This window comes from Paroedura picta, chromosome 7 (assembly GCF_049243985.1).
Source record: "Paroedura picta isolate Pp20150507F chromosome 7, Ppicta_v3.0, whole genome shotgun sequence".
Lineage (NCBI taxonomy): Eukaryota > Metazoa > Chordata > Lepidosauria > Squamata > Gekkonidae > Paroedura > Paroedura picta.
This window is the reverse complement of record NC_135375.1, coordinates 31,544,191-31,688,369: the sequence shown is the minus strand read 5'-3', so window position 1 is coordinate 31,688,369 and position 144,179 is coordinate 31,544,191. Positions and strand designations below refer to the sequence as shown.

At 42.7% G+C, this 144,179-nt stretch overlaps 1 protein-coding gene and 1 non-coding gene across 7 annotated transcripts; one reads left to right on the top strand and one right to left on the bottom strand.

The window, feature by feature from the left end:
* Positions 1 to 34,057: 34,057 nt before the first annotated feature.
* Positions 34,058 to 103,586, bottom strand: PIK3R1 (phosphoinositide-3-kinase regulatory subunit 1). Of its 6 annotated transcripts, XM_077347294.1 has the most exons (17): positions 103,436 to 103,567; positions 97,433 to 97,488; positions 95,396 to 96,117; positions 61,263 to 61,355; positions 58,508 to 58,582; positions 56,674 to 56,805; positions 55,218 to 55,419; positions 55,041 to 55,120; positions 45,724 to 45,826; positions 45,099 to 45,197; positions 44,814 to 44,994; positions 44,260 to 44,385; positions 42,329 to 42,471; positions 42,035 to 42,211; positions 41,589 to 41,657; positions 39,836 to 40,006; positions 34,058 to 38,812 (listed from the first exon to the last, which is right to left on the bottom strand). In XM_077347294.1, the coding sequence occupies exons 3-17, from the start codon at positions 95,727 to 95,729 to the stop codon at positions 38,623 to 38,625; spliced, it is 2,175 nt and encodes a 724-aa protein (XP_077203409.1). In that variant the 5' UTR covers positions 95,730 to 96,117; positions 97,433 to 97,488; positions 103,436 to 103,567; the 3' UTR covers positions 34,058 to 38,622. The 6 variants fall into 6 exon arrangements, with proteins under 6 accessions (XP_077203409.1, XP_077203407.1, XP_077203410.1 ...); XM_077347292.1 differs by lacking the exon at positions 97,433 to 97,488 and having other exon boundaries at positions 103,436 to 103,586; XM_077347295.1 differs by lacking the exons at positions 97,433 to 97,488; positions 103,436 to 103,567 and adding an exon at positions 102,803 to 102,938.
* TRNAV-UAC (transfer RNA valine (anticodon UAC)) lies at positions 66,518 to 66,586 on the top strand. Its single transcript has one exon. It is a non-coding gene; the product is annotated as a tRNA-Val (tRNA).
* Positions 103,587 to 144,179: the final 40,593 nt, after the last annotated feature.

The window sequence follows — 144,179 nt, the reverse complement described above, 5'->3', positions numbered from 1 at the left end:
CTGAACTCTACAAGAGAAGTAAGAAGAACTAAGTGGCAGTTTACTTTAATTCAGAATTTGTGATTATATTATATTATAACGAATCCTTTTTGAAATCTATTACACACTTAATAGATTTTCAGGCATTACAATCACATGTACCAGTACAATAAAATCAGAGTCCAGTGGCACCTTTAAGACCAACAAAGATTTATTCAAGGTGTGAGCTTTCGAGTGCATGCATTCTTCCTCAGACTATGATCTTCCTCAGACCAAGAGTGCTTGCACTTGAAAGCTCACGCCTTGAATAAATCTTTGTTGGTCTTAAAGGTGCCACTGGACTCTGATTTTATTGTGCTACTTCAGACCAACACGACTACTCATTTGAATGTACCAGTAGCCTTCCAATATGTCTGTTTATCATATATGTACGGATTTGGTACCTGTGAATTAACTGCTGGATTTTTCAGGGTTTGTGTTCATGTCTATCAAGACTGCCTGTGCATCCTAAATGTTTGTGTTGCCCCTTTTCACACAGCATTCCATCATGCATATTGGGAGTGACTTTGGTAGCCTATGTTCTTGATGCAAATTGTTGGTAGGTTTCTGGAATGTGTTCCTTTGTAACATTTTAAACGACTTCATGTACACATTGATGCACTTTTGAAATGTTCCCCTCCTTTTCTATCTTGAAGTGAGGAGATTGTTTCCGGATGACAAAACGAATTATCCATACATTCTGCTCTTTGTGGCAATATCACCACGTATAATGGTAAACTGGACAGTCCTGTGCAGATAATAGCAGCAGGTCAGTTAACAGAAGAAGGGAGGGGAGAGAAATAAACAGCATGCTTGTGTCCCCTGAGAAGAACTGGTTTTGAGTGTGAGTGTTTGCAGAGTTTAAATATGCAAAGAGAAGTACAACAAACTTTGCATACAAAAAGGAGAGAGAGAGAGAGAGATTCTTTGTATTCAAATTGGAGAGATTCTTGTCTCTTGTTCATTCAGTCTGTTCTGGAGGCAAGCAGGCAGGAAGTGTGCTCAAAGGAGCAGGAAGTTTCCAAATGAGCCAATCAGGACACTCAAGGAGGTTATTTTAGAACATCAGGACGTATCTATTCTAAATATGCTAAATACACATCTCCGCTGATGCTCCCTGTAGGATATTCTTCATATCCTTTTGAATCATGCACACTGCAGATCTTGCATATTCTGTGCCCTCCCCCATACACCATCTCTGTGTTTCCTTGTAGGCTTGTGAGTTATAATTCCAACCCAACCCTTTTGGTGTCACATTCTTATAACTGAATTTGTTGACCTGGGCTGTGATCCAGAAAGCCATGTGTCAGCTTATGCATACCTGGATTTCTGTAATCCCCCCTCCCACCACCACCACCACCGTTGAGTCACTTGTTTGAAAAACCAGTTCTGGTGCTTAGTGGACATCTCAGTGTTATTTCTGACAGGTGCAGGGGACTTGGTAGTGGAAGGGACAGGGAGTGAGCAGCTTCAGTGAGCATGTGCAGTCTTGGGATCACAGCTATCTTGCCTAAACAAATAAATCGCAACTGATGTAATCTTCTATTGTGCAGCGCCCCAGTGAGAGTTCAAGCTGTGAATAAATACCAGCAACATTCACGGAAAGTCACAGTATAATACCCCATTGTTTGTGTGATGTTTGTTTCTATGAACATGGGAACAGTCAAGCCCATGTAGTTATATAGTACTGCCCTTATAATTGCAATGATTTACTGCTGAAAGCGTATTACAAGGGCATAAGGTCTGGAAATGATGTAGCATTGTTATTTTGAGGTATCTAAGGGGACAGGGCAAAGTTTGAGTCCAGTGGCACCTTTAAGACCAAGAAAGCTTAATTTGGGGGATAAGCTTCCGTGAGGAATGAAAGCTTATATCCAGAATTAAATTTTTGTTGATCTCAAAGGTGCCATCAATGTTTGTTCTATTGCTTTCCAGGGGTAGTCAAACTGCGGCCCTCCAGATGTCCATGGACTACAATTCCCATAAGCTCCTGCCAGGGGCTCATGGGAATTGTAGTCTATGGACATCTAGAGGGCCACAGTTTGACTACCCCTACTTTAGACCAACACAGCTAGCCACCTAATTCTGTCTAAGGGTATTTTTACATTATCTTTGTCTTTGTCATCAGTTGTTTCTATAGAACATGCATAGTATTAGGTCTAATATCTGACCTATATTCAGTGAGATGCCTTTAAATTTGTCAGTAGTTGCTGTTTCCGACCACACAATTTGTCTTTTCATTCTTGTGGATCACTAAAGCAGAATCAACACAATGAAACCAGCCCCTCCCCCCACATACACTTGTTTTGAATATTTTTGCTCAAAAAAAAGCCTGCCTTTGAATGGATTTTGGACATTATTTCTTAGTGATAGCTATAGATATTTGTCTCGAATGTGTGCAGCTAGCATATACAATGTTATTAGAAGTCAGCAAAAGCCCAAATGAACAAAAGCTTCAGGTTGTAAGAGTGGAGGAAGAAGAGCATGCGTGGATGCAAACAATGAAACCTATCTCTAGTTCAAAATAGCCCACCCTCTTCCCGGTGAGAATTGCTATTTCATGGGTGGTCCCATTATGTTCAAACTCTCACTTATTGTTTCCTATTTGCTATTGTGCCACCTTCTTTTTCTGAAGGGTGTTTCTTTGGTGTGTGCGTGTGTGTAAAAGGGCCCCTCTCTCCCCACAATTATTTGAACATCTAGGTACTTCTGTGAACTGGCAACTTTGCCCTAATATTTTTTAAAGATTAGGGATGCCAGCCCCCCTCCCACCGCACTGGAGGAAGGAAATCCCCTCTCCTCAGATACAATTCTAAAATAAAACACATAAGGAATAGAACTCCATTCATCCTCAGACATGATATTAATGCACAGGGCATTTCATAGACTTGGAATCCTTTCCTTCCCCTTCTTTTTGCTATTCTGTGCAAAAAGGTGAGTCACTGAAAATGGAGTGAATGAGTTGTGTTGCCTCTTTTCAGCACCTGTCTGATTCCAAAAGATGTTGCTACAGCATGGGCTTCATGGCAATTTTTAAGTGGCATCTGTTGGGCCTGTGCCTGGTGTAGCATATAGTTTGGCCCTCAATGGAAGCTGGTGACCAGGGTCCACATCCCTGTCCCCCAAGAGCTGTCCTGCAGGCTGAACAATAAATAATAGGCAATAGCATCTAGACAGAAAAGAAAAGGGAAACAAGTTTGGGAAACATATGCTTAAATTGTATCTCAGAAGCTGAACAAATGGTCCAGTTTGGAGACGGATGCTGTGGATGAATCAGTGCTCTGTGAGTCAGAAACAGGCAGATGTTAAATGCATTCACACAGCAAAATATTGCTTCATTCTTGGGTGCTTTCTTGTCCCCGAGGAAGCAAAAGCTGTCCCAACTTTCTTGTTTCTTCGAGTGATAAAGAGAAGCAAGATCCATGCATTTGAGGAGGGTGGTGGTGCTAACTTAGTCAAAATTCAATATTAACCCCAATCCCAGACAGAGAAGCTGCACCTCTATATGAACCAGCTGAAGTCACCTTGGTTGACAATGCAGGAACGATAAATGGAGCCGGGAGAAGGAGGGAGACTAATCTCGAAAGAAGTAGAGCAAATGGGAAGGAGACTGAAAGAGAAGGAGTTACACTCCCAAATTAATGTCAGAAACTATTAAAATGGAAGAGGGAGGGAAATATAACTGCATCGGGGCATGATGCTGGGGTCACTGTGGTTGGGCAGGTGGTTGTGAATTTCCTGCATTCTACAGGGGGTTGGACTGGATGACCCCGGAGATCCCTTCCAACTCTATGATTCTATACCTGATCAAAAATAATTTTGAACCTTTTGAGAGTATGGAAAAACAGAATTGATAAAGTACCCATTAAACTTAGCAAATCCAAAGTTCGTTCGTTCATTCTTCTTTTCTTTTTCTTTTAACCAAACCTTATAGCCCTTTCAGGTACATGCAGGATATTATGTTACTTAGGCAGGCCTGTGAGATAAGTGAATGTGGTGAACTGATCGGTTTGCTTACCATGGCTTCCTGCCCAAGGGCACTTTATGGAGTTTATGTTGCACAAAGACATAATTCCAAGATAGCTCTGTAACGACAGCCACGTTGAGAGCTCGGTCTTCGCTAGGGTTCCTGTGAATTGTTTACATATGTTATGAAAAGGCTTTCCCTTTGGACTGAGTAAAGTTAATCCAGACAGTGTTCTTCAGATAGGCAGCACTGAAGAAGATCCTGGAGGGCAGGAAGTTGGATTCCATTGATGTAGTCAGCCTGTTGGACTCGGACCGGGTAGACCAGGTTCAGACCCTCACTCTTGGGCCAGTCACTCTTGCTCAGTCTAACGTACTTAACAAATGCAGTCTGAAGCATGAAGACACTAGTAGGCTTGTTTGTGTGTTACTTCAGAACCATTCCTGCATGCATGCATGTGTTTCTCTCTTATTACCCGAAATATTTCTTTTACGCCCCCCCCAAAGTTATTATTGTACTGTTGTTATAATATAGTTACTCAATTTTGATGCCCACTGTCATGCTTGTTGTTATTATGATAGTGATAGTGATGTATATCTTATATTTTATGTATGGGAGGGCCGTATAGAAATACAATCACTCACTCACTCACTCACTCACTCACTCAAACAAACAACCAACCAACCAACCAACCAACCAACCAACCAACCAACCAACCAAACAAACAAACAAACAAACAAACAAACAAACTTAGTTTCTAGAAGAAGAAGGGTAGGTTTTTATACCCTGCTATTTTCTACCCCAGGCTTTCTCAGCCAGGGTTTTGTGAAACCCTGGGGTTTCTTGAGGGCCCTAGAAAGGTTTCCTGAATGGGTGGAAGTTCATTTTTATATATATTTATCAGGTGATATGATCATATATAGTAATGTCGACCTGCCAGTGGGCAGTGATGGATCTGAAGGGAGAGGAGGGGCACTGGGGAGGCATGGACACAGCTATGCTTCCCAACCATATTCTGCATCCCAATGGTAAAAAAGCTGAGATAAGCTGCTCTACACTAAAGTCTCAATCTCCTTCCTTTCCTCTCCTCACAACAGGCACCTGGTAAGGTAGGTGGGGCTGAGTAAGTTCTGAGAGAACTGTGACTGGCTGAAGGTTGCCCAGCTGGCTTCATGTCGGAAATCGCACCTTGTTTCCTAGATTAGCTTCTGCCAGTCTGAACCACTATACTATGCTGACTCCCATTCCAACATATTCTACATTTCAACATAGCCGAGACAGATCGCTGAGCAACAGAAAAGACAAAGGTCCACCTGCTAGAATACGGCTGCTAAGTCTCTGATTGCAGTTGGGGATCCCCAAACATGAGCTCTCATTGGGGGGAAATTTTTCAAAAATTATTGGTGTTGTAACCATGATGATATCACTTCCAGGGAAAACCTGGTCATGACAGCAATAGCTCGAGGAATCACCAGAAACCTGATGTCGACATCCGTTACCATTGCATCCAGAAGAAGAAGAAGAAGAAGAAGAAGAAGAAGAAGAAGAAGAAGAAGAAGAAGAAGAAGAAGAAGAAGAAGAAGAAGAAGAAGAAGAAGAAGAAGAAGAAGAAAAAGAGTTGGTTCTTATAAGCCACTTTTCTCTACCCGAAGGAGTGGCTTATCATTGCCTTCCCTTTCGTCTCCCCATAACAGACACCCTGTGAGGTATTTGAGGCTGAGAGAGCCCTGATATTACTGCTTGGTCAGAACAGTTTTATCAGTGCTGTGATGATCACCCAGCTGGTTGCATGTGCAGGAGCAGGGAATCGAACCCCGCTTGCCAGATTAGAAGTCCACACTCCTAACCACTACACTAAGCTTGCTCTCTTAAGCAAAGAATGGCCATTGGACAATTGGAACCAAACCCTGCTCATGAGTTTCCTATGGGCACCTGGTCAAGTTAGCATTTGAAGGGTGAATTCTAGCTCAGGCTCTCCTCACGTTAGGGCTGAATCACAGAGGTCTACTCATAAGTGAGGCTTTGAATGGCACGGTGTTGGATGGAAGTGAGTGGCTAAGAGGAATGAAAAGTTGTTTTAAAAAACATGCCCATTTTAACATTTCTACACTGTTCATTTCAAATGCCGTGTTAATAAAGGTAAAAAGAAGTTAATCCTAGGCTTCTCATCTTTCTCTATATTAAATCAGGGGAGGGCAACGTTATAGCTTGCTCAAGGTCACCTACAACAGACATTCTCAACCAGGGTTTTATGAAACCCTGGGGTTTCTTGACAGCCCTGGAAGGGTTTCCCGAAAGGATGGGAGTTCATGTTTGATATATTTTTAAAAATCTGTTAAATATTTATCAGGTGATATGACCATATATGGTAATGTTGATCCACCCCCCTCCAATGGCCAATGATGGGCCTGGAGGGGGTGGGAAGGGGAGGGGGCCTTGGGCGAGCATGTACACAGCTATGCTTCCCAACCATATTCTGCATGATTGTACCACTTCTGGGGTTTCTCGAGCCGGGGGTTGAGAAAAGATGCCCTGATGTTTCCCCTGCCTCTTGTCTGGTCCAGCACAACAAATCCATGTCTCATATTCTAGTGTCCCCTGGACAAATCAGTGCAATCCAAAGAAAACGTAAGCACGGTTAAGTTCTACAGGAATCTGTGGAATCAGAAGGCCCACCACTGTACAAAGCCCCATTGGCATGAAGAGAGCTGATCCTGTTCTTTTCAACTGGACATGTAATCCACTTTCCTGCTGGATTGTAACCTCAGCCTGCACATCTAGTGTACTTCAGTAACATTGATTTCAGTGGCCACTGGAAACTTAATCTTAATTGGTGCTTGCACGGAATAGCTACCTTTTAACACTCCACTGACTCATCCTTATTAATCAGATCTTTATTCTCTTAGAGAAGAAATAATAGCTGGATTTTGAGGAACAAGGAAGCCTCTTGTAAAATGGGTCGCTTTGCACATATATTTCTCTTTTTCACAGTTTAGCAAAATCCGGGCACAGTTGTCTGCTCCTGGGGAATTTTGCCCGGCTTTGAAAACCATGCTGTAGACATCAGCTATTTATTCACCAGGCTGACCATGTTAATTCTGACCTGAGGCTGTTCTTAAGTGACTTGCAGTTTTGAGATCCTGAATGCTCACTTTTGTTTTCAAAATCAATGGCCATATTTTCTTCCCGTCCCTTCTTTCCTTTTATATTGTTTAGCTCCGAAGGGATGCCTCACACTTCAGAATGCTTAGAAATTAATCCAAAGGCACATCATCCTACTGGGATATGAGAGCAATTCAGATGATGGCACTGGTCAGTGTTTTCTCTGCTGGTTGGCACTGAATTTATTCCATGTACACCTTTAGATGTTTATATTTAAAACATTTCACAGTCAGAGTCATGCAGCAGTAGAATAGGCTGCCTAAGGAAGTAGAGAGTTCTCTCTCACTGGTGGTCTTTAAGCAGCAGCTGGACAGATACTTATCCTAGATGCTATAGGCTGATCCTGAACTGACCAGGGGGGTTGGACTAGATGTCCTGTATGGCCCCTTCCAACACTATGAACCTTTATTTCACATAAAGTCATAAGTAAAAATACCTGTTACATTGCACTTCATACCGAGACATATGGGTACAGGTGTGGTAATCTGAGCATGTTCTATGCTCAGATGCATGTTCTATACATGTTAAAATGTTGATGCTTCAATAATAACAACGTAAAACCCATTTGAAAATATGGATCATTAATTATGCAATATTTGAGTCCAGTAGAACCCTAAAGACTAGCAAGATTTCCAGGACAGATGGATTTTATTTCTTTATTTCTTTATTATATTTATATACCGCCCTCCCCGAGGGCTCAGAGCGAAAGGTCCTTAGTTGGATATTTAACGAAGGGCGCTTTGACACTTGAAAGCTTCTGCCCTGAAAATCTGGTTGGTCTTTAAAGTGCTCCTAAACTTGAGTCTTGCTCTTCTACTGCAGATCAGTATGGTTACTTGATTTCACTTTTTGATTATATATTATTATTGTATCTTGTATACTTTTGTATTATGTCATTACTGCATCATTTGAAATTATTTGCAGGCAATGTTAGACTTCACAGTAGTCAAAACGGCACATGCTGAGTAGCAAAAAGGATTCTGCTAAACTGAAGAGCCCAGAGACCTAAATGCGGTCAAGGCGTTCTTTCCCCTACACTGCTTATAACAGACAGAAGATTGGTTACCATCAACCACATTGATTAAGAATATTGCCATCATGCATTTATGATGGGGAGATCTGACGGGCCCCCCTGAGAGATACCGCTACCATAAGTTTAGAACGGGGGTAGTCAAACTGCGGCCCTCCAGATGTCCATGGACTACAATTCCCAGGAGCCCCTGCCAGCATTCGCTGGCAGGGGCTCCTGGGAATTGTAGTCCATGGACATCTGGAGGGCCACAGTTTGACTACCCCTGGTTTAGAACATCGTACTGGTGGCTGTCGGCAGTCCCTCTGGTGCACCTAGTGGCACTCCTACCAATTGTGGAGAGAGATGATCTTTTTTACCGCCATGTTTCTTTAATATTAATGGGGCTTTAATGGAGCTGTTTTTTTTTTGGGGGGGGTTATTATGTAACCTGCCATGAGGTGGCTTGCCGTGAGTGGTAGGGAAAAAAAATCTAATAAATATATTTTTTAAATGATGGATTGTAATATATGGGTTTGTAGTCATTTCAATATATTAATAAAGCACCGTATTATAATGGTTGAATGTCCTAGGTAATAAATTTTCTTTGCTCGTCCTGAATCCCAGTCAGGTTAAGATACTGCTCTAACACATGCTGGTGTCTGCCGGAGAAAACATTCGTACTTTCTATGAACACTTTGCTTGTTTGTCTCCCAGGCCTGTTAGATGCTGTGAGACAAAGCACCCCTGATTCCTCTCAAGGGTTCATGCGAATAGTAATGGGCTTATTCTATCTTGCAGTTGTTGCTAATTGGTTCTCTCTGCCTACATGGCCCTTATCATCTTCAAGGCCAGAGTTGGAACTGTGGTAATTAGCTTCTCATGAGAACCTGCGGCCCACAGGACGGGAGGGGGGAATCAGGAGTGATGAGGTAACTTTCTCGAGGGTTCCAGCAAGAACATGTCCTGATTGGGTATCATTATCACCTGATGCTGCTTGACCCAAAAAAAACTATAATTGAGCGAAAAACCTAGAGAGGCTTTGAAGCTTGTTAGATAGTCAAGCTAGTTCTCTTGTTTTCTTGCTGCTTGATTTCAGAGGGTGGTGTTGCCTGTAGATTAAGTATTTATTTCCGAAATATATTAAATAAAATTGTATGCAATTTTAAAAACTCACGTTTGGTTATTTGTGTACATTGGCCCTGGAACTCCTTAACAGACACTAATGGTCCCTTTAGAGGCATGGCACATACCGCACATGGGTTCTCCTGAATATTGTCAAGGTGGAAAGAGACCATGTTCCTTTCCATGCCAGAGCAGCATATTAGAGCAGGGGTAGTCAAACTGCGGCCCTCCAGATGTCCATGGACTACAATTCCCAGGAGCCCCCTGCCAGCATTCGCTGGCAGGGGGCTCCTGGGAATTGTAGTCCATGGACATCTGGAGGGCCGCAGTTTGACTACCCCTGTATTAGAGCTTCAAGACCTATGTTGGTATGTCTCGTACAGCTACAAGTCTTTGTGCGTCCCTGACAGTTCATCTCCCTTTTGCAGAGCTCTACATACAGAATCGCCCGGATCCAGAGCCCAGTAAAAAGGCCTTGTGTAGCAGGATTGTGGAAAAACTTAGGCTGGAATTCCTGACAGGTTCTTTGGGTATAAAAAAAGCAGCCCCAGCAGGAGGGGAGCTACATGAACAGGGCTCTGGGGAAAAGAAGGTTAGTATTTCCTCCCTGCATAATTTCCCTGATCAAAGTTCTCCCTCCTCAGCTATTTTACTTCTCAGAAGAGAAGGGAAGACATGATCTCATGTTTTCCTCTCCCAGGCTTAAAGAAGATGGCAGCAATGAGTATTTTTGAAGCTTGCTCCCTTCCAGTTCTCCATCCAGAGTGGGCTAAATAAGACACTGAAGTTTCCATTCTGGCAACTCAATATCAGAGGTAATTTGGTCCTATGATCCTGAGCAGCCACTTCCATTTAATTATGAATGCTAGCCTCCTGGGGGGACCTGGGGATCCCCTGGAATTACATCTCATCTCCAGAGTACAGAAATCAGGTCCCCTGGGGAAAAAGAGATGCTTTGGAGCAGGGGTAGTCAACCTATGGTCCTCTAGATGGCCATGGACTACAATTCCCATGAGCCCCTGCCAGCAGATGCTGGCAGGGGCTCATGGGAATTGTAGTCCATGGACATCTGGAGGACCACAGGTTGACTATCCCTGCTTTGGAGGATAAACTTTATAGTATTGCACTCCAGACTTAAATCTCCAGGAGCTTCCGAACCTGGATCTGGCAACCCTACCCTGCCATCCCCTGCTTGTGGCGGGGGGAAGGGGCAGGGACCTAGCAATCCTATCATGCAGTACTCGACTAGATTGATCAGTGGTCTGAATATTTCCCCTTTACATTGTACGGTATTCACTGCACCAAAAATAACAGCCTTATAAAGTGTGAACGAGCCCTTGATCCTTCGAAATTTTGCATTCACTTCAAAATGCATTTGACCTTAACACATCACCCCCCCCGTGCATTTAAGACACCAGCTGCACACATTATGCTTATGTGCAGTTTTTAAATGCTTGTTCAAGTTTCAATTCTGGCCTTTCACGTTTTTCATTCCCCCCACCCCACCCCTCCTGGGAATGATGATTTCTTCTACTGCCACATTGACTCGTAACCCCAGCCCTTATTTTAATCCTGAGTCAGGAAATCAAGCAACTTTCTTGTCTCTGCAAAGATTCACCCGTGTCTCTCTCTGTGTGTGCATGTGTGCGGGGGGGATGATTTTTGCAAGTTAGTTAAGTTTAAGTCCCAGTAGACGAATGTATAAAATCAATGGGGTTTGAATCTGGATTATGCCAAATGAGATTATTTGCTGGAAGACTCCCCCCTCCCCTTAACTGGGCAAGGAGGCTGCATGACAGGTCTTTTTTGGAGCATTGCAAAGACTGTTTCGGAGTTTGCTTGGCGCCTGAAGGTTATCTCCACGGACAGCGCTAGTCTAAATACTCCCTCCCTGCACTGCCGTAATCTGTATTAGGTGCCTGCAGATTTTTCCTGTGAAAGAAGATGAAACATTGTTCTCTCCCGCATTTCACATTTATTAAAAGATTTCATCTGCTCCTGTGTAATGTCTGCATCACAAAACAAATCATCAGCTTGCTTTGACCCTGACACCATTTTATAGGCTTAATAATAATAAATCTATGTCCTGAAATAGTTTCAGCAGATTACGGCAATCAATCAACATTCAGGGAGCCTTAAACCATTAATGTCATCAGCAATGATCCAGCACCCTGGGAATCTATCTAAATCAGCCATTATTACTGAAAATGCTTCTTAAGAGCTTTAAGATAAAGGTAGTATTTGGGAGCATAAATTGCAGCTGGGTTTTTTTTATCAGCCATTGAGAGATGATTGTCATAGTGATTTTTTAAAATGTCTTTTTGAACAAGGTATTACTGAAGGAGTGTCCTGTTTTATTGCATGCTACAGCCTAAAGTGCTAGACTTAAAATAGGCGTGCCAGAATCAGGAAAGGGCAGAAATGCTAAAATGTGCTACTATCTGATTCAATGTGTCCTATCACTGAGGATGGTGAAATATGTAGTGTAACGTTTCTTTTAATTTTAATGAATGTTCAGGAGGACCATTTTGGTCCCGTCTGGTTTCTTTGGGAAACCTACTGAGGGGAGCAATTTTATGCTTCTGTTATGTTAAAAGGCATTTTTATGCCATTTGTTATATGCAATGTTGTACCATTTGTAGGCTACTTTGATTTATTTGACACCAAGAGATCAATCTCAATGCCAATATTTCTTACTAAATGTTGGTAACAATTTGGATAAAGGATGGCTATAGTTCCATCTGAAGCATGGAGAAACCATGAAAGAAATGACATTTCTATATCAGGCCAGAATTACACAAAATTTTGAGTAGAACCAGAGATGGACGTATGGTCCTGATGGACAGACAAACTGGAGATCACAACATCTTTCTTTGTCCACTCTCACAACAGGTAGGTCACTGCCGTTCCCGTATTGTTCATAAAAAGGCTGACGATGCAGAAGAGTTCTGTCCCTCATTTATGCTAGATGAGTGCCTGGGTGTAGTAACAATATAGATAAACTAGAGATGAGAGGAGGTCAGTAGTGGAGCATAATGCCACAGAGTCCCTCCCCCCTTCCGAAGCAGCCATTTTCTCCATGAGAGCTGATCTCTTTCACCTGGAGATCAGTTGCAGTAGGGGAAGATCTCCAGTCACCACCTGGATGATGGCAGTGCTAACAAAGAAAGGCCTACAGGAAATAACATTCTGTACAAGGAAGAAGAAGAAGAAGAAGAGTTGATTCTTATAAGCCACTTTTCTCTACCCGAAGGAGGCTCAAAGTGGCTTACAGTTGCCTTCCCATTCCTCTCCCCACAACAGACACCCTGTGAGGGAGGGGAGGCTGAGAGAGCCCTGATATTACTGAAGAAGAAGAAGAAGAGTTGGTTCTTATATGCTGCTTTTCCCTACCCAAAGGAGGCTCAAAGCGGCTTACAGTCGCCTTCCCTTTCCTCTCTCCACACCAAACCGCCTGTGAGGTGGGTAAGGCTGAGAGAGCCCTGATATTTCTGCTTGGTCAGAACAGCTTTATCAGTGCCGTGGCGAGCCCAAGGTCACCCAGCTGGCTGCATGTGGGGGAGTGCAGAATCGAACCTGGCATGCCAGATTAGAAGTCCACACTCCTAACCACTACACCAAACTGGCTCCCAAAACCAGAGCAAAAAAGAAAGAAAGAAAGAAAGAAAGAAAGAAAGAAAGAAAGAAAGAAAGAAAGAAAGAAAGAAAGAAAGAAACCTGTAGAATTGAGAAAGAAAACTACAGAAATGAGAAGTGATTGGATTTTACTATGTAAGTGAACTACTTTGAGAACTTTTCATTTTCAGTTTTACAAATAATACCTGACAATACAAACCCTATGATTCTTGGAATATACATGTCCCTTCTCTGTTCTCCAGGGAATTATTTCCTGCTTACCTGGGGTTTTTTGCCTTTTATTGTTAGCAGAAGTAGAGTTGTTTCTTAACCTCCCAGGTCAAGACACCAGGAATCATAGCCTCAGGAACATCTAATAATTTTTATCTACTATGCCCGCCATTCTCAGTTAACTGATTTGCATTCAGTACTAAAGAGCCGTTGTTGGATAATAAAATGGTTAATGGGGAGCAATGCAGCGACTGGCCGTGAGATAAGCTGTAAAGGCACACTTTATGTAGGATTTTTACTGTTTAAAAACAGTTACAGTAAAATACTAGAGCTGTCCGGGAAAGGAGCTGACAAAATTGCCTGTAAATAGTATGTGCTTGCTTCTTATGTGGTTGAGGTTATGGTTGTGGGATGGGATTACCTTTGAAGGCTTATCTGAAAGAATCATTCTAGGCTGGGGAAAAGTTGTAAGCGTAGAGCAAGAACTTGTTAACCGGTTCAGTGTAGATGTAAACCTGGCCCTTTCAGCACTCATAGCTTACCTTCAGAGAAGTCAAGTTGGTATTCCTTTAATTCAAATCCTGTGCCAGCAAGCTGCACCTTTTTTAAAAGTCCAGATATCTCTTGGGAATTGTAGAGTGTATGTTGATACTGTTGCAGCACTGGTGCCACATAGTTGATCTCTCCTTATTGGTCAGTTTTGGGCAGGGTGGGGTTTTTTTTTGAAATTGTAAGGAAAGATTCTTCCAGGTACATTTACTGCCATCTTGCTGAACAGTTAGTGCTTCTCCTCCCCACCCCCCCTTTCCCCTCCTTCAGAGATGCTAGGCAGTTAAAATTCTCTTTTTATATATATATATACAAGCTTGGGTGAAGTTTATCAACCCAGTGTTAATGTGTCCCCCCCCCCAATAGTTCAGTAGGGGGTGTCCCAACCAATATTGATGATTCCACATCCAGTGCTTTGCTGCCTTTTCCACCTCCCCAAAGTCTTTTGCCTTTTTGTCCTTTAGGCTTTGAACCATCACTTGTCCCTCTGTCAAATCCATATTCACTCCCTGCTGCTGCCTCATTCCCCCTTTTGTAGCTGTTCACAAATATCTCATTCCTTTACTGCCTTCCTAGAGTCTTTTGCCTTTTTACCCTGCAGCTTTGGACCATCACTTGCCCCTCTATCAAACCCAGGCTGCCTCATTTTCCTGAGGATCTATGCCTTAGAATGCTGCTTGTCCTTTTTGTCACTGTCCAATATCACTCCCATTTTCTAACTGTCAAAAGTTTTTTGCCTTTTTGCCCTGGAGGCTTGGGACTATCACTTGTCCCTCCATCCAACCCTTACTCCCGCTCCCACCTCACTGCTTCATTTTCTCTTGGATCTGTCCTTTTAAACACTCCTATTTCTCCTGCCAGTGCCTTCTCCCTTAGATCCATTATGCACAGGGGTTTTAGCGCACATTCGGGGTGGAATGCCGGCGACTAAAATCACCGATAACGCACGGTGCCGGCTGCAACCGGCCGCAGCTTCAGTGCATGCCGCCAAAAAAGCTGCGTTCGCAAAACGCGGAAGAAAGCGCAGCTTCCGGGTCCGGGGCGCAACCAGAAGCGGCGCCCGGATCGCCGCGTGCATAATCGGTTACTCTGGGTTTTGCCACCGTCGCGCCCCGCCCCGTGCATAACCGGTGTGCGTCGCGTCTTCCCCCTCCGCGTTTTCCATGTGACCCGAAATTGATGTTTCGGCGGCTGTGCATAATGGGCCTTGGTGCTACAAGCTTAGCGTTCTACAGACCTAATAGCCTGATGTAAAAAAACAAAAATTAAAACATTTAAATGCCAGTGGAGATGGTACACCAATAAGCGGAGGAAGAGGGCAGAAGGTACAAAATAGGGGACCAGTCTCAATGTGGGCAGTGGTGGACTGGTCTCCCAGGGGTGGGAAAACAAACTCAGATGGTATCTTTACATTTTTATTAACTTTGACTTGGGGGTGAAGAAAGGGAAAAAATCACTAGAAAGCAGTCTTAAAAAATCAGGTGAAATGGTGAACAGAATGTGAACTGAACACTGAAAGGATGGGAAATCAATTGTATTGTTCTGCTAAGGAAGAAGAAGAAGAAGAGTTAGTTCTTATATGCCATTTTGCTCTACCTGAAGTAGTGGCTTACCATTGCCTTCCCTTTCGTCTCCCCACAACAGACATCTGTGAGGTAGATGAGGCTGAGAGAGACCTGATATTACTGCTCCTTCAGAACAGCTTTATCTGTGCTGTGATGAGCCCAAGATCACCCAGCTGGTTGCATGTGCGGGAGCAGGGAATCAAACCCGGCTTGCCAGATTAGAAGTCCGCACTCCTAACCACTACACTAAGCTTGCTCTCTTAAGCAAGGAATGGCACATGCATTCCACAATCTGGCAGCCTTACACCTCACTTCTATATTTGCTATTTGGAGGTAGCAACTGCACACCAATAGCAGCAGGTGATGTTGAAAACTTTGAGGGTATAAGCTTGCAAGAGCCTCCTTAAAATCTTATCACTCCCAAACTTTGATAGCTTTAAGGTCCTACTGAACATGAATCTATACAGTCTAAGGCAGGGGTAGTCAAACTGCGGCCCTCCAGATGTCCATGGACTACAACTAAGGCGTAGGAAAGGAAAGGCACTTTTGCCCAGAACAGCGCAGACATATTTCAGCAAAAACCTCACGGAAGCCCTACAACAAACCACAAATGTGGTTTATGCAAAATGGCCTCAAGAAGGGTTTGATTCCCTGGTAGTTGTTGGAAAGACTTGAGCTGTGAAGGGGTTTGCCTGAATCATAGCCATACTGTAGCAGAAGTGTCACAATTTATTTATTTGCTTCCTTTGTCTGTCTTTCTCATTGAGACTTCAGAATAATTATACCATGTAAACCAATGCAATAGGAACAGTCAAATTCATTCAACAGAGCACTAAAAAACAGATTAAAAAATTAGAAATTGTGTGAAGGACAAAACCCCAGTAAATCAGGCTTACAAAACTGGAGAAGAATGTGACAAAGAAGCAACATAATGTATGCAATCAACAATTCAAGGAAAACTCTAAAATGTCACAGACTGGGACCACAGTGCTGTTCCCTGTATAGAAATGTCCTCCTGAATGATTCCACTTTACCCATTTCCACACTAGGAGCTTTATCTTATCAGGTCACACAGATAAGTGCCAATTTACCCTTTTCGAGATTGCTTTACAATCCAAACAGGAAATGATTATTTGGTGGATGAGGAGATGAGACCTAGTGTGTGCTGCATGATACATGGATAATTTGCAGCATGGATAATATTTAGACTTTAGTCTTCCTCTTGACTCATGGCCATTTGTTGGGTAACTCTTGTCACTATCTGAAGATGCTTCCCCCTTATCTCCTGATCTTTCTCTTACCTTACGTAACTCTGGTGAACCTTAACATAACAGCAGCAAATCTGTCTCTTTAAACATTAGTCTGTCCAGATCACTTCTAAAGCAGGAGAGAGGCAGAGACGTACATAAATTGGTTGTGGCTCAGCAACAGAGCATTTGCCTTATATGTGAGAAGGTCCCAGGTTCAATCCTTGGCATCTCCAGTTTCAAGGACTAGGCAGTAGATGATGTGAAAGACTTCTGCCTGAGACATCAGAGAGCTGCTACCATTCACAATAGACAATCCTGGACCCTGATAGACCAATGACCTGACTTGGTATAAGGCATCTTCAGGGGCTAATGTTGTATGGGAATGAGGGCCTTTCTTTTCTGAAATCTGTATTCCCAGGCAACTTTCCCCTCCAACACTGGAAGAGAGGCAAGCTTAGAATCATAGAATCATAAAGTTGGAAGGGACTTCATGGGTCATCTAGACCAACCCCCTGCACTATGCAGGACACTCACACTCTCCTGTTTAGAAAATAGCTACCAACTAAAGGTACAAAAAAACTCTGGTATTGTTCAGGTTTTCATATATGGAACACAAAAAAGTTTGGTAACTCCTAAATTTGGGAAACTGAATTTTTTGGCTTGCTGGCTGCTGGACTGCCCGGTTCAAACCAGGGCCCATTCTGCACACACTTGATAATGCCCTTTCAAAGCACTTTAGAATTAGATTTTCTTGTTCTGCACAGGAAAATCCGGCTATGAAAGCACATTGAAATTGCATTATCCAATGTGTTTGGAATGGGCCCAGGTAGCCCTGGAGCCCCTGCCAGACAACAGCTGGGGTGGGGAGGCCGCTGAGCTGCTGGGTTCAAATAAACAAGCTATCTGAAAGATCCACTTGTCATCTGTTGGGTGGCCCAGTCTGATCCAGGCCATCTATGAGAGCCCACTAAACACCTGATTCTGCCCCCCCCCCCATATAGTTCAATTTAAACCAAGCTGCAAAGGGAGCCAACTCCTGCCTGGGTGGTGCTGAGCTGGCAGCCTCTCTGCCCGTTCTGGTCCTGGGCCTCTTTTTGGTTTCTCCCTCCTTCCAAATGGAGGGAAGCAAAATGGATTGGGTTGCTGTGCAGAGGCAGGCAATGGCAAACCACCTCTAGATGCCTCTTGCCTTGAAAACCCAACAAAGGTCACTATAAGTCAGCAATGACTCAATGACAAGAACAAGTCATGCCATCTCATGGAATTTTTGACGTAACTATTAATATAGCCCTCTTCCTTATTTACAATATTTGCCAGTTCAGAGCTTTATATTACAGATGAGTCCTAGCAGAAAGACATTCTACAGTAAGGACATTAAAAAAAATTTACATTAGAAAGAAAGAAAGAAAGAAAGAAAGAAAGAAAGAAAGAAAGAAAGAAAGAAAGAAAGAAAGAAAGAAAGAAAGAAAGAAAGAAAGAAACTGTGTGCCGAACATTGTTTTTTGTCAACAATCTGCTCTGGGTAAGATGGGCTTCCCAGCTCAAAGAAGCAGCCCCCTCAAAAATGCACTTTGACCTTTGTTTAAAAGTTGCTAGCCCTCATGACTGCTTATAACCGGGATTGCAGTGAGATATTTAGAGAGAGCATGGGGGAAAAAAAGAGCACCCAAATATTATGATTGCTTTTGGAGCTGACCTGGGGTTAGCATTCCTGCTGCTATTCAATCTATTATAGCCTTCCGCCTACAAGCTGACAGCTACTGAAGCCTTGGTTTCAGATTGTTTAGCTGGAACAATTCCTTAACTCTTCTCCCTGGTTCTGTTAATGGGAGTAAGAGCAGCTGGGAAGAACATTTGCTGTGGGCCGTGCGTAGGCTGTATCAGGGATCATCATTTAAGCACACCATTTCAACACTGATGCAGAACCCATTTAGATTTCAGCTGTGAACATGTTTAATCTTGTTCAAAAAACGAGCCTCTTAGAATCTATCCGTAAAGGCTGGGAATGGCAAGGAATTAAGCTTGCGTTTACCTTTCCAGCACAAGGTCTCCAGCCCAGCATATCCTTGTCTGTTTGCATTGGCAAATGTATGGTGTCTTTTCCAGTGCAGCACAAATATATGTTCTGTTCTTCACACTGCGTATGGAGAAAAGTCACATTTCAGGACTTCTTCATGTGAGAGCACTATGCAAATTTTTTAAGAGCACAGCAGGGGGAATGGTTCTAGCTCAGGGGTCCCTACTCTTTCTGAGCCTGTGGGCACATCCTGAATTCTGACACAGAATGGAGGGCACAACCACAAAATGGCTGCTGCAGGAAGTGGAGGCAACCATAAAATGGTTCTCATGGGATGTAGAGCTCTGTATATAGTCCCCCCCATAGGAAACCAAAGTGCAGGGGGAAAGGAGGGTCATTTTAAAAAGACATTGGGAAAGAAGAATGAGAGAAAATAAAAATAACCCTATAGTGGCAGCTGTCATTGAACCAATATTATTTAAATTGGCATTGCCAATAAGATCTCCATTGACCAATTAGAAACCCTGCTTGGCGTGAGGTCAATGGAGCCCCACCCACTTCCATAAAACACTTGGTGGGCATCAGGAAAATTATAACTGGACACCAGGTTGGGGACTCCTGTTCAAGCCCTTCATAGTCTATGCTAATTTTCTACTTACAAGATATTGATGTACAGAACCTTTGAGACTCTCATTCGTCACTGCCATCTGAAATGGTATAGTCTGTTCTATCACCTCAGCACTCTGTACCTCATCAGCCACCTCTGTCTGCTGCATCTGTAGACCAGGGCGTGGGGTTCAGGCAACAAAGTAGTACTCTTATTTTCCTTAACATTTAGTACCTATCCATTATATCTAACCCAAACCAGCAGGATCCTCTTGGAGACATCTGGAGTTTGGACGGAATGAGATCCACACAGCCTTCATGCCTAGTTTTTCTTTTGCTCTGGGGAAAGGCTGTGTAAATTTGATTATGCTATGTGACGCTCAGCCATTTCGCCAACCTGACAAGGGCAAAGGTCACCTAAATCAACGTCAGCACCTTCATTTGACTGTTGGCTTTGGCAACTGGGAAGCAAGGTCTTTCCTGTGTGTAGCAACTCTTATTGATCTAGGATTATAAGGGAAAGGGGCAGCAACATCCACAAAACCAGGGGAAATGAAATAAGAGAGAAATTATTCACAATTATGGGTCATGTACTCTGAGCTTTCTCTATGCCTAAGCACGTCTATCATGCCAACTGAGCAAATTTGTGCGGTTCCTTATATTCCACTCTGGGGCTGTTAGTCAGTGAGTGAGGCAGGTGGGTTAAGGACTCTGACCCTACTCTCCCATCATTGGAGTCCATATTAAGGATGTTCCTCTGGCTTTGGAGATTTCAGCAGGCATATTCTTTCAAAAATACCACTCAGCCATTATGGGCTAGAAACTTGCACTTAAAATGAAAAATAAATAGGTTGCTCTCTCTCTCACACACACACAACCTGGCCTATATCATAATTTGCATTTGGGACATGCCTCCTTCTTTAGTCTCGTTATTATATCTAATCTAAATTAGAAAACTAACAGCAGTTTGTAGTATTCCAAAAGATTTGTATCTGGCTGTCATCCTGGCATCTGGTTGTCTGGGTTAGAGTTCATGAAGCTCAGGGGGAGGCGGGAGAGAGACCAGCCAGCAGCCGTTGAGCTGAACTGCCGGGGGTGTGCACATTCTCCCCCTCCCCCTTTAATTCTCTGTAAGTGCAGCAACTCCTGTTCACCTGCTTCTCCTGTTAAACACAGAAAGCAATGTTATACTGACATCTAGGCAGACAGTACTGCAGGATGGAGGGGGAATGAGGGCAGACGCTGCCCTCGTTGTGTATTTGAAACAGGAACAAATATTCTGCTTGCACACTCTGAGATGTTGGCAGGCATCACTCAAACTAGGGTGTTTGCAGACGCAAGTTCTGCATTTCACCACCCTGGTCATTGGCAGTAATAACAGTGTCACCTTAATGTGTGTGCACTGTAATCATGAACAGAGAGAGAGATAAAGGCAGCAACCTGCTTTGGGCTTAATGACAAGGGTAGATCTGAGACCTTTTGATATCTCCAATGTTAAATGTTAAGAACAGGTTCAGGAAGAACAATTTGGAGGGTTAACACTTCCACCCTGCATCATTACTTATAGAAATTCCTACCACAGCTACTATTTGCACTTCTGGCCAAAAAAAGAGAGGCAATCTAGAACTCACATGTCGAGAGTGTTGTCACACTGTGAATCTGTTGTAGTATTTTGTTATAATCTGTTATGATCAGTTTTGGGACCACTGTTCTGTTGTTGTCACTAGATTTTGATGTATATTCATGACGTTTTATGTAAACTGTCCAGGCTGACACCACTTGCAGTTTCCCTTCGAAAGGTAGCTCACTTTCCTCCCAATCAGTGGACCAGGCTCCTAGTTGGAAGAGGCCATACAGACCATTTAGTCCAACGTCCTGCTCAATGCAGGATCATCCTAAAGTATCTGTCCAGCTGCTACTTAAAGACCTCCAGTGAGGTCACTACCACCTTAGCAGCCTATTCCACTGCTGAACTGCTCTGTCAATTTTTTTCTCTTGGTATCTAGCCGGTACTATTCTACACCAATTCAAACACACTACTGCATGTCCTATACTCTGTTGCCAACTCCCCACCCTCCTCCAAGTGACAACCTTTCAAATACTTAAAGGCTGAACATTCCCAAGTCCCTCAACCTTTCCTTATAGGGCTTGGTCCTCACGCCCTGGTTCATCCTTGTTGCTCTCCTCTGCACCCTCTCGGTTTTGTCCATGTCCATCATCAATTTGTCCAACCCACAGGGACATCAGTATGCTGTAGTTGAATTACTGTTTTCACTATTGTTCTACCGTTCCATTATATTGTTCTGTTTGTCATCACTGTATTGTTGCTGTTTATAAGTACTGAGTTATCTGGATTGTGTCCTGCATAGTGCATGGGGTTGTAGTAGATGACCCATGAGGTCCCTTCCAACTCTATTATTCTGTGATTCTATGATTCTATGATTCCCTGTTTCATGTAAACTGCCCTGAGTCTCAGGGGAGGGTGATAAACAAACAAACGAATGAATGAATATTTATCATTTAAGACCTCTAATGGCATAGTAACACTAACAAACATCCAGGTACATAGTAATCAGGTGTATCCAGCCTGTTTAAAATAGAACAGAGATTTAGAATAATAATAGGACAACAGGTCTTACAGATTAAAATTAGGATGTAAATTAAATCAACATTTAAAACGGAAGCTGAAAATTAATTACTAGAAAGATTAGCTAAAGGGGAAATCATAATAAAAAACCATCCTGGGGGAATCTAAAAGACATGTTGTTCCTTACAGACATGAGTTTTACCTTGAAGAACTGTGGCCAGAAATTGAGCCACCTGTTCTATTACAGTAGGAAGCTTGTCTGCTAATAAGAATTGAATATCCCTTCCAGAAAAGCGCAGGGAGTCAACCGGGATCAGGTCAATCGGTTGGTGATGGAGCTTGGAGAGTGACAGGTAGTACAGTGAGATGGAAGCTATGGAATCAGGCTCAGAAGAGCAAAGCTTGCACGGTCTGTCCTCTAAGGGGACACCTTTATATCTCCCTGATAACATTGCCAATGGAAAAATGTTTAACCTGGTGAGCATAAAAACCCAAAGGTGGAACGGGTTACTAATGTTTGGGGAACAACAGCCTTGATAACATGAGCTAGGGAATGAACCAAGTTGACAGGGAGAGTAGGTTCGGTTTATCCATGCCTTGATAGCTGAATTTCAATGTCCCAGATTCTTTGCCGAATAATATGATACAGTTTGGCCTCACCGTAATTAGGCAGAGATTCTAAGTTAATTCTTAATTGAAGTTTTAACCAATACTTAATGGTTGTCGGCAGCTGAAGACCAAATTCATTGCGAAGTGTAAAGAGGTCGATCACATTTGGAAGACCCCAAGATGCAGTAGAGGAAAAAAGGAAGCTAATTGGTCTACTTCAGAATTAACAGCCTGGATCCAGATGGGTATTCCACACAGAAGTTGGTTGGTGACTTTAATTTGAAAGTTCTGACTTGCAGCTGGAACATATTGGTTCCCTTTGTGATAATGAAAATGTGAGATAGTGAGGAACTGATGCCTAACCCAAGAGAGAGAGAGAGAGCAGCTTCTCTGTTTGGTGACCAGTTCAGTTGGTAATGGAAAAAGTGTACCTCCCATCCAGTATGAATGCTTCTCATTTTTTGTGACTCAGATGTAGATCTCTGCACTTATAATTGCATCTTGTTCTCATGTGCCCACTTTTCCAACATATTCTTATCTTTTTGACCTCTGTCTTTGGAGTGTTCTGGAGTGTTTGCTACTCCTCCCAATTTAGGGTCATGTGCAAATTAAATGAGGAGACCCTCCACCCCTTCAACCAAATAATTGATAGAAATGTTGAAAAGTACCAAACTCAGTACCAAGCTCTGTGACACCCCACTGCTCACCTCCTTCCAATCTGATGAAATACTCAAGGCTTTTGTTCAAGTTTTTAATGGAGGTCACAAATACAGATATCTTTGGGGGCAGGAAGAGGACTTGTTTTACTTTGTTATATTTAAATCGTTATGCTTTTATTTATTTATTTATTTCATTAATTATGTTTGTATACCGCCCTCCCCTGAGGCTCAGGGCATTTCCCATAGAATGTACGTAACAATACACTGAACTCGGTTTCTGTCTGAAATAGAATAGAATACAACAACGGTAACAATAACAACAACAGAAGATAACAGGATAATATTCAAACATGTCCATGGTTCAATTCAGTACATGGATTCCTGGGATAGAGGATTAGGGCCCAGTGGGCGTTGCTGATTCCAGTCAACCCCAACCAAATGTCTGCCAGAAGAGCCCCCTTTTGCAGGCCCTGTGGAGCAGTTTTTGCTCTGCCAGGGCCCTGATCTTCTCTGGGAGCTCATTCTACCAGACGAGGGCCAGGACAGAGAAGTCTGTGGCTCTGGTTGAGGTCAAGTGGGCTTCATTTGGGCCAGGAAACACTAGCCAGTTGGCTGTGGTAGAGTGCAAAGCTCTTTGAGGGTCATAGGCAGAAAAGTGGTCCCTCAGGTACACTGGGCCCTGACTGCGTATGGCCTTGAAGGTAATGACCAGAACCTTTATGATTTGTAAGCCACCTTGAACCACAAGAAAAGATGATATATAAAGAAATAAACAATTTTTTCACCAATCTTATGTAAAGAAAACATGATGAGAAGTTTTGGTTTGAAACAAAAGTGGAACAAATGTGTGGGTAGGGAGGGCAAAATTCCACCCTTTTCTGTAGTACTCCATTTCTTTCAGTATTTTTTCTTGCAGCCTGGGTCATTTCTAATTGAGAAAAAATGCCTCTACAGTCAAACCTGCAGAACAGGCCATAAGGTTGCCATCTCTGGGCTAAAATAAGGTGACCAGATTTTAACATTGGTAAAGCGGAACACCATTGACGGGGGGGGGGGTTCTTGATTTAAAATTTGGTCTATATGGAGCACCAAACTTTTTCATAGAATGCAAAAATAGTATTGTAATATATATATATATAGTTGCAACATAATTACAATTACAAAAGTGGGACAATCTGGGCACCTTAGGCTAGGAGATATCTGGAGACTTTGGGGGTGGACTTGGGAGTGGATGGGATTTGGGACAGGGAAGAACCTGCTATGGAGTTTACCCTCCAAAGCAGCCATTTTCTCTAGAGGAACTGATCTCTTTCATTTGGAGATTAGCTATAATTCCAGGGGATTCCCAGGTGGTACTGGAATCCCTAAATTGCCACTGTGTAACTTCCCTATCTGCTTGCTTTATTTTTATTTAAAACACCATATTTCCATCCCCTATCCTCATCCCCTGCCAGTTGCCAGGGGGGATCTTGCAACCCAGATGAGGGATTTCCTCTTGCACTGCTCCCATCCAGTTCCAGTTGGATGTTTTTGATAAATACAGTTTGCTCTAAGTTCATTCGGAACCACAATCAGTCATGTCTAGTTCCCTAAGGTGCTTATGAACCATTTGAATTTCTGACTTTATAGGTTGCCTAGCACATAACAATGACAAACAATTAACACATTCTGAGGATCGGGCTGGGATGATTCAAGTAATCCCGGGATTCAAATGTTATTAGACTTGCAAGAGCTTTGGAAAGTTCAAATTTTTCCTGCATGCATTATCCTTTCTGAGGCTATCAACAGCTGTTTTCATTCTTAAAAGCTTTGTCCCAGTTGTGTCTCCATAGCCTTCCTAATGCCCTCTGCAGATATCTCTGTAATTACAAGTTTAAGGCCTTAAGATACAGAATACCACACACAGTAGGAATCCGTCTGAGAGAAGGAGACGGAGTTGAATCAGTAATTTGCAAACCTGAAATTTGGATTCAGATGTTTGGTGAGTAAACCCTTTCTGGGTGTTCCTTAGTAAATAATTAATATACATTTTACAATATACAGAATATATATGTGGCAAATCGAGATGGCACTATCTGATATCACACAGCAAATTAGGAAGATCAGTTGTGCTGAATTGCCAAAGATCATCCACTGTTAGTCCACATCCTGTGGCGTTTTATGCCTTTACCAGATTTCTTTACAGAAACTTTAAGACTTCATTTAAGAAGCTGACACTTTTTGAAATTTGGATGGAAGTTTCTTAGTCACTGAACCATTACTCCATGGCTGGAATACCCTTTCTTTTTATAGCATTTTTATGATGAATGTTCTTTGTACATTAACTTAAATGTACATTAACTTAAACTTGTTAAATGTATCTATGCTGTAGAACAGGGGTAGTCAAACTGCGGCCCTCCAGATGTCCATGAACTACAATTCCCATGAGCCCCCTGCCAGCATTCGCTGGCAGGGGGCTCATGGGAATTGTAGTCCATGGACATCTGGAGGGCCGCAGTTTGACTACCCCTGCTGTAGAAGGATCCAGAAGGAACAATGGATGCCTCTATTCCAGTTATGTCTACCTGGGATTGTTAACGGCTCTCTAAGGTCAACTATGGAAAATCTCTTAGCAACGTTACCTGAAATTCTGGTTGCTACAGAATTTATCTGTTTTTCTGTTGTGTTAAAAACAGAAAACATATAAAGATGGCACTAGGGACCGAGGAATTTCTAACAGGTGGCTTCCTCAGATTATTCTCTCTCAGATTTCAATTGTAATATGGGATGGAAATTGAAACAAAAATCTCACCTTTCTCTTCTGTGCCCAAGCTAGGGTTGCCAGCATTGCTGTGCTGCCGGCAGGAGGGGGGGGGGGACTCTCTCCAGGAGCCCTTTCCTCACTGAACTGAACCCAGAAGAATATCCAGCATCCCAACATCACCCAGAAGCGACAACAGCATGTCAAAAACATCAGGGGTACCATGGTAAAAAGAAATCAGCCTGAAACCATAGCATTTTGCCCAAAACACTGAACATCACATCCCGCCACCACCACCCCAATTAATTTGGCATGCTGACATCACTTCCAGGTGATGTCAGCACATTGGGATGTTCTTCCTAGTCCTGGTGTGTGCATGTGGAGGTTGGGGGAGCATCCAAAAGAACTGTTGGCCATCCAGAAGACCTGGTTAGCCATTGTGTCCTGAGACAGCATGCTGGACTAGATGGACCATTGGTCTGATCCAGCAGGGCTCTTCTTATATTCTTATATGAGGAGTCAGTGAAGGAGCAATTTACTCCTTCAATGTATCACCAAAAATAGCCTTAATCCTAAATATTGGATGGGGAAAATTAGCAGTTCTAGGAGACTTCTGAGCAAGACGGACAAGTGAGATCTCCACCTACATAGATTGTCCATGTCAGAAAATTCAGGTAGAGACCAAATTTGAAATAAAATAAAAGGATTGTTATTGAAAAATAAATTTAAAGCCCTAACACATTTGAATGATTTAAATTAACACAAACACACAAGAAGAAAGTAAAGAGCCAGGATGGTGCAATAGGGAGTATAAGACTTGAGTCGAAGAAAGATTAATAGCTACCTTACATGACATGGAGAAATTCAGAAAGGGACAGCAAGACATCCTGTGTGCATGCTAGGTGCATAGTTTGTATCCAGGATAAACACACACAGAGAACTATGGCCAAGTATCTTTGTTTAAATACCTGATTTCATGCCTGGAAGCTAAGGCTGGGCAGCTAGCCCCTAAAACAAAGATGTTAATGAGTTTACTGGGGTGAGGTAAAGAAATGTAGACCAGTTAATGGCTGTGTCATTGTTGAGACAAAAGCCTTTGATTGAGTTATCAGTGGCTCCCAGATCATGATTGCTTCCAGATGGATTCTTATGGGTTCACAAGTGAAGACAAGAGTGACTAATAAGAATGCCCAGGTGTTTGACTCTCTGGTCATAGAGGAAGAGAGATGACTGAGGTACGGATGAATTAATTAAGGGAAAGAATACAACAGATGTGGGGGAAGTACTTCAGACTAATGAAAGAAAAGAATAAACTCCCAGGTGCCATTATCCCATTAATAAGCCTTATTAACATAGGTGGGGAAAAGGTCAGTAGAAGAAGCCCCTCATGGAATTAATAATGTTGCTCTCCATACTCCAGAGCCCTCCCAGAGGAATGTGGCACCCAGCTAGAGAATATACATTATGTTTGCTGTGTGAGCATAAACTTAGCTTGGTCAGCTTCCTGGGTGGAACTGGCATGACTTGGTACACCTCTGGCCAACTAATGTGAGCAAGGTTGTCCTAATACTGGTTTGCTAGCTTATAATAAAGCATTTTATAATTGTAATAATAATAATTGCAACAAACTGTGTTTAGGATTGTGATTATGTTTTATAGTACATGTTATAAACAGCCCTGAGCTCACAAGGGAAAGGAGATATAAACTCCCCTTCTGTCCATGGAAAGGTCTGTGTGAACATATGATATGAGGCAAGATACAGAGTATGGGTATTATTTTATTCATATGATTTTATTAAATCCATTTGCACCCTGCCTTTCTCCCCAGTGGGGACTCAGAGGTTTATAGTATTCGTGTCAGGTACCCTCGCATTTTGCAAAAACTCTATAGTAAAGCCATAGAGTTTTTGAAAACCCTGGCTGTGCCAGATACCTCCCCCTCATACACCATACATGGTCTGGGCCCAGTGTTTCTGAGAGACCACCTGCCTATACCCTCAGAAGAGCTTTACGCTCCACCACTTCCAACTGGCTGTAGATCCCTGGCCCTAAAGAAGCATGTCGGTACTCAACAAGGGCCAGGGCCTTTTCAATCCTGGCCCCAACCTGGTGGAATGAGCTCCCCGAAGAGATCAGGGCCCTGCCAGAACTTCCACAATTCCGTACGGCCTGCAAAAGGGAGTTCCTCCACCAGGCATTTGCTTGAGGCCGACTGACTCAAAAGATCTCCAAGCCCCCCCCCCCCAACTGAGGGGTTGAACCTACTGAGGGCTTGTCAAAGTTGCTTGTTGAAATGTTGTTCTAGCTGATATGTTATTGTTATTTGTTATATTGATATCTGTTATATTGTTATTGTTATGTGGATATTGTTCTCTGTAAATGTTATGTATGTTTTATGTAAACTGCCCAGAGTTGTGGGGAAGGACGGAATAAACAAACAAAAATAAATAAATAAATAAAATCCCCTCCCCAGAGAGGCTGAGAGAGTGTGACTGACCCAAGGTCACTCGGTGAACTTTCATGGCACAAGTGAGACATTGTTAATCAATACACCACAGTGACTCCACATATCATGAATATATAAGAAGAGGTGACTACAAGTTTCTGTACAATTCAATTAGTATGAAACATTTTAAATTGAATTTTGGAATTCTGAAACAGATTGATATTTATTAATTATGTATTTTAAACATTGCTGTAAGCCACCTTGAAGCCCCCTGGGGAAGGGAGGTATAATTCTAAAAATAAATAAATATATAATTAATGGACATAATGAAGGAAAATGATCAAGTTGCAACCAGTTTAGGGCTAGGCCTGCTAGGCCAGTGGGACAAAATGGGGAGGAGAAGCATCACCAGAAGTGACATGTCTGGTACCCTAGCATTTTTGCAAAAACTCTATAGTAAAGCCATGGATTTTTTGAAAACTCTGACTGTGCCAGTTCCTCTTTGGGGCTGCCCATTGTGACCTATGCTGCTGTATGAGAGCCATGAGGTCTCCTTTCTACTAAATCCCCATCTTGTTCCCAAAGCAGACAGGGTTCCAACTGCTATCGTCTCCTCTTTCTGCAAGCAGCTCCATTTTTAATGCTTTGCCTGCCTTTCCCACTAGCACTGCTTTCTTCTCCATACCTGAAACTCTCCAAGCATGCAGAATAGGCCCTAGAATTTGTGTTTATCTATTTATCTATTGTGCACACAATAGATAATTCACTTTCAATGCACTTTAGAAGAAGGCTTTCCTGTTCTGCATAGGGAAACCCAGCTGCCAAAGCACATTGAAAGTGCATTATCCTATCTGTGCGGAATGAGCCCAGGTTGTGGGAGCTCCATGTCTGAATCTCCCCTTTACCTTGGAAGCTTGCTGGGTGGCCTTGGTCTAGTCACACATTCTCAGCCTGAAATATCTCACAGGATATTAATGGGATAAAATGGAGGAGAGGAGAGCAATGTAAACTGTCTTGGGTTCATGCTGGGGAGAAAGTCAGGCTATAAAGGAAGTATTTCAAAGCTTAACAATGAGTCTCCTGCACGCCCTCCCCTTCTACCCTCACCCCTAACTGCCAAGCAGTTCACTACTTGGTGTAGTGGTGAATAGTGGAGAACCAGATTTGATTCTCCACTCCTCCGTATACATCCAGTTGGGTTACCTTGGTTCTATCACAGTTCTCTCAGAGCTCTTTTAACCCCACCTGCCACACAGGATGTCTGTAGTGGGAAGATGAAGGTAAGGCAGTTGTAAGCCACCTTGAGACTCCTTTGGGTAGTAAATAGTGCTGTACAAAAACCCAGCTCTTCATCTTGTTCTCCACTGCACCTTTCCCATTCTTCTTCCTAATGATCCTAAGTGTGTCCTGTGACTTCCACAGTGAACTGTGTATTTGGGTACATTTCCTCTCTTTTTCCTGTTCTATGTAGTCAACAACATTAGGCCTTTGAATTTAAATGTGCCTCTTCATCCTTCCTTGGATATCACTTCCAAACACACTAGGGTACACATATACTGAGGGGCCCTATATGCACACTCATGAAGGTGCACACAAATGTACCCCCTTATCCTTTGCTAACCGTGGAGTGATCATCTACCATACATTCAGCATTCAGTTTGGGAGAACCCGTTTCTCCCAAAACCGGTTTGCATGAGAGTGCTACAAGCATGACTGTAGCAATGTCTAAGCGAATAGCAGATGTCAGACTGTTCAATAGAAGCTGAAAATGAGAATCAGAAATTAAACACAAATTCTGGGTTTTTCCAAATTGCATAACCAACTTTCATCTTAACATCATGCATACAAAAAGCGAACCAACATGTTTATAGAAACTGCCAACATTTATAATGCTGGGAACTCAAATCTTCCCAGACTAGAAATATTAATTGGTTCCATAAAACTTGTAATTATCCTCCATTTCTTTTATTTTCAAGTCAACTTTTCTTTTGCATTTGGATCCTCTCCCCCTCTCCCCCCTGGTCCAGGCTTGGAGGCATATTTGCTGCATCTATGTTTAGCATGCCATGTGTGCAGTGATCTTAGCCCCAGTTTCTTCTCATAAATTAGCTTCTGTAGGCAACATATTGCTTTCATGGCTGCTTGACCTGGAATTAAGTCCCATAGAAGCTTCCTGTATGTAGAAGATGCAGTGATGGCCACCCTTAAAAGGGGATTGGATAGATTCATGCAGAATGTCTATCAGTGGCTACTAGCCGTTGTGAATGAGGGGAACCTCCACATTCAGAGATATAAACCAGGAGGCAGCATTAGGGGAAGTCCTCAGCCTCTATGCCCTGCTGTTGGCCATTCAGAGTTGATGGACTAGTTGGACCACTGGTCCGATCCGGCAGGGCTCTTCTGATGCTCTTCTAAACTTGAGCCGGTCGCACAGTCAGTCTAACCTACCTCACAGGGCTCTTTTGAATATAAAATGGAGGAAAACAATGTGAGCTGCTTTGGTCTCCACTGGAGAGAAAGGCAGAGTATAAATGAAATAAATAAACTGATCCCACAAGGTTGTTGTGGGGGTAAAATGAGGAACAGGAGAACAACACAAACTATTAGGTGGGGAGTGGGGAGTGGGGAGGAAGGTGAGATATCATCATACCATGAAAGGGAACGTGATCAAGGAAGGCTGACCAGGTAACCAGCATGCTCCACAATTGCTGATGAAACCAGACTGCCTTTTTCCTATTGGTGGAATACCCTCTACTCTTCCAAGAGTGGTGCAGGGCTATCTGTGGCCATACGTGTACATTCCTTTTGAAGTACCAGAGCTTTCCCCTTTAGCCTAGTAGTCAGCTGATAGGGAGGCCACAGAAAAGCCCCTTCTCTTAAAATACTGCTGTCGCTGGTATGGCTGCTAGCGGGAAGATGCAGTCACGCCATGTGTGTCTCCCCCCCCCCCAAAAAAAACTGTGGCTTACTGCACAGGGTTATTATGCAGATGAAACAGGATGTTGTTGCAGGGGTTCTTTTTCCTCCTATTTCATCGGCACAACATCCCTGTATGGTTGGCCTCAAATGTTTCTTCTGCAAAGAAGCCTGTCCACCTTCCAAAGCAGCCATTTCCACCTGGGGAACTGATCCTTATGAGCTGTAATTCCAGGTGATCTCTAGGGCCCACCTGGAGGTTGGTTACCCCTGGGTTGGAAATACTCCTTGAGATTTTGGGTGGCACCTCAAAAGGGTACAGTCCACCCTCCAAAGCAGCCATCTTTCCCTCTTTATAGTCTGGAGATGAGCAGCATTAGCAGAGAGAAATGGTGGCCTGCAGGCTAAGGTGGGGGTGGAGTGGCATAGGTTTGCCCCTCTGGGGGCAATGGGCAGCCCTTACCAGCAACAGTTATCTAGAGCCTATTGTATTTATCCCCACAATGTGCTTTATTGCTAATAAATGAATAAAATGTTATTTTACATTGACATTATTTTACATTGGTTATTCCTGACCCCTCCTCACCTGCTGACCAACGCTTGATCTATGGTATAATTAATATGCCTGTACCAACTCTAAAATATGAAACTAGAACTTTCTTACCTGTAAAATTAAAAGAAGGCTTGGCCTTATGCCATTGGGAAGAGTTGGCTCTGGATCTAGCTGAGATTTAGCAAAGGAAGGAGGTTACTAGTGCCGGGCAGATGGGCTGAGGAACTGTTTACACTCCTGTCAACTGAAGTCTTCTGGGACTGGGAGATCAGTGATAGGACTCTATTGGGTGACTCATCCTACGGATTGCTTTGATTTGCACCACGTAATCTCCCTTAAGTCTCAGTGAGATAAATACACAATATCTGCCACAATCTGCAATTTATATTTTAGCCATTCTATGACTTGAAAGACAGTTGTTTCCAATGATGCATTCAACTTGCAGAAAATATTATTATTATTACTATGTAACACCTTTTCGATGCCGTCTTTTCACCCAATTGGGATTCACAAGGCAGTGACCATTAAAAAAATCAAAACATTTGGGCAATTGAAAATTCATTTAAAATTATAAAATCATTCTATTAAAAAATGTACCACCAGAAGGAGGGTGAACAACCACTACTGGGGTATGTCAGTCAAAACAAAAAAAGAATTTGTCTGCTGATGAAAGACACGGATAGAGGGAGATGAAACCCGCCGGGGAGGGAGTTCCACAGTAATGAAAGATGCAATAGTAATTCTTATTCCTTACTTATCACAAATGTTTATTAGAAATGTCAGTTACTTTCTCTCATTCCACAGATGTGGTGTTCTGCAATATAAACCAAATTTATAAGCTAAGTCAGTTGATGCAATACAATGGAGGTATTTCATGGGTTGTGTTGTGCTGTTGTTTTGAGCATCCATTTTGATGAGGTGGGTCACAAGGACTCCCTCTTCAGTTCAGCAGGGGAAAGTATGGAGGGGCCTTGCACAGCCACTCTCCCTCGCCTGACCCTATCTCACAAGGATAGAATTCCATCCTGTACAATACCCAAAACTCCATGATGTGATGAGCTATGAAACTTCTGCTGAGGGTGAGGAGAAAGGCCAAGGAACAGTGGAACTGCAGTGGATAGACTTTTATTGTCAGGTTGCACTAAAATCAGGCTAGGCTTGGGCCTAGTCATCTTTAACCTTTATATTCTGGCACATAATAGTCTAGTAGTAGGGTTTCTATTCCTCAGGTAGGACCTGGAGATCTCCTGCTATTACAACTGATCTTGACAACTGTGATCAGTTCATCTGGAGAAAATGGCTGCTTTGGAGGATGAACTTTATGACATGCTGAGATCCCTCCCCTCCAAACCTCCTCAGGTTCCATCGCCAAAATCTCCAGCTATTCCCAACTCAGGGCTGACAACCCTATCTAGTAGCCTCTAGGCCAGGGGTAGTCAAACTGCGACCCTCCAGATGTCCATGGACTACAATTCCCATGAGCCCCTGCTAGCAAACATTGGCAGGGGCTCATGGGAATTGCAGTCCATGGACATCTGGAGGGCCGCAATTTGACTACCCCTGCTCTAGGCTTTCTTGTTCACCATATGCAGAGCTAGATGTTCACGGCTACCTGGAAATCTGCATCTCCCAACCAGTGTTTATTTCCTACAGTCCTTTACCTGAAGCCCACACCTCACTTCAAAACCTGAGATGAAGAGGAGGCTGATACAAAACAACAGGATGGCTTATTCCAAAAGAAACTTTGCAGCAGCATGGCCCAAATAGAAAGGCCAGATTTGGCTCGCAAGGCTGGTGTTCTGAACCTCTGCCTCCAGGGACCTAGAGAGTGTGTCTGGCTTCAGCATGCACAGTGGAGCATTCCTGGGGAGTGCCTTCCACATGCTTTTCATGTGGAAATTCCTCAGTTCAATCCCTAACGTTTCCATTAAAACTCAGCAGTGGACAGTTTTATATGCTAAAAAAATGGTTTTGAACAGCAAAAAAGCATTGTCCTATCACAATGTGTTTTTGAATGACTCATTGGTTTCTGCTATATGGAAAACAGTTAATAAATACAAGTCAACAATTCTTTGGATGTCCAAAACCAGCAGCATATTTCTTTGTACCCCAGCCAGAATTCTGGATCATTGTGTTTTCTTGAGACAACCTGTAGCAGATTTGAGCCATGAATAATCTCTCTCTCTCTTTTTGTTCTGATCACAAAGCTGCCAGGGGGAATGTAGTTGTACTGTACTGTAATACCAAAGACATGTGAGACAACAAATATGGGGAGTTATTCTACTCCTGGGGTGTCAAATAGCTTACAAAAATTTAGGATTTTTAAAAACATGCCATCTTCCTTTATTTCCTTCCAATTTACAATTGCTCAACAGAAAATAAGCACAAGTCCAGAAGATACTGATGCTCTTATTGAGGATTCAACATGTAAAGTGCGGTTTCAAAACAATCTTTATTCTGTTTGAAAACCTAATACATTTTTAAAGCAACTTAAAAAAAACAAACAAGAAACAGGACACAGCTCCATCAATTCCAGAAAGCCATTTTTAAGGAGGCATTTTTATAATATTGCCTTTTAAAGGCAACTTATAACTGACCCATTTAATTATTGCCTCCTTCCGTATTAAAAAACCATTATAAACAAAGAAATGTTAATGTTTTAAAGACATTTAACAGAGTAGAGCTTAATTTTCTGAGGGGAAAAATTAAAATAGCAGCATCTTGGGCAGCTAATGCAGTCTCATAGGGACACATGCAATGTCACTTTTCCTAGTTTTATATCAAGCCTATCTGAATCATCATTCTTAAAAAAAAAAGCAGAATATTGCATCTTGAAGCATGTCCCATGGGAGGCATTGTGCTTGGAACTGCCCATTCCGAAAAGCAATCCTGAACAGAAACAACCTTAAGAATTGCTTTTCCAAACAAATACCATGCATTGCAAAAGCACTGTGTTAAAAACTTAACTGATGTCTTCCCCATCAAAAACAAACAAAAGCATCAGAACAATTTTTTCCCAAGCATCAAAGCTCATTGTTAATTACAAGACAAAGCCACTTTTTCTACACAACAGCCGACAGTGAAAAACAGAAGATTTGGCTTTACACATTAAAAGGAAGTTCTACAAACATGACCTTTCAAAGCCCCCCCCCCCCCCCATGTCTTTCAAACAGTCAGATGAATCCTGGCCTTCAACAGTGATATCTCATTTACAATAAAATAAAATATGACTATGTGTGCGTTAAAAAAATGGTTAGAGATGTTAAAATATGTTCCTTTTTTGTATGACCACTGTACATACACCAAACCTCTTTGTTCAAAATGAATTTATAAGAATATCCTAACTATTGGAATTGAATTTATGCCCATGAAAAGAATTATTCTAAATTATCCAAGCATCCAATGTTTGGAAGTTTAAAATCAAATGTTATTGTTACAATAGTTTTCCTGCCACGTGGTACAAAGAGACTAGGGGCTGCTAATGACATATGTAATATAATAGGATGGCAATAAAATCTAATCAAGATCACTGCTTCTTCTCTTGGCCATTGGTATCAATGTGAAATTTGAAGAGAAGTTTTACTGTATATTTAAATTCGCACAAAGCTACACTTAGAACAACTCATTCTCTCGGTCTCTTCTTTTTGCACACGCACATATATACAAAAGAATACTGGACATTGGGAACCCAAGCCTCAAGTTAAGAAATCCATAACTTGTTTTGTCTGTAGTAGCTGTATTAATTTTAGGTGCATCGTGATATAAAATGGCAATCATATTTCAGCAGCCCTGTTAAAAGTTACCTCTGTAGCTCATGAATTATTTGTCTCTTGGTGCCCTTATCCAGAGAGAGATGCATGTACAGAATCATGCTACCATACATGCACCCGCTAGTGGTACTGGAACTGCAGATTAACAGTGTCACCCTGAGTGGAGTTACATCCATTTAAACCCACTGACTTCAACGGGTTGACAAGGGTGCTGTTGTGCTTAAGATGGCACTGCAAAGAGTTCATGTGAAGCTCTCAAGGCTCTAACTCTGTATTCAGCACTTGACTACAAGTGGGGTTCCTCGTATGGAATGAGCAACCACATACAAAGCACCCAATAGATGGTCAATGCTGTCAGATCTAACAGCACTGATCACGTCTCTTTTGGGAGGGTGAGGAAGAACTGAATCTTTCCTTTGCTCATCCAAAGAAGAGTTGAGTCTTATACCCCACTTTTCTATACCTTAAGGAGTCTCAAAGGGACTTACAATCTCCTTCCCTTCCTCTCCCCACAACAGGCATCTTGTGAGGTAGGTGAGGCTGAGAGTTGAGAGAGAAATGTGATTGGCCTAACGTCACCCAACAGGGTTCATGGGGGGGGGGAATTAAACCCGGTTCCTCTAGATTTGAGTCTACCACTCTTGACCACTGAGCCACACTGGCTCTCAAATAAGCCTAGGCTGCAGGCTTCCTACCTCTTCGAACAGATGATCCGGGTAGATAATGGCAACTAGTTATGTACAGACAGCTCACTGATGTACACTTTTATTTTTCTGAAACTGGGCCTTTAAAAAAATGTCCTTATCAAAGTGCTTTGAGGTTTTTATTACACTTTTAAGTTGCTTACTGTCCAATGGCCAATAATAATTTGGCCACTAAAAACAATAATTAAAATAGAGTAAAATTCATCATGCAATGCCACGTTGTTATATTACTGAGAGGTCTAAGGAGGGAAAAGGCGTGACCTAAAGAACACGGATATAAGTTGGGGCTGATCTTTGCTCTGCGAATTGACTCCAAACCCACTTCCTCCTGAGGCAATCTAGGGCAGGGGTAGTCAAACTGCGGCCCTCCAGATGTCCATGGACTACAATTCCCAGGCTCCTGCGGCCCTCCAGATGTCCATGGACATCTCCTGGGAATTGTAGGCTCCTGGGAATTGTAGTCCATGGACATCTGGAGGGCCGCAGTTTGACTACCCCTGATCTAGGGCAACAGGGACGGAACTAGCCGCCTCAGCTCTCACTGAAGCCATTAAGGACTGCAAAATCTCCCTGGGTTTTAAGGAGTCTGAATGAAGTTGTTCCACATGTTGAAATAAACCGCGTTCCTCAAGAAAGCAGTTGACTGACTATAAAGAAACTCCTCTCAGCAGCATCACTGATAATAAAAGGAACAAACCAATTTATTCATAGTGCTACGAAATGAATTAAGTCATATCTACAATAAGTCCTTACTGCTTCATTTTAAGAAGCACAAACTGTGAAAGGAGTAAAAAAACATGTTTAAAAACACCTCCGTAAGATCTGTTTTCTTTTTGCATTTGCACATTAAACAGCCTTCTGGAGTTCCTTAATGCTAATCTGTAAACTGTAAAGGATATCAATAGTGTTTACTCTGTTGTTTGAGAAATGCAGAATTTGGCTAACACTGTAGTCTTAGGTTTCTCTTATTACATTTAACCATTGGTACCTGATTTAAAATTGCCCACTGAGACAATAGTTCTATTTTAGAATTCGTATTGAAATAAAACGTCACAGAAAGAGGGCTTCCTAAAATTAGCCTTATACTCTATATTATGCACACATTATTTCAGGGGAAAATTCAGTTCTTCCATATGACATGAAAAATATCTTGATTCAGTATCTAGACTTGTTGGTCAAGACAGACTATTCTAGTACCAGTGTGTTCCATCTATTTATCTGCAGCACTCATTATAAAATGTACATCTCTCTTCTTCCAAATACAATCCGATTCCACACAGAAATGTAAAATACCCTCTGAATAAAATATAGTGGGACACAATTAATCTGAAGATATTTCTGAAACAATATTTTTGGACTCAGTCATACTTTGCAATGTTCATATAATTTTTTTATTGAATAAAGCAGCTTTGAAGCTTATCAGGCACTGCCCAACAAAATATTTAGTCAAAAAGGGAAATCATGAATTTTAACCTTGAGCTAGCAGCCCAGTACTATATACAAAGGAAAATAAATCCCTGTAAAATAGTTCATATGTTTAATTTTGAAGCCAACTTCCACTGGCATCCTGTACACTTATTAAAAAAAAAACAAATGAAAAAAAATTAACACACACAAATCAAGGACTCGTAGGTTTAGGGGATGCTCTGAAACAGAAAAAAAAAATCCTAGGAAAAAGCTTATCCTTTAGTTACACGTGAAACTGAAATACAGGCTATAGGAGATGAAGTATTGCATAGCAGTGTAAGGATTCGGCTTTTGGCGAAACAAAGAATGAAAACAGAATGAGTTTGGGATTGACAGTATTCGCCTACAATAGTTAGTCATCCAGTACTATGTACATTTTATATACTGTATGCTGTAAAAAGTCCAGATTTCTTCAGTCTTAAATATCTTCTTAAAACAGATTTTAAAAGTCTAAACAAAAACACTTCCTGGCACTTCTGTTACCATATGTTTCTCCGATAAACATACTGTCATCAAAGTCTTTTTAAAGTGTCCCTTAAAAATGAAAGTGCCATTCTGCTACATATCATCCACCAGCAATCCACAACGCTGGGCATCTACATCCACTGTGTACAGCTCTTATCACCCAAGTCACTACGGAGACATTTCACTGCCATTTATGCAGGCCCAGCTGAACTTGGGGGGAGGGCTGCAGAGTTCCAATGTTTAAGCTCTTAAAGCTTCTTAAAGAGATGGTCAACAAGCACCATGGTTAAAGGCCTCTATGTCCCTGCAGGGAGACTGGTGTAGCACTTCTCTCTCTCTCTCTTGCTGCATTTTCTTTTGCTTCATTATTTGTTTTAAAAAAGCACTTTAGATTAGAAATGTATGTTCACAGCTCTCAACTGCAATCTCTCCCACTGTGGTTGCGAAGAAAGCTTCAGTCCCATCTGAAGACAGACAGCTTTGACACTGCATCTCACACATGAGCATTCTCTACCCAGAGGCCTCAAGATTGTTGAGTTATCTTTGTGGGTGTTTAATTTAAAAAGAGACAAACCCCAGAACATTTGCTTCCTCATCGCCTCTGCTGTGCATATACTGGATAGGCTAGTGTGACGTTGAGAGAGTCATTGTGCTGAACGAGCGACGTGTGTTGGTAATGTAGCACCAGTTCTCTCAGTGAGTTGTACAAATTATATGGCTCTGCAAATCCATACCCAGTAGGCGTTTTGTTGATGACGCAGTGCTTCACTTCACCATCCACACTAGAAGAAAGGAAACAGAGGCTGGGTAAGGCATCCAAAAATCCAGCACTGTTATTGACTGAGTTTTCTTTTCTCATTAATTGTCCATATAAATAAATAAGTAAATACAAATATCCTTGAGTCCTTTGGGACTGCATAGCCTAACACTAGTTACAATGAATATTTTACAACTTTTCAGTTCTTTCATAGACACATAAAACTTCGTGGAACTTCTGCCATTAAGGGATTTCTTATTAATCTTTTTCAGCTTAAAAGGACACTATGCATCTCTGAGTTATCTGCTTAAATTGGGTCTCCTGTAGATTCACTTAGGACAGTGCCTCTTCTCCCAGGCAGATTAATTCTGTGAAACTTGAATCAACATCCCTATGATATTAACTTTTCAGCTAGAACAGGGCTTCCTAAATCATGTTTTGGGATCCCAGAATAGACAGAACAAACATCTTGGGTGTGTTACCAGGCTAAGAACAAACGGGGAGTGTCCTAAAGACAATAGAAGAGAAGCAGCCAATGGTGCATTGTCCTCAGGGGCCATGTGTGTCTAGTGTAAAACTATTAAAAATCCAGTTCTTCTTGTGTTATTAATTCCTTAAATGACAAGCTAAACAGATAAATACTCAGATTTGAATTCTGACTAATCTCCAGAGGGAAATTATTCAATAATTGCAGATAGCGATTGGGGTGGAGACTCACTGGGAACCCCTCTATAATGATGCAGCGGCAGCGTTATTAAAAGGTGACGATTTTAAAGTCTGTAGCATATTCTACAGCAGGGGTAGTCAAACTGTGGCCCTCCAGATGCCCATGGGCTACAATTCCCATGAGCCCCTGCCACTATTTGCTGGCAGGGGCTCATGGGAATTGTAGTCCATGGACATCTGGAGGGCCGCAGTTTGACTAACCCTGTTCTACAGAAATTTTGTTCCGTTGCACAGCTGAATCAGAAAATTAACAGAAACAAATGAAAAGATAAATGCAGGTTTTATTCATACCACAGAAAGGGCAGAAAAAGGGGATACATACACAACGGAGCAGGCATAGCAGCCCTGTTTGCTGCTCTCCCGAACAAGGAATGTTCCATCACGTTTGCCACGTAGTAGATTTTCAGCTTGGCTTCTATTGATACTTCCCACATTCCATGTTCGCTCATCTTGATGGGGCAAATCCTCATCATCTTCCACCATAGAGTACTGACTGTTTAAAAAGCAGCAACAAAAACCATTTCATTAAAAAAAAAACAGACAATTATTCAGGATCTGAAAAGGTTCTCAAGTAATGTTTAGCGAGGTCAAATATTGCAGCTTTTAAACTACGCTCAGAAGCAAATAATTTTAAATAATTTATTATGAAGACTATCTTCTAAAACTAGGAAGAAACGCACGATGGTGCAGACAATCAAGGCTCTCAAGTCTACACAGCATAAAATAATCCTGCTGCTTTTGTTCAGATTTTTATTAAATAAAACAACATTTTCGTAAACTTCGCAACAACCTTGTCTTAAATATATTGTACATCCCTGGAGTTTTGACCCATTGCTTCCAGGTTCACAAAAACTAGTGACTATTCACTAATGCCAGATTTCAACATTATAGTGGAAGTGCTTTCTGGCCTTGCACACATATATAGAAGGCCTCAAAACAACATGGTTTGTTCATATCAGCACAGAGAAACAGCACCAAACTACCAGTCTTATTTTTAGAAATTATCTGTGAATTTTGCTGTTTGTTTTGTTAACTTGCAATGAAGACTGTTTCATCAAAGTCAGAACATTCAGCAGCTGCACTGTGAACCCCCTTCAAGGAGGGCGATGTTACACTTTTGTCCTCTTACTTTGGATGCTTCTGATAAAAAGTGACTGCTTCAAATCACAACTTTGGGTATAAAAGACTAGTGTCCTTATTGGCTACAATAGTGCCCAATAAAGAATCCTACGCCTGCTCTGACCATTTCCTTTTTCTTTTCTTTTTTGCTGAAAACAGGAATCACCACATGTTGCTTGCATCTGTGGATGGCCAGAATTAAATGAAGATCATAGCCCCATGCAACTCAATTCATGGAGAATGTGATGCAAATAAGGACATCTTTCTTATTATTCAAGGCTGCGGGTGGACAAAAGGGATAGGTTTTAGTCAGATTCAGGGTTGTAACCATGTTGGTCTGAAGCAGCAGGACAAAGTTTGAGTCCAGGGGCACCATTAAGACCAACAAAGTTTGATTCAAGTTGTGAGCTGTTCTGGGCAAGCACACTTCTTCTGATACAGAGGGTGGGGGTGGGGAGTTTGTTGTGGCAGTGATTTTTTAAAATGTATTATTTGCTGTATCTTTCCTGTGCTGAGCACTGCTCTTCAAAGATTTTTTTATGGTTTGAGTAAATGCCTCAATGGCAGTTCTTCTCATTTGAATTTCCAGAAAGGGAGAAAAAAAGACAGCTGGTTGTCTATTTAGACAGGTTCACTGCCCCAACTCTCATGCAGGAACACAAATCGGGGCGGGTGAGGCGCCAAATGCTCCCCTGTGTGGGTGCAGGAAGAGGTGGGCAACCTGCCACAACTAAAACTCCAGCCTGCAGCCCAGCATGAAACCTCCAATGCATAAACGGTCTTAGTGTTTTTCTAGCACAAAACTGAACCGAGTTAGCTTTCCCAGTGAGACAAGGCATCACAGTCATAGTGGTGTGGTACCTTTTGGAACAGATTTATTTTTCACCATTAAAAAAATCACTGAAATAGAATTCAGCTGAGATACCACAACCATTTGGAAGATTTGGGATACTCACTCTTCTGTGTTTTCATTGCCGAGCCATTCATTCAATTTCTTTTGCCGAACACCCTTCTGAGTCAACCACCTGAAAAAACAGTTTTGAAGACAATGAGTCACGGGGCGATTAATAAAAATTGAATTTAAAAAGTATGATAGTTCATAGTTAAAAAGGTAAAGGTATCCCCTGTGCAAGCACCGAGTCATGTCTGACCCTTGGGGTGACGCCCTCTAGAGTTTTCATGGCAGACTCAATACGGAGTGGTTTGCCAGTGCCTTCCCCAGTCATGACCGTTTACCCCCCAGCTAGCTGGGTACTCATTTTACCAACTTCGGAAGGATGGAAGGCTGAGTCAACCTTGAGCCGGCTGCTGGGATTGAACTCCCAGCCTCATGGGCAAAGCTTTCAGACGGCTGCCTTACCACTCTGCCCCACAAGAGGCTCTCTAGTTCATAGTTACTTACATCAAATAGTGATCTCTTGTCTTTCTGAGCTGTATAAGGTCTGGTTTGATGCTGTTCATGCGTTTATCAATCTCTCTGTATTCCGCAGCTTGCTTCTTTAAATCCTCTTCCAGTCTGCGCCGGCTATCCACGATTTCACTGATTCGAGATTTGAGTTTTTCATAGTTGTGCATAATTCTGGAGAGCAGATTTTAGGGTATTAGATTCCGGTCAGACAGTCAGGATTCATTATTCCTAAGTATTAACTTTTTAGACTGATATTTTAAATGTAGAATCTTAGGCTATGGTACTAACCTTTGTATTTCTTTTTCATTCCCCTCCCGTTTAAATTTTTCAATGTATTCTTTGCTGTATCTTTCCTGTGTTTGGCACTGCTCTTCAAATATTTTTATGGTTTCATTAAATGCCTCAATGGCAGTTCTTTTCATTTGAATTTCCTGAAAGGGAGAGAAATTAGATCTTCAGTTACAGCAACGTTCAAAACTAACTGGCTGTCCTAGATCCATGGGTTTGTTGTGGCAGTGGTCTTTCTGAATGAACAGAGAGTAGTATGAGCAGTTTAGTTGCTTACCATTCTTCCAATGAATGAAAGACTGTTTTGAGCTGTATGTAAGAAGCCACTCAAATAACTACTCAACTAGCTCAAATTATTAAAAACAACAACAGGGATTTATTAATCACTTCTCCAGCTTCACTCCAAAGCAGTCTATAACAGGGGTAGTCAAACGCTGGCAGGGGATCATGGGAATTGTAGTCCATGAACATCTGGAGGACCACAGGTTGACTACCCCTGGTCTATAATACAGTGGGAGTGTGTTCTGAAGGAAAACTCAGAAAGCCAAGGAGGCACACCCAAGCAAAATGAGATTCCATCATTTCCTCAAGCTCATGGTTCTTCTTAAACAGCATAATGATCTTATAAAGGAGACCTTATATAAACAGCATAATATAAACGGCATAATACTCTTATAAAGGAGACTGAGATTGTGGCAAGTTCTGCATAACATTGAGTTGAGATCTGAATACAGATCTCCCAAACTCTACTGTAGCATTCTAACAGCTATACCACAGTGGTGCCGAAGCATCAGGAGAAGCCCTTGGCCTATCTCCCCTTGTTTAATGAGCATCCAGGGTAACTGATTGGTCACAGTGTAAAACAGGATGCTGAACTAGATGGATCATTTATGTTATCAAGTCCTCACACTTTCTCTTGAAAGATTCACCAGCAGAAAGCAAGAATACTAACATTTCAGAAAGCTTTCATACTGCATATTTTTGTCAAGACTAAGTATTCTTACCAAACAGGCCAAAAACAACTACAGTTAAATCACAATAATTGGTGCATGTATAAACAGAGAGCAATTTCAGAGAGCAATTAGGAAATTCAGAATCAGGATTTTAAAAAATGTGCATAAAATTTCACCCCTCAGCTATCTTGTCATTATACTCTAAATTCCATATTTTCAAGGTAAGTTCTTGAAGTTCTTTAGAAGTAAACATTTCTTCTTAATTTTCCTACTGTCCTGATCAAATGCTCTATTTTTAAAGTCATCAATTTAAAAATGCCATTGTGCTAGAGGTTATCAGAAGACACAGTGCTTATGAGTACTTAGCATTAGGAGTATGAGGAAATAAAGAGCACTTTTTCTCGTTTGGGTATATTGAACCTGAATCCTCCATTCAATGAATGGGGGGTGGAGGAGGTGTTTAAATGACTTCTACAATCTGTCAGTAAATTCTGAAGAGCTTGCAGTCCCCTTAAACACCTTCTCCATGTGGTGAGTTCAATAGGAAGGCATTAAAGGGACTGCAATTCCTTTAAATGCCATTTAATTTTAAGTATTTTTGGAATTTTTCAGGCTTGGCAATTTTAGATAGCTGAAATTCAGCCCCATTCTAAAGACATCTGAAACAAAGCTGGAAAATACTGATAACATATTTTTCAGATATTTTTATTGGCTCAGGTTTAGCTGAATGCACACCCTACTTACAGTATGGAGTACCTATAAGAATTGACTCTGGGTCACAAGATTCTATTGATAGTTTAGACATCAAAGCAATTTGAACTTGTCAGCTTTAAAGCAGTTAGATCAAAGCTCATCTTAGCAATATGAGTCAAAATCTTTGAAATGTTGACCTTTAACCTCCAAATACTGTCAATATCTACTGTAGTCAGTAGAGTGTGCCTTGCTCCAGTGAAAAACTCACCATTCAACACAGCTCACCTGAGATGTTCTTGTGTAGTCTTCATACAGCCTGTCATACTCTCTATTCTTTTCTTGGAACTGGATGTTATATTCATGTAATTTCTTTCCCACTGCTTCAATACTATCCTCTTTAACCACTTGATCCTAGAATGATAAACAAACAGAAATACATCCAATCAAGATGTGGCTTCTTAGAGAGTACTATTATCTAGTAGACAGCATTAATTAGGTTGTCATTTGCAAAGATTGAAAATCCACATGTGAGCTTGCTTGCAGCAAGGGTATTGGATTTTGTACACAACAGAATATATTAATGGTGATGATGCCAGATGTACTTTTGAAGGCAAGACTTTTACGTTTCTACAGGACTCTTCTGTGTGTCTGCTACAATGGATTAATACAACTACTTTCCTGAAATGTATCACTATAAACACAACACTCTCATTCAGAATTGTTCATTGATTTACAAAAGGAATCCTCTAGGGAGAATCACATACAGCATTTAAGCACAGCAAGAACATTTTAAAGGCCTTTAAATCCAGATTCCAGAAAAAAAATAACATATTCTTTACCTGTTGATATTTAGATACTGGATAAAGCAATTTAACATCCAATTTTGGATTATACTGAGCTAAAGATTCATTCCGGTAGTGGTTTATTAGCTCGACCACAGAATTGAACGTTAATGGATCAGAAAACCCATATTTCCCATCTCGGTGAAATATTTTAATTAATTTATTATTTCCTCCCTTCCTGAAAAGGAAAAAAAGTTGGGAGAAAAAGAGTCAGACATATTTATGCCAAATCATTTTCTTAAATGCAACCCTTCAATAAGAACCTGATTCAGCTCTCCTTACCGTAAGGTAAGCGTATAATCCCCATGCATTTTGGTGGAGGCATCTCGTACCAAGAAGGTACCATCAGCAGTGTCACGAAGCTTCTCATTGACCTCTTCCCTAGGATTGAACCAAAAACAATATTTGGTTTAGAAACTGACTTCTAAAACTACTAGACTTTAACTGAAATGTAATATTTTAAAATTAGCATTAAAAAAAAAGCAGAAGTATTGAGAAGGCATCACAGTCTGCACTAATACATCCTGCCTGATACCATTATTTTTTGCTGCAGAAGTTCTCTTCCCACATGTCCCAGAAGTGTGTTCAAAGGCAGGATTCAGAATTAGCCTACTTCCTTCATCTATATAAAAGAAGTTTAACAAATCTGGACATATATTGCACTATTTAGCCTACCTTATTAACGCCCTACCCACCAGAGTTTTCTTTTAACATATGCTAATACCTGTGATAGGTCTGCAAATGATCTATCCATTGTAGTAAATGTACAGAGAATTTTAATCATTTAACTTTGTTATACTTTATATTCCTACTGGCTGCAATGCATTTTTATTCCATTTAAATGTAGTGTATAATAAGTAAATGCATAAATTAGTGCAAGATAAATGGGTTTTGTTTATATCCTTACCTTGAGATATCTCCCCAGTACCATTCAGCATCTTGCAGAGACATGTTGTTATTCATACCGTTATTTATTACAGCATTAGGCTTTGGAGGTTTAGGAGGCAGTGCTGCAAACGAAAAGAAACCATATTTGTACTGTTATCTGTACACCATACAGTAGATTTTAAACAACACTATTAACTTAAACCTATTCCTGTTGGAACCACTGTTAAAATCAGCTACATATTTCAAATCTCCCTTCCTTTCTTGTTCTACAGAGTCAGGAAACTAAAATCATTCACAGTAAGCAGGTCATAAACCATTGCATCTATTTTAGTTACCTTAAAGTCTTGCATTTCTGGCCAAGAACTGTTCCTCCCCTCTCCATATATATTTCAACAATTGCAATTTGGTTTTAAAACACACAAACTGAAGTTTGTTTTCTGTTTATATCATTTCATAAAACAAAATATGCAGCATCTCCCCCCCCCCCCAATTTGATCATCTAGGAAGAATTATTTTGCTTTCTAGCTTCAACACAACTGTGCTGGATCAGCACAACACTGTCCTATATTTTAGGAAAGGAACTAGATATCTATGATCCTCCGCATTTTGTACAATGCCCCCCCCCCAAAAAAAAAACACTTTAAGGAATTCATCTATGACCCAAATATCCCTGGTATTAATCTTGGCATTCTGTAGGATAAAACTGTTCCAAATGGTAGGACTGATTATAAAACCCTTTTGCTCAATGTCAAAGCTGAAGACCACTGAGTACAGAAGATACTGCAGCATTCCTGGTTTACAAGCAAATGAAAGCAAAAATGAAATCATCTATTCAATAAGCTTGTACACTTAATTTAATTCTATTTATATACTTAGATGCATGTCTTAAAGCAGACATATCAAAATGAAGGTTGAATTTTCATAGGTTCAATGTAGTCCAATGATTTCCCTATCTTCTGCTAAATGATTGCAATTAAAACAGTCAAACCTAATAATTGTAACTAATAGTGCCCAGTAACTCAAAATGACAGCCTTGTTTTTAAATAAGCACCTTTTTATAGAATCTTATGTCTGGCATAATGCAGAAAAGGCTGCTCTGTTTTTACTCCGTAACAAACATACCTACAGGTGAGATAAATCACAGGACTAGAGTTTAATTAAGCAAGCCTAAAGAAATTTCACACAATAGCCTTTACTGCTTCTTCCATTCAGTAAAACACAATTCAATTCAATGACAAGGTTAAACAAAAAAGCTGAAAAATCTGATTCCCCAGCAGCAGCAGTTATTGCTACATCCCGAATAGGCTAGAATTCAAAAATAACACTGCAGTATTACCTGGCGGGTCCATTTCTATGTAAAACATCAAATCCGTGCCACAATTTATATCTGCCCTGGGATAGTCTATGTCCAGTTCTTCCATGTTCCAGACAGTGTTGTACATTATCAGCAAGTAAGCTCAGTTATAAGGAAACAGTCAGGATCTCTTTGTAATGGTGTCTTGGAATTCATTTTAAAACCTACGAGGGGCTGCACTGTAACCTATTACATCATAATCCCCAGCCAATCATGTCAAAAATAATGTCACCGGACCACTCCTGTTTCATCATTTTCAGTCTTCATTGTTAACGTTACAACAATTGTCATTTGAAGGGGAAAAAGAGTTAACAGAATTGTGGTCAGCACCTGATCCTACTCAGAAGACTGAACGTATTCTCATTTTACACTGATTTCTCTCTCCTTCTCCCCCACCCCCCTAATCTTTCCTGTCTGCTGCTTGGTACATTCCACTGCTGGCAGGTTGACAAAAGGGTGATATGCTGCAGCAGGAAGCATTTTCTCTCTATACAGTAGATTTCTTGGTTTACAGAGCCGGATTCACTTCTCAGTCAAAGCGTTCTGAGACTTAAACCTAGTATGGGTTACTGACGGTGATCCTTTTATGCGTGTTTTTAAGCCTCTCTCTGTGCGTGCTTTATCAAGGGCAAGGTAGGCAGGAACTTCCAAATCTATTGCAAAGTGACCACTTTGTCCAATTCTATATTCTGGTTTTCTTAAAAGTCACAATGCCTCACTCTGCTGTTAGAAATATTTTCATAAGGGATGCTTTTTTTTTAAATGTGGCTATCACACAATTCTTCAATCATATGCAAAACAATTTAAACTTGAAACCAAGCTTTGCTATATTAGCTGCCAATGGAACTTTAAGAACATTATAGTGAGTAAAAGCTGGGTAAAAACCCTGATCATTAAATCACCCTGCCAATTATTAAATGTGTGGTAAAATGCTGAAGAATATTTCCGTTTACCTGATCTAGCAGGTTCTTTCAACCTGCTTTCTTTAGGGCATCTGCCATTTGGACAGTTCCTAAAGAGCAAAGATTCCTTTGTCAGCTTTCTGTCTCGTAGAATTTTTCCGCTGAGATGAGATCATCTGCTGCTCAACCTCCCCAGAAAAACCCTGTTCACTACAGACCTTACTATGCACCTGATTTCTGGATAGAACCGAAATTAGTATCTGCAGAAAGCCATCATTTGGCAACATCAACACTATATCACTTCGCAGAACCACTGATGCCACATGGAATTACTTGACAGACACTATGAGGGAACAGGTCGTGCAGAAGACAGCAGAGTAAATTTATGCACATGTCCTGAACACTGCACAAACAAACAGCGTCTTGGTCCTTTTTTACATCTTTTTTGAGACAAGTACTAATGCATAATGATGGCAGCGCGCGCACGCACACACACACACACGTTGTCCTGATTAAACCCATCCTAAAGTAGCTTCCCTCCATTTAGGTAGACATGTTCCAGGGATTCCTTCCATTTGCTTTGCGTAACAGGACACTTCAGACAGTCCCAGACACAAGTCCAAACATTGAACTTGAGGGTTTAGCCCACCTGCTATCCAAATAGCTATGCTGCCAAGGTACATCGTTCAAGTTAGACGAGGAAAGACACAGAGCATGCAAAGCTTGCAATCTCAGTCCAACAAGACTGGTTCTGCAGTTTCTTTTTGCATGTATTCAAGAGCAAAGCGTGGTGGTGGTGGTGGTGGTGGGGAGCTCTCTTATTAAGGTTTTACTGCTGGCTAAATTCTGTACAGTCACACTTGTATGATCAGGTTACTGCTCAACCCAAACTAGTCCAGCTTGCTGAAATACCATGTGGCAAACCAGAAAAGGCAAGATACTGGCAGACAGGTGATTTTCCACTGTTCCAGCATACTCTGGACAGGTATCAATTTTCAGTCCTCCACATTTTTAAACTATGAAAACTGTTGCACGCCGATTAGACTCCCCCCCCTCACCTTGTCTCCAGCTCCTTAGACTAGGAAAAAAATATAGCCAGACTAAAAGTTACTTACTGTGCAAACTGTGCGTGGCACATGATAACCCTTTAAATAGTTGCATCCAACAATCTAAAACTCCAGATTGCAAGCAGTGTCTGTTCAGCCCCACAGAGTTTTTTTAAAGAAAGAAAAAAGCAAGCACACAAACTATCCTTGGATCCGAAACAAAAAGTAGTTCTGCAACTGTAACCTATTCCTCTGCTCCCTTAAATCCAGAAGAAAAGCGACGATGTGCACAATCAGGAGGGGGAAAAACCCGCAAGTCCGTTTGCTTTGGATAGAATCAGCTTCTGTGCTCTCTGAAGCTATCAGCTCATTTCTGTTTCATCACAGATTTTAGCAATGTTTTTTTTTTTTTAAGTCCTCAGTAGCTTGCACGTCTCTTCGAGATAAAGATCTGTTTCATGATTAACTCGGGCAGGTTCAAATATTTGCTGAGCAAGGCATTTCAGGTGGGGGAAGGGAACCGGAGTCAAAGTCAGAGTTGTCATCGGCTCACAAGTGGTCAATGCGAGACTAACCAGTCTCATTTTAGCCAAGTAAATGAGAAGGCCATTGTAAGTGGCCTTAAAATAGTCTCTGTAACTGGCTGCAACATGCAGTATTGAAGTAGATGACTGTCAAGAAAAGCATTATGAGCAGCCAAAGGCAGGAAGTGGCTGGGCTCGTTCGGAGGGGGAAAAAAATAGAATGAAAGCCTTCCTTGTAAACTTCTGTGCCTCCCAGAGCCCATAAATGCTGGAGAAACTAGTTAGCATTCACCGTACCACCTCACACACACTTTCACCAGACCACAGCAACAGGTGCTGCTAGAGACCCATAAAATGAAGACCTGCACTGGGAAATCGAATTTAAACCAATGTGCACCCCTTCCTGATATGCCTGCTCGCTTCAGTGGGATAAGTTGACTGTGACTGAACTTCCAATGAATTCGGCACAAGCGTTCTTTCTGGGTTGCATCACTGCGCATGGCGCAAGGTCAGATTCTGACCTCAGTCTTAGGTCAAATCAATTTTGCTCCATTTAAGGGGGGGGGGACAGGCATAGTGTGAAGGACAAAGGAGGGAAAAAAATCTGGGGGCATATCCCCCGAGCATATTATATGCTCAGAGCCCTAAAAGAATAAAATCGACAGTGTGGTTGGAGAGAACATGGCACAGTTTGTTGGTTAACTGTCTGCATTTGAAACGTCCTGAGAATCTCATATCCATTGCCTGGAATTCCATGATGGAAGAATGGCAGGATATACATGCAGTGTAACGCAGTCAATCTGTTCCACATAATATATTTCTGGTAAGGCCTTGGAGGAGGAGCCGGTCTCATGGCTTAAGTGCCACTCAGCACTTAACTCCCACTCAGGGCTGCTGTCCTGCCCCTGAGTGCCTTCTCCTCCAACTGGCTTGCCTGTCTGTCTGGCAGCCAGCCAATCGCCTTCCATCCCCCACCCCTGCACCCCCTCCTCCTTCCACTTCCCCCTGAGTCTCAGAGGCTGCAGATCCTTGCTGTGTGACAGCTGTCCCTGCAGGCGAGTTCCCTTCCTGGGGGCCTCAAGCCTGCAGCCTTTCCAGGCCCTGGGGGGAGGGACAGGCCATCCACAGAGTTCTTCCACCCCACTCCCCCAATCTAGCGCCTGCTGTATTCCTGAATGCAATGGGCTTGGCCCCCTAGTTAATAAATAAAGCCTTGTTGAGGAAAGGAGCAAGCATACCAACTCCTTTCTAGTTCTTACAATTGAAAACCACCACTGAACAGCTTTCAGAAGCAGATAATGCACACACAAAGCACTTCAACATGTAAAAATGTGTTGGTTTAGTTTTATCTTCTGCCTGGTTTGGACTGTGCTGGTCTTGGCTTTGAGTTAAAGCACTGTTGTGCTTGGCGTGGCGAATGCTGGAGGTGCCAAGAGTAGTTGAGCTCTTGCTGGTACATTCAATGGTGCTGGCTGGGGTGGGGTGGGGTGAAATGGAAGGAGTGGAAGATGAAATGTGGAGGCAGAGGTTAACTGGAGGTCAACTCCTGCTTGTCTGATTCCAGAGCATTGCTGAGGCAGGAGTGAAGACCTACCTACTCTTTAGGGCAAGGTCCTATGCTTTTGGGCGTCATCATTTTGATCACCAAAGGGGAAGGTCTTTTATGGCTGTGTAGTTTTCATTTTATAACTGGTCAAGGACTTAGGAATGGGTATTCATCTGATGAAGGGAACCGATACTTAAGGGCAGCGGTCACCGACCTGCATGGACACTGCCTTACGTCCTTCTCTTCCCAATTTTTTGCCTGCAGCTAGACTGGGTGTTATAGCTATGTCACGAGGCACAGCCCTCTAGCCACCAAACTGCTTGTGTAGCTGCTGGTTCAATAAAGCTGCGTCCTGTTTTCACCCCAGCCAGTGTGTTTGCTCTTTTCCTTCTTCCCTGTTCCAATTCTGGGCACAAACTGAACTTTTGTTCATATTCGTACGGAAGAAATAGTCTGGCAAGATCAGCAGAACTTCAGTGGTTATCAAGTTTATTATAAGGTTTCCATAAAGAAAGTGTAAAAGTTTGGTAGCTAATGGGCAGTTTTTTTTTGGGGGGGGGGGAGTTGCTTTACATTTTAACAAGCTATCTACATGCCTTGTAGAACCTGCTTTTACATCTCTTGTGACACTCTGCTTGTGCAACAGGTGGTATTCTCTTTTCTTGGGGGCTTGGCGTCAGGCCACATGCAAATAGAGTGGGGTGATACAAAGAAGCCACAAAAGTCTTGAAACTGGGCAGATTCAGGCCTTAGGGAGACGTCTTTCACACTCTCTGCCTTTGGCTACAGAAGAGTTACAGACCACAGCAGAAATGTACTGTTGGCTTATAAAAACAGGAAACATAAAAATAACAAGGGGGGGGGTTCATTTGTATCTCCTACTTGAAAACAGTCTTAAGAAGCCACAACAATAACTTATATTGTTCATATTTTATTCCGAAAACTGCTTTTACTTGCAGATACTCACAAGCCCCATGGACTACCATCTGGATGGCCACAGTTTGCAATTGTCGCAGTTATCTGTACTCAGCTTTCTGTTTTTAGGAGGTTTGGTACTGTTTCCCCCCCCCCCCCCAAATACCATCTACTGCCTATCAAAACCTATTGTGCAAGACAAGACATGAGGAAAATCCAATCTAATTTTATAAAAACCGCGAGAGGTTGAAACAGACTGCCAACATAGAGCACAATCCAGCCCCACGCTGAATCCAGTCCAGATGTGGGGGATCTTGTGGAGCTCCCCGTCCCGCGCATGCCCAGCTGCGTTTGTGCATCGTTTTGATTAGGACAAGGCAGGGGTAGTCAAACTGCGGCCCTCCAGATGTCCATGGACTACAATTCCCAGGAGCTCCCTGCCAGCAAACGCTGGCAGGGGGCTCCTGGGAATTGTAGTCCATGGACATCTGGAGGGCCGCAGTTTGACTACCCCTGGGATAAGGGCTTGGTCGAGTCCCTACAGCAGGGGGCTCTGTTGCTGCTGTAAATATGTGCAAAAGTATCGATTCTCGATAAAATCCCAACATGTCATAGGGAACAGTAAACGGGAATTTGAGTTTTCATGGATCATTAAATCATAAGGAAAAACTGGGGCTTGTGAGTATCTGCAATTAAGAGCAGTCTCTGGCCTACAAGAACAAATGTACTATGGAGCAGGGGTAGTCAAGCTGTGGTCCCCCAGATGTCCACGGACTACAATTCCCATGAGCCCCTGCCAGCATTTGCTGGCAGGGGCTCATGGGAATTGTAGTCCGTGGACATCTGGGGGACCACAGCTTGACTACCCCTATACTATAGAGTTTGTATCGCAGGGAACTGAGGACTTTATTTTCCATACCTGAAGTATTAAAGTAATTGACAAAATTTGAGATCCAATGTTCAGTATGCTTTTTAAAATTATACCTTATAATAATAAAAGCTGCACGTAATCGCCTGATTACTAACATTAGTTTAAAAGGAGAGCCCTCTGCTGGACAAAAATTAGACTTAAATGGAGAGCAAAGAAAACAATATAGAGACTTTCCCTGTGGTTTCCTAGGCCACTCAGTCATTATTTCTTACAGTATATGTAGTATGTTCAAGATTTATAAAGCCATTTTGAGGCATATTATCAATTGATAATACATGTAAAAGAATCTGTAATAAAGTATGCCATGTTCTTATGTCATCACTGTATTCATGATTGTAGGTCCTTACTGCTCGATTGTATTTGGAATTCTTAAACCATCAGTTCCAATTTCAATTTCATAAAAATATTGTTTTAACAACGAAAACTTCAAAAATATCTCTAGTTCAGTTTTTGGTAACTAGCATAAGATTCAAATAGAGAAGAATTTTAGAATCATAGAATTCTAAATCCTGGCCAAACTAAGAATGCTGAAAATTTCAACATGATTTTTTTTGTCTTCAAAGTTGTTGATCAGATGTGAGCTTATTACCCAGCCTGTTTGGTTCTCATGTTGAATAGCCAGGAATGCCCACTGGACAGGTTTGCACTGGATTTTTGTGAAACTACATGTGCTAATTTAAACCAATAGGCAGCCATTACCACTGCTAGGGATTACTTACACAAATACCAACGAGTAAGATTTACTAAAACATAGCATTTATCCATGACTGATTTAGAGGACGTGACTAATGGTACTGTAAATTCAAATAACTGCCTGTGGGGTGCAGCAGGCATGGAGAATGCACAGGGCAGGGGAGTGGAACTCCACTGTGCGAGAACATGCATATTTTTATTATTTTATTTACTGTATTATTATATTTAAATACCGCCCTCCCCGAGGGCTCAGGGTGGTTTACAGGAAACAGGAAAAGATACAGATAACATATAGTAATAGGTGATAATAGTACTAACATTATAACAATAATAACAATAATATGCAACCCTTCCAGCCCCCACACCTAACCCCCACCATCCATAACTGTGCTGTAATTCATGGTCAGGAAAGAATACAGCAAAGCAGCCTGCTGAATAGCCAAGAACAGCTCAATAAACAGTCATGAACAGGTTGACAAATAGTCAAACTGAACAGTGAAAAACCGGCTCCTTGCTCATGACTGGTGAACAGGACATCAGCTAAACCAGTTCAAGCATCCCTAAAAAAATCCTATTGCAATAAGAACCCAAAGTTCTTTGTTAAATCATGTATAATTCCCTTTTTAAAAATCTGTGAATTTGTTCTTAATGTCACAACACCTACAAATCTGATTTTGCTCAAAATTGGGAGAACATCATAATCTCAAAGGAAGAGGATTGGTTAGTAGAATTAATAGAATAGAAAAAAAATTAAAAGAATCCTGATTGATGCCTGCTTGCTTTTCTTTGACAATTCTAGTTAACTAACATGCAGCTCATTTTGTAGAACAGAAGTCCACAAGACAGTTCTGTAACATAGATATTTTGTTGTTGTTATGTGCGAAGTCGTGTCCGACCCATCGCGACCCCATGGACAATGATCCTCCAGGCCTTCCTGTCTTCTACCATTCCCCGGAGTCCATTTAAGTTTGCAAACATAGATATTACAAATGAAATAACTTATGTATAGCCTTCATCCACAACTGGGCCTCAAGCCACTATACATGAAACGTTCTGCTACTAACAGAAGATAATGGTAACGCCAGAAAATACATGGTGTTCTAATTATACACTAGAACAATATTCATTTTCTTTATTTTGGTTCAACATGATTATCATGTTGAACACATCATTCATAAAACATTTCAACTATTCAAAACCACCACATGAAGTCTGTCACTTAACTAATCAACTAAGATAATTTCTGTAATCAATGAATCAACTGATTAACTTTACATAAAGAGTACAATCAGTCAATCAGTCAACCTTTACTACAGCCCACAAACTGTAGTAAAAACCCATAAATGAAAGTTCATTTTTAGGAAAAAAACATTTCAAAAAGATATACATTGATTAACACAATTTCCATAATGCAGATTTTCTTACCTGGTGCAGGTTGTCTCTCATTCCATTCACTTGCAATTAATAGTTCCAAGATCTTAACGTGGTATTCAATACTGTCAGAGCTATAAAAAATAAGTGTAATTTATTATCATAATAAAATGTATGTGGAATGTGAATTAAATATTCTAGATAATAATCAGATATATGTATACATCTTACCTTGGTACCTGGGACCTGAACAGCAGAGTGCTAAAAATTTCAGCCAATGATCTTGCGTTCAAAAGATTTTTGGTAGAAGTCTGACAAAGTCTGGAGAAATGTTTGAGCAGATACTGGAGGGTCAGCCAATACTGTTGAGGTATATTAGATGATCTGATGAGCTTCTTCAGCACCTGAGCAGATTCCTCTGAGTTCTGTCCTTCTGCAAGAGAGATATGAATCCTGATGAGCTTGTGATTATCCAATAATTACTGTAAAACTTCAAACGTATGTTTTTTTAGGAAAAAAATAACTCCAAGAAAGGCACAAGCTTCTTCTTTCAAAGAGCAAAAACTTGAGCAAGGGGGGGAAAAAGTCGACTCTACAGAAGTCAAATTGAAAGTGAAGAATCACTTGGTAAAAACCACAAAATGTTCAGCTTGTGCTGGTAGATGTCTGTCTTCTCTTTAGCCTCACACTAGATTGGGAAATTCTGAGATGCAGCAGATAAAAAACAGAGGTGCTGTTCTAGCTTGAAGGTTACACCTGTCCTAATATCCTCTCCCTAGAACTTTCAACTAAATATTAAACTGGTCACTGAAAAGGTTTTCAGTCTCACTGGCTGAAATAATTATTACAAGCAATAGGTTTTATTGGTAAGTATTTATTACACTGTATTTGATAATTGCCAATGAACTTCAGATTCTTGTGCCCGATACATTTACTTTGCAAGTGATGATAAAAGGTTAACAATTAGCTCTTTCTGCATACAAACAGATCCTTGATAGTTAAAAGTGTCCGTGCATATATTTAGCAAAGTACACCAAGTTCTTAGCTTTGACAACCATTTGCATGTTATGCTTCTAAGACCGTTTATGCACTGGGAACTTCACTCTCCCAGCTCCCGTGCAGGAGCACCAATCGGGGGCGGATGAGGTACACCTGGCCCAATGGTCCCCCATGTGGGTGCAGGAAGAGGTGGGGCAACCTGCCATGACTAAAACTCCAGCCTGCAGCACAGCATGAAACCTCCAGGGCATAATCGGTCTAAGGTGTAACTCTAAAAAAGGTACATCTAAAAAAATGTTAAAGTGTACTCATAACACATGCATACACATGTCAACCGCGTGTATCTTAAAAGTTCCTGAGGACTGAATCTGAATTTTACACAAAACTTCTCTTTTGGAAACATTAAACTGCATTCTGTATCATGTCTAAAATATTATGCTTATTCAGATTTTAATAATCCTAGTCCTGATATATAATTTATTAAATATCTCATCATATGTATTGTATTGGTTGATTTACATTGTGCAAATCACACTTTGAGCTTCAGTGAGAAAGGTGGCCTATACAATAAATCAAATTAAAAATAAATATTGCAGCTATACTTGAAATAAACTTAGTCCCTGTGCTATTCATTCTGAGAATACTACCTAAAACAATTCTGCGCTAAGCAAAACTGTCTTAGTCTTACCTTGTGCTGTAGAAATCATTTCACTGTAAACAGATGCTGGAATGACAGGATTTGGCAGGTCCAGAAAGTACCGCTTCAAAGCATCTGATAAAATCTGCAGATCAATGGCATCAAAATCCACTGTTGAAAGATCTGAAAAGAGAGAAAAACACTATACTTTGCTTTCCAGACCTTTAAATTTCTTCTTCTTCATTGTTATTAACATGTATAAAGCTTATACTTTGATATTTCAATGAGATTTTTTTTGTAGCAAAGCACTCTAACGTATACTTTTGTAGATGTTTAGAAGACTGTCATACAAGACATCAAATGGGCTTCAGCTTTATGGAGTAATCGATCTAAAAACACTGGCTTGTGTTCTACCACTTGGGTCAGCAAAGCCTTTCTCCGGCCTAAGGAACCTTACCTGTACTTCCATCAAAGAAAGACTCCTTAAGCTGGATAAATGCTTCCTAGCGATGATGCCAGGCGACAGTTCAAGTGGAAGGTGACAAGGCTGCATACTGATGATGGAATGCCGGACATGCAGGCAGCCCAGCCCAATGAGTATAGACTGTTATGTTTCTAAAGTGACCAGAGCTCACCTCTGTTTCAAGTACTCTTTGCTACACCTTGGACTCTTGGTACGCTTACCTCTAATTCATGTGGCAATAGCAGATCGTGATGGGCCTAAAAGGTTCAAGGTATTTTTAACTGGGATGCATTTTACATACTAATATTTTGTGTAAACAGCAGTGCAGCAGAACAATTAATGCTAACGCCAGGGTGAAAAAATTGAAGTAGCAGCACTGAAATCAAAGTTTCTTTTAGAATTCTAGGATTATACCCAACAGTATGCATGTATGCATTCAAACAAGCATATGGAATAAAATTCTTAAAACATAATCTAAAGTCCCAAATAGTTACATAATTCCTAGTACAATTACATTATGTTCACTAGAGTTTTTGGGTCTCAAACTCTGCATGATTCATAATTGATTATTATTAGCCACTAACATCTGGAGGACTACATGCCCCCCCCCATATTTTAGGTGTTTGTTTAATGCAGAAAAACAGCTGAAGGAACGCTTTCACTGAGTCAGCAAATTAATTCACTAGGACTATAAGATTTCAACTGGTCTTGTCCCATCGACTAAACTGAGTTATAAATGAAACACAGGGTTGTGGAGTTTATTTTTCATTTTCTCATGTCATGGAGATATCTCAGACCATAAGCACTACAAAATGCTATGGCACATGAAATAAAAATGTGCCATGCAGTCACAAAGATTGTGTTTAAAACAAAATTCATTTCACTGGTTTCAGCATCCTCCTTGCTGTAAGTTCTCATTCTGGTAAAAGGCAGAAGGTACAGTTATGAGAAAGTACAATTAAACTCTGCACTATTCACTAAAGGAACTCTTTAGATCTCAGTCATTATAAATAGAACATACCAGACCAACAGCAAGCAGGTTGCTCTTTGAATACTCTCAAACTTTGGGCAGGATGCTACTATGGATTATACTGTGTATTCTTAAGATTATTCAGTCAACCAAGTTTCTTCATAGCTAACTTTGAACAAGGTATTTCTGGGAAAACCTATGTCTCTTATGACCATTACTGCAAATTTATAGTTTCGATGGGACTACACATTGAATTTGAGTCAATACTGTAACTGTATTAATATACTTTTGAAAGTATTTTCTCTAAATGTTTACAGTTCACGTGTAAAAAAAAACCCTGTTAGATTAAAGAGCACAATAAACACAAGCAAGTGCATCTAAAAGTAGATCACACTGACATCCAGCCACTTATTTTCTGACAAACGTACTTTAGCAAGGTAAGGGACACTTACCAGACTCTGTAATTTGTCTTAGTTCTGCAATGCTGCTTGACCCTTGTGTTCTGTACAACGTTGAACATTCCAGTCCTTAAAAACAAAAGGCAGGTCTTAGAAATGAGAGCATCTTCCGGCTCTTTCCTTATTGTAACTTCACTTAAATATCTTTCCATAATAGGAACTAATAAGTGGGGTCCTGTGAGAAATTTGTTTGGGGGGGGAATATCACCACCACCTCCCAGTCACTGTGACATGTCTGCAATCTCTACTGCATGGATGCATGGGCAGAAGATTTGGAAGGAAAAAAGTAGAAAGCAGCAATGCCTCCATGCAGGCGTTGCTGTTGCCCACCTTTCTTTTCCATGTGTTTGCAGGAGGGGCAGGGGGGGGTCAAAGGAAGGAAGGGTGCCAATGCCAGCAGCTACCTCCTTTGCGACCTACCTTCTACCTCCTGACTGCCACTACTTTTCCACTCTCTTTCCTTCCCCCACTGAATGTTGTTGTTTTTTTTTAAATCTGTATTCTTGGGGTCAGATTCAAAATTAGAAGTGTTAGGTGATCCTGCTCTCAAGTCACTCGCACGTATCATAGTACTATACACTGTGGGAATAGCTTCCTAGGGCAACTGGAAACTATGCCTGGAAGCTAAAACCCTTAGTTCTTCTATAGCCTCTTGCTTTTTAATGTACCTAGAGACAAAGAAAACAGAGTGCAGGTTGGTTAAAACCTCCCTCATTTGAAAGCAGGAAGTAGATGCGGGGCCTGAATTTCACAGCCAGAAATATGAAGCGGTTGCATCGGTGGAGAACTTCTCATACAGGGACTGCACATTTTTAGGAGCAGGAACTACCTGACCAGCCATCTTCTGTTCAAAGGATGTGTTTGAAGTGGCTGACATTAAACACTGGCTCCACTTAAGAGAAACAGCAGGTCCAAATGGCCCATTAAAATGCTGTGTATTTGCTATCCTCAAAGGTTAGGCAGCTATGCCTGCCAGGATAACAGTGAGAGACTACAGAGAAATTCTACGGAAAACAGAACCCTGCCTCCCAGTTGCCAAGAATACCCACTAGGGTTGCCAATAACCTAGAGGGGGAAAAAAATGTCCTGCCTCTTTATTTGAGGCTTAATGGCTTGTTACTTACCAGGTGATGTGATTTAACTCTATGACATGAGAAGCTTTGTCTGCTCATTCCCACACATTAATAGAGGGCATAGGACATTTTTTCCCCTTTCCAGGCTATTGGCAACCCTCATGTCCACTTCTGTTTGAACTTCAAAGGTAGTGCAAGAACACAAGCCTTTCTCTTAGGGAGGAGGTCATGAATATGAAACAAGGAAAGTATTGGAGCAATGCAAGAAAGCAGTCAGCTGGAAATGCATACATAATACACAGAACACTAGTACAATGGGGGGAAATTCTAATATAAATACTTTGACACAGTTTAACATGATGGAAGAAAGAAATCTTTAAGGGGACAAATGAATATATTTCTATACATTCACCCAGCAGTTTCTCTGCAAGGATTTTGTATCTGTGAACCAGGGGTAATCCAACTGCGGCCCTCCAGATGTCTATGGACTACAATTCCCATGAGCCCTTGCCAGCGTTTGCTGGAAGAGGCTCATGGGAATTGTAGTCCATGGACATCTGGACGGCCGCAGTTTGACTACCCCGGCAAGGAGCTGAAGCATATGTTTTTCCTCTGGCTGTTGGGATGAAGCACTCTTTTATTAGCACAGCAAATTTGGGCACAGAGAGAGGGAAATAAAACTGAGGGGGTTTTAAAAGCCGGATTCACTAAAACTGAGGAGTCCATTTTCTCCTGGCGCTCTGCTTGTATATTTATTGTATTAAGAGGGACTGCAAATTGAGAACTGTCTCTCTCTTATGCAGATGAAACCAAGCCCTGTTGTACTGCTCAGGACTTCTCACGGCTTGAGGAAGGGGTAACACATAATATCAAACAGTGTCCCGCCACTCTTGGAAGAAAGCTTTACGGCTGTTGTTTTCAAGGGCCAGAAATACAGCTATTTGAAACAGTTTATTTTCACTGGTGTTTTCCAGCTCCATAGAGTTGAATCCTATCCTACTGTGGACAGAGTACACAGAAAGGGGTTTTGCTACCATTATTCTCCCCACTGGGGCTCTCTCAGCCCCCCCCCCTCCCCAGCCACTTCTCAGTGTTAGGAAGAGACCCTCAGGAATGGCAGCAGAACTGTGATATGCTTTGGGGACCAGCAGCCAATTCCCCCCACCCCCTGCAAAAACATTTCCATGACTCACATAATAGGGGTGCGTGTGTATGTTTGGGGGTTACTTTCTGTAAATTCCCCTTTAAGGCTGTAGGCTCCCTCCTAATACCTTATCCATACTTTTTCTGAAGGTTCTTCATTGACAGTATATGTTAGCTTAGAGTACTATCTAGTTCAGTACTGCTCTGCAATCAACTGGCAAACCATACAAGCCTGACTAATTTTTCAATAATGCAAGCAGCCATTAATCAAGCAGCAGATGCATCATAGAATAAGTCAGAATTAGATTTGTTTGATTATTCATTGGGAAAAAAACACAAGCATTTGGGATGCTATTCTGGCATTACTATACAAGCATGTAAGAACTACAAAAGTTTAAGCAGTAACCAAAGGGGCTCCTAACATTTATAACTGCAGCTTGCTACATAAAATGTAACTCTCCAAAGATGCTATTTTGAATAACTGGGCAAATAGCAGCAAATTAATAGGCTAGCCCTGTTCATCTACTGCATACCTTTTCTTTCGATGGCTTCCACTAACTTGACGAGGAGTGGTGGGGCATTATCAGGTGGTGAAAACTGTTCAGAAAGATCTGGAAGTGTAAAAGCTGTAAAAAAAAAAAAAGAACAGAAATATATAGATGAAATAAAACAGTTAAGCTATGGGAGTCATGAGATGTAATGTAGCTGGTTAAATTTTAAACACTGAACAAATTCCCTTTATCCATTGTCAAAGTCTATGTAAACAGTTTGCTCATTGGTCATTGCTTGCGTATTAGAATCTTACATAACAACGTTGTTTTAAAAGGAACGGGATTTCAGCCCCAAATCTCAAATTATATATTTAAATAATTATTTAAAATGAGAAAATCTGACCTGGAAATTCTTCTGGCATTGCTACCTTTCCTTTATAGAACTCTTTAAATCCATAGAACATCAGTAAGATGGCCTTGAAGGGTTACCAAAATGATCTGGCTTCATTAAACCCACTCATGGGCATGTTGCTAGGCAAATGGAACACCTTCTAGGGTTGCCTAACTGTGTGATCCAGCCACACCTTTCCCAGCAACCTTTGAACTCTGACCCCCTCCCTCAATGTGATTGATAAGGGTGTCTGCTGGACATGGTGCACAGCTCGCCATCAGAGGGCCTTGACAGAATGCTGGCCACCCATGAAAGCCAGGTGCTACATGCAAGATCCATCAGCACTGGGCAGACCAGGGATATATGGCACAAATCTGCATTCCTGTGCCCCATCTCATTCTTTGCAGCTTCAGGATCCTGGCGCCCAACCCTACAGGATGCCTACTATATCACTTCTTCCTAACATACTGCTATCCAACCTTCCCTGCCTCTCTGCCTTTCGATGTCCTCGCAAAGTCTCCATTGGGCTAAGGGCTCACTTTACTAACAGTGAACTTCCTCACATGACATAGGCAGGGCTTCCTACGGGCAAAGGGTGCACTGATATGCATTCTGCCAAGGCTACCCAGCTACACTGGGCTGGTGACTGGCACAGAAAGCCATAGAGCTGGCTGCTTATAACTCACAAGTTTTATTTACTTATTTAGAACACGGGGAAACCCTGCTTGTTTCTTCATTCTTTGCTGGTAACATTATACCCCCCTTCTCTGCACTGGCTTCCTTACTACTGACTCTACAAATCATTGCCTTTCACAGGCACTGCCTTCCCATGCTCAGGCATCTCTATTTCGGAAGCCATGCGTCTGCATTGGCAGGAGTAGGTTCACTCCTTAAGTGCACTCAATATAAACATAGAACAAACAAACAAACAATCCCCCCTTTTACCTACACACCTTCTTTTGCAGAGCAGCCGTACAATGATTTAAAATGTTTGCAGTAAACATTGAAGCAGCTTATTTAAAAAGCTGTTAGAGCTTTCTTTGCTTTGTACAGAATCACAATAGGATCAGTTATTTAACTCTGTCGTCATCAGTGATGAAGTCACAGAATCTAAATCTAAAAAGAGCCTGGAGGAAATTTTCGAAGCTGTCCAGTTGGGGGGGAAGCTCTTTGAAATGATTTTCAAAGCATGGTGCAGCCAGTTTAAATATATTATTTGTGAAGACAAAGTAATAGTATGGGCATTTTAAAGAAGCTATGTTTGTTCCTCGAGAACTAAGCTGTTTCAAACCATATCCTCATCCAACCACTGCTAGAAACATCTTGTTTTATAAATAAAAAGTACATGCAATCCATGTATGTAAATCAGAACTGAATCAATGAATGTACTGACAATTACATCTTCTCAATATAGGCATACATGGCCACGGATGTAAATTTTCCCACAAGAGTAGTTAATACAAGTCGTGCATGAAGCTGCATTTATAAAAGCAAACATGAAGGGGAATTATACTGCCTCTTACTCCCTCTAGTGGATTCTGCAAGGAAAGCATATCATAAAAGCTCTTATTCTTCTCAGCCCAGATCTAAAGTCTTTCACCAGAAGCAATCCAGAACCTCCAAAGCAGGGCTAAGGATTCGATATACACCATATATGCAATGTCTCTTTTGCTGTCTTTCTTCACACAAAAGCCAATTCGGTTTTAAAAGCCATGTATACAACCAGGCGACACAAGTTCTATGTCAACTGGGAAACCAAAACAGCCAAATGGAATGTTCAAAGCTTCTAGCACCCGGGAGCCCTCAAACTACACCCCCTTGCCATGTATTTAACAACAGATTTGGGTATCTGACCATTCTTCCCAGGCGATGAGGATGATATTGATCCGAAACACTCTTCCCTGAGGGGCATTAGCACTGGATTAATACGAACTTTCATGAAACCAGAACACTTCCATAAATATGCATAGGCCCTATAATTTTATAGCATTTGTAAGTATTAAAACATTGCTTCTTAACTTGTTCTGACTACTGTAATTAGCAAAATAGTGCAATATGGAGTTGAACATATTCTTACAATCAGTGGGTAGCCATGTTGGTCTGCAGCAGCAGAACAAACTTTAAGAACAAGTTTTTTATTTGAGGTATGAGCTTGCACGTGAAAGCTTGAATAAAATGTTGGTCTTAAAGGCACCATTGAGTTCAAACGGTTCTTACAGTTTGCTTTCTGCTGCAAACAGCTTATTTTGCTTCATCTAACTTTTTAAATCTAAGACTCATCCCACTTAAACAAAACTAATTCTGTAAATTTTATTTTTAAAGAAAAGTTAACATTTCAAAAGCATACAAATGGAATATGGTGAAGTGATAAATGAGAAACGCAAATGACCATCAACCTGAAATAGTGGTACAGGAAGTTATATTACAACATTTTTGAATTAAAAAAAATAATGCTCCCAAGCAGCCAACTATACTGTTTCTGCATATAATGATCCCATGCTCTTACACTGATCTGGTGCTTTCAACAGTAAACTTTCCACCTTTGAAAAAAAACCCTGAAAATTAGTCATTTAAAGGAAAGCAAAACAAAGCAAAACAAAAACAAAAAGCCCTCAAGAAGTGTTAAGCCTGCCAAACGAAACAGTTTACAGCATTCTTAGAACTAAATGCCATTCTATAACATTTAAGCAGAAGGCGGCCAGGTTTGTTCTTGGTGCTTTTAATTTTCGAAACGCTGACATTCCCCAGCAGCACATCAGGGGGAGAAGTAAGGATTTCAACTTCCAAAGCCAAAACAAACTCTGAATATGGATTAGGTGTAACAGAGCAGAAGACTCCACACACATCAAATGATATACAGTGAGAAAGGAGCCCCACTTTCAGCATGCCATTTTCAGGGAGCACATGCACATAATAAAAGCTGACAAACAGTTTGCAACCGATACCTGGCTTTAAAATTATCTTTTGCTTTGAAGCGTGCTGTAATGCAGCACAGAGCCTTGGAGACCCAAGTCCATTCTTCAGAACCTGGGCAACTTTGCAGATCCCTTTGCTGCAATCCAGTATCAGTTTTTCACTTAAAGTAATCATATTACACTTTACACAAAGCAAAGGTTACTTTGATTTCATTGCTTTTAAATCCCACTGTCTCCAAAATGTACACGGTGCTAGGGGTGTCTTGGAAAGCTCCTCGTGCCTTCTTCACTAGTCATTAAGCATTTATCCCAGGTTAAGGGAAGCTTCTGATGACATGTCAGAAATGCAGGATTTTCCACAGGTTCTATTTTTACCTCGCCACAGTGATAGCCAATCAGATGGCACAGACGTTGCAATGCCCTCCAATCCACATGCTCTTCCCTCTCACTAGCAAAGGCAGGCCTGGACAGCATTTAGCAACAGCAACGTGTGGGAGCTGACCAACATACCTTGCCTCTAAGCTCTGCCAACATAGCTACAAACTGCAAGACGAAACCGGCACGCAGCTGCACCTTTTGGAGGAGTTCTCAGTAAAAAGATATATTTCAGAGTTATTACCTGGCAAGGACCTATGGAAAGTTAAAGCTGGAAGATTGAATCTGCAAGCGTCTGAGCCAAATCGTTCATTACTGCTGGAGGAAGCATGAGAGTGAACAGGACAGAAATTATAACCTAACCTGCCCTTTGAAATGTAACAAGATACATTGTGGAAAAAAGGCTCATTTACTAGAAGGTATAAAGGAGATTATGGGCTAACATTTCCAGTTTAAATCTAAACCCAAATCACCCGATCTTTTCATTTCTCCTAGACTGTCAGTGACTCTCATGCACAGCAAGCATGATATGAAGTTATTATATACCCTCTATATAGATATACCAATTAGTTATATGCCACTAGGACCGTTTATACACTGGGAACTAGGGCTGGGTGCTCTGACCTGAAGCAGCTGCTTCGGAGCCAGATCAGGACCACTCTGGTGACAGATTGGTTCATGGCGGTCTGAGCCGCCCTCCCCACTGGAAACGCCGGAGCTGGAGCGACCTGCTTTGATGCCTCGGCAGCTGCTTTGGAACAGCAAACTTACCTTCAGCAGCCCCGCCACACTGCACTGCACCCCGCCGCACTGCACTGCTGATGCGCTGCGCCAGCACAGATGTCTCCCCCACCCCGCCAGCACAATGTCTTCCTCCTGCCCTGCCCCACTGTGCTAGCGCAGTGCGCTGCTGACACGATGCACTGGAAGAGATGCCTCCCCCCACTCCACCCGCCCTGCACCAGCACAGTGCACCACCAACATACCATATTGGCGCAATGTCTCCCTCCCACCCCTCCACTGTGCGCTGATGTGGCGCACCACCCGTTGCCTTTGGTGCCTCGGCCGAAGCACCTCAGTTGAGGCGAAGCAGTCTGAGGCGGCTTCGGCCAAGGTTGACACAGTCTGAGGCGGCCTTGGCCAAAGCGGTCCAGATCAGGATCACTCTGCACAACCCTACTGGGAACTTTGCTGCCCTGGCTCCTTTGCGGGAGCACAAATCTGGGGTGGATAAGGTGCACTGGGCAAAGTGCTTCCCCATGTGGGAGCAGGAAGAGGTGGGGTAACCTTCCCTGACTCAAATCCCAGCCTGCAGCCTGGTGCAAAACCTCCAGTATGGAAACAGTCTAGCTGTGGTTTCTTTGTGCCCAGCACATGGGTAGTCAAACTGCGGCCCTCCAGATGTCCATGGACTACAATTCCCATGAGCCCCTGCCCATGAGCCCCTGCCAGTTTGACTACCCCTGGCCTAGCAGGGTGACCCACTTGCCATTAGCCTTGCTCATTTCAAGCTACTTTTTTCAGTTCAACAGTTTCAAAACTGTTTTCTCATTTACAGGGGAAGGGAAGAAGGGACAGAAGAAAGGAAAACAATTCTGAGAAAAACAATAGCAAGAGCCATGGTTCAGTGGAAGAGCCTCTGCTTTACAAGCAGAAGGTCCCAGGTTCAATCCCTGGTATCTCCAGGTCCAGGTTATAGGTGATGTGTAAGACCTCTGCCGGAGACTGGAGATCTGCCACCAGTCCAAGTTGACAATATGGACCTTGATGTGCAGATCCTGCAGAATGTGACTTCATGTGAAAGCGACTGGATCAACTTTAGGATAAGGGATGTGGCTTGATGTTACAACATTCAAGGTCCTATTCCTGGCACCTCCAGCTAAAAGGATTAGGAAGGACGTGATGTGAATGACCTCCACCTGAGACCCCGGAAAGCTGTTGCCGTTGACATTAAGAACCAAAAGTCTGATTCAGTATAAGGCTGCTCCAGCTGGTTTTAAGCTTTTGAGAGAAAGTTCTTTTTTTTGTATTCTGAAACCAATTTAGTTGTTTTCAGCCTTACTCCCCCAATTAAATTATCTAGGAATTATTCTAGGATATGGCATGCTATCTGTACTCAACTGATCTGTACTCACTGGATCAGGGGTAGTCAAACTGCGGCCCTCCAGATGTCCATGGACTACAATTCCCAGGAGCCCCCTGCCAGCGAATGCTGGCAGGGGGCTCCTGGGAATTGTAGTCCATGGACATCTGGAGGGCCGCAGTTTGACTACGCCTGCACTGGATCATAGTCATCACCCCTGAAACATTCTTCAGGCTTCAAGAAACCCCAGATGTGGCATGACTGTGTAGAATATAACTGGGAAGCATAGCTGTGTACATGCCTTCCCGTGGCCCCTTATCTATTCAGATGGGACTTGAAGTACATTTTACCATCTCTGGGATTGCATCATATATCTTTAGCATGGAACTAGTAATGACTGCTTTATCAGCAATGAACTTAATTGTGGAAATTAATGACCTGGCATTCACCCACTACAGAAAGATCTATGTCATGCAAGACAATCCATGCCATTAGTGACCCCAGAGAATTCCTAGAGAACTGAACACACAGTTTACTTGAAAACTGTAGAGTGGGCCTTAACATCCCTTTCCTTGAAAACTCTATGAGGCATTCAGAATTAACAACCATGAAAACAGAACTTCTCTCTACCATTCTGATGTTCTGAGAATTAGCTCCTTTCCTGTTTTCAATGAAGAAAAAACTTAAATATTCTGAGCATGAACCTTTAGCATTCACTGAAGGGGCATGATACTCTGAAGTAAGTCAAGCATGTTTCAAGGCAGCTTACAAAATATTTTAAGCCACACAAAATCAATATGGTGAACTCCCCCTCACTGGCAGTCTTCAAGCAAAGGCTGGATACACACTTTTCTTGGATGCTTTAGGATGCTTTGGGCTGATCCTGCGTTGAGCAGGGGGTTGGACTAGATGGCCTGTATGGCCCCTTCCAACTCTATGATTCTATGATTCTATGAATATGAAAATATCCAATCAACAGCCTCTGAAAAAAAATATTGGAGAAAATCTGACTTTAACAAGCCTTTTGGAATAAAACGTTTTCAACTGGGGCTACGCAGCCTCTTAAGGAGCGAGCCATCCATCCTGCAGATTGGAACGAGTTCCACAGGGCAGAATCAGCTGCCAAGGAAGCCATTGTGTGGATTCCCACTGAGCTGAAGGCAAAAGTGATGTTTGAAATGAGGCCTCACAAGTGATGTCTGGGTTACCTCTATCACCTGGCCATCCGAGTCAACTAGGCATCCAGAAGTACATCTGAGCTGTGAGCTTGCTCTTTTTAGATGCAACTCTATCCTATGCAGGCTGAATGCCTTTTCCATTCACCCCTGACCCACAGCACCACTGTTTTGTCTGTGTTTAATGTTCGTTTGTTTACCCCTATCCAGTCTCTCAGAGCCTCAAGAGCAGGGGTAGTCGAACTGCGGCCCTCCAGATGTCCATGGACTACAATTCCAAGGGCCCCTGCCAGTGAATGTTGGCAGGGGCTCATGAGAATTGTAGTCCATGGACATCTGGAGGGCTGCAGTTTGACTACCCCTGCTCTAGAGTCTAGACACTGGATAGATTGCTCCTCAGCTTCCTTGGATCTTGATGGAAAAGGGAGAGAGTTGATTGTCATCCACTTACACATGTTTCTGTCCAACACCTAATTACTTGTGCTTGAGAATTTCTTATAGAAAGTGCTTCTTTTAAAGAGAATGTAGCTAGTTGTACTACTGAATTTTAGAAGTATATTATAAAGCTTACAGTATACATTTATAAAGATTATATACACTTTATACTTAACACTATGTGACAGTATTCTAAGCTGTTTTATAAACATACTCTGATTTTAAACTAGAAAACAATCCTTCTCGACTGTTTTGTCCTTGCAGGTTATTTATTTTGATATATTTGAATCTTTTGTGATGCTGTTAATATCTGGTTAAAGTTTCTGTGTGTGCAATAAAGATAAGTAACGAAGCAGAGTGTCTTGACTAAATAGTTTTGGTTCAATGAAAAGTTTCCATCACATTTATTTTAAAAAAGGATTTGACCGATCCATATTTTTCTGGAATGGCTGTGATATATTAACAGGTGTATTTAAAAAAAACATTCATGAACATCATTAACCTTACAGGATTTAAACAGTGTCTGCATTTATTCTATTATTTTTAAAATATTGTATACAATGTAGCTCAAAAGTGATTTTTCTGTTTCCAGAAATCATCTCTAGTCGATGTAAAGTACTAGGTTATTTCTTGCATGATTAATCCAATAAGAGTTTGGAGAACAAAAAGAACAATTACATAGTGTAATTGTGTAATGATGCTACAGCATGCATTTTGGAATTCTGCCAACAGAAACTTAGAAGATTAATCCCAGTCATTCAGTTATTTAGACTAAAGGAATCCAAAGAATCATAAAATCATAGAGTTGGGAGGGTTCTCCAGGGCCATCTAGTCCAACCCCCCACAGAATGCAGGTAATTCACAACTATCTGCCCACCCACAGTGACCACAATTCCATGTCTAGATGATCCCCCCTTCCCCCCCCCAAAAAAAAAACAACAACAACAGAATCTTTGGTCAGTCTGATCTGGAAGAAATTCACCTTCTGATCCCAAAGTGGCACTCAACACTTCCCTGGGCATGCAAGAAAGGGCCACAAGAGCCAAGCTCAGACACAATCCTTTCTGCCCACCCACTTACATTGTGCCTAATGTCATAGAAGCAGCATTTCTGTCAGATGGCTATCTAGCCTCTACTTAAAAACTTCCAAAGAAGGAAGTTCATATTTTAAAAGACAGTGCAGTGAAATGGGTAATTCAAACATACCACATAATCTCCTTTCTCTATAGTCTACATAGACAACAATGGTATACCAGAGCTTACGAGAACAGTAAGGGATGGAATTTAGACAGGTCTGAAAATTTATACCCAACTCCCTTCAGGACATGCAAGGGAAATAATGATGGAAAATTGCTGGAAAATAATTATGAAAACTCCAGTAAGGTTTTTTTTTTTTTTGCTGTCAAGTTGCAGTTGATTTATGGCAACCCCACATGGCTTTCATCACAAGGAACACCCAGAGATGGTTTGCCATTGCCTGCCTCTGTAACGACCCTGATATTCTTTGGCGCACTCCCATTCAAGCATGAGCCCTACTTAACTTCTGAGATCTGATGAGATCAGGCTAGCCAGGCCAGGGCAAGTTCTGGTACACTGTACAGAAAATATTCCTCACCAATTTCTCTGCTATTGTAAAAACAATCTTATAACAGGCATGTCATGCAAGAAGAGGTCTCAGTTTCAAAGGGGAAAAAAAACCACCAAGAAGGCAATGGTACACATTGAAAACTTGCCAGCCAAATGTGTCTTCAGGGCAGAGGGCTTCAAGGCAGCATTTTACAAACTTCTACACCAAGTATTCTAACAAATGTGTAAATTGGAGGTCTGTTCCGTGTGTTGCTATGCCCTGCTTGCGTTAAAAGGAAGCAATATTGTCTGGGAGGCGGGGCGGAGTTTTGTACATGATGTTCTATCAGATTAGGCTTTGGTAACTTTATGAATTATGAGCTGTCATCCACTTTTTCATCTGCTATAGAATATACTTCTTGGAAACGGGAGCTATAAATAAGACAACAGATGTTTTTTGCTGGCTCTAACGAGAACCGTTTTTTTTTAAACATGTCTGCAGTTAAAGTGTCTGTTATATTCTACTCCCCCTACGGGCCATTTTTATAGCGCTGCTGTTACCATTACTTTCACTCACCCCTCTTTAGAAATACTCCCTGGGAGCATGTGATACAACAACCTGACAGGAGCTAAGCAGGTTTGGGGTCTGTTGAGAAGTTGGGCATGCAACTTCCTAGGGAGCATATCTATGCAACATGGATGTTCATGAAGAAAAGAAAGGTAAAGAATAAATGTAATAACTGGGGGGGGGGGTAATCTTTCCATCAGTACTGCAAGGTAGTTATGTTGCTTCTCCTGGCTACTCCTGAACCTCAGGAGACTTTCAAGGAATAGTGCAGGATAAAACTAGAGAGGGAAAGTTAACACAACAGTGGGATAGGGAAGGTTTTTGCTGGCTTCCCTTGCTACAGTCTCCTGTATCATACCCCTTAGCTTCCAAAGGTCCCCTCCCATCTCCTGGGAGTGGCATTTGGGGGTACAGGGGAATGCAGCTGGAAGGGGAAGGTAGTCAAAATCTTTCCACTCAACTGTCTCCATTCCCAGGAGGATTAAATATAACCCTGCTGGAATACTAATAACTCTATAAACACAGTGACAACATTATCAGCAGCCAACGAAACAGCTTGTCCAGGTTATTTCATATAGGCAGAAAAGCATTTTGCCTTTGTTCCAATTTTTAAACAGCAGTAACTACAATAAAATTGCACTGCAGCCAGAAAATACTTAGGATCAGGATGCTGGACCGTAAATTGAAAAGCTCTCTGAAACAGCTCCCCTTTTAGGGAGAAATCAAAGTTTTCCTTCTTTGAACTCTTCAACAGAAAATAGTTTAGTTAGCAGATCTTGCTGTGGGTGACCTTTTCTTCTAATAGGCCAGTGTTCTTATTCCTGAACGCAATGGTGCTACCTCAAACCCACAGGACCTGAAAGCATACTTTGTACATAATTTTATCATATTGACATTGAGCATGAAGTTAGAACAAGATGTACTCTAATTAGCCTTTCCCCTGAATCTTACAGCAATTGGCGGCGGGACTTACCCCAGCCGCCCGTTGGCCGGGAAGGGGCCGGCGTGAACGGAGCGGCTCGCTCCTGCGGCGCTGGCTGCGCGCTCGCGCCGCGGGCGGCGGCGCGAGCGGCGTGACGGAGGAGGGCGGTTCAGCCTAGCTAGGCCCCGCCCTCCTGCTTCCCGCCACTCGCGTCTGGGGCAAGCAAGCGGCTGGACGTTTGCAGCCTTGCTCCGGAGCGGGATTTTTGGCGCGCTAGGCCTCAGAGGCGGGAAGCGATTTTCGGCGGGGGGTTAGGAGGCGAATTAGTCGCGGTCGCGTCCGAGATCGGCGGTTTAGACAGGAGCGGGCTGGGGCCTATTTAGGCGCGCGCGCGTACAAAAAAAAAAAAAAAAAAAAACACATTTTCAAGTGGGGCGGACCAGCGCGGTTAGAGCGGGTGAGTGAGATGGCCCCCAAGAACAGGCCCGGGGGTGGCAAAGCCACTAAGAAGGCGGGGGCAGAGCGCGGCAGAGGGGCGGGGGGCATTGGAGCCTCAGAGGGTGGCATGCCGTCTGAAGCATGTCGGCCGCAACGGCGGGCCAGCGCATCTAAGGCCCGGGAAGCCTGGCTGCCAGCAGTGCCAACTCCTCGGGGAGTGGGAAATAAGGATAAGAGCAGCAGCAGGCCAGGCTCTTCAAGGGATACAGTGGCTCCCGCCAGGGATAGGAGGGATGCGAGCCCCAGTGGTGGAAAGGGAACTAGAAAATCAAGGTCCACTGGGTGTAAGCAGCCTTCGGCAAGCACTAGGCCCCGCGAGGCAGAGCCAGTAGGACGGCGCCGGTCCGGCTCCGGCATGCGACGGAGCTCCCGGCCGCGGGCGCTGATTAGTAGTTCAGAAGGGGAATATAATGAGGGGAACGTTTCTCCAGTTGAGCGACCAGAGCGCAGAGGGCGCCATAGATCTCGGCGGCCTCCCTCTGGGTCATCGGCTAGGTCCGCAGAACCGCGACCCAGCTTGGCCCGGCGCAGGGCCAGCTGGGGTGATGCGGGGCACAGTCGTTCTTCCTCTGACAGTGCAGACCGCTCAGACACTCTGGGCTCTAACGGCTCGTCATCACGGGAGGGGGATAGGAAGGAGGCACAAGATGGATCTCCTCGGGGCAGCGCACTATATTGGCAGGGTTATGCGCAGGCCTTGGAGCGTTTTTCGGAGTCTAAAACTAGACGGAGGGAGCCTTCTCGATCCAACTCTTCATCGGGGTCCAGCACAAGTGATAATGTATCGATTCGTGTCTCAAAGCAAAAGGGTCGTAAGCACGGAGCCGGGCGCTCGAAGCACCAGGGAGCTTCCAGCCGCAAACGCAGACGCTCCGCACGTAACAGCCCGTCGTCGGGTGAGTCCTCTTCTGGGGAAGAGGGGACGGACATCCGGCGTGAGGGATGGTATTGGTTGGAGGGGTCATATGTGCCGGGGATACCGGCATGGTTGGACGCCAGGCGTTCCAATTCAAATCGCCTGCTGGACGAAGCAGGGATCCGGGAAAAGGACAGGCGGCCGCCTATAAAATTTAAGGCGCCTGAGGCGCCACCTGGGGTGCACCTCAGGGCCAAGATCCGCGAGAGGGCCTTGGAGGGCTATTTCGTGGATCTATTTTCATTAATCAGGGGACGGGGTGACGGAGGGGATACAGGCAGCCATCGGGATAGAAAGCGGCAAAAAGAAGCTGCTGCATCCGAAAGAACCTTTGAGAACTGGATGAGGGGCTTTACCGAATATCTAGCCCTCATTGTGGGGGCCTACCCAGAGAGGGCCTGGCATCTAGTTCGCTATCAAGCCCACATTTTAGAAGCACGTAACCTAGCAGGCGATGACGCCGCTATGGATTACGATAGAGTTTTCAGAGAAATGGCATCCCAGAACCCTGATACTAGGTGGGACTTAAAGGACACAGATCTATGGATGGTGTACGTGGGGCCCAGTGCGCGCAGACCTTTGGAGAGGGGTCGTTCAGGGGGTTCCGGGAGGCGGTCAGTAGGATTGCCTTGCTGGGACTTCAATAATAAAGGCTGCCGCCGCAGACGTTGCAAATTCGATCATAAGTGTGAGGCATGTGGTGGGGGTCATCCTCTCCCTTCTTGCACGAAACCGAACTCACAGGCGCCCTTTCGAGGGGCCCGGCCTTCCGGGAAGAAAGACGGAGGGTCGGGAACAGCCAATTCCAACACTAACAAAGCTGCATAAGGCAGGAACCGATTTACTCCACAGCTTGGCCCCAACACCGGTAAGTTTGCCTGAATTGGCTAAATGGTTGTCACACTACCCAGATAGGTCAGCGGCAGAATACCTCAGGCAGGGCTTTGGGGAAGGTTTTCGGATCCCGTATACGGGTCCGCGGGTTGCCACTCAGTGCAACAATTTGAAATCGGCGTGTGCCAGGCCAGATATAGTGGCCAAAAAACTAGAGAAAGAGTGCGGGGAAGGAAGGATGGCCGGCCCGTTTGCCAGGCGGCCCCTCCCGCGGCTCCGGGTGTCACCGCTAGGGGTGGTGCCAAAAAAGGAGCCTGGTGAGTTTCGATTGATACACCACTTGTCATATCCCAGGGGGTCATCTATTAATGATGGCATTGATCACGAATTATGCACAGTGCGTTATGCCCCATTCGACCGGGCAGTGGCTTTGGTGCGTGCGTGCGGGCGGGGGGCTCTCATGGCGAAATGCGACATACAGTCAGCATTTCGGTTGCTGCCCGTGTATCCGGGAGACTTTGAGCTGTTGGGCTTGCAGTTTCAAGGTCAATGGTATGTTGACAAGGCCATGCCCATGGGATGTTCCATAGCATGCGCGGCGTTTGAGACGTTCAGTACGTTTCTGGAGTGGGCGGTTCAGCGCCGGGGGGGCTTCACGGAGGTCACTCATTATTTGGACGACTTCTTTTTTACGGGGCCACGCAATTCTGAAGCCTGCGCATTCCGCCTAGCCACCTTTCAAGCCCTGGCAGCCGCTTTGGGAGTGCCTCTAGCAGCCAACAAGACCGAGGGGCCCGCGGCACGTCTATCATATTTGGGGATAGAACTGGACTCCATACAAGGGACGTCCAGGTTACCTGCTGACAAGGTACGAGCTTTGCAGCAGCTACTGTCAGTCATGGTTGGGCGTTCAAAGTGCACCTTGAAGGAGATGCAGCGGTTGCTTGGGCATCTCAACTTTGCGTGTAAGGTCATCACACCGGGACGAGCATTCTGCGCCCGTTTAGCACACGCCATGTCAGGAGTTAAGCTCCCGCACCACCACATACGCATATCTAGGCACATAAAGAGTGACCTGCAGGTGTGGTTGGACTTCTTAGAGTCTTTTAACGGAGTGGCGATTTGGCAAGTACCGCTTTCCTTAGCTGACTGTCTGCAGGTTCATTCTGATGCCTCTGGAGCCTTGGGCTTCGGGGTGTTTTATGGAAAACGATGGTGCGCACAGCGTTGGCCTAAGACATGGGGGGGGGAGGTCCGGCGGGATCTCACATTTTTGGAGCTGTTCCCCATTGTGGTAGCAGTATCACTTTGGGGTAATTTATTTACCAACAAACGGGTCACCTTCTGGTGTGACAACCAGGGGGTGGTTCATGTGGTGAACAAGCAGACGTCTCGCTCGCCGCGAGTCATGAACTTAGTGCGCAGGTTCGTTCTCATATGCCTCCGCCTGAATGTTACATTCAGGGCGTCACATGTTTCCGGTGTTCACAACGAGGTGGCCGACGCCCTCTCTCGTTTTCAGGACGAGAGGTTTCGGCAGTTGGCCCCCGGAGCGAACCTGGACCCGGACGAATTTCCAGAAGACCTCTGGGAACTTGGCGGCGATTGATCCTGCAAGGCGTGACAGGATCCTTGGCTCCTTCCACTCTGCACGCCTATCGGAGGGCAGCCCACAGTTTTACGTCATTTGCTGCGAACTTAGGCCATTTTGATCATTGGCCCATGAACGAAAGACTCCTGCTTCAGTTTTTAGCGCATCTGCGGGTTCGAGGTTTATCTCCCAAGACCATGAGGGTCACGCTAGCCGGGCTATCTTTTCACAGCCAGTTGAGAGGGGGTTGGGACCCTGGGTCCTCTGTTTTGGCACGCAGGGCCATAAAAGGCTGGGGGAGGGACTCTCCAACTGTCGCGGATGCCAGGCGGCCCATTACAAAAGCGTTGTTGGCACGACTTTTACAATCATTGCCTAGGGTATGTTTTGATGCTTACGAGGTTTTTCTAGCTGGGGCCGCCTTTACCATGGCATTTTTTGGGGCCTTTCGCTGCAGCGAGTTGGTGGCCCCTTCTAAGAAAGGCGTGGGTAAGGCACATTTCATGAAGGGCGACATACGGGTCACCTCAGAGGGATTAAGGATCACACTCCGCAGATCCAAAACTGATCAGGTGGGACGTGGCACGGCGGTGTTCATCCCTCCATCATCTGAGCGGGAGATTTGCCCGGTGGTATGGGTTTCCAGGTATTTAATGCTCCGGCCTGATGGGGAAGGGGCCCTCTTTATTCATAAGAACCAGGAATGCTTTTCCAGGTATCAATTGGTGGGCATTTTGAAATCGTGCATAAGTGCAGTGGGGATGAATGCCGAGTTATTTGGCACCCACTCCTTCCGGATCGGGGCAGCTACGCAGGCACATCAGGACGGAGCTGGGGAATCCCAGATTCTGCATCTGGGGAGGTGGCGTTCAGGGGCCTTTCGACGGTACATTCGCCCAGATATGATTGATTAACTTGTTCCCTGTCCTAGGATTATGCCTGCCGGAAAAGACGGTGTTCGTGGTGGGGCACAGTATTGTTTACTGGGCCGGCAGATACGCAGCAGAATCTGGCTGGAATGTTCATCTTGGGCTGGAAGAGCACATCCGATGCATCTGGAGCGGTCATCGCGGCATGAAATGGTGCTCCTTGTTCGACATAACATCTGCGGAGGTGCATCGGTGGGGCCCACCCGTTATCATGGTCATCCAGCTCGGCGAAAATGACATTCCAGACACACCGGGATGCCGTTTGATTCAGCTGATGGCTGACGATTTGCGCATTCTACATTTTCGGCTGCCCAAGACGTTTATTATTTGGTCGACATTGTTGAGTCGGCGAAGTTGGCGAAGTGTTAAGAAGGCTTCGATCGTGAATCGAGCTAAGAACAAAGTTAATCGTTCAGTTATTAAAATAGTTGAAAGTTTGGGAGGGGGAATCATTCGTCATCCCGATATAGATTGGCAGGTGGCAGCGTTATACCGCCCGGATGGCGTGCACCTGTCTGACTGGGGTCATGATCTCTGGCTGCAAGATGTCAGGTGGGGCATCATGTCTGCCCTGCAGGGTTTAGGGTTGGCGGGAACGCTAAGGCGTTCTGTGGCGGGTAGGCATTCAGGAATGAGCCTGTATGGGGAGCCGGTGTGCGATCGGCCTCCCCAAGGGGTCGGGGCCCCCGTAAATGGGGGCGGTCAGTAACAAGCTAGGGCATGCCCAGCGGGGTATGTCTCCGTAGCTTGTTTGATGACCAGATGATCCTTGGGGTAACCAAGGAGGTGCGCGCCCTTTGGCCCCCTACCTGGATCATCTCCCTGGTAGGAGTCCAATAGACGGAGTTACGTAATCCCCAGCGGGGGTGTGTTGACGAACTCTGATGGGTGTGGACTCTGGGGAGGCAGTGCGTTCACTGCTTAGGCCAGGCTCATCCTGGATGCTGCGCCAACCCTCCAGCGGGAGTAGTTTCAATAAACGCCGTGGCCAGTTATTTGCCAAAGAGGTGAGTCGCGTATTATTCACGCCAAAGTGGCACTATACCGGCCAATTGGCGGCGGGACTTACCCCAGCCGCCCGTTGGCCGGGAAGGGGCCGGCGTGAACGGAGCGGCTCGCTCCTGCGGCGCTGGCTGCGCGCTCGCGCCGCGGGCGGCGGCGCGAGCGGCGTGACGGAGGAGGGCGGTTCAGCCTAGCTAGGCCCCGCCCTCCTGCTTCCCGCCACTCGCGTCTGGGGCAAGCAAGCGTCCCACCCTCCCTCCCTATTTTATGATTTAAGTTGGATTGTTGTTTCGTCACGGCGGGTAGGCATTCAGGAATGAGCCTGTATGGGGAGCCGGTGTGCGATCGGCCTCCCCAAGGGGTCGGGGCCCCCGTAAATGGGGGCGGTCAGTAACAAGCTAGGGCATGCCCAGCGGGGTATGTCTCCGTAGCTTGTTTGATGACCAGATGATCCTTGGGGTAACCAAGGAGGTGCGCGCCCTTTGGCCCCCTACCTGGATCATCTCCCTGGTAGGAGTCCAATAGACGGAGTTACGTAATCCCCAGCGGGGGTGTGTTGACGAACTCTGATGGGTGTGGACTCTGGGGAGGCAGTGCGTTCACTGCTTAGGCCAGGCTCATCCTGGATGCTGCGCCAACCCTCCAGCGGGAGTAGTTTCAATAAACGCCGTGGCCAGTTATTTGCCAAAGAGGTGAGTCGCGTATTATTCACGCCAAAGTGGCACTATACCGGCCAATGTACAAAACGATGCACCAATTAAAGCTGCTTCCAGGTGAACTGATGTGGCAATTGCCTAACTTTTCTACCTCAGCACTAAGATCACTTAGTTATTCTCTTCACTATGGATTGTCTTGTCCCCAAACTGTGGGCAGTTCCCTTTGTTAAGCACCTTGGTAAAATTTAATCTTTTTCTCGTATAAAAAGTACCTTACGGCCTTGCACACGGCCATCTGTGGGAAATGATTTGCAGCTTTTGTGTAAAGTAAGCAGCTGTTCTATCAGAGGCACATATGAATTAAGCATAATGAATCTGACACAGAAGTCGTTCTAGTAGTTGTAGAATACCTGAACTGAAGCCATAAAGAAACTAAAAATGTTTGTTGTGAAATTTATACCAAGAAGCAATCACTATCAACTGCTTAAGCATGGGGAACAGCCTAATGAAACATCAGTCAACAGAATCTGGTTTGTTATATTTTCCCAGTGAGCCAGTACAACAGAGTGAGAAAGCCCACTTATTATCATCTTCCAAACAAGTCATACAGCTCACATTTCCTCCTATATCCACAGGAAAAAAAAATGTTATGTGAAACTCTACTGCTCACAGCACCCACTGACAAAAGTACCGATATACTCTGAAACACCAAACTGTTATTATTCTGCTCTGTTGTGTTAAAATACCAGCCTAATGAACATTCAAGAAATAACTCGTGGGTATAAAGCCGGTCTTTCTCAAATTTAGTGGGGCAAAATATTTCAGATTTCCTAGCATATCGCTTTGGTTCTTCAAAAAACAAATTGTCCTTTATTCCTAAGCACTATCCTTTTTTATTCTATTTCATAATGTTATTGTTATGATCTTGTTATTATTGTATAATGTTATTACTGTTATCACCTGTTACAATATGTTATCTGTATCTTTTCCTGTTTTCTGTAAACCCTCGGGGACGGCGGTATATAAATGTAATGTAATGTAATGTAATGTAATATATAATATAATAAAACCACATTCAGTCCTACGTTTTTCAACTAACAAAAATGTCCTGACACCATGAAAACTCTAGGCCTCAACACTGGGGCTTTTCCCTTCCCTGGCATGCTGTAATCTTGCCAGGAGACCAACTCTGCCAACTTAAACAACAGTCTCCTAAGGCAATCAAATAAGGAAACACATACATGCATATACTTGCACGTAACTTGTCAGAGGCTTGTGCTGATCAACACAAATGGTTCCTACAATAGCAGTTGTTATGTAAATGTGTGTTCATTATTTATTTACTTATTGTATGGCAGAGTTACACACAGGAAGCATATGATAAAACCAAGTTGCTACAACAGGTAGGCAGACCGATTAGGCAATCCCCCTAAATACTAATATCTGAATGTTCAATCCACTCGATCGCAGTTGGGGAGAGTACAAAGAGTTCTGCCACCTCTCCCTGGAAAGCACAACACTCACATTCCTGTGACAGATGGTAAATAGTTTGGCAGGCTGCATCACAGTCACACTCGGGTCCAGGGAGTCTACCCTATTTAAACAAGTCTACACAACTGCCAAATCCTGTTTGTACTCTATCGGCCATCCTGTACTATATAGCTGACTCGCCATGTTGCTGACTACTCACTTGTTACCCAGAGTTCCCCTCATGATTCCACGCGTGACTTCCAGTTGGCCGACCGCCTGTCTCTTTTGCAGTGGGGGCAAACTTTGTGCTCTCTCCAGCTTATTAAGTGTCACTCTGGCAGTCATGCCTGGAGAGGGCGGCCAGTCACTCCTCTTGGATGGAAGCCTCTAACAGTGACTGACTGAGGTGAGGAATGTGTCTGTCTGTAGCAGTGAGGGACGGCCATCACTGCCACTATTCTCAGAGCGACACAGGGGTGTCTGTAGGCATTCCTTTTGAAGGCTGACAAGGAGGCTCTTCCCACTTACAATTCTGCCATGGCCTCACTGCTGGGGGGCAGCCAAGCCATGCATGTCTCTTCTTCCCCTCAACTCCCACCAGACCTCACTACCGCAGCCTCAGCCTCTTCCCTCATGCATGTCTCTTTTAACACACACTCATCCTTTCAGAAAACTGCAATCCGAGATCCTCTTCCAGAGCCTTGAACATCTTTTCTTGCCAAAAGAGAGCTCCCCCCACCTTTTCTAGACCACATTGTATTTTTAACACAACGGGTATTATTACTAGTTTTCCATGGCACAACAGTTCTGCAGGTCTCTCAGTGGTGTTTATTATGTTATGGATATTGGGTGGAACTGACTGCACCCTTGCTTGCAACCATTCATTCCCTAGATCGAAATTTAGTGATTTCAGGATTTGTACCAATCTGGCTGGGGGCTGAGGTCATAGTACGGATAGACCCAGGACAGTCATGTCTTTGTGGATAGGCAGCTCTGTTTTCAATTATCTTTTTATCATCACGAAGAACAATTTGTGATGTGGCACAACATGGGCAGCCAATAGAGGGCAGCGGGTTTAAGATGTCTGCTGATGGTTTTCATGGTTGTCTTAAGTTGGACATCAAGTCTGTGGACATGGGAGCTCTTGAGCCACAGTGAAGCACCATTTTCTGCAGCACTATACACCCCAATGCTGAGAATCTAAGTTTTGTAGCAATGGCACCTCAAAGTTGTACCAGATAATTTTAAGAGAATGTTCTTTTATGTGCATAGTTTTGCAGCCACATTGGTAAAATGATGTTTATAGCTCAGGGTCCTGTCCACGGTAATGCCAAGGTACTTAGATGGATGGATGTAAGTTGGATGCCATTAAAGTAGATATTCCTTTCACAATTATTATAATGATGGAAACAGGAGCATTATGTTTTTCCTGGACTTGGGATAAGCCTCCATCTATGGTAATAGTTAGCCAAAATTTTTAGGTTCCCTGGTCAGTATTTCCTCAGTCCTTTCAATTGATTTGGGTCTTACTGCAATCTTCATATTGTTGACAAAATTCCTGAATATCGTCTTGTTATGCTAATAATATATTTCACAATTTTCACTCTATGGTAGGCTTGCCTTTTGTTATCAAGATGAGTTTCTTGAATAAGAGCTAAATTTAATTTATTGGCCTTTAAGACTGTTTATGCACTGGAAGATTCGTGCCGGGTTGCAGGCTGGAGTTTTAGTCATGGCAGGTTGCCCCACCTCTTCCTGCACCCACATGGGGGAGCATTTGGCCTGGTGCACCTCATCCGGCCCAGATTTGTGCTCCTGTATAAGAGCTGGGGCAGTGAAGTTCCCAGTGCATAAACGGTCTTAGAGTTGAAACAAGTACTGGCATTTAGAGTTGCTTATACAGTCAGTATTCATTTGGCATTCAGATGGAGTTGCCTATGCTTCTTGTCAAGTAGTTCTGAGAAGGACTGTTTGATTGTTTCCATGTGTGTAGAATAGCCAGATGATCCTAAAATAGTCTGGCAGCCATAAGTTCTAGCTCTTTAGCTTTATCCAAAGTGCATAGAAAAAATGCATGACCATGCTTCATCCATTATCTCCTATACAGCACTCACATTGCCTTTCCTCTTTCTTTAAGGAAGTTCAGCAGCCACACAGAATTTGTATATAGTCCAAGTTTCAGGGGAAGGAGTATGCAGGAAAGGATGGGGATGCACAGCCAGAGTTTAATTTGCTGCAGTGCTTCTAACGTCAAAGAGACAGGACTCTTCTTATTTTAGAATGAGTCTGGTTCTTTGTCAGCAGAAATGCTGCAATAATGAACCACTGGCTGTTTGTAGTGGCAACAGCAAAAAGGAAGGAGAGACATCGCTCTGATGACTGCTTTACACATTGCATGTGGTCACAGACACATATCACAGAAACAAATCATCAGCCACTAGTTCTTAGTGGAACTACAGAGTACTACTGTGGAATATAGATTCAAGTCGCCATGTTTGTCTGATGCAGTACAACAAAGTTGGAGTCCAGTGGCACCTTTAAGAACAACAAAGTTTTTGTATGCATGAAGACTTCTTCAGATATCTTGGTATCTTTGTTGGGTCTTAAAAGAAGCCACTGCATTAAACTTTGTTCTACTGTGGAATATGTTGCTTCAGCAGCATTCTTGAATGGAAGATTTGAGGACAGAATTTGTTCCATGTTCAGGACCATGCCACAGACTGAGGAGTTTAGAATTGTTACGCCTTTCGTGATAACAGAATCTACATTCTGTACCATTAGTTGCTTTACTGCTTAGATAGCCAAGGTTTAATTTTGAGCATATGTATCAACAATATGTAAGAGCCTATTGTGGCGCAGAGTGGTAAGGCAGCAGACATGCAGTCTGAAGCTCTGCCCATGAGGCTGGGAGTTCAATCCCAGCAGCCGGCTCAAGGTTGACTCAGCCTTCCATCCTTCCGAGGTCGGTAAAATGAGTACCCAGCTTGCTGGGGGGTAAACGGTAATGACAGGGGAAGGCACTGGCAAACCACCCCGTATTGAGTCTGCCATGAAAACGCTAGAGGGCGTCACCCCAAGGGTCAGACATGACCCGGTGCTTGCACAGGGGATACCTTTACCTTTATCAACACCAGCTCAGAAGGTAACCAAGCTGGTCTCCAGTAGAACAGCTAGATTTGAGTCCAGTAATACCTTAGAAACCAGCAAGACTTTCAGGGCATGAGCTTTCAAGAGTTAAAACTCCCTTCGTCAGATACCTTGAAAATCTTGTTGATCTCCAAGGGAATACTGAACTCAAATCTAGCATATCAATAACAATAATTAATAATCAATAATAGCATATAAAGCCAAACAATTCCGTACAATACTTTATTTTGTATATACATTTTTCAATCAAATTCCATCCAAGGCTGCTAACACTTGGACACACATCTTGCACATCTGCAGATCTAGGGCAAACAGTAATTGGGCAGATCTCTTTTTGGCAGAGTTGCTGCTAGAGGCAAGTTTCCTTGGCTGATACTTGGGCAACTTGCTCTTCCCCTTATCATGGTGCTATTTCTGGGAGAGAGAAGAACCCTATGACTGTGAAGCTGATAATATAGTAATGGGATTTCCCACCTGGGTCCATGGTTGCATATGACTCACGTCAGTATCTCTAAGCAAATAAGATAGAAACTAGTGAGAAATGGCAACAATCAGTATGTTATCAACTTAGCTCTAGAAGTCAGTGTCCTCATGCTCATTATCTTCCTGTGCTCAAATAAGGTTCCCGCTGGATCAGACCAGTGTCCATACAGCCCACCATCAAGGCAGCAGTCAACCACTTCCTCCAGAGGTTAAACAACAGGGCACAGAGGCCAAGGCCTTCCACTGATGTTCTTCCCTCTTGATGTTTACTGCCTCTGAATGTAGAAGTTCACTTTAGTCACTAAGGCTGGTAGCCACTAGCAAAACTATTCTCCACAAACCTTATTCCCTTTTAAAACCTGTAGTCATCACAACATCCTCCGGCAGTGAATTGTACATTTTAAACACTGTTGAGTAAAAAAGTATTTCTTTTTGTCTGCCCCATCAATTTCAATTGATGCCCCCCAAATATGCCCCATTCATAATTTTATAAAACCTCTACCAGGTCTTCCCAGACCCTTCATCCCTTCTTCACAGGAAAGATGCTCCAACACCTACTTCTGTGAGGATAACATGAAAATTAGCCCTTAGATTCAAGAAAAGTCAGGTAAAGTAGTAGGAAATATCTAAACAACCCTCTCAGATATGTTTTTGCATGCTCTGATTTACCAAGATAAGGAATAGCATCAAATGAAGCCAACACTACTAGGTAAGTAGTCAAAAGATTGCAGATGGGCGGCAAGTAATCCTGTTTTTCTGCAGGATTTTTAAGATCCCACTAGCAATCTAGCATTGTACTCCATTTCTGTACTTTCTCAGACAAGATTCCCTCAAAACAACAAAAAGAACTAACCCTAGGTAATTTGTTTAGGTCTGATCCTATTTTCACTTAAGTTAATGAGGGATTTGACTGTTCGCTTGCTCTTTCCTGTACCACACTGAAGAAACAAGGAATACTGAAAAACAAACCTTGGAGAAAATCTTATTTTAGATGAGGCCTTTCAGTGATTGTCATTGAACAGAGAGGAACTGTTTATCCTTGCAAATAAGAAATGGCAACATGTCCTTTTTAAGGCTGTCTTCATATAAACACTTAGTGACATATTATGTACATCAGATGAACAGGGCAAACTAAAAAAAGTAATCCATTTGGTTCCTTCTGTTACCTAAACATAATAAATAACTCTACATGTGTGTTTGGGAGGAAACATCTGGAGAAAAACCCAGACCAGCACATAACTGTCTTCCCCTTTTCACAGAGTATGTTAGTAAGGTGATTTGGACCCACTTCTCTTGACACAAGTGCTCGACCTTTACTAATACGTGAACAATTATAGTCTGTCCATACAGTAATCCTTAAAATGTACATCAAATTGATTAAGTGACCTGGTTTTTATTTTTGGTGATATGTTTTTCAAAGATATCAAAGAGGAGAATTTACCCTGTTTGCTTGAACAGCCTACCTTCTTGCAGAGACTACTAAAAACACAAAAAGAAACCCTTGGCCTGAGAGGAATAAAAATAGAGCCAGCTTGGTGTAGTGGTTAGGAGTACGGACTGGCGAGCCAGGTTTGACTCCGCGCTCCCCCACATGCAACCAGCTAGGTGACCTTGGGCTCGCCACAGCACTGATAAAGTAGTTCTGACTGAGCAGTAATATCAGGGCTCTCTCAGCCTCAACTACCTCACAGGGTATTTGTTGTGGGGAGAGGAAAGGGAAGGCAAATGCAAGCCGCTTTGAGACTCCTTCAGGTGGAGAAAAGAGGCATATAAGAACCAACGCTTCTTCATCATTTATATTAAGTTGAAATCTCAAGTCATAAACTCATTCAGTTGTCTCAGGCACAAAATTCCAGCTTCAGCCATCCTCCTCACCAGTAGTTTAGGGATAATGACCCCAGTTTGTCTTGTGAACTACTGAAAGAATGTTGGGATTACATTATGTGAACTGTTTTGAGCATGTATTTATATAATACTAAGTTTCCTGAGGGCATGATCCAATCAAGAAGAAGAAGAAGAGTTGGTTCTTGGTGTTCATGGTGGCTGTCTCACAGCTGTGGATCTCCCCTGACCTTAGCCAAAGACTAAGCATATTTTGGAGGAACTTTGTTTAGAGCTGCTTGGGGCGGGGGGGGGGGGGTCAGCATTTAAGCAAATACACAGTAGATTATATATGTGCTTTTAAAATTAATTTATAGATACACTTTTAGTACTCCTTCCTACTAGAATCTTCAGGACAGTGTGGGTCATCATTTAAATAAGATGCATACAATGTCATACAGCATTCCATTTTCAAATAAAAATTAAACAGATCAGCATTTTTCTTTCATTATAACTATATGATTTAATTGCTTCTTCCAATTTAGTATGTGAATAATGCCTTTGGATGTTTAAATGCTCTCCACACAACCATCCTTAAATTATAACACAAATGCCTTTTTCATTCCAAGCTATTAAATTAAGGTAATTCCTCAGATTTCAGCCTTCAGATTGATTTCATGGTTGTTTATCATGGAACCAGATTGTAAGCTAGATACACATGCGAAAAGTTTTATGGCCAGCTGCACGGCAGACATCTGGGTTCCTTCTCAAGAACTGTGTGTGGATAAATGACATTAAAGATTTAAGAGGGCACAGCAATTTACTTAGTACTACAGAATTATCACTGGCAGGAATTTAGCCGTTGCAAACAACCATATGTTGAATAAATATACTCTCCCTTATACCCACCTCCCCTACCAAGTTCAGCTAAACTTTTCTAGACAGGTAATAGATACTAGCATAGGATTAAAATTTGTCCCAGTTGTGACTGGGATTCACTGAAGGCAGAGGGGGGGAAAAAAAAGGGGGGGGAGGTTTAACTGCTCTGGCATGCAACTTGTCACAAGCTTTTGTTTGAAAATTAAAGCAGCAGTTACCATCAGTTTAGGTATTAAATCATTCCTATTACACAATTCACATTATTATAATATGTTTTATCTGAGAGCAGAGTTTGATGCCATTCTATCTAATTTCAATTCAACAGTTTGGTTTCTTAAATCTTTCCTGTACTATGATTTTTTTTAACCAGCAGGTGGAGTCAAACAACAGAGAAATAATTCTATTGAAGAAAAATAGGTACCATGTATTTTTTTAAAAAAATAATTTTTTTAAAATGTGAAAAGCATCTTTTGAAGAATTTATGAAACAAAGGCTTAAAGTTCTCAACTTCTGTATAATGTCAGATCAAGGAACATGTTACTAAATTATTACTATAAAATTGCCAACATGAAGCAGAGAATGAGGTTCTTCTGATGCAGCTATTTTGAAATGTGTTATAAAATCATAAAAGTACACAAGCTGTTTACAGCTGTGTCAGCCCAAAACTCACCCTTTAAGTTATTATTTTTAACAAAAACTGGTAAACACTTAACAGGCAGACATTTTAAACTTCTGGCTTCAATTATATTACAAAATTGCTAATGAAAAATACAGACATTTCTCAACAGGACAAAAGACCTTAAGTAATATAAATATAAATAATTTGAAGACGTTCATCACTGTTGTGAAGTGATAACAGAAATAAAGAGATGTTTCATGCTAATTTCTTACTTCCCCAGTGAAGCAGCAGCCTTACCCTGTTTCAGTAGCTTTCAATTCCATGGACCATCTCTTCTGTTCCAAAATGCCTCAGCTATTCTTCGTAATACAATGCAAAGTCCAACAGAGCAGTCTACTGCATCTTATATGAACTCTACTGCATCTTATATGGATTGCAGGCACTTCAGCCATGAATTCTGAAGGATACTAAACTCTCTGTTCCACAAATGTTTTCAAGTACTACCAAGCACCAATAAATATATGTAGGAACAAAAACACAGAAAATGCTGATTGATTACTGAAGTGCCATGTCCACCACAGGTAGCTTACCTACTCACACCTTTGTATTGGACACAAGTGAAATTGTTTACATCAAAACAGGGCAAATACAAGACCAGAGAGCAAACAAAAGAAACAAGTTTCTACCTCAGCACTTTTTTGTACTTCCCCTTTCACTAGGGATAACTGAACATAAACAAAATCACAAAAACTGTATCAATTCACAACATGTACACAGTGACCTAACCCCCCCCCCCACACACACACACCAAAAAGTACATGAATAATCTTCCTTTGGATTATACCCCATTGCTCCATGGGATATAGGCCAAAGATATTGGCCACCGAATCTCTCAGTTTACAGCTGCTAGATTTAATTCTAAATGTTCAGAGGGCAATAGAAACATTATCTTAAAACGTAAACAAAGGCAAAATGTTACTGATCTATCAATGTGATGACTTCTTGAAAAAGCCTGCTCTGTGGGAAAGAACCCCTCTTCTCCTCTCGTACAGTCTTACAATACGGGGCTTTAACTCACACTGTTCTGCAATAGCCCACATTGTAAAGGGTGGGAAGTGACTCCTTCCTTTGCTCCGCAGAGCCTTCTAATAGGCCTTTCAGAGATGCCAACAGCAGTGAAGAACTCCTTGTATCTTCTGCAAAAGCCCTGTGTAAAGCCGAACACATTTAGGCCTAATGATTTCAGCATTTTAAGAATGTAAGAGAGACCATGCTGGATTTATTTATTATTTCTTAAAGTTCTCCCTTGTGGCTTGGGCTATTTGGCCAATGGCCCATCGGGTCCAACACTGTGTGTCACAGAGCAGCCAGAGCCCAGAGCCATTTTGGATGACATCAAAACCTGCCACAAAAGCAATGCTGCTATAAATACCCAGAAGAATTCACAGTGTGTTTGTATCTGAAAATAGGAAGTAACTGCCGACAGGATTTTTCTAGCTCTAGAGCTCATCATCAGAGCTGCGCATATTGAACTGTGGGTGGTTTAGCTTTTCAAACGATTTTATTTTCAGTTGTGGAAACACCAGGCTTGTTTTCCCTATTCTCCATGGTATCCAATGCTCAAATATAACTTGTTTACCAAATTCTGAAAATTTAAAAATAAATAAATAAATCTTGTAGACCATGCCGAAGCTTCATTAAGATGAACTGCACTTTCCCACACTTGGCTAGAAGCAACTGTTCCTGTGATTATTTGTACAAGAGCCTCTTTAGGAATTCTGTGCATAATCCTGCAAACTGTTCTCCAATTCCCCTCCATAAAATTATGCCAGTGTTCTTTCACAGAAATTAAACCGAAACTGATCAATGGCGTGAAGATCTATTGTTCATGATTGTGCATAAATGGGTTTTTCCCAGGGTTTCTCAGTTCAGTTCTGCCTCTTGTCCCACCATGCCGATCTCGCTTTTTTCCGCTGCTCCAGCCAGACAAATGCTCTATCTCGGTCTACCCTGCAAGGCTGTTGTGTAGTTGGCTCTCCCCTGGGCCAAGTTGCTTGACCTACTGCGACCTCTGTGAAAGGGTAGTTTGACCCCCAAAAGGATCCCGACCCCCAGGTTGAGAACCACTGCTCTAATCAAAAGCACAAGTCACACTGCAAAAAGCACAGAAGGGACCTTGCTTTAACCAAAGCTTTTATGATGTGTTCTTGAAAACGTACTCCATCTATTAGATCTGGCCCTCGCTCCTACTATAAGAGAACTGACCCCCCCCCCGAATTGGGGGGAGGGTGATGGTTAGGGGGCCTATAGGATTGATTCGCCTTCTAACTGTGATCATTTATAATTATTTTTATGGGATGTTTTATGGGTTTTATTGTATTTACTGATGCTGGAAACCGCCACGAGACCATTGGAGAACCGCTGTAAAGAAATCTAAAAAGAAATAAATAGAATTAACCTTTGAAAACCCTAACCCTAACTTTAGAATGAGAGAACAGCTAAACACCACTGATTTGCTATTCTCAGAGAACACATCCAAAAATATACAAAGGGGTATTCATCAATTCTAAAGGTCCTGCATACATTTGATAAAGACATGTTATAGACAATTGGATGCTGCAGTATTCGAAGAAAAACCTAATATTACTAGATCTCATGTCAGCATTTGACATGGTAGACCACAAACTTCTTGTTTGCTGCTTTGTTGACACAGGGATATGGGAGATAGCACATCAGTGGATTACCTCCTTTCTTCGCTGTTCTTGATATAGGGTAGAAATTGGGGAGAATCAACTGCATCTCTGCCAACTCCAATAGAGTTCCACAGAGGGCCATTCCCTCCCCAACATTATTTAACATCTTTATGTACACTCTTGTCCGGTTGATCTGGAGTTAAGGGCCTGGGTGCCACCAATATGCAGATGACACCCAGCTCTATCCCCTTAAGATCAACCGGAAACCCCTCCAGATTCACTGGCCAGATATTTTGAGGCTGTGGGGGAATGGCTCAAGAGTAGTTGTCTGAAGCTGAACCCTTCAAAGATGGAGGTCCTGTGGTTAGGAGGAAAGGCCCAGAACAGGAAGCACATCTCCCTCACCTGGACAGATGCAAATGACAACTCTTCATACTGCCAGGAATCTGGGCAGGATTGACACCTCTTTGTCTATGGAGGCCCAAGTCATGAAAGTAGCAAAGTTAGCACCGTATGTGACCCCAGAGGTGATCCATATGGTGGTCACCTCTAGACTAAATTATTGTAAATTGCTCTATGTGGGCCTGCCCTTGGCTTTAATCCAGAAATTACAATTAGCTCCCAGTCAAGTCCCCGATTTGGTTCAAGGCTCTAGGGTTAACTTTTAAGGTCATTCACAGTCTGGGACCTGCGTATCTAAGGAACCACCTATCTGAATATGTCCCCTGGAGAACGCTATGGTCAACCATGGCTAACTGACTGGAAGTTCCTGGCCCAAAGAAGTGTGACTGGTCTTAACCAGGGCTAGGACATTTTTTGGCCCTGGCCCCCGCCTGGTGGAATAAGCTCCCAGAGGGTACCAGGGCTCTGGTAGAGCTAGCACAATTCCACAGAGCTGCCAGGCATATGGTTGAGGCCAACATGCCTGGAAAAACTAGAACATCATAGGCCAAGACTACTGGCTTGGAGTTCACCTCCTACATCCTTCTTCTCATAAGAGTATCATCAGACGATAAGTCTGCTGATAAAATCATACTGTTAGCTTTTTAGTAGTTTTTAACTATGTATGTGTGTTTTATTGCTGATTACCCTGTACACCCCCCCCCCAAGATAAATGGTTCAAGAGAGGCAGCTTATAAATGTAAATATAAATATTCTTCCTTCCCCCCCAAAAAAGTTTCTGAACTGGCAGAATGTGCATCTATATAAACATGTCAAGTTGTAAAGGAATATTCATGATTGTTGTATTGAAATTATAAGGTCCTGCCATTTTATACCAATCTTAGACATTAGCACGTTACCGACTCCCTCACTGTTCCATTAAAGCCTAAGAGAACTGAGACAAATAACATGGCTTCCTCCCACACCAGCATAACTCGCAGGTACAATTCTGGGGTATGAAGCATCACATGATTGGTCCATGTTCCTCCTTTCCAAATATTACTAGAGCAGAGAGCAGAGCAACTAAAAAGAAACAGCACTCATCACTCAGGTTATATATATATATAAATTGGTTCTTGCTGCCAACATTTATTTACATACACAAACAGAGGTTTCACAACCAGATAGCAAAGTAACCAATCTATGTTTGGGTTTAAAATGAGAAAGATACATTTTAAATTTAGGTGATGAGACTGAAGATGACCATTATTAGTATTCTACTACCATTTGCTGAAATTTCTATAGGGCTAGACAAGACATAACATTTAACAGGGTTCCTTGACCCCTGAACCAGATACTGTATCAAATTCTGGTTTAACTACATTGTTGACTTTCTAAACCCAAGTTCAAGTTAGTATAGGGAATTAGATGGGAGGGGAGATAGTTCCCTAAGTTAATTAATGCTTCAGAAACACAATTACATCCGTTTGAAAACTTTGATATAAGTTAACCAAGATAACACACTTTTTAAAAATTAAGAATAGCACCAAGTATAGGGCTGCTTTAGTTTTAATAATACAAGTGAAACCTCCAAATGTTTACAGGAACATTCATGATTAAAATGGTTTATAGATGTAAGTTATCATATCAGTGAGAAACCAGAACTTAATATGCAGGCCATACAAATCGAATGCAACTACATTTTCATTTTCAGTCTGACTCCAAATTGTACAGTGAGAAACATCAATTTTCTGGCTTCTCTCTCTCATATTGATAAAAAACAGTTTCAAACAGTTAAGCCCAGAAAATATAAACATGGCCAAATACAGTCAAAGCAAGTCCTACATCAAGATCTCGAAACTCAAAATTCACTCAGAGAAATAGTTTATTGTCCTGGGAAGATTCCTGGTGGCTGGCTGCCAACTTGCGTCTGGATTGTATAAAAGAGTAACCATTTCATTCTCTTGAGAGCAGAAAATCCATTTTTCCTCTTTTAATCATTTAGACCAACTGTAAGAGCATACAGCCACTGGTATTCGCACTGGATATTTTCCCCACATCACAAGATCTAAGGGAGTTTTAAAATATTGTGCCAGAATCTCAGAATAAACTACATGTAAAATATATAATGGAGTATCAGAAATTCAACAATTTCTACATATAGCTAAGGATAACTATTATGTAATTGCTTCCTGGAACAATGATACATTTGTGAATTCAATTCAATTCAATTCACGGTTTTCCTGAACCCCTAACAACCCAACCCCCCAAAACTAACCAGTTTGGTTTGTGCTGGTCCATTTAACGTCTCCCTGCTTAAAAGTGGAGGGAAGCCAAATGGCAGGCTAAAATGGCTTCCCGCCAAACAGAGTGCACAGTGAGTTCTCCACACCATTAGTTTGGGGTCTGCTAGGCTGCCCTGGGGCAGCCATTTCAGCGTGTCAGTTCCTTTTCCTCCTTTTGAAAACAAGGGAAATGAACCAGCACGCTGAAAATGACTTGCAGTCATTTTAGGCTGATAGTAGATATTCATGCCCATCTCTTGTCAGCCTAAAATGGCTGCCAGCCAAACCCAAAACCAGAAAAAAAGTCTGTGAAAGGTTTAGAAGCAGACTTCAGTCCCTGCATGGATCCCGCAGCCCCAGGAATTATCACTCCACGGGTCATAAAGTTGCAGGAAAAGAAAGGAACTGAATGTGGGAAAATTCTGCATGCCTTCCACAACAGATGGTAGACCACCAACCTGCCATGTTAATATTCCATTACATTATGTTTGAATATGGCTGATACCAATCATTTTGTTCACTCCTCTTCCCTAGCCAGGCAATAATCAGGTATTAAGACATGTCTATGTCTCTACTACTACACTAGAGGATATCCTATGAAAGCTTTCAAATATAGGAAGTGATTAAAATGCACACTTTGCAGCATACAACATATCCCCATTTCCTCTTCTACCTTGACGGCCTACTGCCCACTGAACTTGCTTCCAGATCTGCGAGTATCTTTCACCCTAATGGAGAAAATGGATGTATGCAGGACCAAGAATCCATGCAGTCACAGTTCCCTCTTGTAACTGGCTTCCAGTCTACTCCACCGATTAGCTGATGCCTCCTTTCCATGAACCACTCCTTTCCTGCTTCATTCTCTGACATTTTATCATTCAGTCATTGTGATCAACCATAAGAAATAGGAGAACAAATTATGAGTCCAGTGGCACTTTTACGACCAACAGACTTTTATTCAACATATATGAGCTTTCTTGTGCACACACACACTTCCTCAGATACAATGTCATTGTATTTATATATCTATACACATAGTATGCCCATAAAGGTATTCTGATCTGATTGTATATACATATTGTATATTGCATGCACAGGCAAGTTCATACCGTGAATACATTTTTTTTCTTAAACATGCCACTGGATTCCAAATTTGTTCTGCTGCTGCAGACCAACATGGCTACCCACTTAATTCTTAAGAAATAGGGTGACTGTCAGGGGCGGCAGAAAAGAACAAACTTCATTACTGAATATAGATTCAGACATGTTGGTTTGAAACAGCAGAATGGAGTTTTAGTTCAGTGGCACCTTCAAAACCCACCAAGCTTTATTCAAGGTATAAGACACTAATGAAGCATGCATACTTATATATCTTGAATAAAACTTTGTTGGTCTGAAGCGGCCATTCCTGCCCACAGCAGCCAGTGCCGTGCTGCAGGGGAGGGAGGTGTGGGCACCGGTGCGCCATTCAATGCACACACGCAGGCGCAGAAGTCTACGCCTGCATGTGTGTGTCGACTGGCGTGCCAGCACCCGCACCCCCCCCGCCCCCCGCCTGCAGTGCAGCACTGGCTACTACGTGTGGGAATGGCTGCTTCCATGTCCGAATCGCACAACCCTAGAAATGTGCTATTGCACCTAATCATTACTGAATAGTTGCTTGCACAATAGGAGTTCGTCCTAAGTGGAATCATTTAAATAATAAGATTATTTGCTACTAGTCTTCTGTTTAAAATGCATGTAATCAGAAAACTTGATGAGAATAGAACAGATGAAATTGGAAGCCATCATGAGACAAAGTTTATATAAATGTAGAAGACAGAAGGCATATTACTTAAAAAAATTACAAAGCTGCCTGGTTTTAGTACTGACATAGAACAGGAACAATAAAAACCCAACTGGTAGCAGTTAGGACCTTCGATGGTTGAATGTCTGTATTATTGTTAAAATTATATTAGTTTAATCATGCAAAATTTAAAAACATGCACTAATAAGGAAGCACACCATTGGAAATTTTGGACAGCCTTTGGAAGAGAGCTAATGACTGAAAACTTCTTTCATTAAGTGACTGTGATACTTTACAGCTCTTACCTTGGAGCTTTTATTGGTTGCTGTACATATTTTATATGTGTTAAGAACCGAAGCATGTTAAAACCAGACCTTTGAAGAAGTCCCTAGAAGGGCCGAAACGCATTGGTCTATGGTTCACATACAGCATAGCATACTGGTCCATAGCCTATGGATGGGATATATACGTTTTTAATTCCTAAAGTAGTTTTTTGTGCACAATAAAAGTAATATAATTTTAACAATAATACAGACATTCAACCTTTGAAGGTCCTAAATGTTACCAGTTGGGTTTTTATGGTTCCAGTTCTAGTCCCCCCCCCCTTTTGTTTCTGATAGATCAAAACAGGGCAGAATCTGCTGTGCGATAAATAATGTTCTGTTAAATTATTCTGAACACAACACTATTCTATAAAGGGGCAGAGGTGGTCAAGCAAGATATTGAGCATTTGGACTGGTTCAATGCTACGGATTCCAAATGACACTGAGATGGCATGGACACCGAACAGCATTGGAGAGCCAACATGGCATACTAGTTGCAGTGACAAACTCTATTCTGGAGAACTGAGTTTGACTCCCCATATTCCCCATGATGTCTGCCCAGTGATCTTAGGCCAGTCACAGTTCTCTCAGAATTGTGAGAGAACCCACCCTACAATGTATTTGTGGGAAGAGGATGCATTTGTAAGCTGCTTTGGGACACAAGGTAGAGAAAAGTGGGGTTTAAAAACCTATTTCTCTTCTTCCTCATTGAAAGTTGGGAGGATTACTATACTTTAATAGATGATTATACATACCTATACCCTCTGCTTCAAGAATTTAAATAATTAGGCCCATTATTACTTTAATCATTATTATGTATCATATGGCATGTTTGCACTATAGACAGAAGATCCTAGAATTGTCTGGCGGCCAGTCAAGAGACACCCGAAGATGGTTTGCCCTCATTGGCAGTCTTCAAGCAAAGGTTGGATACACACTTTTCTTGGATGCTTTGGGCTGATCCTGCGTTGAGCAGGAGGGTTGGACTAGATGGCCTGAATGGCCCCTTCCAACTCTATGATTCTATGATTGCCTGCCTCCGCATAATGACCCTAGTGTTTCCTGGAGGTCTCCCATCCAAATAGTAGACAGGATCAACCCTGAATAGCTTCCAAGATCAGGCAAGATCAGGCTTGCTTGGTCTACCCAGGTCAGGAGTTTAATCATTAACACATTTTAAAGATGATACATGTCCACTAATGAATTTTGACAGTGAAAAGCAAACTTCTATTTAAAGCATTTTCAAAATATTCCAAGTACTCCCAAAGCTATTAAAAAGTACTTCGAGTAACTTGTGGTAATCTCTCAGAGAAAAGATACCAAAACCGTATGCTGCATTTTCCTGTTGGGACTGAATATGTGAATACTGAATAGAGAGACAAAAATACACCAGTAACCACACTAACAAATAAATACAACAGACACAACTAACCTGGTTGATCATTGTCTGTTCCTACTTTTGCAGGACTTGGTGCAACAGGAAGTGGTCGAACAGGCCGAGGCTTCGGAGTTGGAGGAGAAATTTTCTTTCTTCCAATATATTCTACATAAGTTCCTGGGAAGTCCCCTCTTTGTCCAGTATTTTCATTACAGCCGTTCAACCAACCAATTTCTTCAGGTTTTGCTTCTTCCCCTTCACTGAATCCAAGGGCGACTAAAGTACCTTTATTCACAGTTAAAATATCTCCCAAGTGCAAGTCAATGTCTTCTTCTCGCTCTTTTTTGTAATCATATAAAGCTCTGTACTGGTATCCTTCTGCACTCATTTTGGCAAATGTTTGAACATTCAGTTTAGTGAATAACAACAGAACAGTTCTATTTAGTTTATTGTATATATAGTTTGAGGATGTCTAAGCAAGGTAAGTAGCTTTACAGTTAAAAAGACTGTAATACAAAGATGTAGAAAGCACCAGGATCTAATGTCAAATGGCTGTTGTAGTTTTGTCTTTAAACAGTGAAAATATAACAGAATACTCCTCTCTCTATGTACTGTCTCCCAACTAGATCCTTGTCAGATTTGCTTGGCACTTGTGGGTACAGTCTTCCAAGGTGTGCTGAATATTACTCCTTACTGCACTTCTTTCTGCCGTACTTGACATAAAATGTTCACTTGTCTTAAAACTTTGGTTGTTGAATTCTGCCTGCATTCTTCACCTGTGGAGAAAGAACATTCAGGTGTAAGATTAGTGCAATTATTCAAAAAATCATCTAAAATCATCACCAGGCATTCGCTTGAGGCCGACCGACTGAGAACATCTACTGGGCCCCCCTCAGACGCCCTTCCATGACCGAACAAATTTGATCTACCCAGTGTTGTTATTTATGTTTTGTTATAAATTGTTACTTGATTGTTATGATGTATTGAAACTGTATGTTAATAAATTATTATAATGTTCCATGTAAAAAATTTCATATTGTTCCATGTAAGCCGCCCAGAGCTGTAAAGAATGGGCAGTATAAAAATCCAAATAAACAAGCAAACAAACAAATAAATAAAAATCTAACCCAGCCTTTCTCAACCTTTTTACCATTAAGAAACCCCTGAAATGTTTTTCAGGCTTTGACAAATCCCAGAAATGGTGTTTATGGTTGCAGAATATGGTTAGGAAAGCACAACTGTGTACATGCCTACCTGGGGCCCCTCCCCTTCCATGCTCATCTCTGGCGGGGGGAGTCAACATGACCATATATGGTCATATCTCCTGAAAATGTTTAACAAATTTTAAAAATACATTTAAAATTAATTTATTCCCACCCATTTGGGAAACCCTTCCAGGGCCGTCAAGAAAACCTAGGGTTTCATGAAATACCGGCTGAGAAAGCTTGCTCTATTTTATTGGATGCTAACTTCTGTGAATTTTTTCAAACACTGGAGGGTGCTGATAAAAAGCGAAACTCACAATGAAAATCCTGGCAAAAATGATAGCACACAGAAATCTAGAAGGTCCACTAGATCAGAAGAGGAACCCTACTGAACATGAAGATGCTTTTGTATAACTTCCTTAACCTACAGACATACAGCACACCAGTCCCGATAGAGAATGCAAAATGAAGGTCAATCCAAAGCTGTTCCATAGAAAGAACAAGCAAGCCATCTGAATTAATGTGGGCATAATTATCTGTAATATTCAAGCCATCTTTGTATAACAGATAATTAGTACTTATGATGTGTTCCTTCAAACTTCTGAATTTTTAGGTATGTGTTGGGGCTTGTGACAAGATAGAAAGATGCCAGAAAGAGCACTTTCATGCTAATTACCTAATGTTCCAAACCCAATAACCTCCAAGAGAGAGAGAGAGGAGGGAGAGAATATGGAATATTCAGTTACAATTTATCTAGGAAACCTTTCCACTTATTGTTTCCATTCATTGTTACAGACTTCCCAGAATGAAGTAATTATACTTCAGCTGACCTAAGAAGCAGTACTTAGGTGGGTTGGGGGAGAAGTGGTAAATACTTAAATTATACCTGAAACAAGGCTTGGACATTTCAGTCCTCTTGGCTTGATTGTAAGTAATACAGTGCTGAAAAAACAGTTTAAATATGCAATAAACACCAGCTTAAGAGAAATCCACGAAATAAGTACCTTGTAAAGTTTTATTATTTCACCTGTTACTCATTTTGTTTCTGTAGAAAAATCAAAGTTCAAGTCCCAACCTAATTGTTTCACTAGTGAACACCTAAAGTAAGAATGGAGCTCTTAAGGGGACTATCATACATTCCAACATATGGAACTATTTACATGGTAATTATTTCTTTACACAAAGTCAAAACTCCAAGTTGAACATTACTATACACACACACACACACTATAACGCAGAATGACAGCTCCTGAATTACCAATAGTGTACCAACAATGCAAATAAAAGGGAGACTACTACAAGGAAGGCAAAGCACAGAACATGTGGAAACAACACATTTGCCCCAACCAAAGCAGAAGTTACATTCTAGAGCTATTAAATTCTGTACAGAGATCTGCATTGATAAATCTCAGCCTCCCTACCCAAGCCCTTCTTTCCAGTGCTTCAAAGTTTCTGTTATGCTTACAAAATAAAAACATGCCAATGGTACATCTTCTGCTTCCTAGTGCTGAATGGGGTCAGTAGTACTATCTTTGCAGAGCTGGTCAGAAAAGAAAAAAATATTCTTATAAACAATGGAAGTGCCATGTCTATAACAGACATCTATGGGGGGGGAAATTTGTGGGGAAAATTACTTAGCATAAAAGGCAAAAGATGCCTGTATCTCAGCCATGAACCATTCAGGAAAGCCCCTCATATAGACAGAACGTTTCCTGTAGATGCAGTACTCAAAATTTAGCCCTGCATTTCAAATGCATATGAAGAAGTCAGTCATATACTTTATATTGGACTGAGGCTTTTGAAACGGGACAGAGGGCAAGTCTTAGATTCAAAGGCCACACACCTAAACATATACTAACAAGGAAATTTAGGCCTTGGCATTAACCTGAAAGTTGACTGCAACTTTATTTAGAATTTTCACACCTGCATATACATAAAAATAGAACAGGAACTGGCAAACTAGATGGAAACACATTATAAGCATTAATTAAATTGTTCTACTATCACTTCTATGTGGATAGTTTTCCTCCCTAAATCCTCCAACAAGCAAGCACACTTAAATACACCTTGATTTGGATTTGAGGACACAGCCAACTATGTGCAACTGACAGGTACCAGAAAATTAAACAGTCCCCAAAGTTCTAAATGCTTTGAAATTGTTATTACCTTAACCAGAAACATTTCTTAACAAAGCGTTCATGGATGACTACTAACTTTGTTCCCAGGCATTTTAAGAGACTGTCAAAAAAGTTCCTGGTTAAACATTTCAAACTTTATCAAGTTTAACCTATTTCCTCAAGCCACCCCCTTGTGTTGGGGGAGATCAATGACACTTTCTTCTTCATTCATGTTTAAAATGTAGACTGTTCCATAGGGGGAAAGTATAGCAACAACTCCCAAAAGCAGGGATAGTCAAACTGCGGCCCTCCAGATGTCCAGGGGCTCATGAGAATTGTAGTCCATGGACATCTGGATGGCCGCAGTTTGACTAACCCTGCCCAACAGCATGAGGATTAATATTATGTCACAAGGGAAAGTCCCCAGTATATTACAGTGGCCATTTTTTAAACTGCCTTTGTATTCCATTTTGATAAACGGATGTCAGCTTAATGTATTTACCTCTTCATATACAATCAGCATTCATCGGGTTTGACGGAAACGGCTTTATTCCATTTTCTACTCCATTGTTGTGCTTCTGAACTGCTGTGGTGTGCTGTTTAAAATGTCTATAGCACTTCCTACAATGCTGTTTTGCTCCGCCCTTTTTTCACTGTGCAAACCTCCATGGACTTTAAAAAAAACTTTCTAAATTGAGCGCTATAGTGCTAAACCAATATAGCACTTTAGTGCTATATAGCAGAACCACTGAGATGCCTTGATGCCATTGCCTGTTTTATTTAGCGCTATAGCACTCAGCTTAAAATATTCCCTCCCCCCCCCAAAAAAAAACTCTCCAAAGAAGATTGCATTGCAAAAATTGGCAGGAAAAAACAAAATGGCACTATTTGAAATGACCATAATGCTTCAGAGATGGCTTCAGGAAATAAATTCTCTGTATAAAACCCTCATCCCTGTACTGCTTTACTCTAAATTGGGCCAACAACAAATAACATCAAATTTAGAATGGTAGTGTAATTTCTCTGTTATGTGCTGATGTTCTCTTACTTTGAATACAATCATTTTATTTTGATTTTTTCCTTAATCTTTCAGCACAGGTTGCTTGGAAATTGGGACCAAAGTAAATTGGCAAAAATTCCCCAGTAGGCAACAAAAATATCACACAATGACCACAGCCAAGAATATCATTTAATGACAGGCTACAGACAGCATTGTCTTGTCTGCAGGCTGGGGGGAAGGTAGAATTTCCCATGACAACATAACTAAGTTATTAACTAAGGCATGTTAGTAAGAATTTTCTACTTATGGAGACATATTGATGTGCTGTGTTTTTAGATCTGTTGAAAGACATTCTCCTAAACTTACAAATTAGACAACAAGACTGAGAGCTATTTATTGTCTTCACTATTTGCACTACATTACACAAACCAAGTACTTTAATCCAAAATTAAACTTGTCTTTGGCTAGAATTGCATAACTGTCTTGAACTCATAAAATATATGTCAATAAGTTATAACAAGCGCCAGCAGCAGAACTAGATGTGCCGTATAGAGTAGCTACTAAGCTATATGCCCCAAATTCCATCTATTTGCACTCTGCAGGTTGCGTTTGGATCTGGAGAAGGGAGAGCATCCACATGCATCCCTGCACACAGATGAAATGTTTCCTGCAGTGCCTTGCATAAGGGTGCAAGGAACTATGTTACTGCCACACCATCTGTCCACTTAACCTGCTATGACTGGTAGTGGATTTCTAGATTCTCAGCAGACGTCTTTCCTAGTCCTACCTGAGATGACAGGGGTTGAACTGGGATGCTACCCATACACCACATCTTCAAATTTAGATGTTTATTATCATTTAATAATGCTTGTATTTATTTGTGGATTTATATTCCACTTTGTCTTCAGAAACTCATCATGTGCTGAGCCACTTCTGAATACCGCAATTCCAGAAAAAGCCTGAGAATCAGTGCCTTTCCCAAATAATGCTTTGCCCTTTGATATTGCAGCATCTCTACCCCCCACCCAGTAATTCTTTCTAGACAAAAATCCTTTTACAGACAAGCCATATGTTTGAACTAATTTTTCTCAGTGATCACATAGGATATATACACAGAACCCCTTACTTACAAAACGCTTTGCTCATTATCTGGATCTTAAGACATTTCTTGTCTTTCAAACAGTTGCACCCAAGTCTTACAGGCTCATCATGTCACTATAGTGACATTTTCATCTGATACTGCTTACAAAGGTTTCCTGAACTTGCTCAGCCCAGTTGATACCTATCCTCTCATAGCAATGAACACACAATGCATAGTAAATAGTGAATTAACATTAAATGAAGTTCCAACAGTTGACAGATTAACAGCGCAACCCTATACAGAATTACTCCAGTCAAATCCCATTGATTGAGAGCCAGTTTGGTTAGAGTTTGATTCCCCACTCCTCCTCCACATACAGCCAGCTGTGCAGCCTTGGGCTCGCCACAGCACTGATAAAGCTGTTCTGATCAAGCAGTAATATCAGGGCTCTCCTCACCTATCTCACAGGCTGTCTGTTGTGGGGAGAAGAAAGGGAAGGCGATTGTAAGCCACTATGGGACTCCTTCTGGTAGAGAAAAGTGGCATATAAGAACCAACTCTTCTTGGTGTCAGCAAGCTTAGTCTGCAATTACTCTGCATGGGACAGCACTGTAGGACTTACAATAACTATTCCCAACAACTGGAACCCCAAACCTAAACAACTTATTTGGGGAGCAAATCAACATGACACATCATTTACTTCAAAGTGTTTCTATAGTAAAATTGGATAATTACTCCAAACAGTGTATTTACTTCTGGCATTTCCTTCAGCACAGGACTGTTTGCCCCATACTAAAGTTGTACCCTTGAGGTAAAGAGTTTGTTATTGTTACTACTGAGGGGAGGTATTAAATATCTTTTTATGTTTTGTTCTGTCCTTCTTCCAAGGAGTTTGAAATGTTTTCCTGCTATTTTACCTCATCATTAGAACAACTAGGTAAGGTAGGTGGGGGAGATAAAAAAATTATCTCACTCAATGTCACAGCAAAAAGTGATGAATCAGAAATCCATTTAAATATTACAACTATTAAGACCAGCACACGGCTCCAGGTGAACAGACTTTTAATCCTGCAGATTTAGCTTGCACCAAATAATAATGTTCCATACCAGTATGTTGCATGGGCACATATAGGAATAGGCCAAGTACTAGCCTCAATCACTGAGAGAGAAGCTACATTTCAAAGACTGCAAGCCCGTTGCCAGAAAAATCCACACATATAACTCATCCAAAACTGGGAAGCAACAATTAGGCACCAGAAAGCACAAGATTTTCTTCTCTTCTTGCACTCATGAACTGAAACTCTTTCAGCAAATCCTATCATCTATTCCTCCGGAACCAAACACCTCAGATTTCCAAGGGAGTCAAAATATATACACTTAATAAAAGTTATTCCTGCACAGCATCAAGAAGCCCCAAATACATACCAAGCAACGTTCTCACTAGCACACGAAGTTTGCTTAAAAATGACTACACTTCACTAAAACTACACCATGTAGCAAAACCAATGAATTCAACCAAACTGCACCTCAAGCTTAAACGCATGATGGAGCTGTTACTAAAATCAGTATCTAGGATGGGGTGGTAAGAGCCTATACGCAAAGAGGAGACACAAATTAAAACAACTTTTCAAAGAACGTGAAGACAACATCTACGGAGCCAAAGGCAAGTAAGTTTGGCAATGTATGCAAATCCAGCACAAGCAGCAGGAACAATTATAGGAGCACAGCAGAAAAGAAAGCCACTGGATGCACAATTAAAATTCATATCAAGAAAATGGTGCGAAGTAATTTTCCAAATTAAGCTTGGGGAACAGCTCACTTAACCTGAGAATGGGGTTTTAGTGTCAATATTCAGCAAGCTTTATTTAGCATCCAGTAGTCTAGCACCTTGTGCAGACTACAGAGTCTTCAGGTTTTCTTTAGCAATACAAAAAAAAATCCGATAAACTAGCAATGCAGTTGGCACATTCTTTTGGAGGAGACGGAAGTGCTCAGAAATCACGGGGGAAGGGAAAGGAAGAAAGGGAAAGGAAATAGGTTTTAGAATAGGAAACGTACCGTCCGCAAACGGCTTCGTTTTACGTGCTTTTTAGTGCCGTTTTTCCCATTTGTAATTTCGAAGGCGAGCAAGACTTTGCCCAACCCTGCAACTCATGTGACTGGAGATTTCGCGGTGACCCAGCGCTGCTCACCCGCAGAAGGCAGGAGGAGGAGGGGGGAAGAGACACGTTTCTTGCGGCCAGACCCCTCTGCCCCCTTCCTCTTCCTCCTCCTCCCCCCAGCCTCTCAACCCCAACCGCGGTTCCAATCGCCGCAACCCGCTTTCGCAGCGCTGCCACCCCGAGCGCCATGCCCGGAGAGGAAAGGGGGCTTCGTTCCCTCCCTCCTTCCGAAGCCCAATCCGGAGCAGGGCTGCTGCAGCCATGCAGGCAGCTGCAGCGCTGAACTTCCTCCATCCCGTGCGCGGGTGGGGAGACGGGGAAGGAAGCGGGTGAGACTAATGACGCTGGGCTGGCGGCACTGCAGTCCTCCAGACCCTGCCAGGGAGACGGAAAGGCACAAAAGCGCGAGGCGAAGGAGGCGAGCGAGGGAGAAGCGCCCCCCGCCTCGCACGCCCCTTTCTCCCGGGGCTGCCAGAGGCCTCTCGCCGCCCAGCAGGATGCCGCCCGACAGACGCCCCTCGCCCCTCACCTCCGTCTGTCACTCGCCCGACTGGCTCCGGCCGCGCGGGAGGGCAGAGATCCGCGGCTGCGCCTCCCCCGACGCTGCTTCCCCAGGGCGGCCGCTCCGCAGCTCCGCTCGCCTCGCTCCGTCCCAGCCAGGCAGCCCGAGCCCAGCAACGAGGGCTGGCTCTCCTCCCGCCACGCCTCCTCCTCCGCAGCCCGGCCAACCCGCGCCGGCACGACGGGCCCGAGCGCCGCCTTCCCAGCCGCCCTCCTCCCCCGGCTTGTCACGCTGGCCGAGCTGACGGGGCCGTCGGCTTCCCCTCAGCCCTGGCGGGCGCTGCCTGCCTGCCTGCCTTCCCCTGCCGCCTGCGCCCGCCAAGGCTGTCGCGTTCCATTCCCTCACCTCGGGCGGGTCGCTGCGGGACCGAGGCCGGGGCGTGAGGGAGACCATGTTTTGAGAGAAACTTGCCCGGCGACAGCACAGCTCCCTCGCCCTTTCTCAGCCAGCCAGCCAGCCGGAGTTGGGGCTGGCTGCAAAATGGAGCAGAAACTTCTTGAAGACGCGTATTTCCTCTTGCAGCCTGAGCTGCTCCATGTTGCTGCGAGCGCAACTCCCTTGCCATCTCCACCCTATCCCACCCCGCTGACAGATTTCGTCCCCTTTTGTCCCCTTTCCTCTGTCAGGTTTGGTTGGAAGGGAAACCATTAATTTTAGTCGGATTTGGCTGCAGCCCCCACTAACTGCAATTCGTTCCATGTCTGGGAATGCTTTTCCAGATATATTTGTTCCTGTTGGAAGTTGTTTAAGGCAGAAGAACCCCCTGTGCATATGTGCTTGAGGGGTGCGCTCATGGGTTTTGTCAGTGTTATGTTGACTTCTGGATAAAACTCAAATACTTGGGGATGGCCGGACAGCTGGGCTGCTGTCTCCTTCAGAAAGGAGCTAGCACCTAAAATTGCCAAGGCTCTGACATCATCAGTGCTTCCTATTTTGAAGGTATTTGGAAGTAAATGAAGTCTGACGAACAGAAGAGCCAGGGTGGTGTAGTGGTAACAGCCACACTATCTCAACCTAACTTACCTGACTAGGTTGTAAGCCATTACATCCTGTGGCAATGATTTCCATAAAACAATTACTGTTATCTAAGTGCAGTACTTCCCTATGTCCCATGTGACCAGTTCTCCAGAGTGTGAGTTAAGTGCGGTCAATTGGCTGCTGACTTGCTGAACCTATGACCTTTAGAATGTTCTGTTGCTAAATAAATAAATAAACAAATCTTTATTCTTATAAACTCACCCTTCCTGTGATCTCAGGGTGAGTAGCAACACAATGTATAATATAACAGTCAGTGAAATCATAAAATCATTCCCATTCCCCCACTAGTTTTGACCAGGAGGTTGGATTCAGAGTTCTCAGAGCAGTCTTCTCTGAATTTCCAGCAGTGAGGCCAGTGGTTCTTCATGGTTTCTCCAGGCCCTGTCCATAGGCCTGCTGGAACAGCTGTTTTACAGGCCCTTTGGCACCGTCTGAGGTTCTGCAGGCTCTGCTCTCTTTTGGCAAAGCATTCTATCAGGCCAGGCCCAGGGCTGAAAAGGCCCTGGCCCTGGTCGAGGCCAATTTCACCTCCTTTGCACTGGGGATCATAAGCAGATTTTGATCTGCCAATTTTAAAGCTGTTTGGGGGAATGTAAGGGAAGAGGTGGTTCTGCCAATGTGCTGGTCCCAGACCATTTAGACTTTTAAATTTTAAGACCAAAACCTTGAACCTAATCTGGTCTCCAATCTAGAGCCAATGCAGCAAGCACTGGTGTTATATGTTCCCTCCATTGGGTTTCTGTGAGGACCAACTCTGCTGCATTTTGGACCTGTTGGAGTTTCTGGAACGGTCTCAAGGGAAGCCCTGCATACAGCTAGTTGTAGAAATCTAGTCTAGAGGTGACCATGCCATGGATCATCCTGGTTAGGTTCAATGCTGAGAGGAAGGGAGCAAGTTGTGCCTGGTACAGATGAAAAAACACCAGGTGACAAGATTTGTGATCTGGTTCTCTATTGACAGGGAGGTATCCAGTATCAAAGCTCTAGGCACCGGTGTTAATTGGGCTCTGTCAAGGGCTGGGAGATGCATCACCTGTTTCTCCACAGGTTGACCCAGCTAGAAGACCTCCGTCAGTAATATCAGGGCTCTCTCAGCCTCACCCACCCCACAAGGTGTCTGTTGTGGGGAGAGGAATGGGAAGGCGATTGTAAGCCGCTTTGAGCCCCCTTCAGGTAGGGAAAAGCGGCATATAAGAACCAACTCTTCTTCTTCCACACCCAAGTTTCTGTCAAGCAAGCCAGGTCCAAATCTTGCCTTGCAAAGAAATCATGCAGGGTTGAGATCTAATTATTTGTGGATCTTAATTTATAATTTAATTTCTAGACCACCCCTTCACACAAGTAGGGTTGGGGTGATTTACAACAACAGTGTAACATTTAAAACAACAGTACAATAAAAGCATAATAAAAGCAGGAAAAAAATTTGAGGGCTTCGCCATTCTGATAACCACTAATGTCTAGCTGGAGATTTTATGTTGTTGCAGTGGTAGAATACCCCTGTAGAGGAGGAGGAGGCCTAAAGTAGGAGGAAATATGGAGAAGAGCCCACAATATTTCTGAGCTGCCCTGACCTCAATCATAGACCTAGTTGATAGAGCACTGTTTTACAGGCCCTACAGAACTTTGGCAGCTTTGTCACGACCCAGGTATCCAATGACAGCTCATTCCACCAGGCTGAAAAGCCCTTGGCTCTGTTTGAGACCAATTGGATCTCTCTGGGGCCAGGGATCACCAGCAAGTTGGTGTTTGCAGAGCATAATGCTCTTCAGGGAGCATATTGGGGAAGGCAGTCCCTTCAAGGCAAGGGAGGCATGCTTCCTTATCTAGTCGTTTCTTCCCCTGTCACAGGGCTGACGTCTTTGTGAGGCTGAGCTTCAGGCGGCTCTGTCGAAGCCACCCTGCCAAGGCTTCCAGACACCATGCCAATAAATCTGATGGTGTATCAGACCTTGCAGACTGAAGGTAGTGGCTTCATTGATTGAGTTAATCCATCTCATGTTGTGTCTTCCTCTTTTACAAGTAGTATTGTCTTTTCCAGTGAGATGCTCCTCATACAGTTGTAGAAAGGAAGCAACTTGTCAAAATCCTTCAGCAAGCCTCTGACATCCTCTCCCCATCCCCCATCCAGAGACCAAACTTGTATAAAGTGTAGTATACAGTTTGGCTCTAAATCAGGGGTAGTCAACCTGTGGTCCTCCAGATGTCCATGGACTACAATTCCCATGAGCCCCTGCCAGCAAATGCTGGCAGGGGCTCATGGGAATTGTAGTCCATGGACATCTGGAGGACCACAGGTTGACTACCCCTGCTCTAAGTAACAGAAGCTCTTGCAGTGATTTTTTCGTCTTCTTTAGGGTTTTCTTATCAAGTTGATTGTGGACCAATTGTGATGCAAGGACTGCAGTTCATGGTTTACTGCTGATTCAGAGCTCATGGAATGCTCTCTGACAGTAAAATCAGGAGAAGCTTTTAAAATTCAAAGGACAGTACTTTCATTTGGATTCAGTACTTTTTGGAGTAGCACAGGTGCACCTTACTTATGTATGAACTGTGCTGTGCATGCAAAATACTATTTATTGTGTTTGATAAAATTGCCCTAAGTTCAACACAGTATAAAGGTGATGTGAAATTGAATAAGCATTTATTTGTTTCTTCTAGATGGCAGATTTAAAAAAATGGTATTATATTAAAGGTCTCTAGAATTAAGGGCATGTTTTATTACCCATATATGCCTCACATGTCAGCCACAGATTCCTGTTTAGATTTGTTTGGGGTTTCCCTTACAAAATTTTTCTGGCGGAATTATCTTATAAAAGTATTTTGTACAAATCTGAAATGTACGACAATGTTTCTAAGGGCCAGCATATTGCCAAGTTCTGAGTGAGAGAAGCATGCCTGGACTTGTCAAAGAAATCAAACTCCTCCAAAAAACAATTGTATGACTAGCAGCTTCAGCTGAAGAATACTGACATAAGCAAGGTTAAAAAGGAGCTGGGTTAGATCAGAGCTCTTCAGTGTAAGCGGGTAATTTAGCAAAGAAGTCCTAATATTTCAGAGGTTATTCTGTCAGCTGGTTGAAGTACAGATGATACAGATATATACATAGTAGTTGGACAATGTAAGAATATCTGTATAAACTAGATGCATAAAATAAGGCTTCATAATCTAGAATGGGAATCAATTGAGAAAAACATAAAATACTATCACCTTGATAACCCAAGTGCATGGACCCAAATACATTTTCATGTTGTATAAAGCTGGAAAAAGTGTCATTGCTATAATAAAGGCCAAGGAATACAGTTTAGCCATACTTTAACAAGACATAGAGATAAATGAATGTGTGTGCAATTTTAAAAGATGTGAAGGAATCGTACCTTTTAACTGGGCAGAAGGACAAAAAGATAGCTGGGGTGAGACTTCAGCTGATATATCAGCTGCAGCTATTCTCAGGAATTTTGATCAGGCCATGGTGATCCATGCTGTGATCACATTCAGATTAGATTACTGCAGTGTACGTTACAAGGGGCCCTTTGAAAACTGTCTAGAGACTTTGATCCAAAATGCAAAAGTTGGTTCAGACTATTGTCAGAAATGCAAGGATAATATCACTCCTGAACTAGTTGCCTGTTTTATGTTTTATGGGAGTCACAATGAAAAGCTCTGGTTTTACTTTTTGGGTCCTAAATAGCCTGGGTTAAAGATTCATTCAGGTATCAATACCATACAAAAAAAGGGCATCAGGAGAAGCCACAATGTTTCAGAATTCTTCCATTCTTGAGAATTTGCGGTGCTGATTATTAGATAAATTAAATCGTACTTGCTAAGTCAGCGAAAGTAAGTAGTGAAATGATTACAAACATTATCTGTTATTGCAACATCTGTGTTTATTCTTCAGCCTTGTAAAACTATGACAACTCATATCTTACTTTTTCCTAAAATATGAGTAAGGCTTTTACTGCCAACAAAGCAGCAATAAAAACATGAGCCACATTACCCCGTAGACAAATAGTCTCTGTTTAGCCATGGAGACAAAAGTCTAGTGTTTAGAGAACAGCAGTGCAATAAGCAATATTTTCATAAGAGTCTAACAATTCATTTATTAAAAATATATTTTAAAGCTAGTCAACTCTGACCGAAGAGAACGTGCAATTTATTGAAGGTAAATCAAATGGCCTGAGGTGACTGTAGAATTATCTAGGGCTGGCACAATTTTCACATTGCTTGTTTCAACTTCTAATGTAACAGATGGTAGATAAGCTTGGAAGATTACATCAGAATATTTCCTAGATATTGCCTACATCTATTCAATTACTTAATGACATCTTGATATGTGTCATGTGATCAGTGCATACCCAACAGAAACCAGGAGTGTCAAGGGAGAGATGACAAAGGTTGAGGCTGTAAGTTCTTATACCATAATATAACATTAAAACATTAACAACTAAAAGTCAGTGGAGGCCCAAGTAGTCTTACAAATATATATATTTTAAAGCCAAATTATGTTTGTACATGATAAGATTAAATTAGCCATACCTGTACAAATGTAAAATCTAATTTTTCCCTTCTATTAAATGGGATCCCTTCTATTAAGTAGCAAGAGCTACTGTCAGCAATGTATATAAGACAAAGTCCAATTCCAGGCTACTCAGCATAAGAAAGGGACTTCAGAGAACTTAGCAGGGCTGCCCAGATGGGGGGAAAGAAGGGGGAGGGAGCCTCTGCCAGCTCTCGCCTCCACCCCAAGCACCCCAGCCTCACCAGGCCTTGGCAGGGCTGCCCGAGTGGGGGGGGGGGGAGGAAGGGAGGGAGCCCCTGCCAGCGCTCACCCCCACCCTAAGCAGTCCAATGACAGCCTCCCCAGGCCTTAGCAGGCCTGCGCAGGTTGGGGAGAGGCTAGTGTCCATTGTATTTTTCATACAATGGGCTTTTCTACTTGTAACATCATAACGTTGTTTTTAAAAAGGCTGGATGTATTGTGGGGCAGTGGTCCCAACCCCCGGTCCAGGGACCAGTACTGGTCTGTGGATCAGTCAGTATAGGGCCGCGGCTCCTCCTCCTCCTCCTCGGTGGCTGCCTCGGGGGCTGCCCTGCCACTCTGCCGCTGGCTCACCTTTGGTTGGATGGATGTATTGTGGGGCAGTGGTCCCGAACCCCCGGTCCAGGGACCAGTACCGGTCTGTGGATCAGTCAGTACAGGGCCGCGGCTCCTCCTCCTCCTCGGTGGCTGCCTCGGGGGCTGCCCTGCCACTCTGCCGCTGGCTCACCTTTCGTGCTCTCCAGCGGCTGCCCCCTATGTGTGGCACTGCGCAGCAAGTGTAGCAAGGCTCAGGTGGCGGTGGCGACGTCCCTTGGCAAAAGACTCCCCCCCCCCCGGGCCTCAGTAAAATTGTCAAGCGTTGACCAGTTGTTCGGTGGTAAAAAGGTTGGGGATCACTGTTGTGGGGAACAACATTATTGCCACCATTTCTATAGTCCCCCATCCTTCCTTAGTTGCCAACTATGAAAATGGCTGGAAATTATGGAACTGGATACACAAGCTTGGAACTGAAGTGTATAAACAAATAATTACGAAGCACTCTAAATGTGCCCTCGTGTACTTTGTCAGCGATGTAACCTCCTTTTTTCATATGCAGTGATGCTATAACAACATAAAGTTGTTTAAAAATGCCAGATTTATCATGGGGAAGAGCATTGTGGAACTGGTTACGCCAATTAATAGTTACAAAGCATTCTAAAGGTGTCTTCATCAGCGACAGAAACTCCATCTCTGCCAATGCAAGTATAATGTCATAATTTTACAACATCACAACACTGTAAAAAAATAATAAAAGAAAACACACTGGGAACTATAGGGGAAGAGAAGAGGGGGGAGAATGAAAAAACAATACAAGTGTGTGGCATCAAAACCTACCCTCCCTCGCCCACCCTCCAGAAAAGGACAGGAACTTTAGGGATGTGTAATTGAACAGAGAAGGCTACATGGAACCTCTCTGCCTGTTTTGCCCCCATGTTATAATGTTGCTGTATTATAGGGGGGAAGGATTCATGTCATAACGCAATCAATATCACACTTAAAATTTAAGTGTACTCATTTGCTCAGGGACCAACCTGTGGGGGTGGTGGTAGATGGGATGAATTTGCGACATTGACAAAAGAGAATGGTGGCACAGCAGGAAATCAAATTCAGATCCTGTAATTCCTCACTGGAAAACTGCAAGTCAAGATATGAAGGAAGAAAAATATCTCTGTATAGGAGGATTTGGAAACTGCAGGGTAATGGGGTGTGAAATTTGGATCTACTCCTGGGGAGGCAAAATTTCGTGCATAAAGTTTTGCATTGTTCAGTTCTTTAAGAATGCCAAAGCAGGGGTTCACTGCTGTATGGAAATGGTACGGGTGATTTATGGCTGACATCAAGCTCCCTTTGACACTGACTGTCTTTTTTTCCTTGTGAGAATTCAGCTGGGGTATCACGGCCACTTTTCTGTGGCCTCTTTGTATTCTGTTGGCCTAGAGATCTGAGAATTGAGGGTTAGATCACCTCAGTGAACTTGGAACTGGTATGGAAACCTGATGACTCTTAGATTACTCAGTGCCATCAGAAGCTGAGTTAAAAAAGGTAAAGGTAACCCCTATGCAAGCAGCGGGTCATGTCTGACCCTTTGGGTGACACCCTCTAGCATTTTCATGGCAGACTCAATACGGGGTGGTTTGCCAGTGCCTTCCCCAGTCATTACCGTTTACCCCCCAGCAAGCTGGGTACTCATTTTACCAACCTCGGAAGGATGGAAGGCTGAGTCAACCTTGTGCCGGCTGCTGGGATTGAACTCCCAGCCTCATGGGCAGAGCTTTCAGACTGCTGCCTTACCACTCTGCGCCACAAGAGGCTCATACATACCTCTAAATTGGTTGAAGTCTATGATTTTAGAATGGTGTTGCTCAGGTTAGGACTGCATTGTCAGTGGTTTAATACTGCTAATGTGCCCATTGTAAATAAACCATCCTGGGATCACAATTTTGCTTCATCAGGTAATTTGTGTGTTTAATTCCTAGTAATTTTAAAGCAGAAAAATTGCTAGGACAAATTTGAATGATCAGAGGCCACCCATTTTATTGATATGGTTTATGGATAAAAAGCAGATGTATGGGGGCAGCAGATGTTTAAGTGGGAAAATATTAGCCAGGATTGATGAAAATGCTTCTATTTGTCATGAAAACCGGTAGGTATAAATGGAGTGGCCATAAGGGAAGGATGAGGATATGTATTTCATCAACAGTGAGTGGTTAACAAGATTACTGTATCATTTCAAAAAAATTACTGTATCATTTGAAAATCCATCATTTAAAATATATATTAAGAACAAGTTCGATGTGTAGCTTGCTTTATTTTGTATGCTCATGGCAAGTAAAACAATATTTTGGACTATTATGCATTAAGGAGAATACTCTCATTCATCATCTCTCAAAGAAAAAGGCTGACCAAGGAATTTGGATCTAAGGTTTAAAAAGATTTTAGAGGGTCACTTTTAAAAATGTATTACTTATAGTATTATGAGCATTCTGCTGATTTCTTGTGTGGTTGAAGAAGGACATTTACCATTGAGTTCTAGTAGTTTGAAGAAATTTGAGGAAGGATTTCCTCATGGTGAAGTGTGTTCAACAGTCTCCTTTGTGAGGTGGTGGAATTTTCATCGCCGGAGGTTTAAAAGTATTGATTGGATATTTACTTCTTGAGGCTATTATAGTTGTAGCTCTTGCTCTGACAGGGAGCTGGACTAGGTGACCTTGGTGGACACCTCCCACTCTGTGATTAAACAAAATAAATACATAAGTTTGTACAGATCTTTTATTTTTATTTTACCCACAGATAGGGAAGCTCCATCCCTTAGCCACATGGTTTTGCAGTATCTCTGCTCACAACAAGGATCTGGAGTGTGTTGGGGGAATGTTACTAAGGAGTACTGTTAGGCTGTCCTGGGTCTGAAGATCTCTTGAGGGCATGAAATCCACTAATGATTCCTGAGTAAAGAACATTTCACAGCCTGATTCTCACACTTTGTTTGAGTTTCTATACCCCATATCTCACTGCTGCTAAAGAGATGTCTTCTTCAACCAGCTGACTCCTCCTGGTTAACTAGGCTTACATACCTACCTATGCAATACAGAGTTTTCTTGTTACAAGTATATTTGGTTTTGCTTTAAATTGTACAACAGAATATGTGAAGTACTATGTATTTATCCATAAGTCTTGTTATGAAAACTATACGTTGAAATGCACTCCACATACTATCTCTTGTTTAAGGATAAAATAAGAGCCAAATTATCCTCACAGTTCAGTTGTCATTTTTATAATATCAGCACTGTCCAACTGTTGTGATGTTTTAACTTACATAAGAAGTCATGCAATTCCTTACCAGTTGCTTTTTATCTGTTAAACCACAAAACCCACAAAAAACTGTAATAAGCTAATGAAAAGCATGTAAGTTCAAAGATATGGCTGGAACTCTGTCCTTTAACTTGGATATTATGCCTCATTCGATATTACTTGCATGGGGTTTTCCAGAAGGTTAGGACTTCAGCATAATTTAGCATGTGGGATGTAAAATAAAGTATAGCCCACCCTGTCAATCTCTACTGTGAAATATACAATAATTGTTTCATACAGTAAAGGTGTCCCAGAGAAGATTCCTAAAGTCCACAGCAGCCAACTAGTACCTTCTCATATACAATCTCTTCTTTTGCAGTAGCAGCCAGTGACTTGAATGTCTGAATAATTAAACACACAGGAGAGAATGTTCTTGTTCAGAATGTTCTTATTCAGTGCACATTTAGTATTTTTCACTGGACCTCAGATTGGGATATTTGGTTAATATAAGAGTGTCTTTGCTAGTCATAGAAGCATGATATTGAGTGCAGTAAATAACACCCAAATAAATATATTGCAAAAAAGGGTAAACTTACATTTATTCAAGTAGATCCAGTTCACATTTAGTTTGGAGTTGAAAGGAAAGAAAGAAACCTAATCTAAAGAGTGCTTTCCCTATCACAAATGGCCAGCTTGTCCAGCATCAGATTTGTGGGAGTATGAGGGCATTGTACCTATAGGAGAGACCTGCAGAGACATGCCTCCATGGAGAGTCATGTGAAATGAGTGAGAGGACATAGAGAGAGAGAGAGACTGTAGGGATCAGAGGGCAGTGTCACCCTAACCACCAGCTCCCACCATGATTTGGTTGACCAAAGTTCCAGAACTCCCTACAGGGAACTGACCTGAAGTTACCTTATTCATTCCTGTCCTCTTTTGTTCCCATACTCTGGGGCCATCTGCCTCCCTATTGTGTGCACAGTTGTTATGGCTGTGCCTTCCTGCCTGGAGGTGTCAATTCTTTAAGGATAAGAACAGTTCTGTGTGAAACTCAATTGTGTACAGAAGGGAGGGTTTGCTTCTATAATTGCACTGTGTTTTTGCTTGCATTCGTCTTTGGCAACACAAGAGTCTTGTGAAACCGTTTGTACTCTCCTGAACAAATTTCTGTTTTTCTACCCAAGTAATTTTTTTTTGGGGGGGGGGGAGTTGCTGCTGCCAAACTCAATTGTGAGAACAGATTTGCAATGCAGTGTGTAGTTGTGTGCTAACAGGAATCCGTAAGTTACAGAACACTATTAGTCAAAATAGATGTGCTTAGATTCTTCTGAAAATTTCTCTGACAGGACTATTTCTGTCAGTTGAGCATAATCTTCTGGTCCCCAACCAACAAATCCAAAATGCCCCTTGGGGACAATACCCCCTCTGGAACAGAATGAGTGGGGGACTTGGTAAAAACTACCCCTTTCAGTTAGTGGAAATGTATAGCAGCATTCAACCCACTGCAGAACCATCTGTTTTTAGAGAAGTAAAGATGAGGATGTTTAGTTAGATCTCACCCTCTGAAAAGTGATTCTGTAAGCTAGGTTTCATTTTCTTTCTTTTTTATATACTGATTTTTTTCTTCTTCAGCTACTTAGGCCATCACGTGGTATTTTTTTGGAAGTAAAGACCACTGGCTGAATTTCTGTATGAAAATTTCACTTGTATTTTCATCTTGACTGTTAACAAGGGTTTTCTTTTTTTTTAATTGACTTGTCTGTTGTTCAGCTTTGGCCAAGAATAACAGTTTTTTTTTAAAGTCAAGTCACAGCCAACTTATGGTAACCCTGCCGAGTTTTCAAGTCAGGAGATGTTCAGAAGTGGTTTGCCATTGCCTGTCTTTCATAACAACCCTGATATTCCTTGGAGGTCTCCCACAGCCATCCCTGCTTATCTGACAAGATTTGACAAGATCTGACAAATTGGATGATACTGGGCTACCCAAATTAGGCTAAGAATTATTTAGTTGGCAAGAACACAATGAATTTAGAAGAAATGTATTTCATTGATTTGCAGAGTGACAATTCCTCAGTGGAACGGGCTTCCTCAGGAGGTGGTGGGTTCTCCTTCTTTGGAAGTTTTTAAGTAGAGGCTAGTTAGCCATCTGACAAAAATACTGATTCTGTGAATTTAGGCAGATTGTAAGTGGGTGGGCAGAAGGGATTGTGTCTACGATTGGCTCTTGCGGCCCTTTCTTGCATGTCCAGGGAAATGCTGAGCGCCACTTTGTGGTCAATTGGCGAATTTCCTCCAAACCAGACTGACCAGGGATTCTGTCCAGGGGGGCATCATCCGAGCATGGAATTGGGGTCACTGTGGGTGGGCAGGTAGTTGTGAATTTCCTGCATTCTGCAGGGGGTTGGACTAGATGATCCTGGAGGTCCCTCCCGACTCTATGATTCTGATCCCAAGTCAAGTCCATGTCCATTTATATCCATTAGGAAATAGCCGCTTCATGACAGAGTATGTGGAGAGTAGTGGGCAGTGAAGGACTGATGGACAGAGTGACAGAGAAACATACACTCAAGCTAGAGCCCTATTAAATGAGTTGCTATAATGATTACTGACCGTTCAGCAAGAAGGAAAGGATGAAAAAACAGTCAGATAGCTACAAAATACTTTGTAGAATTAGAACAAATATTTTGCTTATTATAAAAAACTAGAGTGTTCACAGCTCAGAGGTTGTATTGATGAATAGCAAATGACTTGTCACAGAGGACCTTTGTTATCAAGAGCCTCATAGTTTGCTGTAGGCAATTGGTTAGCCATTTTGGTTTCACAGAGGGGATGTAAGCAGGCAAATGAGAGAGATTTAGAATTTTAAGACCAAAGAGCCATCTTTTAAAAGTTAGTAAAATATAAACATAAATTGGGAAACAGAGCTATTGCCTCTGTTGTGAAACTTATGAGTAGCCACATAAGTAACATTATTTTTTACAATGGAGCCAGCATCTGCTCCAGGGAATGCTTTGCCAGAGGTGAAAACAGATGGGAGGGGAGGATGAAGCTTCTTCTCTCTGCCTCCTTTGGTCATAAACAGAAAACAGTTGGTGTACATCTGGGAGGCACAAAACTCCCATCACACATATGATGTTCTTCAACAGAAAAATTGGACTTTATAATGTGTCAGTGAAGCCTCATAGTCTTTCTGGCTGTGACTGGTTAGCCATTCTGGAACCACAATGAGGACAGAAGCTGGAAGATGAGTACTAACTAACGTTAGAAAGATGGTGTAATCTTGAATTCTATGGCCAAGGAGCATTTTTTAAGTTAGCAAAATAGAAATAGAAATATACACTATGAAAGGATTGTCAATTACCATAGAACTGGGGTGGCCAAACTGGGGCTGCCCAGATGTCCAAGCACTACAATTCCCATGAGCCACTGGCAGCAGTGAGAGAGCCACAGTTTGGCCAAGCCTGCCACAGAACAACCTTCATGACGTGAGAGCCACCCATTTCAATAATTTCAATAACATTTGAAAGAAACAGGCATCATCATTTTATGCCACCTTTCCACTCAGTCAGGGTCCCCAGGCAGTGCACATTAAAACATTTAAACAACTTAAAACAATGTTTAAAATTATAGAACATTTCAATAAAAACACATAAACACTATCAGAACCAGGAAGGACAGACAATATCCCTTTCAAAAAAGTCTTCAACCGCTGGCTGAAGACGCTGACAGAGGGAGACAGACTGATCTCCCCAGGAAGGGAGTTACAAAGTGGTGTGCCACCACTGAGAAAGCCCTTCTAGACTCAGATGGCAGCGGCAGTTAAGCCAGGGCTTCCAACAAGGACATACAATATTCTAATGATGTATTATCATACTAACGGAACTAAAACAATTCCACAAGGCCTGCAAAAGGGAGTTCTTCCGCCAGGCATTTGGTTGACGTTGACTGGAACTAACAACACCTGCTAGGCCCCTGAACCCCTGAACCTCCCTCCCATGAATCCATATGCCTGAACTGATCAACCATGGGCCTGTGATTGTTATTTTGTTAAACTGGTATTCTCTTGTTATTACTGTTATCATTATCATTATTCTATTTGATATAATAACTGAGTTTGATGTATTGTTCCTTTATGTTTTGTGTGAACCACCCTGAGCCTCAGGGGATGGTGGTATACAAATAAACAATACATTAATTAATGTATGCATATATAAGCATTGACTGGAAAATCTGGAATATACACTTAACATCAGCCTCATCACTTCTTCCAAATGCAGATCGAAACCTTTACAAAATCTCAGCTTACTGGGAATTCTGCAATAACCTCTGGATTTCCTGTGCTTCACCCCCCTCTTTGCCAAGTGACTCACGTGAGGAAAGTAATGATGTCACACTGATCTTTCATACCCGTGACCATCTATTACTAAGACTCATCAAGCGCTGTGATTTTCATAGCATAAATAACTGAATGCTCTTTGCTGCCCATTATGTTTGTTTCTTTCTTTCTGGATTGCTAACACGCTGGAAGATTTTCTCATTAAAATTTTAAGAATAAAATTTCAGTCTGTGTAGAATGGTGTCATGAGTGAATTATTCCATGATAGGGGGGTTGGGAGCATCCAACAGTTATTTGTGTTGAAGTGTCTTGACTCAAGATGCAGCTTTGCTATAACATTGTCTTGTAAAACATTTTGCTCATAAAATTATTTTGTAACCAATCTACAGTTTACATGATACGATATAAAATATAAGACACTGTGGGAAAGAAACACAGTGTGAGAGTTGTCATTATAGCTGTGAGAACTACAATTGTAAAAAAAAAAAAGTTTTCATGTCTCAAAATGAGGAGATCCTGAAGATTTAACCAAAAATTGGCACAGCACTTTAAAAATCTAATGATTTCTGGTAGGACCTGAAGTGAAAGCTAACATGAAAGTTCTTCATTTACTGAAGGCGAACAGTAATTTTTTAAGAAGAAAAAATTCCAATGGGCAGGAAGGGCCTAGCCCCACTGCTTTGCTTCCAATGGCAATTGTTCCAAACATAAGAAACCCGGTAAGCATTTTCATTTTTCTGTTTGCACACAGATGTCCTCCATCTGAATAATGCAGCCACTTGGGTGGCAGCTCTGCTTGTTTACTGAGGGTTTATCTTTCCCAATGAACAAATTAAGGGGATGAATAGCGTGGTGCATATAGCCACGTGTGGACAGAATGCAATGTCTTTCCTAGGCATCTGTTATCATGAATGTTGCTGTTTCCATTTTCCCTAAACAGCCTAAACATAAAGAATAAAAACCTTCGTCCTGTTGCCTTTCACTCTAGAGTTAAAAGAACTGCTGTCTTAGATTCTATACCCATTTTAAAGGAAAGCTCCCAATCTGGGCAGCGATCCCCACAACATCTGTAAGGAATCTTTTAATGACGAAGAAGAAGAAGAAGAAGAAGAAGAAGAAGAGTTGGTTCTTATATGCCGCCTTTCTCTACCTGAAGGAGTCTCAAAGCGGCTTACATTCGCCTTCTCTTTCCTCTCCCTACAACAGACACCCTGTGAGGGAGGTGAGGCTGAGAGAGCCCTGAGATTGCTGCTCTGTCAGAACAGTGCTGTGGCAAGTCCAAGGTCACCCAACTGGCTGCATGTGGGGGAGGAGAAGGGAATCAAACCAGCTCATCAGATTAGAAGGACCACACTCCTAACCACTACACCAAGGTGGCCAAGGTGGCCAAGCACATATATCTACAAGCTTGGATGAAACATTGAGGAGCAGAATCATAAATGAAGTTTACTGAGGAGAATAATAATACAAGTATCTGGACTAAAGGACTACCAAGCCCAACCTGCTTAAATAATAATGGGAATCCACTGTAATACGCAAAAGCCCCCAAAGGAGCCCATTATTCCATCCAAGAAGAAAGGTTTGAGAAGTCAAGATATGACAGAGAGAGGATACAGTTACATAGCTGGGCAGGTCCAATCAAAGGCTTACTTGCAAGATAGGGGTCCAAGCATCCAACCTGCATATAATACAAAATAATTCTGAATGAAAAGGGAAGGTGCATCTAACAACATGATAGAGGGGGATTTTAGAATCTGAATGAACACTATAGTTTGGAGCCAGTGAAAACTGATCTATGGGGTCAGATTCTGTGCCAGTACCCAGCAAGATGCCAGGTTCCAAAATAAAACAGGTTCTTTTCTTCTGTGGTTTGAAAGATGGGAGGGATCAAAATGGGCATCCAAGTGACTCACCTTGCAAACATTTCTAGATAGGGTAAAAGCTGGGAGGTATCCAGATATGAGGAGCCCTGCTTGGGGATCCTATTGCACTGATTGGAGATGTGCAACTTCAGCAGGCAATTTCATGTAGTCTAAGTGTGAAGCAGGAGAACTTTTCCATGACAAATGCTGATTTGCGAGATCCCTTATGTGGCTAAAGGACAATAAGAGTCCTTAACATTCTAGGGCTGGAGACTAGGTGCATGAAGTATGTCCCCAAGAGAGCCTGTTCAACTTTAGGTAGCAGCAGGGATGGGGCAAATTTCACTGCAAACAGCCTTGATTACTCATAAATCAAGCTTTTGCAGCTACACAGTAGCTGTTGTGGGACAGTTTATAGAATCACAGTGTCAGAGTTGATAGGAGCTATAAGGCCTTCCAGTCCAACCCACTGCTCAATGCAGGATCAGCCTAAAGTAGGCTTTCTCAACCAGGGTTTCATGAAGGCCCCAGAAGGGTTCCCTGAACAAGTGAGAGTTAATTAAATTTTAATATATTTTTAAAAATTGTTAAACATTTATTGGGCGATATGACCATATATGGCCACGTTGATCCCCACCACCACCCAAAATATTGCCAGTGATGGGCCTGGGAGGCATGGGAAGTGTACTCAGCTATGCTTCCCAACCAAATTCTGCATAATCTGGGGTTTCTCAGCACTGAAGAATGTTTCAGGGGTTTGTAAATGGTTAAAAAAATTGAGAAAGGGTGGCCTAAAGCATCCAGGATAAGTATCTGCCGAGACACCGACCATTTCCACATGGAGGGGTAAAACACACATGGCCACCTGCTTGCAAACATGGGGTGGTAAACCTCACATTTGCAGCTCTCCAAAAGGGAGACCCCTCCAGCATTTTCCCTCTGCCCCGTCGTGGCTTTTTGCCTCTCGACAAGGCTACAAGGGAAAGCAAAACGAACTTCTCCCCCTGCTCCTTGGCTTGTCAATCACACCAAGCCACAAATCACAACTGAGCAGTTCTCTCATGGACTGAAACTTTCTTCCCCCCTGAGCCTTGAAGTTTTTTTTTTAAGGCACTTCCATGTTGCTATGTGGTAATGCCACAAAACAGATGCATTTTTAATACAAAAGTAACACTTGGATTCATGGTGTTTTGGACTCTATGTCTGGGTGGATTTGTGAAAGGATGAACATGCTAAATGGAGCTCAAAAAATGCTTATGTGTGAACGGTAGGTTTTAAAACAAGCAGCCTGCATGCCTGGATGATCGGGAGAAGGCTGCTTCAACTCACCCCCCCCTTTCCCCGGTCATTCCCCACCTCCAGAGAACAAAAATAGGACTGTGTTTTGCCTGCCTGAGTTGTGAGAAGGCTGGACATGGTAACTGGAGTCCCAAAAATCATTTTTTGTAAACTGTTGGATCAAAAACAAAGTACTCAGCTTGATCATCTGCCCCCCCCCTTCCTAGCTCATTCTCCATCTCCAAAAAACAGAAACAGGCCTGACTGAGCCCAGAAAAACCGTTGACACTTTGCAGAAGATTTTATTTAATCTTTGACAATTTAGCTTTGTGGTTGTGCTGCAATGTGTGCCATGCCATTAAAAAAAATTACTTTGAGCAGGAAATGGAGATGGGAGGGCGGGTGCGAGGGTGGGACAATGCTACAGAGACTATCGTGTCTTTCCCCCTCCATATGGGCTTGCCCCTGGCTGCTCACTGGTTGTTCACCGATGGGATGCGAGATTTAAAAAATCCACTTTTTGCAATTTCCTTCATCTTGAGGCAAATCTGGGCAAATTGCGAGCCGCCCCTAGACAGCCTCAGGGTGCAGGCAATGTCATGTGGAGGGGGCTCTAAAAACCACCAGTAACCAGAGGCTGTCCAGGGGCAGATTCCTCGTGTAGAAACAGTCACTGCCTTAAGACTGCCAGTGAGAGGGAGGTCACCACCTCCTTAGGCAGCCGATTCCACTGCTGAACTATTCTGACTGTAAACTTTTTTTTTCTTGATATCTAGCTGGTACCGTTCTACATGTAGTTAAATGTCATTACTGTGGATCCTCTCCTCTATTGCCAACAGAAACTGCTCTCTACCCTCCTCCAAACTTTCAAATACATAAAGACAGCAATCATGTCCCTTCCAGGCCAAACATTCCCAAATCCCTCAGCCATTCCTCATAGGGCTTGGTCTCCAGGTCCTGGATCATTGTTGTCTCTCTCCTCTGAACCCTCTCAATTTTGTCCACATCCTTTTGGAAATGACGCCTCCAGAACTGTTTCATTTTCTTTGCAAACCACTATTGTAGCTGTGCAGTAGGTGAAATCAGCTCTTGCCCAGGGTTAGGCATGTGTGTGTGTGTGTGTGGGGGGGAGGTACTATAATGACTATGTGGAAAGCACACATGTGTAAAATAAACTCAACAACATGGACTTAAGTAAAATCAAATGGTAATATTTAAAAAGAGTTTATCCTCGTGGAGTGATCTGCTTTTTGTTCATTTATATAATTGACTGCCAGGTGGTGAACAGTGAGGATGGGCTGCCAGGGGAGGGCGAAGCTCAGGCTATATACAGTGCACGTGCATGAAATATGGCTCATTGCACTGTACTGCATTGTTTAAGTGCATGAAAAGTAACCCAGTGAACAGGCTCAGTTCTCAAACAGCTGAATGACATATTGAAAGTTCAAATTCTCTGCTTGTGACCACTGAGTTAAAAAACATGAATCAAACCAGTGGGTATTTAAACATCCCTGATTCATGTGATTGAATTGGGCATGGTCCTACTCTTTTTGTTTTGTCTTGGAAGTGACCTAGAACCCTGGTTATTAGCTCCATGTGACATACAGTGAGGAGCTAATGGGAAAGAAATGGAGAAGGGTAGAAATAGAAGGCAAAAAAAAGGCTTTCTGATCATATCACTCCAGTAAAGCATGGAGTTGTTATGCTTTGATGCAGTATTTCTTATGAGGACTGAAGGAGCATAATTTGGAGAAAGAAGACTTCAGAGAGGGTAAACAGCAAAGCAAGAACATTAGAGTTTTGTCTCCTAAATTAGGCCAAATAAGAACTTTCCCTAGATCCCTAACTTTCATGACTAATACCGCATTTTGATAACTGCAGTTCCCTTCTGGTAACGATTTTTAAAAATGTAAAACATTCCCCCCCTTTTGGTCTTAAGCGAGACTCATATCTGTGCAGTCATGTAAACTATTTTTTTAATGTTGGAGTTTGAAAACAGTTAATAATTTATGTTGTTCTGGTTCCAAAGTACAGGAGTGTGAAAAGGAATGACTATTTTCTTATTATTGATACAGATTGGAATTTTAATCTTTTATGAGAACATCTTGGCTGTACGCATGTTTTATCTCTAAGGAAAGGCTCAGCTACTGTGGCCAACAAATATGTATTGTGTAAGGCCCTCCTAGACAGAAATAACTGAGGAAGGAACTAGTTACCACTTCAGATTTGGGGTTTCTTTGCAGGAAGTGATTTTGTATAGCAGGGAGAGGCCGTTGCAGAAAAACAGCTGTTAACTCTGTTTGTTTGTTTGTTTATTTGTTTGTTTATTTATTTGTTTGTTCGTTTTGCTGCTGCCTTCTTTTCCATAGTGGAAAGGATCAAGGCTATCTTGTCCATAGTTAAGGCTACACTGAAAGTACATCCATGACTTGTGCACTGTACTTGTTGCTCATCCTGGAGGAGCTTTTATTTAGTATATACATATTGTAAGTGTCCTCATAGGTCGGCATATATATCTTTAGTTACCAACTTTTGTTTTCATAAAATTCTGCTTCCTCACATGTCACAAGAGCACTTTTCCCCTTGGTGGAACAAGTTCGTCTTCCCGCCCCCCCCCCCCCCCGTCTCCCCCTCCTCCACGGCAAGGATGAGGTAGTAGAGAACCTGCTTTGTAAAAAACACAGCATCTTAATGACTGGAAAACATAAGGCTTCTCAGCTTGAGTGTGGGCTGCTGCCCAAACTAAGTTGCAAAAACACCAAGAGCTGGTGTGCATAGTGGTTAGCATGTCAATCTCGAACAATCCAGTTTAAATTTCTGCTGTGCTCTGATGGGTGATCTTGAGTCCCTCAACCTCTTTCAGCCTGCTCTCCCTCACAGGCTTGTTGCAGGGAGGATACAGGGGAGGAGGGGAGACTGTTGTGAGAAGCCTCTTTGGGTCCCCATTGGGAAGTAAAGCACGGTAAAAACAGAAGCAACAGATAACAGAACATCCTACCCGGAATATATATCTTATTTAGCAAATAGACAGGAGGAAATAATTGTGGTCAACACAGTAAAAATTGGCGGGACTTGGCAATCCTATCTGTATCAAGGATAGGGTCATGTTTTGCCACTGTACTCACATTCATGACTGTGTTAACAAGAGTCAGCAGTGATATGATCTCTTTGCTGTCCTTTGCTCCACAAGCCAGGTTTACCATCCCCACTCCTCACCCCCAAAGGAGTAACCTTGCAATACATGAAAGCTGGCGCTGTTGCCGTTATATTTTTTTAAACCTCAAACTGTCAGTGTAGAATATGGAGCCTAACTTCCCTATGCATGAAATACAGCTGCATCTTTTCCAAGACTCTGTTAATGAGCTTTTATTCTTACGGGGTTTCAGATTTTATGGCCAAAATTGTCTCTCTGTTCTCAACTCATGCATTGGCCAAACAAGCAGATGCATGATGTGTGGGATGTGTGTGTCTGTGTGTGTGTGGGGGGAAGGGTATGATAAGCCTAGGCAGGTGGCCAATATCAATTACCATATTAAATATGAAAAGCACAACTAAGGTAAGGTGAGACCCTTTATTAGATTAGAACTAGCTGATGAGAGTGAGAGCATTTAGGTTTCCCAGTTTTCTTATTTGGACAGAAATGCAGCTGGAAATAAATCCTGTATTTACATACAAATGAAGACAAATGAATTACTATGTAACCATCTTGTGAACTTTATGTTCCCACTTCTAACTAAGACCTATTAGGCTATGCTCAGATGTTCCTGTAGAGTATTTTCATGAGAGATTTTACTTCTTGATTTATGGGATATGTGAACACTCAAGAGTGCCTGGTTAATTTCAGTGTCCTCCTAGTTTGTATAAACCTTATCCATAGGATAATATTTATATAAATACTGTCAAGTTTCAAAGGGGGGAGGGGGAAATCGCAGAAGTTAAATCCCATCATGGAATTTCCAATAAACTTAGCAAATTTGCAACAGGTTCTAACTGCATCCAGACTTGATGACTACCCATTTCGCTAAAGGACAGAGTTAGCTGTGGGCGGAGAATCCCAAACCATGCTGTGCAGATCTTGTGAACATACAGAAGAAAAGCTATGAAAGCTGTGGCAAGCACCATAGTGCGGTGGGAAGGACCAGATCCATACTGTGAAAGCCATAGTAAGAGTTGAAATCTCTAAGAATGGCACACACTAATGATGTAAATTATAAATTAACTAGAAAGGTAGACCGTTTTAAAAACAGGTGGAAGTAAGGGTGAGGGAGGCAGCAGGGTAGGTGGTCTCCTGCAGAGCAGGGCAGGTGAGGTAGGAAGATGGGGTGCTTGGGCTGGTCCATTGAAGCATGGCTAACCATCCTCCCATGACTTCTTGGGAGGCAGGATCATGGGGAATTGAAAGGTCTAGGTGGCCCTGTTAACCTCTTGGGAGGCAGAAGCATGGGGAGAGCCATGCACTGTGATGGCAGGCAGGAGCATGGGGGGAGGGAGAGGAAAGCTGCATCAGAGGATATGGTGGGGGCCCCTTCCATCAGCAGAGGTGAAGTGGCAGGTGAGATCTGCAGTTGCTCTGCAGATGTGAGTGGCCTCCCCCACTTCTGCCGGCATTGAGGAGGTGGGGGAGATGCTCTGCAGAGGAGGCGGCCACCATTCCTCATCCCTGCCAGTGGGGAGGAGGTAAGTAAAACGAGGAGAGGCTCCATGGAGGAAGGAGATGGGGCCAGATATGGAGAGCCTCTGCAGAGAAAGCACTCAATACTTTCCCATTAGTGATGAAGTAGCTGACAGTGGCAAGGCCTCTGTGGAGGAGGTAACATTACTTGCCTGGTGTCTGGCAGAGCTGAGGATTTTACAAAGAGGCATGGGGTCTTGATGAAGGATGGAACAGGCCTTCTGAGCATGGCCTGTGGTTGGCCACAGTGGGGCCCCTCCAATTTAAGGGCAATCAGCACATCATCAAAATATGGTTACAATTTTATGTAGTATGATTAATAATAAATGACAACATTTATATCCTGCTTTCCTCTTGGTCCAAGGCAGCTTATAATAAGAATTAAAACATATCCAGATAAACCCCAAAAATAAATTAACAAGCCACAAATCCCTCCCCCCTTAAAGATGCCGACTGTTCAGACCTCCCTAAATGCCTAGCCAACAGGCCAAACTTGCAGTAACTCTTGAAAGTCTCCAATGACTCCAAAGAAAGCCTCCAAAGACCCCTCTCACTTCTTCAGGAAGCCCATTATTGAATAGCCATGGCCTTTGACTGAAGCCAGATGGGCAACCTTAAGTGGTGGAATAGCTAACAGACGGTTTCCTAATGTCCCTAGGTACAGGGGCATAGGGAAGGAGTCTTTCAGATATACAGATGCTAAGTTGTAAAAGGCTTGACCAACACCTGGAATTGAACTCAGAAGCAGACTGGCAACTAATGAAGATGTTTCAAAATGGGCAACACTTTGTTGTGGTTTCTGGGTTATCTTCAAGAGCAGCCCCACATAGAACTCATTGCAGTAATCCAACTCTGTGGGGTTACAGAAACATGGATCAGTTTAGCCATAACAATTGAGTCTAGGTAATGATAACATTAGTGAATCAGATGCAGCTGACAGCACTTCCTGGTCACCATAACTTGCATTTCAAACAGCAAGACAGGGCCCATGAGCTCCCCCAAGGTCTTAATCTGCTTTGAAAAAGCCAACATTACTCCATCTAGGACAAGTGGATTCAGGTCCTCTAGCTGCTCAATGGTGAAAAAAGGTCAAACATATGTCTTGTTTCTTATGTTTGGCCCCTTACAATTTTAGACAAAGGCAGCAGACTTTCATCCATGGTTGTCAGGGTAGCCCTGAGCATGATCTGCTGAGGCAGCCTTGGCATATATGTTGAAATCTCCAAGGACACTCATCCTTGGGTTTCTCATCACCAAATCTGACACCCCCTCTGTCAGCTCAGCCAGAGGTCCTCCTGGTAAGCTTGGCAGTCAGAACTGTTACCCAACTGAGATTTGTATGGGAGATTTGGCATAGTGAGAGGGGTGACAAATGGGATCTCCAGCAGTGTCCTTCCCTTACCAGGGTCCCTCCCTTGGCACACACAAACCAGTTTGAAATAACATGAAAATGATTTCTATTGGAAATTTCTTAAAAATTAAACTATCAAACTTGTACGCAAGTTTAAACACACAAACCCCAAAGAAAAACAATGGTGCAATGGCAAAACAGAAGAGAGAGATAGAATGTATAGTTACCTTTATGACATGGCGAGGTCTGCAGTGAAAATGGCCAGAGTTCCTGGAAGAAACAAAAGCAGGTGGTATATGTGGGATATTTAAGGAATACAAACAGAGAAAGGCTTCTGGCCTTCAAAAGGTCCATATAATTAAAGCCAGATCCTGTACCAGAAGCCTAGTGATGGAGCTATGTTCACAGAGAAGAAATGCTACCCAATGTACCCCTTATTCTCCTCTTTGCAGTTGTAGGACCCAGCCAGTGTGAGCTGTGTCAGAATGACCACATTGAGTCATTTAGCCAGGTTTCAAACCAAAATGGCACGCTCCAGGCCCTTCAAGTTTCTGGGCAGACCAAAATTAACAAAGATCCCCAGAATAACAAAATGGTAAGCCAACAAATGTATTAAAATAATGTTGAAAATCTGAAGTAACATTGGATCATAATAAACAAGAGTTTGTCCCTCTTTTGTTTATCACATGTACTTTATTATGGTTACAACAAAGGAACTTGATACTTTTCTGGCAAGGACAAAACCATACTTTTCATCTGTTTGGTTGCCCAAGACTAATTATGCTAAGTTTCTCATTGTGTGCGGTTCTCATTAGTACTTTCTTTTTCATCCATTTATGATAGATCTTTGGAGAATCTTTCCTTTGAAGTATATCTGGCTTTGAACAAAAGGAGCGACAGAGCTACCGATTCTATGAAATGTGCTTCTAAAAAATCAAAACCTTTTGAGAATTCCTTTCCTTTACAATAGCTACCCTATGGTGGAAAATGTTAGGAAATGTATGCCAGGTTGGGGGGTGGGGGTGGGATTGAGTCTTTGCTTTATGTTTTTTTTCTAGACTGTTAATTTGGAGTTGACAAGAGCAAGGGGATTCTCCATTTCTCCCCGTTCCCCTTTATGTGACCTGGCTGGCTTATGGAAGGACCTTTTACTTCCTTTTATTTGTTCCCCTTTCATTTTCCCCCACTTCACCCCTTCTCATCATTCCATTCAGTCTTCAGAAGAGATAAAAAGATCAAGTGAATGGCACATGCAGGACGTTTCTTCCCAAGCACAGTAGGATCCTCTGGATTCTTTCACAAATGGAATATCTGCTCTCTGCATGAATGGCAATAGCTCCGCCCTTGGCAGTGTAAAAGATGGCAAGAGACCTCAAGAGGAACCTCAGTTTCCAGAAAACGTAGAGGCGATCATTCAGAAACATGCACAAAGCTTGCCTTATATATACCTATTCTACAATGCAGGTTCACATTGGGTAAGATTCACAAAAGGGCTGCCATCTGTCCCTCGACTCTTATCCCTGACTCATATCCTTTTACACGAAGAAATTGATATGAAATGTCACGCTCTGGATGCCTAATCTATGTCTAAACATTTCAGAATAATGGGATTTATCCTTGGATCTTCATTTATTCATTATGGATTAATTTATGTGTTGATTTTCTTCTGCGATGCATTTAAGACAGGCTGCAATCTAAGCTAAAAAGCAAGATACAAAGGGGAAAAGAATAAAACAGCAGACTTTTCTTAAGCCATTGGTGGTGGTCTTTTGCAGGTCAGTGGAATGAGTGACCAAAGCATGTGTTTTCTTCAGTTACCTTCACCATCAATTTCTGGGGATTTCCCGTGAATCCCCAGGAATAGGAGGGAAGGATAAAGCTGTCTCTCAGGCCATTGGTGATCTTTCAGCTCTTTATATATTTACAAACAGAGGCACACAATGATCTTATTTATTTACTATTGGCTTTCTATGACTATTCAGCACAGACATCTAGGGGCAGTTTACAACAGAAATGATATGTTTGTGGGGAGGGGGCATCTCATTCCCCTTCCTTTACTCCCTTCCCTTTCCCTCTCCCTTCTCTGACACTCATATTCTCCTCTTTCTTTCTCTACCCCACTTCTCTCACCCCCTCTTTGTTTCTGACCCTAACCCTTTTCTGTCACCCGCAGCCTCTTGCACCATTTGGAGGGGTAGCAATGAACTCCACGGCAACCAGTGCAGTTGTTGGAGAGCGGATATGGGACCAGATATGTATTCAGTGAAGCTTGATCTCAGGTCAGTGTGCATGAGATTTTGGGGCATGAGGATAGCTGCAGTGCAACAAATAGTTCCTAGGTCTCAGAATCAGGTCTGAGTTGCAAAAAAAAATAATTTTTTTAAGGTGCTGTATTGACTGATGTAACACCTGCTATCTAGGGGAAAGTTTTTCTGATGAAATGTTTTCTCTTCTACCTGTACAAAACCTTGAACTATAAAGCATTCTTTCCCTTAACAGTTTCCAAAATTGTACTATTGTTGGTTACACATTTAAATGTCATTTGTCTGCCTATGATTTCATCTGAACAATCTACTTTGTACATTTCATCATACAGTCAATAAACTGAAGTCTTGGGAGTTTAAAACACCCAACATTAATCAAAGCGTGGCTGAATTCAGAATTCCACTGGCATGTATATTTTCGTAATGACGCCAAAACATTAAATGTTTATTTTTATTCAACTAAAAAAAAAAGCCTAAATCACTTAGCACCTCCATTAAACACAAAAAGACATGGGATATCTGGACAAACTGCAACCTCGCTATCATAGATTATAGAAACTAGTGGTGTATCTTAAAGACATGGCAAGTACTAGGCCCTAGGGGACTCTAAATTGGATCCAGAAACAGAGGCCTCAGGCATTCAGCCAACATAGAAAGCCTGAGAAGAAGCTGATTCAAACACAGAGACAGGCACAGCGTGTACTATCTTAGATATCCTTTGGAGGCTTCTTGTTTGAAAGCACATCCAAATAAATATTTCCCTGATTTTGCAAAAACGGCACATTGTGGAGGTATAGAAGCTATCTCCTTGAAGCACTCAGCTTGTATAAATAGGCAAAATGTGATGCACTTTCCATAGTAATTCTGCTCGGGTATATGTGAGCTTGTACAGTTTTGTAAAGAGAACTCTTCACGCCCCACTTACATCTGAATTGGTTCCAGATGTAGAGCACCTTCCTATCTTCCCTAGTTTCTTCAGGGATTTCTCATTCAACTATTAATGGATATCTCTGTGGAAACCTCCACAGTTAGGTGAGGCCTACTGAGTCTCAGACATTCTGCTAGCACTCTGGTGTTTTCGGCTTCCTATCCATGTGGGACCTGTGGGTATCTTGGAATTACAACTGTTCTCAAGGCAATAGAAATCATTTCCCCTGGAGAAAATGGCTGCTTTGGAGGATGTATTCTATTTTGCTGACCCTCCCTAGGCTCTGCCTCCAAAATCTCCAGATTTTTCCAGAAGCAGAGCAGGCAACCCTATTAGTCTCTTCATACTAGGCAATTTGATTTGGTTTCCTCTTGCCTACAGCTTACATATTCATTTGTTTTGTCCCATGTTTGATAGATTATTTCTCTTAATTCTGAAATCAGCTTAAATTTTGAAATTCTGAAATCAGCTTAAAGTCCCGTTTTGGAAAATGCAACCAGATGAAATTCACTAAGTCTTCCCAGTAAGCCACTTTGGGTGTATGGACAAATTCGCTACCAATTGTTGATCGTGTTCTTGACATGACATGCAAAGCAAGATACCAGACCATGTGTATGCCTGTCATATCCTTTTGTGGAAACCGACTCCATGGGAAACACATATTTCATATACTGTAGACAATTCAGGTGAATGACCATGGCTCGTATATGTCCTCTCTCCCCTTCCTTCTCTTCTTCTCTTACATGGTGATATCATTTAATACGTCTGCTTTCTCAGCAAATCATTCTTTGCCATTATGGCTGAACCACAAATGATGATTTGCACTTTCTCCTCTTGGCCAAGTTTCCCAGCCCAGGCTCTTTCACACTGCAGAAGACCATGGCTGAAGTACGTCATTTTTAATTGTTTTCCCCATATATCAATTTATTTGATTACGGCTGCTGGAAAAAAAACATGCTGATGCAACTGAGGAAAATGGTCAAGCCACTCTTTCATAAACATTACTTAACCTACGGAATAAGTATTCAAAAGACGCATATGTGGGATGCTGGTTGTCTGAAATGTTTAACTAAAAAATTAAGGTGAGTTTACCTCTAATGGCTGCCTTTCATATGGCCTGATCCACTAGGATGTTAAATTCAAAGGGCAGCTGCTATGAGAAGCCAGCCCCTTACGTAGGTAAAAGAAAGTGGTGTGCTTTTAACAGTTTTGGCTGGGGTACGTGAGACAGACTTGTCTTTGATTTAGTTTTTATAAATAGCTTTGGACCATGAGACAAGTGGAAAGACTTGTCACATAAATCAAACCATTTCTCCAGTCCCTTATTGCCAATGACCAGCTGCCTTATGGAATAAGCTTCAGCCAGCCGTTAAGGAAGTCTATCAAACACAGCATTTCATGTAGGTGACCCCACTGAAATAACGCTTGTCTAAAAAGATAGCTCAGCACAGAGAAGCCAGACTTTTGCCGTCGCCAAAGCAGATTGGGCTCTGTCTCAGTGAAAGCAAAGAAATTGTTCGGCGTTGTCAGCTTATTTGCAATGACGATAATTTTTGAAAAAGAATCCTTGCAGAATATGGGCCAATTGGTCAGCTGCAAACTTGGCACAGCTGTGATGCGTGTTTGCTGAGATGTTTGCAGGAACACAATGTTCTTTTTCACTTCTGATGGCTAAGGAGAATGAAATCAGAGCTCGGCCTACAGAATGGGCCCAGTGTTGAAATAGAGGGGGCGCTAAAAGAAAATGAAGGAAGAACTGAAGTGAAATGCTTAAACTTGAACAAGTGGGTTAGAGGGAAAGAGGCCTCAGAGGAACATACACACACACAGAGTAAGGGGCAAGTAGATAACATTTTATTTTAGAACTTTTCGGAATTACTGTGTGAATTGGCTGAAATGTGGAGAATTCTCAGGCAAAGCTTTGTGAACTCTGATCTCTCAAGATATCAGGAGGAAACCTCCCTCCCCCAATTCTCTGCAACACTCTGTTCCTGATGATATTAAATCAGATTTCCAAAATGAGGAAAATTGCATCAAAACAGACCATCAAACAGCTTTAATAAGATGAAACCCCTCAGTTAAATGTTTTATGAATATATACCGAATATCTTTTAAACAGTTTTTGAAATGTGATTGTTCAGAGGGGGAATCAAAATTCTTGTGGCTGAAATGGTTGCCTTTAACTGACTCTTGAAACCTTATACTAGATTGGGGTGGCCAAACTGTGGCGTTGCAGGTGTCTATGGACTACAGTCAAGCATGCTGGCAGGGGCTCATGGTAATTCTTGTCCATGGACATCTGGAGAGCCACAATTTGGCCACCCACCCCTGTATTAGACAATGCCAAACTACAGAAGCCAGGGTGTCATCCCAGTAACTAGCTCATCCGGGAAGTCATAATCTTTTGCCTTGGTGTATGTTTGAAGGACTGGGACAAATGTCTTTACATTCAACATGGCTACTATATCAGCAAGGATGGACAGTGGTGCCAAGGGATGCCTACCTCCAGATGAGGCTTCAAGTCCTTCAAGGGTTACAACTGATCTTCAGATCAAAGAGATTAGTTGCTTTGGAGAAAAGCTCTGGAGGGCAGTCTGTGTGGAATTACATTACTGCCAAATCTCCCGTCTCTTCCCAAACTCCATCCTCCCCAGGCTCTATCCTAGGGAACCAGCTTGGTGTAGTGGTTAGGAGTGTGGACTTCTAATCTGGTGAGCTGGGTTTGAACATGCGCTCCCCCACAAGCAACCAGCTGGGTGAACTTGGGCTCGCCACAGCACTGATAAAACGGTTCTGACCAGGCAGTGATAGCGCTCTCTCAGCCTCACCCACTCCACAGGGTGTCTGTTGTGGGGAAAGGAATAGGAAGGAGATTATAAGCCGCTTTGAGACTCCTTTGGGTAGAGAAAAGTGGCATAAGGTAAAGGTATCCCCTGTGCAAGCACCGAGTCATGTCTGACCCTTGGGGTGATGCCCTCTAGCGTTTTCATGGCAGACTCAATACGGGGTGGTTTGCCAGTGCCTTCCCCAGTCATTACCGTTTACCCCCCAGCAAGCTGGGTACTCATTTTACCGACCTCGGAAGGATGGAAGGCTGAGTCAACCTTGAGCCGGCTGCTGGGATTGAACTCCCAGCCTCATGGGCAAAGCTTTCAGACGGCTGCCTTACCACTCTGTGCCACAAGAGGCTCTCTCAGCCTCACCCATCTCACAGGGTGTCTGTTGTGGGGAAAGGAATAGGAAGGAGATTGTAAGCCGCTTTGAGACTCCTTTGGGTAGAGAAAAGTGGCATATAAGAACCAATTCTTCTTCTTCTTCTTCTTCTTCTTCTTCTTCTTCTTCTTCTTCTTCTTCTTCTTCTTCTTCTTCTTCTTCTTCTTCTACTTGGCAGAGTCAAATAAATGAGATAAGAGACTTTTTATTTTCTTATACTTAATTAAGCCACTGGACAGATGCTGTTTCAAGCATTGGAAGAAGAAAAGAGATCACCATCTGGATCAGTGCTGCTACATCACTTCCAGGCACAACATGAAGTGTGAATGTGTAGCTCTAGGAATTTCCAGATATTCAATTGTCCTCCTATTGGTTTCCAGCTCATCCTAGTAATCCTACTTCGACCCCAAACCTCCAGGAATGTCCTAACTCAGAGTTGGCAACAATAGGGGCTCAGCCTAGTGAACTCAAAACCAGGGTATAAATTTGTATTTGAAATATCCTTTACCATCAGAATATTAAACCCAGTCTAATGTTACCTAACTGCATAACATAGAGAGATTAATAGCATTGTTGTACAACGGTATAAGTAGCCATGAATGGTGAAGAAGAATTAGTTTTAATACCCCACTTTTTACTACCTGAAGGAGTCTCAAAGCCGCTTACAATTTCCTTCCCTTTCTTTCCCCGCAACAGCTGGTGAGGTTGGTAAAGCTAATGAAGTTCTGAAAGAACTCTGAGGTCCATTCCGTATGACTTTAATATAGCACTAGTCTTACATTTTGTTTTCACCACTAAAACTATGTTCTGCATGATGTCGTGAGCAATCTGCAACACTCCTGCAACACTAGCGCGGAAATCGCTTAGTTGTAGCGCTTTCCGGGGAATCTAGAAAAGTGGATTCACCCTCAGAAAATCACTACACTCCTGCCAACAACCTGCAACACTTGCGAAAAAGACCTGTGCATTCTCAATGTAGCGGCTGCAACAAAGTCCCTCCCCCTGGCTCTCTCCTCCGAACTTCCGGCAAAGAGATCACCATTTTTTCCCCTCGGAGCGAGCGGGAAAAGCAACAAACCAGTGAGGCTTCATTCACCCAGTGAAGCTTCTCCGGCTACAGTCCCTCCACAGAAGTGCTTTAAAGCTCCCCTAAGTCCCCAAGCACAACACAGCCCCCTGTTCGCCAGTTCCCTTTAATTTCGGCCAAAAATCGTGCCCCTGAGGGGGGGGGATTTTTTTTCCACTCGGGGGAGCGTGGTAACGATGACTCGCTAGCTCACATGCCAGCTAGATGGGTCTCTAAGTTAGGAAGAATCAAGGCATATTCGTTGAACTGTGTTTTTTTTTAAACTGTGCTTAAAGGGAAAGGGGCTTTTCGGGAGCATGATAACAACCGCCCATTGGCTGTTCGTTTGATTGATGGCCAGGGGCGGGAACAAGCACAGAAAAAATCGCTTCCTTTCTAGCGATTCCTGCGAGACCGGAAACCTGAGGGGAACGAATGAAACGCTACTGGATTCCACTACAAATGAAGGTATGTGGAACACCGAGATTCCACTATTTAAAATAGCGTTATTGCTTTGTGAAACCAATTGGCAACATTGGTCCTTGTGCGGAATGGGCCTGACTGAGCCAAGGAGGAGCGAAGAATCAAACTCTGGTCTTCAGATTACAGTCCACCACTCTTAACCATCACACCATGTTGGCTAAACGGTGTATCCAAATGGCAATTTTTTAAAAAGTCCAAATGGAAATGCACATGAAAGACATTTGCAAGATTCTACTTTGCTGATCTTTCTAATCACCATAGGAAAGGGCTTTTATTGTAAACCTACCTGAATGTTCACTATCTAAAACCCAAAATAGCAACAACACAATTTGCACAAGTCTGGAGGGAGGCCCAGTATGCCACCCGGCATCCTAAAGCGAGTCCACTAGAATTATAGCACAAGGCTTAACTTTAACTGCAGGAGGTATATGTATAGAACATAATAGATAGGCGGCGGTGAGTAAATAGCGCATTGCAAAATGCATGGCTGTAACTATGCCTATCCATGTCTCCTGCCACCCAAGAAGTGTAACCCTCAAGATAAATGCACTTTCCTACGTAGGCTGCTATTTTAACTAATTTGATAAGTTCCTCATTCAGCTAGGATATGAGAAAATGAGAGGCTGTTGCTTGAATACATATACATTTTCCAGCTTACATTTAAGACATACTTTAAAATTAAAATTTTCATTCACGTTTAAAAGAGAAATAGCATATCAACTGCCAGCCCTGAGTACAGCTGCTCCTTATAAACTATCATTTATAGCTTTATGGCATTAAAAATAAAATCTAAAAGTGAGAGTTTTCATTCTCAGCTGCTGGTTTCCTGCAGGGTCTCGGTGACTTTTGTGACCCTGATTCCATGGAAACTGAGCAGAGATAGGTAAAGAAATAAGTAAGGGATTAGCAAGATTCTTTTAAAATGTTTATTTTAACTAATCCCAATTTTTTTTTAATGACCTGCACAAATCAATCCCAGGAAACGCGAATTCTGAGAGAGATGCCGCTTGTTGAATCACACATTAGTTTCCCTGGAAATGTAAGCTGAATGGAAAAAAAGGAGTGTAAATTGAAAGATATTCTCTTTATCTCTTTATCTTGTCTCCCTTGTGGATAGCTGTCAGCTGGAAGAAAAACCTATCTGGAAAGTGTCAAATCATTGGCAGGGAGCTGGCAGTACATTGCACTAATATGAAGGTTCCCCGCTCAAGAAACTCAAGATACTAAGATCAAGGAAACTATGGCAACTATCTATGGAAGATTTTGTTTTAGTGTGGTCCTTATTAATGGAGAATTGTATAATTTTTCTTTCCAGGGATCTGTCAGCTAGAACTTTTCCTTCTCATTTAGGCTTTTTACTCAAAAAGTCAAACCTGGAGCTCATCTCATGAGCTCCCGGGAGAGCTGCGGGCCCTGCGGGATCTTTCAACGTTCCGCAGGGCCTGCAAGACAGAGCTCTTCCGCCAGGTTTATGGTTGAGGCTGGGGCTGATAATAGATCTATCCCTCCCCCGGGGACTTGGGTTCTGGACCCGAAGCAAAACATCATCAGGACCTCCTCTCCACCCGCTAGTAGTGGGAGGGAGGGGGGGGGGAAGTTGAGCTGCCGTTCTTGCCATGCCGGCAATATTGGCAACGTTATTATTGTTTTTATGGGGTTTTAATGGGGATTTGTGATATTGTTACCCGCCACGAGCCGCAAGGGAGTGGCGGGCTATAAATCTAATAATAATAATAATCTCCAGACTACAGAGATCAATTCCCCTGCAACAAATGGATGCTTTGGGGGTGGACTCAGTGCACTCCCATCCTTCCCAGGCTCCAGCCCCAAATCTCCAAGAGTTTCCCAGCCTGGAGCTGGCAATTCTATTCTCTCATCACTCACCAGTAGCCAGGAAATACCCAGCAACCCTAATTAACTAGAAACACAATTCTGAGACAACAAACGAGAAATAGTCATTAGGGTATTAGGTTCAAATCTCCAATGAGATATGGAATTCAGTGAGTGCCTCTTAGCACAGAGACCATATTTAGATATAATAAAAAGGCAAAGTGACGTCTTGGTTTTTGAGGGGGGGGGGAATCTCTAGTTCCCCTGGTGGCAGCATTTGGTTGAACTGCAGTTTGGATTCAAGATTTCTCAAATCGGGAAACCTTCAGTTAAGTTAGGATAAGTGCAGAGTTTTACATCTGGGTCACAAAAACGAGAAGCGTACATACTGGATGGGAGATACACTTCTGGGAAGTGGTGTGTGCGAACGAGATCTTTGTGTGCTTATGAGCAGACAGTGTGATGCGGAGGTAAAAAGGTGAATGTAGTCTTGGGCTGTATCAACAGAGCCATCACATCAAAATCACAAGATGGCATAGTCCTGCTGTGTACTGCATTGGTCAGACCCCACCTGGAGTACTGTGTGCAGTTCTGGTAGCCTCACTTCAAAAAGGATGTGGACAAAATTGAGAGGGTGTAGAGCAGTGATCCCCAACCTTTTTATCACTGGGGACCGATCAACACTTGACAATTTTACTGAGGCCCGGGGGGGGGGGTAGTCTTTTGCTGAGGGATGTTGCCTCTGCCTGAGCCCCTGCTCCACTTGCTTTCCCCCCAGTGCCCCTGACCTCTCACTGTCCGCTGGGGGGCGTTGCCAGCAGCAGCTGCACAGTGCCACACCAAGGGAGAACCCTAGCTATGGCAGCCGCTGGAGAGCTCCAAAGGTGAGCCGGCGGCAGAGTGGAAGGGCAGCCCCAGAGGCAGCAGCCAGGGAGGAGAATGAGGAGGAGCCACGGCCCGGTACTGTCTGATCCATGGACCGGTCCCGGTCCTTGGACCGGGGGTTGGGGACCGCTGGTGTAGAGCAGTGGTCCCCAACCCCCGGTCCGGGGACCGGTGCCGGTCCGTGGATCAGTTGGTACCGGGCCGCGGCTCCTCCTTGTTCTCCTCCCTGGCTGCTGCCTTGGGGATTGCCATGCCACTCTGCTGCTGGCTCACTTTTGGTGCTCTCCAGTGGCTGCCATGGCTGGGGCTCCCCCTCAGCGCGGCACTGCGCAGCTACTGCTGGCAGCACCCCCCAGCGGGCACCGGGAAGTCAGGGGCGCCGGGGGGGGAAAGCAAGTGGAGTAGGGGCTCAGGCAGCAGCAGACGTCCCTTGGCAAAAGACTACCCCCCTGCCGGGCCTCAGTAAAATTGTCAAGCGTTGACTGGTCCCCGGTGATAAAAAGGTTGGGGACCACTGGTGTAGAGGAGAGAGATGAGGATGATCTAGGTCCTGGGAATCAAGCCCTATGAAGAAAGTTTGAAGGACTTGGGAATGTTCAGCCTGGAGAAGAGGAAGCTGAAAGGGGACATTATTTATTTGGGTATTTCTTTGTTTGTTTATTTGTTTGCTTATTTATTTGCTTATCTATATATATCTATCATTTTTTTTGTTTGTTTGTTTATGGGTTTATATCCCATCATTCTCCAGGGACTCATGGCAGCTTACAATAATAAAACTTCATAGATCAATAAAACCCAGTAAAACTCCCAACAAACCCTCCAAGACTGGCAGCCAAAAACACCCCTACCTCCTGAGCAGACTAACCTACGGATGGGGTGCAGAGATGTAAATGACCAGCCTGAGGAGGGACCATTGCAAGCAGGGTGGAGGTTAGTGCCTTTTGAGGCCATGCTGGGCGAAGGAGAGGAGCTCAAGGTGGTTTCACATATCAATTATATTCTGGCAAAGAATGACAGGGCAGTAAGGAGAGTAAAGGCAATCAAATTCATCTCCTCATGCTGAGACATATTCAAATATTATGATGAAAATAAGTACTGCTCATGATTAGAAATATACTTTGAAAAGGGTAGTCTTGAGTACATACGGATGAGGGTAGGGTACTTCTCATGAAAGCATACTATGGAAGCAAGTATTTAGAGGAATAAGTGAATCACTCACATTCTTGTTAGAAAGGGAGTAAACAGCTTCACAGAGGAAAATCCATCCACATCTGCTAGCCATGGAGGCTAAAAGGAACCTTCCTATTCAAACCTCTGCACAAGTGCTAGGAGACAGTCTCCCAGGAAGGCCTCGGCCTGAACCTCTTGTTTGTTGGTTCTCTGGTGCTACTGGTTTGACCAGTGAAGCATGAGGCTGGACTAGATAGCCCACTGGTCTGACCCACAAGAACTCTTCTTAGTGGATGATTTAAAATCAGCTAAGGAATTAAGGAAAACAGCTAGGCAAAATCACTGTATCATAACAGGTGACTTTAACTACCCACAAATTGATTGAGAATATGCGATTCAAGTCAGAAGAAAGAGATTGGGTTTCTAGATAATGAGTATGCCATGGAACAGTTGGTCACTGAACTTACAAGGGGAAAGCTGATCCTAGACTTGGTCTGAAGTGACAACGTATACTACAGGTAAGGAAAGGTAAAAATACGTATAAAAGACCTGCATGGTCAACAAACAAATTAATGGAAACAGTAAAAGATAAGGATTCCTTTAAGCAGACTCTTTGTCTGAGTGCTTGCACTCAAAAGCTCATGCCCTGAATAAATCTTTGTTGATCTTAAAAGTGCTATTGGACTCTGATTTTATTGTGCTACTTCAGACCAACACGGCTACCCATTTGTATCTATCCTTTTGGCAGTGGAAGGCTAGTCCAGGTGAGGTATATAAAAGGGAGCACAGGCTTTGGCAAATAAAATCTAAGTTGATGATGAGACAAATAAAAAGGGACTCTGAGGAATAAGGGTGAGCACAAACCGTCTCCCATCCCTAGTCCCAACTTTTGAAACTATGGCAGCTTACGAGAAATAGCAAAATATTTGTTTCTCTATTCTTTATGGGAAATTTACCTGAAATAAGGAGGGCTGAACTTTAGCTTTGCAAAGGACTATTCAGTGGAGATTATGTGTTGCTGCGAATCGGTTAAACAGCCTCAGACCCTTTTGCTGGAACAGACCCATATTTTTTTCTGGCGGCCTGTTCTTAAACATGACTTTCAATCAGGCTTGTCACCATTCCAGTAGGAAAAAGTAGGACATCCAGGGGCTATGGCAACCACAGTATAATTATGGGTGTCTTGGCACATTGTCTTAATTATTAAATTTAGAGTTAGGAAAGCAGATCATTGACTTATAAACAGTACAGCAGCTGTGCGTGGTACTCCGATATTATTCTTCACTGCAAATTCAGTGTTCAAAGTGAGAAACTAAATCAGTGAACAGCATTACATTTTCCTATCAGACCATTTGGGTTTTTAAAGCATTCCTCCTTTTGCTAATTGATGCTTCCTAAATATTTATAATGGAAATGGAATGTGGGACTGAAGAGGTGGGAAAGGGAGCCAAGCCTCTACTGTGAATAAAGAATACTTAATGTTGGACAGTCTCAGGAAGTATTTCTATTGGTGAAGATCCACGGTTCACTTGTGTATTGTGTTGAGACCAGAAAAACCCATATGTATAAAGGCCCAACTCACACAATTTATTCCTATGAAAAAGATTAATTTAGACAGGCAACTTGCGCCTTCACAAAAAATGTACACACTCAAGTCCATAACAATTGCCGTACGTGTTAGAGAAATCGCTCCAACAATATTACAAATCTACTAACATTATGAATGTCTGTTGTACCGAAAAGTAGGTTTGTCAACATCCAGGTGGCGGCTGGAAATCTCCTGGGATGACAACTGATCTCCAGGCAGCAGAAATCAAGTCACCTGGAGAAAATGGCTGCTTTGGAAGGTGGGCTGTTCTATTGAAGATCCTCATGCTCCCTTGAAGACCCTCACCTCCTCAAACTCCACTTTTCTCAGGCTCCATCCTCCAAATCCAGAGCTGGCACCCCTACTTATACTGAATCAGATGCTTCAAGCTCAGAATGGCATCAGCTCTCCAGTGCCTTTCACATCACCCATTTTCTGTTCCTTTACCTGGAGAAAGGATTGAATCTGGGACCATCTGCCTGCCAAGCAGGGCCTCTACCACTGAGCTGTTGCTTCTCCCATCAAACTGAATTCCAGAGGAGCTCTGGCAGCCATCTTGTCCTGCTACAGATCTCTCTTTTCCACCAATTTCACTTGTTGTAAAATTTTTGTTCCTTGGCTGCTTATGTGGCATTGGCAATTAAAAATAAAAAGTGACACAGGAAGTATTGATTTTCAAACAAACACAACATGGCAGACTGCAGTCAGCTCATTCGAGCCGTACACACAAATGGCAAATGAGAGTTACCTCTCGTAACAAACACAACCACAGAGAAAAAACCCAACGATCATAAATAATGCAGGCCAGTTGGCAATCTACACCATTGCCAAGGAGTAATATGGTAATAGACAGCAACAATCAGCCATTTTCTCAGAGTACAGTTTTCTCTTGGGCTTGGTAGAGTAGTCACAACTTCTAGGTGACCTCATGCAGAAATATAATTTAAATCAAGTGCCAAAAAATGCAAAATTAAATTGAGATGCTACATGAATGTTTGGCAAAACTTTTCTGCATTAAACCATTCTCCATTTAAAATTCCATTCACCCACCTCAAATTTATAAACTTCTTTCTAGCTTAAGTATGAGAAATCATTATTTAATACATCAGACCTAACTGTTGATGTTCTATTGTTCAGACATTGCTCGTTCCTTGTTAAAAATCATAATAGAACTCATTTGTCCCAGAAAGGGGCAGAAAGCCTGGGAAATTGGCTTAAGTGACCTCTCATTGGTCTTGTGCCCATGTGGGCTATGCATTCTTTATGAGTACAGGATGCCAAGGCAATACAGAATATTGTTAAAGGGTTTTTTTGTTGTTGATCTTATCTGAATTCAGATCATGAAGCACATTTTTATTAAAGCTACAAAATGCCAGGTTTCTGTAAGGTTGAAACAAACAGGCATATCAAGTTTCTTACAAACAATTTGAGATATTTTCAAACCATGTGATATGGCATCTCAACTTCACGGTGGCAAAGACAACTTAAATGCATTGGCACACCCTGGAATGGATTGTATTTGGAGCTGTAGCTAACCAGTTCAATCCACCATGTCTCCCACTCATTTATTTCCACAGCCTCCATCCCTTGTTACTTTCAGATTAAAGGGAAAGAAGGGAAGACTGGATTAATAGACACCAATAAATTATGGTGAATATTAGTTGATAGGAACTTCTGCTTACCCAGATTGAGGCAGGCTATGACTGATGGAAATGTGAAAAGAAAGTGGATAAAGGAGGACAAGCATATTCTCAGTCCATTTCCACACGAGGAATCTGCCCCTGGACAGCCTCCAGTTGCTGGTGGGTTTTAGAGCCCCCTCCCCATGACATCGCCTGCATCCCGAGGCTGTCCAGGGACTGGCTTGCGTTTTGCCCAGATTTGCCTCGGGATGAGAGAAATTGCAAAAAGTGCATTTGCCACTCTTTATCTTGCATCCCATTGATGAGCAACCAGTGAGCAACTAGGGGAAATCCTGTATGGAGGGGGGAAAGGCACCATAGTCCCTGAAGCATTCTCCCACCCTGATGCTTGCCTTCCCCTTTCCATTTCCTGCTCTGAGTATTTTTTAAAAAATCGTGCGGTCCGTGAGGCAGTGCAGTGGTCCCCAACCTGCGGCCCACGGCCCGTTGCCGGGCCGCGAAGGCCATGGCGCCGGGCCACGGCTCCCTCTCCCTGCCCCCCCCGTAGTAAAAAACTTCCCAGGCCGCAAGCTTGCGGCCTGGGAAGCTTCTTACTGCGGGAGGGTGGGGAGAGGGAATCAGGGCTGGGCTGCGCATCGTGCGGGCATGGCCCGCGGGCGCAGCCCGATGCGCGGGCATGACCTGCGTGGGTGCAGCCCATGGGCGCGGCCCTATGCGCGGGCATGGGCGGCGCGGGCGCGGCCCGGGGGCGCAGCCCGATGCCCTGCCGGTCCCCAGCCTCAGAAAGGTTGGGGACCACTGTTGCAGTGCAACCGCAAAGCTACAAAGGTAACAAAATCTTCTGCAAAGTGCCCATGGTCTTTTTGGGATCTGTCAGGCAAAGCACAGCTCGATTTGTGTTTTCTGGAAGTGGGAAATGAGCTGGGAAAGAGGAGGTTTGAGTGATTGAGCAGCCTTCTCCCAATTACACAGGGGTCTGAGTGCTTTGTTTGTAAGCCAACTGTTTACAAAAAAATGACTTTTGGGGCTCTCACAACTCAGGCAGGCAAAACACAGTCCTGTTTCTGTTTTCTGGATGTGGGGAATGAATGGGGAAAGGGGGGGGGGGTTGAAGCAGACTTCTCCCGATCATCCAGGCATGCACACTGCTTGTTTTAAAGCCTACCGTTCACACACAAGCACTCTTTGACCTCCAGTTAGCATGTTCAAACTCTCACAAATACACCCAGACATAAATAGAGTCCAAAACACCACGAATCCCCCCCCCTAAAAAAAGGGGGAATACCGTATCATTCTGGTGTTTCTTCATAGCAACGTGGAAGTGTTACTTTTTAAATTACAAATGCATCTGGGTTGTGGCATTACATCACAGGAATACGAAAGTGCCTGTTTTTTAAAATTAATTTCAAGGCTCGGGAAAGAAGAAAGTTTCAGTCCATAAGAGAACTGCTGTGCTGTGATTGATGGCTTGCTGTGATTGACAAGCCAAAGAGTAGGGTTCAGCTTATTTCCCCTTGCAGCCTCATTGGGAGGCAAAAAGCCATGACGGGGCAGAGGGAAAAGGTGGGAGGGGTTTCCCGTGAGGAGGGCTGCAAACGCGAAGTTTACCATCCCATGTTTTCAGGCAGGAGGCCACTCATGTTTTACCCCTCCATGCGGAAATGGTCTGAGTTCCTCATGAACAGTTTTCTAAGCTTGTAATTGATTTAAAACATGTGGAAGCACTTATGCTTTATGGATGTAATCTGCATCCTGCAGAAATCAGTAGTGAGCCTTTCACTGCACTGAATAGAAATTAAACAGATTCTGTGGTGAAGATTTAGCAATATGCCTGTATTACTTGACAGAATCTGCTTTATTTGCATTTCTTTAGACAAATGGCTTCCATCTTCGGTGTAAGTGTACTCAAGGGCAATTTCAGACTGTACTATCTTGTCTCCTATTTGCATGAGTAATGTTTTGATTCCACCTACTGCTGAGAGGCTAGTTATCCCTCCAGACAGAGAAGTGATAATATACATACCTGTATCAGAATAGACTCTTCCCTATCAGACAAAGAGGCTGAAGACTCAGAAAAGGAGACGGCTGGGCACATAGCACCACTGCAAAAAGACTCAGTTGGAGCATTCTTGTAACTAGGAATTAACAATGCCGTGAGGTAATAGGATCACTCTGTGGCACTAACTTGCAACAGGTTTGGTGGTCCCTCTTCTTTTCCTGTTTCAATTTCCAGATAGTGTACATTCCCAGATATCAGAATTGAGGTGCTGATATCCTCTCAAAAAAAACAGAATAGGAAGAGACTCAACCAACTTGTCTCTTCTGACCAGTAAACTTTGTAGCAACAATACAAGGCTGAAATTTATCCTTACTCAGCAGCAGACACTTATGCCCAAACCCAAATCTAAGGCATCCAATGGAGATAATCCAACTCAGAGTATTGCCAACTTCTAGGTCGTGGCCAGAGCTATCATAGAATCATAGAATCATAGAGTTGGAAGGGGCCATACAGGCCATCTAATCCAACCCCCTGCTCAATGCAGGATCAGCCCTAAGCATACTAAAGCATCCAAGAAAAGTGTGTATCCAAGAAAAGTGTGTATCCAACCTCTCCTGGAATTACAACTGATCTCCAAATGACAAATACTACTTCATCTGGAGAAAATGGCCACTGTGAAAGATGGACTTTAGAATCATAGAATCATCTGTACACCGCCCATGGCGCCGCGGGCGCCACGG

What these genes read in the sequence shown, in the direction of transcription:
- PIK3R1 (XM_077347292.1), bottom strand. Translation starts at nt 95,729, where the DNA reads ATGAGTGCAGAAGGATACCAGTACAGAGCTTTATATGATTACAAAAAA. An exon ending in GGAAGCCATCGAAAGAAAAG is followed by an intron (nt 58,583 to 61,262) that starts GTATGCAGTAGA and finishes TTTGTTTTTAAG; the next exon opens with GACTGGAATGTTCAACGTTG. An exon ending in TGAGAGACAACCTGCACCAG is followed by an intron (nt 45,827 to 55,040) that starts GTAAGAAAATCT and finishes TTTCGTTTGCAG; the next exon opens with CACTGCCTCCTAAACCTCCA.